Source organism: Musa acuminata, chromosome BXJ2-10 (genome assembly GCF_036884655.1).
Source record: "Musa acuminata AAA Group cultivar baxijiao chromosome BXJ2-10, Cavendish_Baxijiao_AAA, whole genome shotgun sequence".
NCBI lineage: Eukaryota > Viridiplantae > Streptophyta > Magnoliopsida > Zingiberales > Musaceae > Musa > Musa acuminata.
In genome coordinates, this window is record NC_088347.1 from 22,076,454 (window position 1) to 22,218,580 (window position 142,127).

General features: G+C 39.8%; 16 protein-coding genes across 23 annotated transcripts; 10 read left to right on the forward strand and 6 right to left on the reverse strand.

Moving 5' to 3' along the window:
• The first annotated feature begins 963 nt into the window (after window positions 1–963).
• Window positions 964–4,928, forward strand: LOC135582181 (transcription factor SRM1-like). 3 transcript variants are annotated; one of them, XM_065128160.1, is made up of 3 exons: window positions 964–1,113; window positions 1,626–2,289; window positions 4,062–4,928. In XM_065128160.1, exons 2-3 carry the CDS (start codon window positions 1,916–1,918, stop codon window positions 4,516–4,518), a joined length of 831 nt encoding a protein of 276 aa, XP_064984232.1. In that variant the 5' UTR covers window positions 964–1,113; window positions 1,626–1,915; the 3' UTR covers window positions 4,519–4,928. The 3 variants fall into 3 exon arrangements, with proteins under 3 accessions (XP_064984232.1, XP_064984230.1, XP_064984231.1); XM_065128158.1 differs by lacking the exon at window positions 964–1,113 and adding an exon at window positions 1,150–1,353; XM_065128159.1 differs by lacking the exon at window positions 964–1,113 and having other exon boundaries at window positions 1,391–2,289.
• A 1,640-nt stretch (window positions 4,929–6,568) lies between these two features.
• On the forward strand, window positions 6,569–7,645 carry LOC135624492 (GEM-like protein 7). Its single transcript, XM_065128162.1, has 4 exons — window positions 6,569–6,719; window positions 6,801–6,885; window positions 7,086–7,356; window positions 7,454–7,645. Exons 1-4 carry the CDS (start codon window positions 6,569–6,571, stop codon window positions 7,643–7,645), a joined length of 699 nt encoding a protein of 232 aa, XP_064984234.1.
• Window positions 7,646–8,264: 619 nt separating this feature from the next.
• On the reverse strand, window positions 8,265–10,066 carry LOC135624491 (putative pentatricopeptide repeat-containing protein At5g59200, chloroplastic). Its single transcript, XM_065128161.1, has one exon. The coding sequence runs from the start codon at window positions 9,930–9,932 to the stop codon at window positions 8,325–8,327; it is 1,608 nt and encodes a 535-aa protein (XP_064984233.1). The 5' UTR covers window positions 9,933–10,066; the 3' UTR covers window positions 8,265–8,324.
• Window positions 10,067–10,162: 96 nt separating this feature from the next.
• Window positions 10,163–10,993, reverse strand: LOC135625663 (uncharacterized). Its single transcript, XM_065130746.1, has one exon. The coding sequence runs from the start codon at window positions 10,991–10,993 to the stop codon at window positions 10,163–10,165; it is 831 nt and encodes a 276-aa protein (XP_064986818.1).
• Window positions 10,994–12,299: 1,306 nt separating this feature from the next.
• On the forward strand, window positions 12,300–13,652 carry LOC135625923 (protein ROOT PRIMORDIUM DEFECTIVE 1-like). Its single transcript, XM_065131073.1, has one exon. It carries the CDS (start codon window positions 12,366–12,368, stop codon window positions 13,569–13,571), a length of 1,206 nt encoding a protein of 401 aa, XP_064987145.1. The 5' UTR covers window positions 12,300–12,365; the 3' UTR covers window positions 13,572–13,652.
• Window positions 13,653–21,952: 8,300 nt separating this feature from the next.
• LOC104000592 (probable metal-nicotianamine transporter YSL12) lies at window positions 21,953–24,454 on the forward strand. The gene is made up of 6 exons (XM_018819974.2): window positions 21,953–22,175; window positions 22,388–22,551; window positions 22,648–22,745; window positions 22,824–22,958; window positions 23,067–23,256; window positions 23,339–24,454. The coding sequence occupies exons 1-6, from the start codon at window positions 21,968–21,970 to the stop codon at window positions 24,437–24,439; spliced, it is 1,896 nt and encodes a 631-aa protein (XP_018675519.2). The 5' UTR covers window positions 21,953–21,967; the 3' UTR covers window positions 24,440–24,454.
• A 108-nt stretch (window positions 24,455–24,562) lies between these two features.
• On the reverse strand, window positions 24,563–31,089 carry LOC135624493 (anamorsin homolog). 2 transcript variants are annotated; one of them, XM_065128164.1, is made up of 11 exons: window positions 30,944–31,089; window positions 30,763–30,873; window positions 30,545–30,642; window positions 30,424–30,465; window positions 30,238–30,315; window positions 28,079–28,157; window positions 27,885–27,977; window positions 27,708–27,790; window positions 27,553–27,621; window positions 26,350–27,470; window positions 26,103–26,242 (listed from the first exon to the last, which is right to left on the reverse strand). In XM_065128164.1, the coding sequence occupies exons 1-10, from the start codon at window positions 31,019–31,021 to the stop codon at window positions 27,386–27,388; spliced, it is 816 nt and encodes a 271-aa protein (XP_064984236.1). In that variant the 5' UTR covers window positions 31,022–31,089; the 3' UTR covers window positions 26,103–26,242; window positions 26,350–27,385. The 2 variants fall into 2 exon arrangements, with proteins under 2 accessions (XP_064984235.1, XP_064984236.1); XM_065128163.1 differs by lacking the exons at window positions 27,553–27,621; window positions 27,708–27,790; window positions 27,885–27,977; ... (4 more) ...; window positions 30,763–30,873; window positions 30,944–31,089 and adding exons at window positions 24,563–24,780; window positions 24,894–24,968; window positions 25,081–25,217; ... (1 more) ...; window positions 25,550–25,654; window positions 25,760–25,923 and having other exon boundaries at window positions 26,095–26,242; window positions 26,350–26,492.
• A 1,219-nt stretch (window positions 31,090–32,308) lies between these two features.
• Window positions 32,309–35,791, forward strand: LOC104000499 (uncharacterized). The gene is made up of 5 exons (XM_009422573.3): window positions 32,309–32,807; window positions 32,930–32,979; window positions 33,163–33,250; window positions 35,238–35,354; window positions 35,454–35,791. The coding sequence occupies exons 1-5, from the start codon at window positions 32,367–32,369 to the stop codon at window positions 35,505–35,507; spliced, it is 750 nt and encodes a 249-aa protein (XP_009420848.2). The 5' UTR covers window positions 32,309–32,366; the 3' UTR covers window positions 35,508–35,791.
• A 384-nt stretch (window positions 35,792–36,175) lies between these two features.
• LOC104000589 (mediator of RNA polymerase II transcription subunit 32-like) lies at window positions 36,176–36,592 on the reverse strand. Its single transcript, XM_009422669.2, has one exon. It carries the CDS (start codon window positions 36,590–36,592, stop codon window positions 36,176–36,178), a length of 417 nt encoding a protein of 138 aa, XP_009420944.2.
• A 1,002-nt stretch (window positions 36,593–37,594) lies between these two features.
• On the reverse strand, window positions 37,595–38,014 carry LOC135625664 (mediator of RNA polymerase II transcription subunit 32-like). The gene has a single exon (XM_065130747.1). It carries the CDS (start codon window positions 38,012–38,014, stop codon window positions 37,595–37,597), a length of 420 nt encoding a protein of 139 aa, XP_064986819.1.
• Window positions 38,008–40,478, forward strand: LOC104000588 (pentatricopeptide repeat-containing protein At1g50270). The gene is made up of 2 exons (XM_009422668.3): window positions 38,008–38,144; window positions 38,236–40,478. The coding sequence occupies exon 2, from the start codon at window positions 38,254–38,256 to the stop codon at window positions 40,081–40,083; it is 1,830 nt and encodes a 609-aa protein (XP_009420943.3). The 5' UTR covers window positions 38,008–38,144; window positions 38,236–38,253; the 3' UTR covers window positions 40,084–40,478.
• A 34-nt stretch (window positions 40,479–40,512) lies between these two features.
• LOC104000498 (two-component response regulator ORR5-like) lies at window positions 40,513–41,756 on the reverse strand. 2 transcript variants are annotated; one of them, XM_009422570.3, is made up of 5 exons: window positions 41,456–41,756; window positions 41,316–41,362; window positions 41,118–41,198; window positions 40,955–41,025; window positions 40,513–40,862 (listed from the first exon to the last, which is right to left on the reverse strand). In XM_009422570.3, exons 1-5 carry the CDS (start codon window positions 41,586–41,588, stop codon window positions 40,778–40,780), a joined length of 417 nt encoding a protein of 138 aa, XP_009420845.2. In that variant the 5' UTR covers window positions 41,589–41,756; the 3' UTR covers window positions 40,513–40,777. The 2 variants fall into 2 exon arrangements, with proteins under 2 accessions (XP_009420845.2, XP_009420847.2); XM_009422572.3 differs by having other exon boundaries at window positions 41,118–41,195; window positions 41,456–41,755.
• Window positions 41,757–44,336: 2,580 nt separating this feature from the next.
• Window positions 44,337–47,467, forward strand: LOC135625896 (pentatricopeptide repeat-containing protein At3g50420-like). The gene is made up of 3 exons (XM_065131023.1): window positions 44,337–46,820; window positions 46,902–47,071; window positions 47,164–47,467. Exon 1 carries the CDS (start codon window positions 44,361–44,363, stop codon window positions 46,521–46,523), a length of 2,163 nt encoding a protein of 720 aa, XP_064987095.1. The 5' UTR covers window positions 44,337–44,360; the 3' UTR covers window positions 46,524–46,820; window positions 46,902–47,071; window positions 47,164–47,467.
• Window positions 47,468–48,774: 1,307 nt separating this feature from the next.
• LOC135624495 (uncharacterized) lies at window positions 48,775–96,907 on the forward strand. 4 transcript variants are annotated; one of them, XM_065128171.1, is made up of 18 exons: window positions 48,775–49,019; window positions 52,656–52,774; window positions 60,388–60,433; window positions 60,934–61,006; window positions 61,082–61,139; window positions 62,573–62,668; window positions 64,982–65,099; window positions 67,778–68,044; window positions 71,171–71,272; window positions 71,436–71,583; window positions 71,683–71,793; window positions 71,908–72,021; window positions 76,873–77,501; window positions 77,838–78,031; window positions 85,651–85,873; window positions 88,900–89,019; window positions 90,149–90,922; window positions 93,163–96,907. In XM_065128171.1, exons 1-18 carry the CDS (start codon window positions 48,924–48,926, stop codon window positions 96,259–96,261), a joined length of 6,387 nt encoding a protein of 2,128 aa, XP_064984243.1. In that variant the 5' UTR covers window positions 48,775–48,923; the 3' UTR covers window positions 96,262–96,907. The 4 variants fall into 4 exon arrangements, with proteins under 4 accessions (XP_064984243.1, XP_064984242.1, XP_064984244.1 ...); XM_065128170.1 differs by having other exon boundaries at window positions 71,436–71,793; XM_065128172.1 differs by lacking the exon at window positions 71,171–71,272 and having other exon boundaries at window positions 71,436–71,793.
• Window positions 96,908–102,587: 5,680 nt separating this feature from the next.
• LOC104000582 (putative disease resistance RPP13-like protein 1) lies at window positions 102,588–107,192 on the forward strand. Its single transcript, XM_065130748.1, has 2 exons — window positions 102,588–106,185; window positions 106,285–107,192. The coding sequence occupies exon 1, from the start codon at window positions 102,588–102,590 to the stop codon at window positions 106,167–106,169; it is 3,582 nt and encodes a 1,193-aa protein (XP_064986820.1). The 3' UTR covers window positions 106,170–106,185; window positions 106,285–107,192.
• Window positions 107,193–127,948: 20,756 nt separating this feature from the next.
• Window positions 127,949–130,140, forward strand: LOC135625665 (putative disease resistance protein RGA3). Its single transcript, XM_065130749.1, has one exon. The coding sequence runs from the start codon at window positions 127,949–127,951 to the stop codon at window positions 130,046–130,048; it is 2,100 nt and encodes a 699-aa protein (XP_064986821.1). The 3' UTR covers window positions 130,049–130,140.
• Window positions 130,141–142,127: the final 11,987 nt, after the last annotated feature.

Here is a 142,127-nt window from a genome sequence, read left to right on the forward strand (position 1 = left end):
CTTGGTAAGGATAAAGAACTCCATGCTGTTCGTTTTCTATTTTGTACACTATTTACACATTAACATCATTGGATCTCTGATCGATTGATTGTGCACAGAATGTTTTTACTAGATTTTCCTCAGACATCTACCAGCGAGGTAATTGGACGCTGCAGTGGATCCCGCGCGGGGCCCGTTCGTCAATTTGCCGTTTTTATGTATCTATTCTAGATAACATATTTCCTCCTACAAATATACCCCTAAAATATGAAGATCCCACCCACACATATATGCTCGTCTTGTTACTATCATCCAAAAAGACTAAGCAAATATATGAAGGTACCTAAAACACTTAAAATTTTCACTTGGAATATTAATGCTAGTTGTAAATTAAACATCTCTGATCTTATAGCAAAATAATAATCAACTAAGGGTAAGCTCAAAGCCATATAAGCAAAATTTTGGATTTTGAAGACAGTCTACCTTGTACAGTCAGTCCAATCTAATTACTGCTGTGTGTAAAAAAAATAATTATAATAAAAAAAGAAAAGTAGACCTGTATGTCAATTAGTATTATTATTATTATTATTATTATTATTATTATTATTTGGTGTACTTCACACTTCAAAAAGTATGTGATGGCAACTACACTAAATATCTTTAAAGACATGAGTGGCAAACATGTGATTTTCCTGGGCCTTTTTGTCTCTGGTCTTCTTTTGGAAAAGAGGCTTTCCAGTCGAAAGGGGGGCTAAATTTTGGACTGAGCAATTCACTCTTTGGCCGCTTTGAGGAGGAAATGAAAGAGCTATTCATTACTTCGTAGGAACAGTCTCAAACAGCACAAAGGAATCATCCATCGGTCGGTGCGAATGATTGAAATCATTGATGTGTGTGGAGATGCGGTGTCTCTGTTGGTTGACTCGATAGGTTAAAATTCTGGGTCTTTTACTGCAAGTATAAAGGTAAAACCATTCAGGTTTGTGTTTTTTGGATTGATGTCCTCAGAATTGAAACGGTGAGACCTGTAGATCTGAATGATTGAGAATCATTGGTGTTTGGATTGGTGCTGATTCTGCCATCCATCATTGGGAGGAAAAAGAATTGCATTATTGTGTTGGTTGACTTGTGGAGGTAAAATTCTTGGATTATTTATGTGTCTTTATATTATCTTTGGATTGATAGCCTTCAATCGGGACTTGACCATAGGGAACAATTGAATTCTGTGTTGCCATCCCAATCATCCACACCTTTCTCTTTTGTTCCTTTTACCCTGCAATCACATCCATCTGCGTCTTGGTCTGCTCCCACTGGTCCCTTCCAATCTCCGGTTTCCCAAATCCCTAATTCCCTTCTCGTCATCTCTATCTTCAGGTATGGATATTTTCCTTCCATTTTAATCTTGTTTGATTGTGCCAACCTTTGCAGTTGAGTTTCTTTGCAATCGCAGGAAACCCTACTTTTGCTGTGGAGTGATTAGCCTGCTTTTCTTTGTTGTGTGGATTAGGGTTTTTTTTTTTTTTTTTTTGTTGGGTGCCTCTCTTGGCTGCTTGTGTGAAGTTGGTTATCTTTCCTTATCTGTCCCCCCCCACACACATCTTCCCCGGAATCTCACTCCACAACCTCGTTTTGCATGATTTTTTCAGCTATTGATCGATCGGCATCTGTTGATTCGCCATTCAAGAAACAGTTCGGATCTGATTTCCAACAGCTATTTAGGCGAAGATCATCGGTGGGATGGTCATCAATCTGAAGGAGGGAGTGAGAGAGAGAGAGAGAGTGCTAGTGTAGAAAACAGATCCTATCTTGTGTTCAGGAGTTGATGATTTTGGATTTTGGAGCTTTGACTGGTGTTGGAAACTTTGGAGCCCTCTGTCTCGGTTTCAGGTCCCTTCTGTTTTGCTAGTTATATGCTTGATACACTGGGCTGGTGAAGATGGTGATGGAAGAAGTGAGCTGCAGTTCATCCTGGACAAGGGAGCAGGAAAAAGCATTTGAAAATGCTTTGGCAACGCATCCTGAGGATTGCAGCGACTGGTGGGAGAAAATTGCCGCCAATGTGCCTGGGAAATCAATAGAGGATGTAAAGAACCACTATGAGCTTTTGCTAGAGGATATCAATGGAATTGAGTCTGGCCGAGTCCCTCTACCTTGCTATCCATCTTCCTCGGACGGTGATGACCATGCTAATGATGGCGTTAGTGGTAAGAAGGGAGGGCTTTCACATGGTGATCCCAGTCATAGTGGGAAAGCTTCGAAATCAGATCAAGAACGCAAAAAGGGAATCGCATGGACTGAGGATGAACACAGGTGAATTCATACTCACTTTATTTTATTCTCTTTGTTCAACATCTTAACCTCTAACGTGTTGAGATATGAAGGAAAATGATGGTGCTCGCCTTTATGAATTCTTGGCCCACATATGATTAATATAACTAAGATTTAGTTTCTCTCAAGAACTTTCTCGTCAAATGAAACTTTTGTGAATACTACTAGGCTTTGTAAGAACTACTTGATTTTGGAACCTGAATTTGAAAGTGCATCCTGTATCTTATGACCAAGCTGGCCGCTAAGACTATGAAATGTTGCTATGATGCAAATATCTTCTTTTTGTTGTTGTCTTACCAGCAAGATGAGTGGTTCCTTCCATGGAGAATGAAACATATGTTGGCTTTCTTCTGTATATTAGACATAATATCAGGTTTAGAACTTTTGTATTGGTCATGCTATCCTGACATTTTGATGAAATATCTAGACAATTTTGTGAACTTTGAAGGCATAACTACCATATTTTGTCTATAATCAGTGGAACCTTTCAGTTGCTTCATTGGATGGTACCATTTTTCTGCTTTATAATAGTGTTCGTGAACTAACATCGGTAGAACATTGTGGTGATTTTCATCAAGAGAACCTAACAGCATTGGCATGGATGCCTGAAGTTTGGTAATTATATATAGCACCTGAACGGGACCTTTTCTTGTGTTCTTTCTTCCATGGGTGTTCTAATTTTGAAGGTGTCCTAAGAAGTAATCACCTGTGACGTAAACTTGGTGCTATGGTCTATGTAATGCCAATAGCTTCTTTATTGACAGGAGATCATATGGTTATTATTCTTACTAGTAAAATATTCCATCATGTTTTGTAATGACTTGTCATGTTGATGATTTCTGTTTCTTACTTTCTTGGTATCGTCTTTCTGGATATGCAACCACATATTTCTTGCTGTCATCTGAAGCAAATACTACAAACTGATCTGGTTCACTCTCTTTTACTTGGTAACAATCTGTATCTGTTGCTGGGACCTTTTCAGTATCAGGCGGTCCATCTATGATAGCACACACCTCAGTCTTCTGGATGTAGGTTATCAGTCATTTTCACTAATGAAGTCCTGCTTGTCATCAGAGAAAAGGGAACGTATTGGTCAGCTTCCCTAGCTTTGCACTATGTTCTCTAGTTAAGGATTTATTTTGTCAAGAGAACTAGCAAATATGTTAGATTTTAGGATTTATTTTTTTGGTTTTCCCTAGTTATCTTAAAAGTAAAGCCACAACTGATATCAACTAGCTGTATTGGGAGTTTGGGTTTGTGACATGTTTTTCACCCTTTGACGGTGTTTCCTGCCTAAGTCTCATCTCAAACAGAGTTGTTTTACTTGTTTCTGTATTTATATCTCTTTCTCTGGATATCCTATTGAGCAGTAAACAAATTATTTTACTGTCTCCTGAAGGTAATTGAGTTACAAACATCAGAAATAAGAAAATAAGGAGGCCTCTGGTCACATGCTTTTGGGTTCCTCTTAGCATATTACTATTTACATAATTCATTGGTCCAGAGATAGTATAAAATGAAAACCAATCTTGTTATTGTTGACTGCTTGACGCTCAACATCACATCTTACATTGATATGCTGTCTGGCACTTGTGTGTGAATGTCTTGCGGTGGTGACTGCTTTGATTACATTTTCAACATCAGATGCTTTTGTGAATGTGTTGCTCTGTTTTTTCTACTAGCAGGTTGTTTGTTATCATCAAGATCTATGATAAGGAAATGAATAACTATATCTACTGTTGGATCTTCTGCAGATTGTTCCTTCTTGGACTTGATAAATATGGCAAAGGTGATTGGAGAAGCATTTCTCGGAATTTCGTAATATCGAGAACACCTACACAGGTCGCAAGCCATGCCCAAAAGTACTTCATTCGGTTGAACTCGATGAACAAAGAGCGGAGAAGGACCAGTATCCATGATATCACCAGTGTAGGCAACATAGACATATCGACTCAACCGCCAATCACTGGTCAAACGAGCAGTCCAGTTGCGGCTACGGGGAGTTCGATCAACCAATCTCCTCAGCCATATGGAACTGCCATCGGACAGCCGGTTGGTGGTCCTATGATGCCAGCAGTAGGCACTCCGATTAATCTTCCTGTTCCTGGAGCACCTCATATGGCTTATGGGGTTCGAGCAGTGGTTCCTGGTGCCCAAGTGAACATTCCACCAAGTACGTATCCGATGCCGCCAACATCGTGTAATCGATAGTAGCAGCAGTATGTCATTCTGGGCAAAAGAAAGGGAGTGCTGCTTGTTTCTCATGCAACTTCATTATCATCTCAAATAAGCTGATGGCTGGAAAAGCATCCTTTTCTTGATGTATCTGAGGGCTCGCCGCAGGTTAGATAGACAAGAGCAGCTCTTAGCACTGTTGTTAATCATATTACTTGTGTGATGACTCCTTCCAATCCTATTCAGAAACAATAAGTGCAGGATTCAAATGGTGTCACAGCAACCGAGTGGTATATGAGACATGTCATGTTGACATATGTAGTGATCTTGCATACACCTTTTTCATCTACTCCTTATAAAGGAAAGAAAAATAAGAACTTGTTTTCGAAATAGTGCTGTATTTTTATGCAGATTGCAATATAAATATCCGGTTGTTTGCGGTTTTAGCTTTCGAACCACGATGGATCTCATGAATGGGTGTCAGCTGCTTCAGTGATAGATTTTCAAAGCTGTAAAAAAAAATTCAAGTATTTTTCTAATTTGTAGTAGGAATCAAATTAGCTGAAAGATAAGAAATTTATATATGAAAATAAATATTTAGATATTAGGGTTTGCTTTATAAATACCTTATATATTTCAAGGATTTAGTAGAGAGGAGGTATAAAGGAAAAGCACTATAAGAGTCTTTTTTTGGAACTAAACTAGAGAGGTTAGGAGAAAAGCTTCTTAAGGGGTTTAATCTTGAGTGTGTGTTAACTAAAAAACACCTATAGTTTATTTTTTACATGATAAAAAAATTTGATATCTTTTAATGAATATAAGTAGAGAGTATTCAAATGAATTGGACAATTTTTTGATTCAAATGAATCTAATATGAACATGATAAATCCTAAAATTATTTTTGCGAGCAAAGATAAACTCTTATAAGACGTCATCGGTTCTCTTGCTCCTCGATCAATATTATATTAAATATAATCATTATATCAAACATTTTGTGTGGAACCATGTCTAAGAAGGTGACTTAGATGTAGCCCAACATTCAAGGAACGTGACACAGGCCCCATGGATGATTCCACTGCTCCATGGAAACGATGCTTCAGAGACATGGGTGGGTCTTCGAGTGTGGGCCCCCAACAAAATTGTTTCCGTAAGCAAGCAGGTACAGAATGGCAAAAGTAAGCTTTTTACAGGGAGGCCAAATCTGCAGAAGCTTCTTCCTTTTCTTTCTTGCCACAGATGTGATTAGTTCAGCACTTCCTTCAATCAAAAGATTGCTTCTCCAATCTGTCTGTTTGTTCTGATGCAGTAACACATATGTATCTCCAGCTAAGCAAACAAATCTTAATCTGGCTTCCGGCTCAAAAGCTTCCTCCAAAGCCAGCAAACAAGGACAGCATAATAAGCTGCTGATTCATTCTTGTGTCAGGCAAGCAGGGATGTCGGCATGGAGCTTAATAGGACAATTTCAAATAATTACATGAAAAAGAGGGTGGAGGGGTTTTTGTTCCATCTAAGCACATGGCATGTCTCTGCATGATGTGTTTGGCGATGGCACCATACTTTTATCTCCCTTTACTTCATCAAATAATTTGAGCTCTCTGTCTCTTTCTCTCTCTCTCTCTCTCTCTCTCTCTCTGTCTCACTTCATAATTATATAACAAGATTTCACCACAGGTAACTTGATTTTTTTCTCTGAGAATAACATGGCACAGTGTTTTCTCTTGAAACTTCATGGATGAATATCGATTCAAAACTGAACACCCTAATACCATGTTAGACGATTTGATTGTGTTCCCAGTAAAAACTTGTGGTTAGAAAAGGCCCCGATATTTTATTTAACTCCAACAATGATGATCTACTTTTTCTCTTTCTTTTCATGAGGATGCCTTTGTAGCTTCTGATCCCATGCTGATTCTGCTTTTCACCAGTTGTATGTAATATTAATGTAATTGCCTTTGTTGCTTTGGATGACAGTGTCCAAGGTTGCTTCACCTTATAAGAGAAGCCTCCCCACCAGCCTTATTTGGAACACAGAATCCCCACAACTTCTCCCAGCTAGTGGCAGCAGGAGGAGCCCCAGCTCAATATGAAGAACATAAACCATTATCAAGCTGGAGGTGTTCCTATTAGGTCGATCGGATATGCAGCTGAAGTGGCTGGAAAACCTGCTGTTTCTACAGATCTTAATAGACTCTGTCTTCAATCCACTTCGTCAGATTCCTCCCAGTATAAACAGAGTAATATCTTCTTGCTCATATGAAGTTGTTATTTTCATTTATCGTCTTGCAGAAACTCAATAGAATTATTCTGTGATGCAGAAGAAGTGGATTCACTAATGGCTTGGATGAGCAAATTCAGAAAGAAGGCAGACAGCTACATGAAAGGCATAAAATATCATGGGAAGTTTTCTGGCTTCCTCCGCCATTCCAAAGTTCAAGAACCTGTCCTTTTGGAACATATGAGAAAAAATCAATGTTAAATAGTAATCTCTGCAACGCCTGTTTTCGTGTGTTTTTGTGAAGAACACTGCCTGGAATTCCAAACCAAAGAACTTGTTTCCAAGTGACTCATCTCAGTTAACCTCTTTTGGAAATTTCAGTGAGTCTAGGGCCCAAAATCTCAGAGACAGTGAAGGGAAAATTGAGCTTGGGTGCAAAGATTCTTCAAGCTGGAGGTGTTGAAAGAGTCTTCAGGCAGAATTTCTCGGTTGCAAAAGGAGAGAAGCTGTTGAAGGCATTCCAGTGCTATCTGTCAACCACAGCAGGCCCTATAGCAGGACTGCTCTTCATTTCCACTGACAAGATAGCGTTCCGGAGTGATCGATCCCTCAGGATCACTTCTCCCAAAGGAAATTTGGCGAGAGTTCCTTACAAGGTACTTCTTTTCAGAATCCAATACCGAAAAGTAGAGAATCTACTATCAATAAGATATGTAGAATGTTTTCACATTTAACTTCCATTGACTGCCACAGGTTTTGATCCCAGTAGGAAGGGTGAAAAGGGCCAGCCTGAGAGAGAACTCAGACAAGCCTCATCAAAAGTACATACAGATTGTCACCGGGGATGATTTTGAGTTCTGGTTTATGGGTTTTCTCTGTTATCAGAGATCTCTGAAGTACTTAAGAAGAGCAATCTCAAGATCTCAAGTAGGAGTTCTGCAGTGAACGGAATTGGAGTGCCTTCTTGATTCGAATAGTTCTGTACATTTAGGTGGTGGAGTGTTATGACTTGTATTTGGTACTGAAACTGCTCTCAATTTTCCAAAAGAGTCAAGTTCAATGCCGTCCTGGAAATAGAATCCTGCATTTTTCTTCTATAACTCCATGATTCCTGTAGATAAAAGTCAAGTTTGTGGCAAACTCCTTTGTGCTAACCTCTAACTTTCCAAGCTTTAAGAATTTTCATGGTAAATTCTTGATGCAAAACTTCTCCCCATTTGTGACCCGTATCTTATACATGACAACTCTTTTTTCCTTCTTGAACTTCTCTTCTAGTGATCATCATTATAGTCTCCCACTTATTTCCTGAAATTTGCTTGAAGGAAATATCAGCTCTATATTGATTGATTAATTTTGATGAGTTCAATTCTGTTCACATGGTAGGTTAATTCTATAATCCTCTCTTCTACCCATTTCAGACCTTTAGGGATTGCCTAGTATGATATCGAATGGGTTTTGCTCCTTCAACAACCTGGGCTTGGACAAAACTCCTTTTGTTTGGGTTCTGATGTCCATAGCTTAGCTTGCAGTAAAACACCATTTTCTTTGACAGGAAGCAATATGATGAAACCGACAAATTGCTCGGCATATGAAATAACTTACAGATGTAAGAACAATCAACTACCTAAATGAATAGCTCTGGGTCCAGAAAAAAATCACCTGTGTCACTTTCATCGAATATGGAGATATTGCTATCCATCTTGAGTTGCTTGGCCATCCCTTCCAAGATAACATATATGTCACTTCGAAGGTGATGTGTCCTGTCTTCTACTAGAAATTCATGGACAAATCCATCCACCTCAATCCAGCTACATCCAGGTTGCTTGACCACCTTCCTGTTCCACATCTTCTTTCTCATCTCCAAGGCTTCTTCCCATCTGTTCAATGAGGCATACATGTTCCACAGCAGCACATAGACGCCATCATCCTCTGGTTCTTTTCTAATTATCTCCTTCCCTGCAACCTCAGCTAAATGAGCATCACTGTGAGCTAGGCATGCACTAAGCAGAGATCGCCAAATGATGGCATCTGGTTCTGTGTCCATCTTTTCGATGAGCGACTTTGCTTCGCTTAGCAATCCAGCTCGCCCTAACAAATCAATCATGCATCCGTAGTGCTCTAGCTGAGGAGATAAATTGAAGATTGACTTCATTCTGCCAAACCATTTTCTACCTTCATGTATCATCCCAGAATGGCTGCATGCTGACAAAACACCTACAAATGTGACTTGATTTGGGAGAACTCCAGAATCTAACATCTTGGAGAACACTTTCATGGCTCCATATCCATCTCCATGAGCTGCTAAACCAGAAATCATTGTGGTCCATGTGAAAACGTCCTTGCAGATCATCTCATCAAAAATTTGGTAGGCCATTCCAACATTCCCACTCTTCGAGTACATATCTACCACTGCATTATAGACAGTAACATCAGCATCAACATTTATCTTGTTGATATATGCATGTACCGTGCGTCCAAGGTCTAGTGCTCCAATATCGGCACAAGCCGAGAGAACTCCCACCAGCGTGATTGGAGTGGGAATGTGCCCCTCTGATTTCATCCGAAGGAACAGCTGTAGCGCCCGGACCGGATGCTTTGCTTGCACATGACCAGTGATCATCACTGTCCAGCAACTCGTGTCCTTCATCGGCATTTCATCAAATAACTGGCATGCTGATTCCAATCCAATGTGTTTCATATTCCCATGAAGCATGCTGCTCCACGTTACAGAATCTCTCACAATCATTTCACTGAAAACCTTGCGAGCCAACTCAATCCTTCCATTTCTACAGTACATATCTATCAACGCATTGCCAACGACCGTCTCACCGCCCAACCCCCATCGATAGACCATAGCATGAACCGTCCTACCGATTCTGACATCGCCCATCCGGCCTGAAGCGGAGAGGGCGCTAACAACGGCGAAGCCATCCGGCGGCCCACCAGAGCACAATATTCCAGAGAACAAGGAGACGGCTCCGAGGTGGTCATCGGATCGAACGCAGAGCGACATGAGGCTAGTGGTGGAGACGATGTCGGGGATGGGGATCTCGCGGAAGAGGCTACGGGCATCATTGGCATGGCCAAATCGGGCGTAGGCGTTGAGGATCTGGCAGGAGATAAATTGGCGGTGGGGGTGGAGGCCTTCGACGACGGATCGGCCATGGATTTGTTGGAGTTCCTTTAGGGTCGCGCATTTACTGAGGAGCAGGCGGCAGTTTCTTGTGGTCATAAGCCTTTCGAGTGACGGCAGGGGAGGGAAGGCGGGAGCGGAAACGGGCTGTTATCATTGGGTTCGGTCCGGTTCGAGCAATTTGGGCCCGGTTTGAGCAATTCAAGTGTAAACTCATCTTCCGGTTTAGAAGAATCTACGAGCAGTCTCCGTTCTCCACTAATACTGTTAATTAATTGGGTTTTAACGATTAACGAGTTATTAGGTAAGTTTGTGTAGGGAGATGGACATTAATATGACGTGTCGATTGCCATATCTAGCTGCCGCCGGCGGCTGCTGGGAAGCCGGATCTGCTCGTAGTTCTTCTTGATGAAATCCTCAATTCGCCGGTTCAACTCGTCGTGACTCGCGGATGGGGGAGCCTCCTCCGGTCGTCTCGCGGCCCGCTCCGCCGCCGCCCGAGACGGCTTCTCCATGATCGCCTTCCACGTGGCGTTCATCGAAACGTCCTCCATACCTGCTTTGCCCGCGGCGGCCGGCACGTCCTCCGCTTCCGCCACCGCAATGCTGCTCTTGGATTCCGGTTCCACGATCTCTTTCGCCAAAAACACCGACGAAGCCATGGATCTTTCGTCTGATTCTTTCGTGAGGCACGACGCGTCGGACGACGAGGACTCACCGAGTTCCGGCCCCGGGACCGCCGCCGCCGTCTTCGGAGATATCGAGATATCGTCGCGGCAGATCTCAGGCGAGGGAGTCCGGAGAAGGCTCGCATCAGGAATCGGCGCAAAACACTCGATTTTTCTAGGATTCTCGGGCTCCGTCTTCCTCTCCTGCGCCTTCCATTGCTCGCTGTGGTGGTGCTGCTGCTGTTCAGAGAGCTTCCAAATGACAAGTACAATGAAATGGATGGCTACGAGCAGGTATGGAGGCGCGATCCACGAGCGAAGGAAGGACAAGGATCCCGGGAGGGCAGAGGCTAGGGCCCCGATGGCAGCGGGGACGGCGACTCTGGCGGCGGCGCCGAAGGAGAGTATGCCAAGGAAGCAAAAAGCAATCTTGGTGGCCAGAATCATGGTTTCATATCCGCTGGTCTGAGAACGCCATCTCGGATTCGCCATCTCTGCAAACAATCTTTCGAAGACAAACGTAAAAGCTCGACCTAATGAAAGCTCCAAAGAGCTCACTCAAATAAGATGCTAAATCTAATAACAGTAGAGCGCCATTGGCATCGAAGATCCGAGAGGAGACGCCATTGTTACCGCTTCTGAAGCTTTTAGCTGCGTTTGAGAGAGACAATGTGGGGACGGCTCGAATTCGACGAGTAGACAGCGAGGGGTGTTTATGATGGAGGGGAAGAGAGAGGAAGATGAGCGACTTCAGTGACAGCGTAAAGACGAGCGAGATGGTTAGCGTGGGCGAGACTTGGTGAACCGCTGCCATTGGATGGACAACGGAGGGTTACTCGAACTGCTATAAATCCTGTGTGTTGTCGCAACCGCCAACCACGAGACAATTCACTGCGGCTCGGCCACGTTTGTCTTTATTCCATAGCGACGCGTTGACAAACTCAACGATGCTCGGAAGATTCCACACACTAAGAGGACCTCAAAACATACTGTTCCGTCTTCCATCTTTGTCACAAAGAGAAGAAGGTGTGAATCGATCAGAAAAAGCCAATAATAATAAAACTCATACCTAACACTCAAAATCTTAAACCATGTTGTTCTCAGCAGTTTGTTTCCATGGAGCTTTCTATGCAAGAAAATAATGGAATCACCATAGAACAGAGAGCACGCAGAGGAAAAACCACAGGGATGAGGGTTGGTGGAAGTGATGCTTTCCTAGAATTAATTATGTTAAGTTGAGCAAACAGTGATTTGTACAAAAGGCAATACGATTGATGGATTATAATCAACTAATGATAAATAAGTCACATCTAATTGAGTTAATTATAAATTATCTTTTATAATTAATTATTTTTAACATTTCGATCCTTATATTTTTAAAAATTATATTAAGATTTCTATATTCATAAAAATAAAATATTTAATATATTATTTTAGTTTTTTTATTTTTAATTTTATAAATATATATTATATATGATTATAATAAAATATAAATATTTTAATATAATTTTTAAAAATATAAGGATCGAGATACTAAAAATAATTAATTATAAAATTAATTTATAATTAGCCTCACCTAAGAACGTGATACAGATTTCATTGAACGGCTATGAATGCAACGAAGAACGTTTGTTAAAGCAGTAAAGAAATCATAAAGGAAGAAAACCTCGTATATTCCAGTGTGATCTTAATGGGTCGGATACTGGTTGAACAGATGGGTTCGGATCCATTACGAACGGGTCTTACTGGCACAAGAAGATGGACGATCCATTTGTCACGGCTCCGAGAGGGTTTAGGTCGGGTTCAGCTTATTCACCCCTCTCGCTCTCTCCGGTACCGCCGCCACTGCTCTGCGCTCGCCACCATGTCGGGAGGCGCTGCGGCCGCATGTCTCCCCACCCTTTTCCGCCGCTGCAAGACCACCTCTGCCCAGTACGTGGCCAGTCGATCCATGGACCCAACCTTTGAGAAGCTGATGGAGGGGTACAAGCACTTCCTCAAGGTGCTCGCCGTCCAGGACCTTATCCTCGCCTCCCCTTCCGCTTCCCTCCCTCTCCCCGTCCTCTCCGCCGCCGCCCCCCGCCTTCGCTTATCCCGCGGCGCCACCCACTTCGTCCGCACATTCCCCCGCATCTTCTCCCTCCTTTACGACCCCTCCGCCGCTCAGCCCCTCGTCCGCCTCACCCCCACCGCCGCCCGCATCGCCTCTGATGAGTCCGATGCCGCCTCCGCCTCCGCCCCCGATGCCGTTGACCGATTGCGGCGGCTCCTCTGCATGTCATCCTCCCGATCCCTCCCCCTCCGTGCCGTCTTCAGGGTTTGGAGAGAGCTCGGTCTCCCCGACGACTTCGAGGACTCGATCATCGCCCGTAACTCCACCATCTTCGTTCTTCGCACGAACCCTAGGGAAACCAACACCCATCTCCTCGAGTTCGTCGACCAATCCCAAACCCCCAAATTTACCCCGGTGGTGGATGCTTGGCGGTGCCAGGAGCGGAACCAAGCAGACGAGGCAGAGCTGAAGTTCGCGTTCAAGCAAGGGTTTCCTCCCGGGATGCGGCTGACCAAAAATTACCGCGCCAGATTGAAGGAGTGGCAGCGATTGCCGTGCGCGGGGCCGTACGACGTCGGTGGTGGCGGAAACGCAAGGTCGAAAGCTGGAATGCGGGCGCTGGAGAAGAGGGCGGTGGGGATCGCGCACGAGTTCTTGAGCTTGACGGTGGAGAAGATGGTGGAGGTAGAGAAGATTAGCCACTTCAGGAAGTGGTTCGGGGTTGATCTCAACATAAGGGACCTGTTCCTGGACCACCCTGGGATGTTCTACCTCTCGACGAAGGGGAAGCGGCACACGGTGTTCCTCAGGGAGGCTTATGACAAGGGGAGGTTGATCGATCCGAATCCAATTTACGAGGCGAGAAGGAGGCTTCTTGAGCTCGTGCTAATGCGCCGCCGAGGAATGGGTGCTGATTCAGCGGGAAGGAGAGCATCAAGATCCGAAGAGGACGTAGAAGTTGACATGGAAGAAGGGTGTTCTTCAGATTCAGATACTCGATATGATTTTGGAGAGTAGTGTAACACATTTGGGATAAGATTATTCTTTTATTTGTATCTATACGGTCAGCTGGAAGCAACCTATCAGATCTCCCGAATCTATGTGATTAAATCTGGATTTTCTGATGCATGTTCATATCATGCAATATCATGAAGAGCTTTAAGAGGTTTCCTTCCTCCCAAGTCGAAGCAAAGGAGAGGGAGAGGCCATGGCGATGGCACCTTGGTCTCCTGCGGGTATGGACAGAGGACGAAGCATTGCTGGCGGATATATGAAATCTTTGATTTGAGTGGGCTCTTCCACCGCATCAGAAAAGTTGCTTCAAGCCCAAATCCCTGTAATTACCTGTCCATATTTTTTTTATATATTATTCCAAAGGAGGCAAATGTCCGGTGGAGGAATAAAAAAGGAGAAGAAGGAAGACGAGAAGAAGTGATTTGGGCTTAGGGTTTTGGCTCAATTCCTATCAAATTCTTTTTAGGCAAGTGTTCTAACATCAATTTTGATTCCTGATTTCATCTTGATTATGAGTATTTTGAAGAGTCTTTCTTTGCAAATGATATCAATCTGGATGAGCTGTAAATTTGTGAATTTGAAAATTTTCGAGATTCTAACATTTCTGCATTGTTTTCGGTTATAACTTTTTTGTACGGAATTCTAATTTGACTAAAACTTGATTATTTGAAAACTAGACTTGTATAGATTTCTTTTAGTATGTTTCCTGAAAGATTTGGAGCTCAAATGCTTAACTAAACATCTGTTTCAATTGATGTTATGGATCTACAAAATAGAGACAATAATTTATGACCTTTAAGTACTAAATTATGTAACTTTTTATTGAAAGCTCTAATTAGTATAAAATTTATTTCATTTAAAACTAGACTTGTATATCTATCTTTCAATACCTTAGTTAAATGATTTGGACTATAAATTCTTATACAAACATATGTTTCAATTGAGGATTATGTAAAATAGAGATAATATTTTTTTATATTTCGATACTAAATCGCTCGTAACTTCTCGTGTAAATTCTAATTTATACAAAACTTATTTCATAATTGATTATCCAAATAATTCGTGCAATATGCCTTGTAGATTCTGTCAGAACAAAATTGTTATAATTTTTTATCTATTCTTGTTTTTATCTTTTGGTGAACTTAGGTATCGTGGCCAAGGAGTTATCACGGCTTGGTCCACGGGTCGATATCCGGAGTTCCTGACGCTCGGGAGTGTATCTCTTGGTTGGTTGGAAGGAATGCCAAAGGTGGAGTCGGATCAGGGGTCGGGACGATTGTGCCTCCGGGAGTGGTCGAGTTTTTGCAAATAAGCCCGGAACCAATATCACACACACTATCACACACACTTGATAGTCGAGATTGTGCCTCCGGGAGTGGTCGATTGTGCCTCCGGAACCAATATCACACACACTTGATTGTAGTACTTCTCCTTTTTGTTGATGACAAAGGGGGAGAAGTATGTTGATGACATGACATGTGATGCATAAGTTTATGCATAAGTTCATGTTGACGTGTTGCAAGTATTCATGATGAATATTGCAATGACTTGAATTCAGTTTGAATTCAAGGTTCTATCAATATGGCATATTGATAGGGGGAGTTTGTTTAAACTCTTGGAGTTAAGTTTAACTCCGTCATCAAGTGGTTGTCATCATCAAAAAGGGGGAGATTGTTGAATCTCGTATTTTGATGATGAAACTACTTGATATATGTTTATGATTTAATCTGCGTTTTGAGTGACGCAGGATGCTTCGATCAGGATGAGACAATTAAAGCAGGAACATCATGTTGTGCCGGAGGAACATGTCAGAAGATTGGACGTCGGGCCGGTGGATCGGTCGACGTATCGACAGAAGGCTTCTGGCCGTGGACTCGGGCATCGGGCCAAGAAGAGCGGGTATTGTGCCAAGGATATCGGAGTTGCGGAGTCGACTGGCCGATTGGGCAATAGGCTGCAGAAGAGGACGATGCGCCGAAGAATCGGACGAAGCGTCGAGGGACCAATGACATGTCGGACAACTTGGTTAATTGCTTAGGAAAATTGTCTCGATCGAAGTTTTGTTTTGTTGTGCAGGATTAACTACGATGAAAGTTAGACAAGCAGCAAGTGTTGCGCCGGAGTCAAGATCATGATCACGTTGGGAGTTCTAGAGTTCGACGGAAGTTCGGACGGTCGTCGGAGGTTCAGCGAGAACAGATCCGAGAAGTCCAGAAGCTTGCCAAGCGAAGCTCGTCGGAACTCGCCAAGTGGATCGTCGCAAAGTCCAGGAGTTTGCCGGAAGTCCGCAGAAGCATCACCGAGGGTTCATCGGATGATCGACGGAAGTTCGCCGGAAACTCGCCGGAAGAAGCGATTGACGTACCGAAGCAAAGCTGCAGAAATTGTCTTAGATTTAATCGTAGTTAGCACGGTGATTAAGTTAGAAATGGGAGGTGATCCCATTAGCTTAATCCTGGGGCAATTGGGCCCCTGAAGAACTCAAGTTGGGTCGAATGGTTCAACCCATTCGAACCCAAGTAGCTGTGGGAGGTGCAACCGCCCAGGCAGGGAGGTGCAACCGCCCAGGCTAAGTCTCCCAGCGAGACTGGGCGGTGCAACCGCTCCAGCCAGGAGGTGCAACCGCCCACGGCTCAGTCTCCAAGTGAGACTGGGCGGTGCAACCTCCTCTGTCAAGAGGTAGCACCGCCAGAGCTCAAGTTCCGAGCTCTGCCGAGAGGTGCAACCACCGAGCTCGGTCTTCGAGCTCTGGCAGAGAGGTGCAACCTCCTTGGACAGGTGATGCATCGCCTGAGCTCGGTCTTCGAGCTCTGGCAGGAAGGTGCAACCACCCCTGACAGAGAGGTGCATCCGCCTGAGCTCAGTCTTCGAGCTCTGCCAGGCGGTGCAACCTCTCCAGTCAAGAGGTGCAACCGCCTGATCCCGGAATTCCGGGATTTGATGGTTTTGAGCTCGAATTTTGAATTGGGTTGGGGCCTATAAATACCCCACCCATTCAGCACTGAAAAGATACAGACCTACACCGAAATCTTGATCTTTTCTGTGATTCTAAGAGCTCAAAAGTGTTGTAAAGCCTTTAAGTCTCCTCCTTCTGTTCTTCAAGTTTTCAGTTGTAAAGTGAGGAGAGAAAGGTCTGTAAAGGTTGTCTCCTGAGCCTGTCAAAAGGAGAGAAATTGTAAAAGGGCAGTTTGGCCTTCGCCTATTGAAGGAAGGCCCCTAGTTGACGTCGGCAACCTCGTCGGTGGAGGAAGCCAAAAGTGGAGTAGGTCAAGGCTGACCGAACCACTCTAAATCTCTGGTTTGCGTTTATTTTCGAGCACTTTATCATTACTGCAAACCTCCTTCATTACTACTGCTCTCTGCGCTTTCACGAACAAGTTCTAAGTGCTGTTCTTCCGAATCTGCATTCAGACGTAAATTCGTATTTTCATACATTACAGTTTACGTTTACGTTTGATTCTGCAGAACTGTCTTCCGTGCTTTTACGAACGAGCTTCTTTGCAGTTTACACTTACATTTTGATCCTATTGATAACTGCAAACTGTCCTCTACAATTTTACGAACGAGTTTTAACATTTAGACGTAAAATTGCATTCAGACGTAAATCGGCTTTCCTCGCTCAATCATCAGATCTCAGTTCACGTTTACGTCTTGATTTCAACTGCATACTGCCTTCTGCGAGTATACAAACGAGTTTCAAAGTTTAGACGTAAATCTGCGTCTAGACGTAAAACTGCGTTTAGACGTAAATCTGCGTTTAGACGTAAATCTGCGTTTAGACGTAAATCTGAGTTTAGACGTAAATCTGAGTTTAGACGTAAATCTGCGTTTAGACGTAAAACTGCGTTTAGACGTAAATCTGCGTTTAGACGTAAATCTGCGTTTAGACGTAAAACTGCGTTTAGACGTAAATCTGAGTTTAGACGTAAACTGCGCTTAGACGCAAAACTGCGCTTAGACGCAATCTGCGCTTAGACGCAAACTGCACTTAGATACAAACTGAGAATTTGCTTTTGCATCATAATAGTTTTTGAACGAACGCAGCTTTTGGTTTTTAATCGCTGTAAGATTTCCGCTGCACTAATTCACCCCCCCCCCCCCCTCTTAGTGCTCTCGATCCTAACACTAGCCAGGTGCCGGTCATGGGCTTTTATGTTATTGCCCGAGGGTCTATCGTACGCGGATTTGGCATGGCGACCGATCCCCCGAGTGATAAGATGTTACATTCATGTGGTCGTCGCCCGGTATGCACAGAACGGAGCCATGCGGCATCGTCCTGAGCTTTTCGGGATGGGACTTTCCGAGGGGGCAACTCCTTATACGGGCTCCGGCTCGACGCAGGAAAGCAACTCTCGAGCTGACTTGGCAAGGGCATGATGTGACGTGGGTCGTGACATGGGCGAGGTCCAAAATATGCCTTATCACTATCTTTATGAATTTGAATTCATCTAGAATTCTTCCCTCAATTAAGTCTTATGTGATTGCTTTAAACTCTTGTATCTTTTGTATGTTACCTCCTATTGTTTACACATGTATATTTTTGTTGTTCCGCATGTACTTTCTACACATGCTAAATTTCTTGCTCACAACCAAGGTTCGTCTTACCGTACCATACCGGCGTTTCGATCCGGGCTCGATACGGTACGATACCGGTGTACCGAGCGGTACATCAGGGCGTACCGAGCGGTACACCCTAATGGGAGCAATGCGTTTGTTGAATGCTATGCGGGGTCAAGTGAGGGAGTGCCCACAAAAACAGACACTCAATGCTTTGACGGCTTCCATCCACACCCCCCCCCCCGAATCGACAAGGGCAAAGCTGTTGCTCTTAGTTCGAGCAGCTCTGAAACCACAATGTCACGACCTTAACCGGAATTGCCTAAGGCATGAGGCACTCTTGCGGCCAAAGACGCGAACTTAGGCAATCGGACGATACGCTTTGGTACGGCATACCTTTGTGGGATAATATGAATTTTTGTTAGAAACGAGAAAGGAAGTTATGTATAGAGCCCGTAATACTCTTGTCGACCCCTATGACTTACATGAGTGGATGAAACTCTTAAACATGAAAGACTTATGTTAATGATCATTCAGAAATATTATATTATACTGGGCTAACGTCTGGATCCTGAAAACCCTGACGGATGTCTTCCCTTCTTCGTCTCCTACCTCATATGCTAACTCCCTCTTTAGCTCGAGCGTCAATGGGTTCATTATCAACCATGGCTCATCTTCATCCGCCTTCTCCTCCGCTTCGGCTCTCATTGTCCATGGTGGGCACTCGCATGGGGTCAGCCGGCTAGCATCCACCACCGCCATTGTTAGAGCTCTCTGTCATGTAAGTTTCTGTTGATGACCCTTGTTGCGGGTTTCCGAGTCCTGTGCAAAACCCTTGCAATAAAAATATGTTGATTTTGATGACGTGAGTGTGTTCTTGTTACTGTCCTGACACAATCGTAATCGTTGTTTCTTGGGAGGACTTTGTGTCGTTGGCGCAGATTCTTGCGATCTTGAATGAGGTGTCGGCCACGTCAAGGAAGTACAAGTACGTGTTGGCGACCATTGAATGCATCATCACCAAGAACATGCAGAGTGGCTACACGACCCTGCACTTAAATTATATGTTTTGAGGGAGGGATTCATTTTAATCATGCACTTAAATTATTTAATCACATCAATTTTGACGATATCATTTCATATTTATTTCTATCATGATATTTTATCATGCTTCCTCAAGATTAGGATGTTAATTTTGAAATAATGTAATTGAAATGTAAGATTGTGAGGGGGTATGCTAGTTGATCAAAAATATTAACGTGAGAAATACGTAGTTGATATCTAACAACTTGATCTCTGATGAAGTAAAGTCGATGATAATGTATTTTATGCGTGAGTGACACATCGGATTAGCGCATAGGTAGGTGGCACCAATATTATCACGGTATATTTTAGGAGTGCATTAGGAGATGATGTCAAATTCGTGTAGCAGATTGGTGACTCAATTGATTCTATAGCAGTGGTAGCCATGGCTTGATATTCGGCTTTAGTGATGGATTTTGTGATTGTATTATATTTTTTTGAATTCCAACTGATTATATTTACTTCAAGGAAGATAATGTAGGTTAACTTGTTCTATCATCATATAAGTTATGAAGCGAAGGCATAGAAATGAAGTGATGAGTGTTTACGTAGAAAAAGTCTATGATTGAGTCTCGTTGATATACCGCATGATACATTTTGTTGCAAACCAATACGTAGTGAAGGGCCAATACATGATAATTTGTTGATAGCAAATGAGATGCTTGAGTGTGTAAGAAATAAATAATATAAGGAACTAAGTACTTGTCGGTATTGTGTGAAATTCGTAGTAGGACTGACATCATATATAATTTGAGTGATTCAGTAGTGGAGAGTGGGGTGGTGACTTCTTGGTTTAACAACTAGACTAAATGTTTCTGCGACACTTGGTCATTGGTAAATCCCTTTGGCAACTAGATGTGCTTTGTATCTAGCAATGAATCCATCTGGGCTTCACTTAATTCGAAAGATTCATTTACACTTGATGATATTTTGTATGTGGTGAGATGGTACAAAGGTCCATATAGCATTGTAGAGTAGGGCGTCGATCGCCAGAGGCAGTGGATCAAATCGGCATCACCAAAGGCAGTAGATCATATCAGCATCGTTAGAGGACTGATCAAATCTATTGTGCAGGCCACAAAAGGGAGATCGTAGCGATCAGGGAGGAGTAACGATCGAGGAGGGCTTCGACTCTTACTTTGACTCTAGGAGTGGGTCACAAGGAGGGTCTAACAGTAGTGATCGAGAAAGAGTAGCGATCGAGGAGGGCTCTAAGCGACTAAGAAGGAAAGGTAGCATCGGGAAAAAGGAATGACTTTGACGACGATTATGGAACGACTCCGTCAACTACTATGTAACTAAACAAAGCATACGTCTATGATCGATCGATGGAAAAGGGATAAGGGGAGGGAGGAAAGAAATCTTTCTTGCTCAAAAGTAAGAGGACTCTCGTACCATATAGAGTATAAAAAATTATTATGAAAATAAATAATTTTATATATTGAGATGATTACCTATTTATATATATTAGATTTTTCTCGATTATATACTCAAATTATTATGAAAATAAATAATTTTAATCATTGAGATGATTACCTATTTATATATATTAGATTTTTCTCAATCATACACTCAAATTACTCAATCACATTAATCACTCAACAAGCTTCGGGCATGCTTGGCCACGGGTGAGGTGATCCCACGGTGGGCCTCGCCTCCCTCTCCCTCACCGCGCATCCTCGCGTTCAAGACGCCATGGTCAAGATCATACGTAACATCTCAACCACTCTCCAAGACTCGAACAACAGCTAATCGATCGAGCAAATCGAACTTTCGGCAGTGACGCTGTATCGGATATGGGACGAGGGGAATGGGAAGCAGCGGGGGAGGTGCGGTTCGGGGCGTTGGCTCTGTGGCTACAGCTGCTATGCTACGCGAGCAATGGCGTGACGAGTCCGGTGCTGATGGCGGTGAAGAGATGGAGAGGGTGACGGAGGACCTCATCGCGGGCTTGCCGGGGGAAGACCAGGAGATCATACTGCGCTACTGGCTCGAGGACTTCGCCGCCTCCGACTCCGACTGGCCCAACCTTTCTCGCTTCTTAAACGTCAACACAATGGTCAAAATATCTGTGACAATGTCAAAATTAAGTACTTATGGTGTTGTTGATGCGATATATACATTTTCGAAGTATAAAACCAAAAGGAATACAATTGCACTGTGAATACTGACGGATGACGCGATCAGAGAATGTCACCAGCTCAGTGGCTCACGAATCGAGGATGAGATCAGTGATCGGCACAATTGCTCTTTCTCTCTTGGAAACGACTCCAATTTCGTCGACGATGGACGATTGAGATGTGAGATGAGGAGGATGGAACGGTCGAGATGGGCGAGTTGGAGGAGAATTCGGATCCTGACCCAACTTGGAACAAACCTTTTGCGGTCCTCTCATTTCTCCAAGCCACGATCAGACGGCTGGAAAGTACCGATCGCTACAGTCCGCCCTTCCACACTCCCGCCTCTATTTTACCCGCTCACATCTGCGTCTGTAGCCATAATCCTCCAAATTTGCCCGAAGAATTAGCTGAAGGAGGAGGACAACCACGAGGATGGGAGCGATGGAGGTGGAGATGAGGATGGAGGACACGGGAGAGGGCGGCGGGAGGAGGAGGGCTACGACGAAGGCGGAGGAGGAGGAAGCGGTGGGATTGACAGAGGCGCCGTCGATCGAGAGCGAGTTCGACGGGGAGCGGGTGCCGCCTTGGCGGGAGCAGTTGACGGCGCGAGCCTTCGCGGTGAGCCTGGTGTTGGGGGCGATGTTCAGCGTGATCGTGATGAAGCTCAACCTCACCACCGGTGTCATCCCCTCCCTCAACGTCTCCGCCGGCCTGCTCGGCTTTTTCTTCGTCAGGACCTGGACGGTGGCGCTCGGCAGGGCGGGTCTCCTCCGCCTGCCCTTCACCCGCCAGGAGAACACCGTCATCCAGACCTGCGTCGTCGCCACCTCCGGCATCGCCTTCAGCGGTAATCCCCTCCTCCTCCTTATCGTTAGCTGCTTTCCAACCATAATTACGTAGAGAATGCTGTTTTGATTTCCTAAAAAGACAGCATTTTTTATTTGTTTAAGCTACTAATTTCTTCAATAATTATCAATTTTAAGATTATCCTAAATCTTAGATCACAGAACGAAATGGATGCCAAATTGAGTTGTTCTGCTGACAAATATCCATGAGCAGGGGGCTTTGGAAGTTACCTCTTTGCTATGAGTGAAACCATTGCCAAGCAATCAACAGAAGCTAATGATTCACAGAACATAAAGAATCCCAAACTGGGATGGATGATTGGATTCCTCTTTGTTGTTAGCTTCCTAGGGTTGTTCTCCCTTGTTCCCTTGAGAAAGGTATTGTATCTACTTCAATAGGAATCACGATGAATCAGTCTCTCATGTTGCAGTAGACTTCGACTATAGAATATGAACGAGAAAGGTTGGTTTCAGATAATGATCGTCGACTACAAGTTGATCTATCCAAGCGGCACTGCAACAGCACACCTTATCAACAGCTTCCATACTCCTCAGGGAGCCAAGCTAGCAAAGTAATCTGAACCAGTCTTACAATTGGTCTTCTCTTTCGTCGAGTGAGTTTTTGTTAGCAAACTTGGCATTTGTTGCAGGAAGCAGGTGAGAACATTGGGCAAGTTCTTCACGTTCAGCTTCCTCTGGGGTTTCTTCCAGTGGTTTTACACTGCTGGTGATGACTGTGGATTTGCTGCCTTCCCTACATTAGGCCTCCAGGCCTACCAAAACAAGTGTGCACCCATAACCTTATCCCTGTTGATACTGTTCTGAAGAGTGAAATGATACAAGATATGAATCTGATTCAAACTTCTTAATAAACTAGTTGGATATCGCTGCAGGTTCTACTTTGATTTTTCAGCTACATATGTTGGGGTTGGGATGATTTGTCCCTATCTCGTAAACATATCTGTGCTCTTGGGAGGCATCCTCTCATGGGGAATCATGTGGCCTCTGATAGGTGCTAAGAAAGGCGACTGGTACTCGGCAGATCTCCCTTCAACCAGTCTTCAAGGGTTGCAAGGATACCGGGTAAAAAGCATCATCTCATGTAAACTGGCCGGCTAAGTAGGATCATCACAGTGCAATCATTTCGTCGAGCACTTCGTTGCAGGTGTTCATAGCCATTGCCCTGATCCTGGGAGACGGCCTCTACAACTTCTTCAAGGTCTTGAGCAAGACTGTGGCTGCCTTCGTGACTCAAATCAGGAGCAAGTCGTCTGCGACTCCGCTGCCCTTCTCTGATGACACGTCCGCCGTCACCTTCGATGACCAGCGTCGCGTCCAACTCTTTCTCAAGGACCAAATCCCCAAACCAATTGCCTACGGAGGTTATCTTGTCGTTGCTGCCGTATCTACTGCTACGCTTCCCCACATCATTCCGCAGCTGCGGTGGTACTACGTGCTGGTGGCCTACGTGTTCGCGCCGGTGCTAGCGTTCTGCAACGCCTACGGCGCTGGCCTTACCGACTGGTCTCTTGCTTCGACCTACGGCAAGCTAGCCATCTTCACCATCGGCGCGTGGGCTGGGGCCTCCCGCGGCGGCGTTCTCGCGGGCCTCGCTGCTTGCGGTGTCATGATGAGCATCGTGGCCACCGCTTCGGACCTGATGCAGGACTTCAAGACCGGGTACTTGACTCTGGCCTCGCCGAGGTCCATGTTCGTCAGCCAGGTGATCGGCACTGCCATGGGATGCGTCATTGCTCCGTCCGTCTTCTGGTTGTTCTTGAAGGCGTTCGAAGACATCGGCGTCCCGGGAACAGAGTACCCATCGCCTAATGCTCTCGTCTACCGCAACATGGCGATACTCGGGGTGGAGGGCTTCTCATCGCTGCCGAAGCACTGCCTCGTCCTCTGCTATGTGTTCTTCCTCGCCGCCGTCCTCGTCAACGCATCGAGGGACGCCGTGGGGAAGAAGGCGGCGAGGTTCATACCGCTGCCGATGGCCATCGCGATACCGTTCTACTTGGGGTCTGCTTTTGCCATCGACATGTGTGTAGGCAGCTTGATGTTGTTCATCTGGGAGAGGACGGACAAGGCGAAGGCGGAAGCGTTCGGGCCGGCGGTGGCCTCGGGGTTGATCTGCGGCGACGGGATATGGACTCTTCCGCAGTCGGTGCTCGCGCTGGCCAAGGTGAAGCCGCCCATATGCATGAAGTTCTTGTCGAGGAGCATGAACGAGAAGGTGGATGCGTTCATCGGATCCGTGTCTTAGTCAAAAGGAAATAAACAATAAAAGGAGGAAAGGCAAGCGGCATGGTTACTAATCCTTCACTCCCAAGTGTGGAAATGAGAACGTAGCTGCCACACGATTTTGAGGACACACAATAAATTGGAATGAAAAGATGAAGACGATGGAGACCGTCGAAATTGTGGTTGCAGAAGCTTTAGAGTAATAATAATACAAGGGAACCAAATTCCTCATGATAATAAATACCCAGAAGATAAAGGAGGGAGGATTCCTCGATATAACGATGTCAAGTGAACGATCTGATGCTTGCTGGGTCTTCACACAAATCATATATCAGCAACAAGGAAATTTCCAGGTAAGGAAACCTGCAAATGTTTATTGTTTCTTGAAGTATGAAAAACTCGATTTCTCTATATGATCATGGACGACAAACAGCAAATAGGTGAAATCTGACAGCACAATGAATATAAATTGTCACCTTTTCGCCCAATTTGAAGGGGGGAAGGCCTCTGTAAGGGCATCCACCACACCTGAATGCATCCCCGAGTCCGCACTGCAAAATGAAAATGGTTAAGCAAGAATACATTATTGGATATCTTCACAAGCACGACAAATTATCAAGTCATAATGTCGACTTCACAATTAAGGATAAATCAGTCACATACACTGCCACAAGCGGACTGAGGATTATTCATCTGCTCCGTGGTTAATCCCACTTTCTGCAATTTCTCCTCTTCTTGAGCCCTTCCACAAGTGCAGTTCTTGCAAGCCTTCCTTGTGCTTCCAACCTCACAGTCTCCAACTGAGCCAAAGCAAGTGAACTGTAAGTTTACAGGGATCGCAGAGGAGACACGATAAGAAAGATTTGAAGTTCTGAATCATACAGGCAGGCAGCTGTGGTTTTTTCCGGTCTTCCTCGGTCAGGAGGCTGTCTTCATCGATCAGATCTGATTCATCATCAATCTTAATTTTGGGTACCATACTCGTTGCTTTCTTTAAGGGAAAAGATGAACCTGCTGTCCAAGAAGCCTTCTTACCCTTAATCTGTGCCAGAGTGTGATAATTTATTACAAGTCCAACATAAGTAGGGGTACGATTAGGAATAGCAGTTGCAACAATCAGAATATAACTCACTGTAATGGACTGAACATTTCCAGCTGATGAGAAAGGTTTCATTTCCAGTGATTGCACATCCAGAAAACCTTGCATAAGCAACTTCAACTCCATCGTGGAGCTTGGCTGCAAGAGTAGTGCTTTAACATTTCATCTCCTCAAGCCATTATAACAGATATTTGTCGGGAACACAATTGAAAACCTACTTTTCATATGACAAAAGAAGGCTACCTTTTCCAGCATACCAGAAGACAGAATAGATTGTAAAATGAGTTCGCCACCGGGTTTTAGCACTCGACCAATCTCTCGAAGCCAATGCTCTCCAACAAGCTCGGGTTTGTTCCAAGCAGTAACGACCACATCGAAAGATGCAGTCATAATTGGCAATTTCCCTTCTGTCAAGCATACCATCAAATTTAATTTCAGGGAAGAATATACAATTTCCATAGAACTTTACTCTGCTAGATCTATCACAAACACGGAATAATTAGCTACTTCAACCACAACTCCAATGCCCAAATCTTAAGCTATGTACGATCTATTCCAAATCAAGGAGAAAAGGTTACCAAGCGATTCGCACTGGGTAATAACGACGACATCGTCTTCCGGGACTGCTTCGGCTCCCGCATCCCGCACAGCAGACAGGATCGCGTCAAGGGGCAACGCAACATCATCCGTCAACAGAAGCGCGCTGCTCTTCCTCCCCATGATGTCCTGCAATAAACTCCCTCAAACAATCTCGGATCAAGTTGCTGATCTTTCCCGGAAAATGATAACCTAAGAATCAATCCAAACGACGAAGGTGGGATGAAACAACTCACCATTTACAAGTCAAGAAAACAAACCCTGTAATTGATCCCCGACACGATTAACGCGGCAGCCGCGGGCGGAGGAGGTATTTATAGGGACCCTAAAGCTCAGAGCTCACTTGAGGCCCGTTGAGCTAACCGTCGCACATCGGCTGTGGAGATTGGTTTGGTTCGCCGATCTAACGGTCCAGATTGACCGAGCGCACGAGAACGTGGTCGGCGAGGATGCGGGGTCGATATGGAGCCACGTGGGACACGAGACGCGTGTCCGGGGGAGGACTCGCCTGTGCGCCAGCGTGTCGCACCGCGGCGGGGAACGTGGAGGTTGGCAGCCAATGAGAGCCTGCCAAGGAGATCACGAGGCTGATGGATCCTTTGGAGCTTGCGATGCGCGTTGGAGGCAGAAAGCGACGGACAACCACCGGTGGGTGAGAATTGTGCAGGCGTTGGTGTGGCAATAACGTGGGGCTGTTCGCTATCGAACATTTCCAGCGTTGATAGAAGTTGGCGAGGACACCATGCACAGTCTTCAGTGTGCGAAGCAACACGTACTTAATCTCGGGAGACGTCCTCTTGGACTTTTTAGTAGCCTTTCATCATCTACGATCAAATCATCTAAAATATCATGACATTAAAAACATTAAACACTCCCTTTGTAACAGACGATTTCTAAAATTCCAATAATGAATTTAAGCTTAAAACTTACAATTAGAATATTTAGGCATCAATTTTCAAACTTGAACTACATTTTTCTGACAACCTCACCACGCAGGACCAAAGATAATAAAAAGGATGATATTTACTGTGAGAGAAGACAGCACAAGGCAGGTTGAATCAATTCAAAGATGCCGGAAATTGGAACGAAGACAAAAAAAAAAAAAAAAAAAAAAAAACTTGTTCAGTGCATAGCATACTTTTGATCATTCATCACATTTCACCTATAAAACTGGTCTTTATATTGGGGAGATTAAGCACAGCCATATAAATTGACAAACCGACTCTGTTAGTGTCTTCTTTACTAACAGCCATAAAGATTGAGAAGTCAACGTCAGTCGACGAAAGCAGACTTGAAGTGGTAGTCATCGATCGTAGAATAAATATGACCGATGTCTACGTAGTAATCGATAGCTTCCCTGCTCAGAGACATCAAATGTAAGATTAGTTCACAGATACGAGTAGAAGAGTGAAAGAGAGCAACTAGGGAGAGCAAGAGACTTGATCTTATTGATTGGTACTCCCAGTCGTTTGGCAACTTCATCAACATGCAATCCATGGTCGCTGTCACTGTTCAACAATCACATGCTTTATCGCTAATAATTCATGATTTGAATGAATCGAGCATTCTACCAAACATGCTACAAATGACTTACAGGTTTGCAGGTTCCTGGAAAACGCTCAACACTAATTTGTAGATGTCAGTCTCAGGTCCATTCGTGTTTGCACTTCCAGAAGACTAATAAAAGTACAGAGAAGCTATGCCAGTTAGTGAATTCAACCACTAGCTTATTCATGATTTGAAAGGAAAATTAAATATAAAAACTCCATACTTGACTGGCAACTGGAGTTTGGGGCACTCTCAACCCTTCAAAAGAAGTGGTTGTTGTCTTTACTGGAGTTGTCTGGTGCTGGAAAGCACCTCCCTGTTGCAAATGACAAACAGAAGGCCCGGTTACAAACGTGAAATTGCATAGAGATACAAAAACTCATGGACGAGACAGCTAAATATCCAAGATGCCAATACCTTCTGCCTGGTGTTCCAGAGATGTACATGTATGCACTGAATGAAGTGGAGTGCAATAGCATTATAGTCACTGACAGGCCTGGAGTGCAAATTAAGTTAGAGTTGCAGTTTGTAGACAGTGACAAACCTAAAATACGGCAAAACATGTAAACATAGATAATCAAATATTTCTTAACCAAGTGAATCTAAGACGTTTGGAAGGAACAGCATAGTGTACAAAGATCTCTCTAGTTAGGAGCACTACGAGGGTTAATTTATAGTCTTGGGACTAAGTACAGAGGTTGCTTCTGTTCACCTGAATCCTTAAAATCTGTTTTGTTTCAATAAGGTGTAAATTGACACCAAAGTGCAGTTTCCAGAGTCAGGTTTCATGAACCTTGACTTTTACACTCATATTTAGTTATCCAAAATTCATTGAAGTAAAATTCCACAAAATCAAATAAAATATCTACCCTCCCACTTTTCCATAAATAACTCAAGCTCCAGAGTCATAGTCCAGTTTGTTAAATTTATGACTTCCCAAACCCCATTTCCGAATTGCCATCTAGTTCTGGTGAACCAAACATAGGAACTCCTGTCATTTTCATCAGAAGTGTAATTAATTAGCTCACTTTGGTGAAACAAACAGGACCAGAAATGTCTCATTCAGAAAGGAGAAACCCTGTACATTTTATGAACATATCATATAGCAATGCCATTGATAATATGCTCGTAAGTCTCCATGACACTTGAGAATTATGGCATCCAACATTGCAACATCAAATTAAATTATCCAGTTGCCACTAATGAGTTTGGACAAAGGTAAGAAAACTTTAAACAAGCAAATAAGTGAGAAGTTATAAGAACTTGAATCAAGTAGAGTATGCATGCCAATCCACAACCACAAAGGTAGTAAAATCTGTCAAAAGCAAAAGAAAAGGAGGGCAACGGACAAAATGGGCCAGCCCAGTGTGAAACACAAGCCACATCGCAAGTTGCATTTGTATATCTTTCAAACTGAATTTGATAATGACCTCTGAGCCATAATTTAACCCACTTCTATAGAAGTAAAATATGTAAGATCATCACATGTCCTCTTTAGTAGATTAGACACATCACTCAGTGGAAAATTTTACCCGAACCATGACAACCACTGAACAATTGCAGTCCTTAAGGTCATTATAAGCATATTTTAGCGCAACTGAACTAAGGCACTGATGTTAAGGTAGATTAGGTAACCAGGATAAAGCACAATGCATGATGTTACTTACAGATATTAACTCCTTGACCAAATTACATATCCAAATAAAAGTTCTAAAATTGTAAAGCTTACAGCTGAGATTTTCTCAATTTCCTATGTTGATCCGCATTGTTAGGAACGAACCACATCATTAAGTTTCCCCATAGTAAATTCAAAAACCAAATAAAAAGACACAGACCTCTATAGTTGAGTGCACCAGTAGGATTGTAGGACTGATGATGCTTGGTTACCAAGGAAGTTATTTCCATTTTGCTTTAAGATGATTGATCACTAATCTAACCCTAGAAACATAGGTTGGCAACAAAGTAGAATATGTTCCCATCCCTGATAAGATTAGCATTATTATGGCCAATAATTCTATGTCCATGCTTTCTGCAATAAAAGCTGTTACTTTTCATTCAAGAACTAACAGGGCCAATAAAAGAATCATTGTTTTCAATTAGAACACTTAGCAATAGATTATGCATCCAGCAATGTAAGGTGAAGGCTTATGCAAACAATTAAAAGACATCTAAATCCAAGAACAACTTAGAAGCAAGAACTTGTAGCTCCTATCAGGACTAAAATATTCTGGGTTTTCTTATATAGATAAAAATTTCTAAAAAAAACAATAGATTGTCAAAAAAATTAACTAAGGTTCGTCATACAGCGTCACATACCGCCCAATACAGCGGTACATATCAGTCTAACAAAGGACTAGTACAAGTGAGACATACCAATTTGTTAGTGCTCCCCACCGTACCATATGTCGGTACATTGATATGGTTTGGTACATTACATACTATACTGATGACCGATCAATACACCAACACAACCGATAAGGCGAATGATGTTTTCAACTATGTTCAATCACAGGATTTTGCAACAAAACGAGCAAATATGAACTGGAACACAGAATCAGAAACATCAAATAGCTTACCTAACAGAGAATGCAACGGCTCTTTTTTTGTCTTGAAATCCTTTAAGGCTACCATTGACGGAGACATACATACCATTCCTTCACCCCCCCCCCCCAAAAGAATGATTAGTCAGAAAGTGAAGGAAAAATAAAGAGAAAAAAAATATTAACACGACAAAAATAAGCATATTATCTGTGATATCTTACTGAATAATAGCTGTCTCGTTTGCATCTGAAGTGTCATTAACCCTAAAAATCATGGTCAAAAGAGAAAATAACGGCATCAGGACAACATGCTGCGTCGACAAGTAAAGTAGAAGGTTTCTACCATCTGATGACATCGATTCGTCCAGTGCCATCGTCAAGGGTGAAGGTAACGTCCGTAGCCCTCTCCGCCTTGTTCATCACCAGCCCCAGGAGTCTAATCTGCACCCACCAAATAAAAACATCATTCCCAGTAAAAACCGAGCTAAATTTTAGGCTTCAGATTTCAGGAATAACACCTCAAAAAGATCCATAAACAAAATGAAGATTCAAGGGCTTTACATTGGTGGCATCAACTCCATCGAGAAGGAGACTGGACTTATCGCCTGCAGAGTCGAAGGCTTCCCTGATCTGCTTCACCGTCACGGGAAGAACTCCCGGAGCGCCACGATTCTGAGAAAACATCGAGGTCAAGGGATCCACGGAAGGAGATCGGTACAAATAAATCACAGTTCGTCGTTACCTTAGAGAAGCCGGAATCAGGGTTTTGGGAGGATTGAGAGAGCATGAATCCACCTCCATCGATTTGGCTCGAGAACATCTTTGGTGCTACTTCTCCCCTCTTCTTCCCTCTCGATCTAGAGCAAGAGAAGGACTCAACCTCCGCCCTAAATGTAGACGGCGCGTTACGAGGTTGTTGAGGCGTAGCGCGGGAAATTTATGGGTCGCGGGTGCGCCTGAATTTTTTTCCCGCCAATTCGGTGCACCTTTATGCGTATATATATATATATATATATATATATATATATATATATATATATATATATATATATATATATATATATATATATATATTCCCAGAATATTTTTTATTTATTCTTATAAATTTAACTTTAGCGTATTCATCTCTCTAAAATCTAAAATGTTGCATATAAACCATCTTGGTATTAAAAGTCTAATTTACATTGAGATCCTTTAGAATTTATTATGATAGTGAAAAAAATTATGATTTTAATACAAATAAGTTAATGTTAATCGTAGAGTTAAAGTAATTAATCTTGGTATTTTGGATGGAAGTAGATGATTCTATATATTGTATTAAAATCTATAATAATAATAAATACACAATTTCCAAAGTTTTGTAAGGATGGATGTGCGAAATTCCCTTTCTATTTTATGTTGTCCTATTGCTATTGTGTATAAATTAACAACTATTTTAATTCTCACAATGTTTTTTTGTACCATCCAATATATTGTTTTTTCATGAAAAGTTGCATATACATCCCTTTATAGTATGTGAATTTTATATTTATTTTTTAATTTAAGTTTAAACATATATACCATGGTAAAACATAAATGTTTGCATGTAATCCTTTATGGCTAGTCTTTATTGGTTGATCATATTTAGCTATTAGAATAAACTTTAGTTAGGTATAAAGTGAAAATTTATTGACTAACATGATAATTAGAGAACCAAAAATATTTGGGGTATTTTTTAAATTAAAATATTTGTATTAAGTAAAAACAATAATAATTATTATTATATTAAATGATATATAAGTCGTCTACACATGAATTTCAACTTGACACCCATTACTTATGGAATAATACATTAATGTCTCAACAAAACTTATAATTTTTACTATTCATACATAGCTTACTAAAAATATATTATTAGCGCTATCCAAATATTGACTCGATTTGAGGAAGACCTCTGGGTAATTAATAGTACAGCTACCAAAGTTCGTCGTTTACTACCCACCAGATAATAGAGAGCGTCAGTATGTGGGGACATCTTATATTCTCCAATAAACACACAGGTAGAATAGTGGGTGTCCTGAGAAGTTGCAGGCTGTGTTTTTAATGGGTTAGCACGGGGATCACTCGCGAAAAGTCTCGGTGTGGCGGGTGCGGATAAGTCGCCGGCTGAAGCCTGACGCAGCGCGATGGCGCTTGCCTTCAGCGGCGTCGCTCCTCCCCGCGTCGCCGCGTCGTTGAAGGACAGGTGGAGGCGGTGGAGGGCGTGGGCGTCGTCGTCGGAGCCGGAGGGGGAGGTGGAGATCAGGGTCTGCGTCAACCGGACCTGCGGGCGGCAGGGCTCCAGGGACATCTTGGCGGTTCTGTCCGCCATCGCGCCGCTGGGCATCTCCGTCGTCTCCTGTGGCTGCCTCGGCCGGTGCGGCGCCGGCCCCAACCTTGCCGTCCTTCCCCCAGGCGCCCTGCTCGGCCACTGTGGCACAGCCGCCAAGGCCGCCCAGCTCCTGGCGGACCTCTGCGGCCCGGAATTCGATCCGCAGAGGAACCTCGAGACACTCGCTCTAAGAAAGAAGGCGGAGGACGAGTTGGAGAAGGGGAATGAAGCCGAGGCCGAGTCTCTCCTCTCCCAGGTTCGAAACATCAGTGCACTTGCTCCAATAGGGAAAAAAGAGCCATTTTTGGAGTTCCAATTAGGTAACAACAGGAAGATAATTCTGAGGCTTGGAGCTTCTAACTGGCTTTTTGGTCGCAGGCGATTGATCTTAAACCTTCTGGTGGTCTGCATCTTATATACAGAAGCAGGTCTCTGTGTGTTTGGGATAGTTGCTGTTGTCTTAAATTGTTAAAATAAGTATATTTTTCTTTTTGATGGAGAAATTTTTCTCGTTCTCAGTGAGTTTCATTGGATGAGTACTTCAGCATGAAGATTGATTTTGCCTTATTCTCATATTTTGGTATTAATTTTTTGGTACATTTATCACTCAGGTCTTCTGCAAGATTAGCAATGGGAGACAATGTTGGTGCCCTTGAAGATGGAAGAGAATCATCTCGTTTAGCTCCTAAATATCCACAGGTAACTTATTTTGTGTTTTAATGAGGAAATAAAGAGGATGCATTAAAATTGAATGATCTAAGTTGAAATTGAGCTCATCTGGCTAAAAGACTGCAGTATGTTTGGTTGCTTTTACTCTTCCAAAGTTAGATCAATGGAGACTTAAGGAGTTCTCTTCGATCTTAGTAAATCACATCACATGTGTTTTGATAGTTCAGATGATGGCATTTACAACTTCCAACTGTGTTCCATTGGTTCACCCCCTTCTTTTTCACTGCTTATATTCCTTATTGCATGTCAGTTTTAGGGTTATATACAACAATCTCAGAAGAAACAGCAGATGGGAAGAGTTGGGAATTTTGTTAGTTTAAAGAACTCTTATGTAGTGCCTGAACATGTCTTTTTCTCTTGACTCCTTTTCCAACCAGACATATTCTTTTCCAAAATTCTGCATTCTGAGCATGAAAAAAAGAGAAGGATTTTTCTCTGTCACCCTTGAAATCCATCAACTATGGAGTCTAATTCAGCATCATTTCAGTAACTGAGAGTTTAAATTATGAACTTCTAGTGCCCATGCCACAGCCAAAATATCTTTGCTATCATTTTCTAGTTCAGCCTGCCGCTTGCACCAAATCCAGAAAGGTTGTTAGTTTTTTACGGTGTGAATTTGGTTGGGAATTTTGATGCTGATCAACTGATTCATGCTAGAGCTATTCAAAGAACCTTAATATGTACAAGCATCTTTGATCAAGTTTTAATTATGTAATTCTCAAGGGTTATCACATATCTTACTTCACTAGTAGTCATTGAGAAGCTCATTGATGGATCAACTTGTATCATGTATATGTATCGATGAGAAAGGTGGAGAAGACCACTTCTCCACCACCCTGTTTCCATTTACAAGGGTAAACAAAACGGTGCCTTGGAAAACTGAGCATTGTCATCCAAGTCTTCTACAACAAATGTCATGTAGAATACAACCCAGAAGGCTTCATTCAGAAATTGAAAAATCTCTTGTTTTTCGGGATCAGTTATCAGTAGTGTCAAATTTCTAGCCAATGAGAATTTAGGCAAAAGTGATGCTTGCTTAAAAACCTAAGGATCAGTTAGAGGTAGAAAGATTAGTAAGTCTCCAAAATCCACCTAAAGTTGGGAGAAGTTTAAAAAAGAAGAAATAACAAGTTATTTTTTGGGGATAAGTTTTCAAGATGGGAGTCCATGCAGCTGATGAGCGAAAAAAAAAAATTAAGCCCCAGAAGCATTTGGTGGACCAGTGGTGCTTTCCAGAGTTGATGTCTAGTAACTTATCTATAGTATTAGGCCCTGAGACCATAGCCCTTTGGGGCTAAAATGTTGGATTTTTGGAGCAAGTTATTTGCTTAAAAAACCAGGGAAGTCCAGTGGTTTTTAAGTTTCACCATAGTTTCACCATAGTATCATTCTAGTATTGATTTAAATTTGTTAATGATTTCTTTTTCTTTTTAAGAGGGAACGAAAATGAACATGGAATTAGAATAATCTTGTAGTTGAGTTCTTAATTATGTGTTTTTTTCTTTCTTGCCTTATCTGCCATAGGGAATATCCTATTAATTCTCTATAGGAAGCCAAACCTTGCTACCTGACTTGGCGGTGGTTCTTGGAACAAGGAGAGAATTTGATGACAATGTTTAACAAGTCAGTTCTGTAACTTGTGTAGTTTTACCAAATATTCAAGTCAACATGGTTGCATGTAGGAGAGAAGCAACCCCATGCTGAAAGGATTTCATTTTTGGTTCAGGAAAAAAGCATCATCGTCTGACGTAATGCTGTCTGTATGCCAGAGGTGTACAGTGATTATTATACATTATTGTGCCAAAGAAAATTTTCTTTACCTTTATCATTAACATTAAGAGCTTCAACAGAATAGTTGTTCTAAGAAATAGAACATGTTTCCTTTTGCACTCTATGTATTGACATAAATAATCAGCTTTGACGACAGAGATGATGCTTACTTGCCGTCGACTTGTAGGCTTATATTTGCCAAGGTGATGTATTCTTGGCAATGGAACAATGGGAGGCTGCTGAGAAAGCATATTCAACTGCTTTGCTGCTTGATCCATCTATCCGTCGCTCCAAATCATTCAAGGTCGCCCTCGTTTCTTTTTCTAAACTTTGGATGATGCATGAATTACCATTAGTTTGCCGAAATTTTGTTTTTTGTTCTTACATAATGTGCATTTTACAGGCCCGTGTTGCAAAGCTCCAAGAGAAACTAGTAGCTTTAAATACTTCATCTTAGTTCCAGGCTTGGAACATGCATGATCAACTCAACTAATGAAGGATCATGCTTGATATATTGGTAAAATAATTGTCTGAGCTTTCGGGATCCTCTTAGAAGCCGGATCGGCTTGCGTCTACTAACTAGTCTCATGATAAAGCTGTGCAAAGTCTTAATGTTCACTTATCACTTGTATTTAATCATCATGCTGCTTGCTACATGTGGTCCTGTACAGTGATAAACCATTGACATTGCTTACAAATTTGAATTTAATGGAGACTGGGACTTGTGTTATGCTTATTGAATTCTATTGTATGTTTTGCATGAACTAACATTTTGGGATTGACTATGAATTTAACTGACTGCAGCTTTTCTGGCATGTGGGCTTCAGCATTCTTTATTATCATTACCATGAGCAATTACTTATTATATTGATGTAGATTGCCATTGGATTCATAGGTTTGACTCTGTATACAGGTAGCTTTTGCAATGATATGAAACTGAGTTGAAGCTTTAGGGTTCATAACAAGTAGTAGTAGGGATCAAAATAGATTCATAAGAATAGCAGGATTATTTTTTCTTACTTTTCTTGGCCTTTTTGTTCCTGCATTAGATGTGCCTACTGCAATGCGGAAGGTAAAAAGAGACTCTGTACAGCATCGTGTCAGACACAGTGGGAGCAAGATAACTCAGTCTGCTTCGTCTCCTTGAGGTGTCACACCAGAGGGACTGGTGGGCGGGGAGGAGACGGCGCCGCCACCAGATCCACGTCGTAGGTCCGCGGCGAGGGAGTTGACGGCGTGCAGCGCCTGCTCCAATCGGAGCACGCTGACCGGCGGCAGCCCCGCCTCCGCCGGCCGTGCCGCCGCGGAGGCCGCGTCCGCCACGTACTCCGTCGTGATCCTCCTTCTCGCCATGTCTATCACCTCCTCTGCCTGATCGCACGACGCCCTGAAGAGCTCCCACCGATGCCTGAAGTTCTCCAGCGCCACGTCAATCGCCGCCGTCCGCCGTCCGCCTGATGCTTCTCTCTCCCGCGCCACGTCCGCCGCGGCGGCCACGAAGTCCTCGTACGCGTTGCTCATTTCGTCGATGGTGCTCTCCATGAAGAAACACTCTCAGCAACTTCTGTTGGCTGCAGGTGTCCTTTACAGGAGACTTCTTCAAGTGTCTGTCAGAAACGGACGAAGACCGCTTCAAATCCACCACGCTTGAAGTATGCAACTGATCCAAAGTTATCGGCTAAACTCATGCACTGGAAGGGCAACTCATAACACACGAAGAAGAAGAAACGCCCGACAGACTTGAACCGGGCGGCTTCAAGTAATGGAAACCAAGCCTAAATAGGAATCTTTTGGTGACCACTGCTTGCCTGCCGCTGGCCATGGATGGCTGGGGCTGTGACTGAGACCGCCAAGCTTTAGAATGGCTGGTGGAGAAGCGGGCTTGCATTTTCTTCCAAGGGAAGTTTGGCCAAGATGCCTTTGTGGACGGAACTTCATGTTAGGTGTGCCAAATGAGTGAAAGAGAAGGGAGTTTGGCCATGGCAAAAGAAGGCTTCAGCTTTTCTCTGCTTCGTTTACTGGGAAGATCTAAAGAAAGAAAGGCCATGGCTTTCTGCTTTCTGATAAATTGAGGTTCTTCTTCCCTTCCGGATTTTGGTGGAAGGCAAAAAGACACAATTTCTCATGCTATTCGTGGATCCACATTTGCTTGTGATTCAATGCTAAAGATTGCAACAGGAGAAAGAAAGGCTCTTTTGCTTTGGTTTGGTCATCAGATGGCTTCCATCTTGGCTTATGAGGGAGACAAGCTGTTCTTATGCAACATTACAAGCCATGAGATTAAGTTTATACAGGCAGCATCGTATTACATGTTAATTCCACTATATTTAGTGCATATTTATAGTTAGTTCTCACAATATTTTATATTAATGTCACCTACAGTTGCAAGTAATTAATCTGAATTTTATGGATGAATGCTAATAATATATTATATATTTGTAACTCAAATTAGCTATTGACATCCGTGATTACTAATGGTTAATCTAAGCTTCGTAGATACGTTATTTAATACATGATTCGGACTCGATGGGGAGCAACATAAACTCAATCTGCCTTCTCTGCTTGAGATGTTACACCAGAGGGGCTGGAGGGCGGGGAGGAGACGGCGGCGCCACCGGGGCCACGTCGGAGGTCCGCGGCGAGGGAGTTGACGGCGTGCAGCGCCTGCTCCAATCGGGGCACGCTGACCGGCGTTAGCCCCGCCTCCGCCGGCCTTTCCGCCGCGGAGGCGGCCGCGTCCACCACGGACTCCGTCGTGATCCTCCTCCTCGCCATGTCCATCACCTCCTCCGCCCGATCGCACGACGCCCTGAAGAGCTCCCACCGCTGCCTGAAGTTCTCCAGCGCCACGTCCGTCGCCGCCGTCCGCCGGCCGCCTGATGCTTCCCTCTCCCGCACCACGCTCGCCGCCGCGGCCGCGAAGTCCTCGTACGCGCTGCTCATGGCCTTGATGGTGCTCTCCATGAAGAAACTCTCAGCTACTTCCGTCGGTTGCAGGTCCCCTTTATAGGAGACTTCCTGCGTGCAGCTATGAGCTGACCCCAAGACTGCTTCAATGCTAACATGCTTGATCCTAATTTTGGGGGCAGTCAAAGTATTTTTCTGCGTATTTACATAATAAAAAATTTCATTAATAGATTTTCTGATTATAAAATAGATATTAATGAAATGGCTTTATGTTTAAGATCTAAATAGGGCATCAAATGAGGTTGACTGGAAGCTGCAGCAAACTCATGCTTTGGAACGCATCAAGCTCGCTTACGTCGTCCTTTCAAGCTCACCTCCTCTCCTTGCTCAGAGAATGCAGGACTGTCAACCATCTCAAGCAGATCCATTCCGTCCTCGTAACCTCTGGCCTCTCCCACGACGCCTCTTGCAATGCCAAGATCCTCCGACTCGCCGCCCTCTTCGTCCCCGGCGACATCGCCTACGCTTCTCTTGTCTTCCACCAGACCGAATCGCCTACGGTTTCGATGTGGAACGCCATGGTAAGGGGTCATTCCCTGCGCTGCCACCATGGCAGAGCCATTGCCCAGTACACGCAAATGCTCCGAGAAGGCGTGGTTCCTGACGAGTACACGTATCCCTTGGTCCTCAAAGTCCTTCCCAAGCTTAGCGACATCCGCCCGGATCAAGTGCATGCTCAGGTTCTCAAGTTTGGCTATTGCGCTGACTCTTTCGTTCGGAATTCCTTGGTTGCCGCTTATGCTAAGTGCGGCGGCTTGGCGTCCGCTCGTAACCTGCTTGATGGAATCTCTGATCGGGATCCCGTTCCTTGGACAGCAATGATTCAGGGATATGTGGATAATGACCAAGCATCTGATGCTCTGGCCGTTTTCGACAAGATGAGGACTTTGGGAGTTCACGTCGATGAGGTTGCCATTGTCAGTGTGCTCAAAGGTTGTGGCTTGCTGGGGAACGTTTGGCTTGGGAGGTGCGTCCATGGCTTCTACGTGGCTTGTGGGAGGGTGAAGTGGGATGTGTATGTTGGGAGTGCACTGGTGGATATGTATGCCAAGTGCGGCTGTTGCGACGATGCTAGAGAACAGTTCGATGAAATGCCTATTAGAAATGTTGTCACTTGGAGCACTATGATCACAGGATATGTTCAATGTGGTGGATACAAGAGTGCTCTATCCTTGTTCCGCGATATGCTCCTGGAAGGCCAAGCACCAAATGAAGTCACGATGGCCAGCATCTTGACATCCTGTGCACAGACGGGGGCTCTAGGTCAAGGCAGATGGATCCATGGGTATGTGAATAGGAGCAAGCTGGAATCGAGCACGGTTGTCGGGACGGCCCTCGTAGACATGTACGCCAAATGCGGATGCATAGATGAAGCAGTCATGGTGTTCAATGGCATACTGCAAAAGGACGTCTACCCTTGGACAGCTCTAATCAACGGGTTGGCGATTCATGGATATGCCTTTCAGTGTTTGGATCTCTTCTCTCGTATGGTCAAGGATGGTGTGCAACCCAACGAGGTCACCTTCATCGGTGTTCTCTCTGCATGTTCTCACAGTGGCCTGGTGGAGCAAGGAAGATATCACTTCAGTTCTATGTTCAAAGATCACAGGATCAGACCGAAGGTGGAGCATTACGGTTGCATGGTGGATCTCTTAGGGCGAGCAGGGATGTTGAAGGAAGCAATGCTCGTGATAGAAAGCATGCCTATGGGGCCGACCCCTGGAGTCTGGGGGGCTCTGCTGAACGCCTGCATCATCCATGAAGAATTCGATTTAGGTGAACGAGTCGGAAAGCATCTGATCGAAATGGATCCACGACACAGCGGCAGATACGCACTCTTGGCTAATCTGTACTCTCTTTCGAAGAAGTGGGATGATGATGCCAGTGTGAGGATGACCATGAAGGGAAGAAGGGTGGAAAAGACCAGAGGGTCTAGTTGGACAGAAGTCAACGGCATCTTGACTGAATTCTTCGCCATGGATGAGTCACATCCAGAGACAGAGGCTATATATGAAATGTTAGACGGACTGACCAAGGCGATGAAGCTCAACGGTATATGCCGTTAGTTGCGATGGATGTTGGCTGATGGAGACTCCAAACAAGGGGTCAACCTTCAGAGAAGACAGAGCGCACATCAACTTTATGACGACTTAAGCCCGAAGAAGGGGGCCCAAAATCCGACAGCTCAGTAACTAGAGGTACGGAGGATCCGCGGATCGCTCATCAAATCCGACAACCAAACACGTCGGTCGGCCCTTGAAATCGATCTGTTCTTCTCACCACGTGCCTTGACACCCACGTGGACAGCAGCTCAACATTGGATTCGCACTGAACAGCCACGTGCTTCTGAGATCCCCCATCCAGAGGGGATAAGTTCTACCGCAGCACTGTTTTGGATTTTGGGTAAATTAAATCGAGAGTTTTTTCGAGGGAGACTGTAATTTCTCTGAAAGCAATATATGCATGTGAATAAATGACAGTGGCTAATAATGCTTACTACAATTAAATTCAACTACATCTGAATGGGCCAAAATATGAGAAGTTGAGAGACACTGGATGAGGATCTCTCTCTATTTTCCCCCCCTCTTTTCTCCCTAATCTTCAACTATCTAGCTTCTGTTTTCACATTCCAATGTCCAAAAAACCAAGTCAAAAAAGAATTGCAGAACATGGTATACATTCGTCAAAACAACAAAAAAATTGATCAAGAGGAGTTTCGAGGGTCCATTTCTTCTCCTTCACCGCTTCCATTGTCGGCTGCTATCGCATCCGATTGCACAGCCGAGCCACATCGGATGGGCGGACGGGCTTGAGCAAGAAATCCTCCGCTCCTTCCTCCAAACACCTGGATCAAATCGTCGATGCCTACGTCATTAGAATCATTCTGTTCTTGTGTTCGAGATGCGAGAAAACATTTAGCAGCGGAATGAACGTTACCTATTGATTCTATTGGGAACGTTCTCCGAAGACATTATAACCACGGGGATTTCTCGCAGCTCGGATGATTCCTGCAATTAGATTTACTCTCCTTAAAACCATGCAAATATGATTTACGATGATCCAGAAATGGTTTATGTTTCGCGGGACGAGTCGTTCGAACCTTGACTATCTTGAGAAGTTCATACCCTGTCATCTCCGGCATCCAGTAGTCCGTAATAATCATGTTTACATTTGGTTCCTGCTATCAGGAGAAAAAAAAAATCCAATTTTCTCATCAAAAAACTATCTTTTTCCAACATCAATTAAAAGTGATCAGGAGAACAAGCACAAGCTGAGACTCGCGTCATCGTCAACTCACCAGTCCCAGAAGCTCCAGTGCTTTCTTTCCGCTATCTACAGTCGTGACTGCCACAGAAGAAGAAGCCGGCGAGTTTCATCAGAACAAGCACGAGCATGTGAACAAAAAGGAGGGAATTTGCCACAGAGAACAGCGTCTACCTCTGTACTTGGAGCTCCGAAGAAGCCTTGCGATCACCGCCCGGTCGACCGAGCTATCGTCCACAGCGAGGACATGGATCTGCCGGTCTGCAGCTCCTCCGCCACAGGCCTTCGGTCCCCTCGGCGACGACATGTCAACCAACGCCCGCACCCACGCGACTCGACGGAACAGGAAGGGAGAAAGAAGATAATGGAATCGAGGACAGAGGAGGCCCAGGTCACCCGCACCGCTAATGTACAAGTTCTCAACGACACGGTATATAAAAAGGAGAGAAAGAAGAAGAACAGGCGAAGCATCGACCAGGAGAGAATAAAGAGCAGGAAATCCCCACCAGGCCACCAAATCCCCGCCCCCAAGAATCCCAAGGCGCACTGCGCCCAAAGTCCACCTCCCGCCCCCAAATCCCACCCTCCACTCTCCACCACAAATCTACCTCCCCTCGCCCCGCGGGGCCCGACCTCCATCTCACGCGATCTCCACCCGATCTCCTCGCCCCCCCCTTCGCATCATAAAACACGGGACGGAGTAGAAAAAGTCCACGCATCCCTCACCGGCAAATAAAAAACGTGGAATAAATATCCCGAAGAAATATTATAACGTCACTGCCATATCTGTGGATATCGTATCGGTATCTGCCCAGAGGACGTATATCGTATCTTGATAAAAGTATAGGAAGGGGATGGGCGAGATCTCTGGACGAGTACCGAGGGAGATCTCTTCGGAACTCAGTCTATTATCTTAATCATAATTGTTCTTACGGAGGCTGGTGCGTCAGATAGCAGATAATATTTGGGTAGGATTAGGAGTGGGGAGGAGGGAGGAGATATTCTTCGGGAAGCGTATCGGTTGCAGCGATCGACAGAGATCTTTTGCCCCCACCAAAAGATGGGACGGTGAGCAAACGAGGAAAGATTCGTCTGGAAAAGGAGATCTCCACATTTACTTCCCTCCGCCAGGTAATTCCCGGTTCGGACCGATGGATGATCGTCGAACCGGACCGACAATCCGATTCGACCGGAGTTTTTCCTCGTCGACTGACTGGAATCGACCGGGTTCCTGGTCCGATTGAGCCGGCGGGTGAACCGAGGAATATTGAGACCGCGGCACGTGACGGACTGATCACGTGCCCCGCGGGCTGCTCTGGGAAGCTCTTCAGCCACGCGTTCCGGTGGCGGTTCTCGGTGAGGGAGAAGGCATGTGTGTTGCGCTGAATCGCCCCTGAAAACCTTCGCGAGGTGTCACGTAGCGAATCCACGTCACCCATATATTTTCATGGGTGATCCAACTTCGTATCAGTGTAGCACGAGTAACGTTACCAAATCTGAATGAGATAATTACTTTATCCTTATGAAAAATGCCATTTATTTAGACCCAATTGTCCAAATAAATATATGCTAATTAAAAAATATATACTAATAATTTTTAATTTTTAATATTTTATTAATTAATTATATTCAATTTTTTTAAGAAAAATAAATGACGAAATGCTGTTATATTAAATTTTGCTGACACCCTCAGCCATAATTAGATTCGGATTTTAGTTTTATTGCAGTGAGATGAGTGAGTGTTTTGTGTTCGGTCGTTTTGACTCTCAGTGCATTAATAACCTTTCTGTTATAATGTTACTATCATTATGCGTTAGGAGGAGCGTTGCAACATAAGGCAGACAATGCAGTGAATGATCACATTATATGTCACCTTCTGGGCTACCCAAATATTTATATCAAATCCTATGCAGAGATTGCACAGATGTCATACTCTCCTCATATGGCTAAACAATCCGAAAGAAACAGCAGAAGAATGAGAAGCTGTGGAAGGATGTGATTCTGATGCAAGCTTTGTATCTAAGTTCTATAAAGTCAAGTCCACCTTAAGGAAACCAATCAAATGACAAGAGAAAAATGCCCTGCCATCATTCAAATCTTCAAACCCCACAAAAAAAAAAAAAAATTATTACTTTTCATTAGTCTTTGACTTAAGGCACACAGACAGTATTGTAAAGGTATCAGAGATTGCAAATCTACAGACAGATTATATTGATGAAGCTTCTCCTTTGCATCTGGATTTGTTTTAGAGTCAACGCTGATGGAATGTCAACTAAAGTTGCTTGAGCACCACCGCATGAGCTGACTTCGATTTAATTAGTCAGATGGAATAATAGGTTGACAAACTCGATGATAGGGGGTTCCGATGCTCCCTTGCTTTGTCTTTGTGGAAGTCAACCTCTATGATGGAACATCAAGAATCTGGAGGTTGCAGCTGACCACCGTGCAAGATTGGTGGCTCCGAGCGACGGCAAAGATAAGGAAGGATGCCATTGGGATGGATGGAGGTGGTGGTCTATAGAATAAGTTAGACTGGTCTCATGTGAGCATCCATCCATTTACCTTAAGCACAAGGGATAAGCTTGAGCTAGCAGAGAATCAAGATGGTGATGACAAGTGTACCATCTTGATATATACATATATGCTGCACACACAATGAATGATACATGTCAAATATCAAATTCTTTGATTCCATTAACTTAAGCATCAAATAGTTATTTATTAATTGACACTAAGCTCCGATGCTAGACTCGATGTATCAATCACTTGGAACTTCCAAATCAATCGACAAGAAACTTAGTTATAATTCTGAACTATTGACATGTTGAATAATATGTATAAATAGTAATAACTATAACACTCAACTAAAGTGAAAAGAAATTTTGATGTTAAAGATTTAATATCATACTAGTCATTAATTTGATAGGTCAAAATATTTATATATAAATTAGTAATATTAGATTCATCTAATTTTACAAGGTAAAATAATATATGGGCTTCTTGGGCTGCCATATGGGCTTCTTAATGGCTCTCAATGCTCAGTCTAATTGAACAAAATGCTAAGCTCTGACTCCTTGCCATGGCTTCCACCTCTTTCCCGTTCTACCATAATTGCGAAGGCCCCTTGGCCTCCGTAGCAGCCTCCCTCCTCCAGGGTTGCGCCTCCTCGACCGGCGGTACCCTTCGCAAGGCTCGCCAACTCCACGCCCTCATCGTCGTCGCCACCCCCCGCGGGTCCTCTCCCTTCCTCTTCAACAACCTCCTCTCCCTCTACGTGAAATGCGGCGCCCTCAGCCACGCCCGCAAGCTCTTCGACGCAATGCCCAGCAGAAACCTCGTCTCCTACAACGCGATGATTGCCGCCTACTCTTGGTACCCCCCCGGCGCTCATTCTGCTTTCCAGATCTTCCGGGAGTCGCGCCTCGCCGGCCTCGGGCCTGGCGCTTCCACGCTTTCTAGCCTCATCCGCGCTGCTGCTGCTCTTCGGGAGCCTCTGCTGAGCCGCACCTTGCACTCCGTAGTCGTCAGACATGGTCTCCTGAACAATGTGTGTGTTCAAACTGCGCTTCTCGGGATGTACTCTGACAGCGGAAGTCCTGAAGCTGCCGAGAGCATCTTTTCTGAGATGGGCGAGGGAGATGTCGTCGCTTGGAATGCTATAATACTAAGCAACGTCAAGCATGGCAAGATCGAGCAGGGTTTGCGGCATTTTTTCCGCATGATCGAGACAGGCTTGGTGCCCGACAATTCCACGTTTTCTATAGTTTTCAATGCTTGTGGGAGCCTGGAGAACCCAAATAGAGGGCGTATCGTGCATGCAAAGATGATCAAATCAGAAATGGAACCCGATATCCCGTTGCAGAATGCACTGATCAGCATGTATTCTAGCTGTGGAGACATGACAACGGCATTACTAGTTTTTGAGAGGATCGAGAAGCCAGGCTTGGTCTCGTGGAACTCAGTTATTGCTGGTTACTCAGATGTCGGTGAAGGAGAGAAGGCCATGGAAGTATTCATCGAATTGCAAACTCTTTCCTTTTATGGAGGGCCATGCCCCGATGAGTATACGGTTGCCACTGTTGTTTCTGCTACTGCTACTTTACCCTCTATATGCTACGGGAAGCCTCTTCATGCCCACGCTATAAAATCAGGGTTGGAATTTAGTATATTTGTGGGAAATACGCTGATCAACATGTACTTTATCAATGATGATCCCTACTCTGCTCGGAAACTGTTCATTTGCATTCAGATTAAAGATGTCATAATTTGGACTGAAATGGTTGTTGGTCATTCGAGATTGGGTGAGGGTGAGTTGGCTATGAAATACTTTTACCATATGCTAGAGGAAGATCACAAAGTTGATAGCTTTTCTCTCAGCAGTGCATTGAATTCATCAGCTGATCTTGCAGTGCTGAAACAAGGGGAAATGATCCACTCTCAGGTGGTGAAAGCAGGATATGAAGCAAATCTGTGTGTCTGCGGGAGTCTAGTTGATATGTATGCTAAAAATGGTAATCTCGAAAGTGCTAGGTCAGTCTTTTACAGAATAAAGGATCCGGATTTAAAATGCTGGAATTCGTTGATTGGAGGATATGGTAATTATGGAAATGCTGAGCAGGCATTTGAGCTGTTCAATAAGATGGTTAAGAAAGGGTTACAGCCTGATCATGTGACCTATCTGTCTCTGCTTTCTACCTGTAGTCATTCTGGAATGGTCGAGAGAGGAAGATTCTACTGGTTCTGCATGACAGCAGATGGTATAATGCCAGCTTTTAAGCATTATACTTGCATGGTAAATTTGTTAAGCCGATCGGGACTATTGCAGGAAGCTGAAGGGTTCGTTATGAGATCACATTTTTCTAAGTCTCCTGAGCTATGGAGAATCTTATTGAGCTCATGTGTTATCTTCAGAAATTTGGAAATAGGTGTTCATGCTGCAGAGAAAGTTTTAATATCAGAACCAGATGATAGTCCTACATATATATTGCTTTCAAATCTTTATGCTTCTCTTGGCAGATGGGATGCTGTTGCTGGAATGAGAAAACAGTTCAGAGGACTAATGGTAGAAAAGGAACCTGGTTTAAGCTGGATTGAGATTAAAAATGCAGTACATGCTTTTTCTGCAGATGATAATACACATGTGCATATTAACGAGTGCCGAAATGAACTACTTAGACTACAGGGAAATTTAGTGGGATCAAAATCACCTGATTTGCAGCTTTTCGACAGTATGATATGCTAAGAAAGAGCTTTATTTGCTGGCATCCTTGCAGGTGTCGTATGCAGGCCAAGCTGGTTTGCTTTTGAGTGATAAGAAACAATATTTTTGTCAGCAAGTCTATAGTTCATCTCATGTGCCTGCTGCTCTTATATAATCAAATTGTTATGTGATTTTGTGAAAGAAAAATCAAATCTCGAACCACTTTCATTCAATCTCACCTTCAGATTGAGCTAATCATCACCCACTTATTATAATATGATTTTAGACCAGTCAGGCTCACCACATCTCTCGCCAAAGCATGTATCTGACTGTTACAAGGTAACTTGTTTTCTTTACTTCACCCCAGCACCTCCTTTTTTTAGAAAGATGCTGACAAAACCACATTACTTTGGCTTGCAGGGAATGGGTGACAATTTATTGGACTGATGGGGCATTCTGTATAACTCACTGAACCTGCAGCTTCATTTATCATATCACAATAAGCTGAATCCATCGTAAAACAGCTGATTTTCACTTCAACTACGTTGGATATCTTTTCTCTATGCAAAGGAGGTTCTCACTTTGTTTCAGTGAGTGTTCTTGGCTTCATTCAACTACTCTTTTATCTTTTTGTTTCTATTTTCTGTTGGGAATCTCAGTATGGTATTGATTTGAACTTCAGGAATGCAGATGATGATGATTCTCGAGGTGCATCTAGTCCTAGTCCTTTTCAAAAGCATCCTCCACAAGGAGATTAGGACAAAATATATCTGAGTGCACCACATGGTGTAAGAAAATAAGTGGAATCATTATATAAATAAGGATCAGCTTCAAGGAAAGTGCAACGTTGTTGCTTAAGTACTACTTTGTGAAACTCACATTCTATACTTGTTTGAAAAGATATACTAACAAGTTATAGATACTACTAAAAGATAATGTTGTCCAAAAATCACTATTTTGTCATTTTAAGCATTAAATAGAGAGCAATAGTTACTGCTAATCTTTGCTTACATATTGTTAGGTGATATAGACTTAGTGGTTTTAGTTTTCTTTTTCTTCCTCAGTTTTCAGTATAATTGATTACTCAATCTATTATTTACTTACTGCACTGTAAGCTGAACTGTAAAATTTTCGTTAGTGTATTATTAATTACTTATAGTATGGAATAGGGCTAATTTAAGATAACCTCTTGTGATTAACTATCTTTATCATCTCGAGCCTTAAGTTTTCAATAGTTACATTGACATTCCTATATTTACGAAAGGAAAATATTTGATCTTATTTCTCTAACAAATCCCTTATCTCTCTTGATTTTCAACTCTGTGAAATTATCTTTTTTAATTCTGTACAGGGATCTCAATGTTTTACTTTGTAAGTATATGGATCCCAATGTAATTTTTGAAAATGTAAGGATTAAGATGTTAAAGATAACTAATTACATGGGATAATATATAATTAGTCATATGGAATGCTAGTACTTGGGGTTTGTAATCATGATTTGTTCATCATGGTTTTGATTGATTTTCCTTTCCCTTTATATGAATTTTGTTGGTTTTATCTATGTACTACTGGTTTGACAGCTTTCAATTTTCTTCAATTTTAATGAGTTCTTTTTAGATTTAACTTTAATGCCCTTTGCAACAGATGACCTAAGGAACTATTATATCAATAAGATAAAAATAACATTTAAGATAAGAAAACATTGAGAAGATATAGTAGACTTCAATAGCAGTTATGATTACTACAGGAAAGACCCAACTCTTTATTCATTTCCTAAGTTTTTATTTTTTCTTTTGTGCAAAATTAGATGTTGGAAAAAAATAATATCATAATATTACATATGAACTGAATTATCTGAGAGCAATTCCTAAAATTATAATATTATCTATCTAATTTGTAGAGTAATACTTAGATCAAGCAGTTTATGATCTGCTAGAGAAGTCTAAATGATTAGAAGGGTGTTAGGCTAAATCTCACTACTCGTCTTTATTGGAATATCCAGATTGATTATTGCAAAATTGCATCAACGATAGATCGAGTTTATCATGTGAGTGTCATTTATGCGTAGTTATTATTATTATTTTAAAATCCCACTGTTCAAGTGAAAAAGCTTTTTCTTTTTTCTTGGTCCCACACGATGAAGCCAATTAGAGGGAAGGTAATCGAACGGGTACGTTACAGAGGGTAGGAAATGAACCGTTAAACCAGGCCGAGTTCAACCGGGTCAAACTCGGACAAGGAGGAGTTCTTATCTGTCCTTTATAAATAGACCCACCCCGTTTATCGAACTCGACTCTCCTTTTCCTTGACGTGACGGTTGCCTACTAGTTCGCCCAATAATAAGGATCTCGCTGGACCCTTTGCGTTCGCTCCCCGCGGCCGGGCGGCAGCGCGCCTCCTTCCTCCGAGACCCTTCCACTCGTCCCGCGTCGATCGCCAAAAATGAACGCCGGAAGCGCCGCCAAGCTCATCGTCGAGGCGCTTCTCCAGCGTTTCCTCCCTCTCGCCCGCCGCCGCATCGAGACGGCCCAGGCTCAGGTGCCCTCCTCTCTCTCCCCCGTCAACCCTTCTCCGTTCCCCCTGCTTCGAGTGTCGGTTTGCTTCTCTTTATCTCTAGCCGTGTGGCGAAGAGCCTTTGGCTCTACGTTGGGTTCATCCTTTTACCGGCTTTGTTACATATAGTCTGATGGCCATCATTGGTGTATTAGACCTTTTCGTTTGATAGATGTCAACTAGCTTAGCGGTAAAGACTTTCGCAATTTACTGTAATATCCTAGTTTCGAATCCCGTCTTCACAGTTTGCCCTTTGTAAAAAACAGAAATCTTTTCGTTTGTATATATAACTCACAAAAAATCTTCAGCACAAAGAATCTTTGTCTACTTCACGGGTTATCTTTTCCTGTTTTACATCAAGTTATGGCTTGGATCACGTATAATCATTGTGCGCTTCTTTTTTAGGATGCTCGTGATGGATGGAGGGGTTGATAATAAATGCAAGTATTTTTTTTAGTAATCTTAACTGACAAAACTTGGTATACTGATTATGTTTCTTTTTCAAAAATGAGAGTATCACACATTGGAAGGACGCCATTAGAAAGTTGTACTTTTAAACTGCCAAAGCACCCTACATGTATTTACAAAGGAACTTCGTAGTGCATCCTCTCCACTGTGTCATTTAAGAGCTTATGATGGGGGCATGGAATATTGGAGAAGCCAAAGATTTCAATTATGGAATGCAGACCATTCCGGTCAGAAAATGCGATTGTCTGCTTGTAATGCTGACTCAACATGACTTGGAGTGCCGTACACGGTGCACTCAGGTCTTCTACTCCAGCTCGGGAAGTGCAGAACAGAGACCATAAATGTAGTGGCCGAGATCATTAAAGCCAAGTTTATCATGTTCTACAGATAATATGATACACTGGCCGAGATAATTAAAGCTGTGGAGCCACTATACATAGACGTATGCGGCATAGATATGGAAAAGGGACCACAGATGAGATGTTTGATTGACTTTATGTAGTTAGCAAAGGAGGAGATCAGAAGGGTCATTACTGATGATTTAAAACCAAAAGCTTATATCAATATCATCACAGATGGGACAATCAAATGTCTTGAGATATTCACATAGCGAATCAGAAAACATTTCAAATGCATCTTAAATATAATTCAAAATATGTAGTTATGTACAGTTTTAAGATATTACAGCCTCACTAGTTATCATCTTAATTAGGCATATCAATATTGGAACAACATGGTCACTGGTGCTGATCTGTTGCTAGCTCTCTGCAATGTCATATGTAGACAAGCCATACAGTGATAGACAATCAATACTGTTATTTAGGTTTGACAGGTTATTTATTAAGATTTGATGGCAGTACTTATTCAGGTTTATTTAATTTATATTAATCATTTATGTAGATATAGGGATGACTGTTTCAGCAAGTTTCTAGCTTGTTCATTGATAACATTGTTATATCATGCTGTTATAACATGGACCCTGATAATATAATTAAGCCTTACAATTGGCCTTGTATTTATCTAATCATGTTGTTTATCTAATACAAGTTTTAATCGTTTGATTCAGCTTAGTGGCGGCTATACTTTAAAAAAATCGACACTGAATTTAAAGTGAGTAGAAATACAAGTCCTATCACAGACCATATCATCTGGTGGTTGCAAGCATAATTGATTGATGTTCGTAGCCCTTAAAGAAGTTAATCCATAAATTTATCACCATCAAAGAAATACAAGTCACTAAAAGAAACATGCATATGAGATTGCACTATGTTGTCATAAATAAGAAAATGGAGGAAGCTGAGATTGATCGATTTGATTTTCAGTTTTATAATGATGTCTTGTCTTTGATGATTGATTGGGTTTTTGTTGTTGAGGGCTTAGGATAACTAAGGTAGGAGATCCCTCACTTCCATCTCGTCTTAGTCTTGCATGCTTCCGATGTTGGACTAATTGAAAGTGTTACAGTACACCCATAGACCTGATGAATTAACTAGCCTATCAACTTCGTTTGACCCAAAGTACTGGTCAAAATACTTAAGCTGAAGTTGATGATAATACACTCATCGGACCCTTATATGCCAATCTTAGTTTTGCCCACTTTCGATGTGGGACTAATCAGAGGTGTTACATCGTATGTTGGTGAGGATGCCCAAGTGTTTTACTCATATCTGTCACACATCACAGTCCTATGTAATTTTATAGCTTCTAACTAGATCTCGTTACACTAGATGTAAGACATTGTATTTGGATGGAAATGTCATTAAGTCCTTAGTGGTCAAATGAAAAAAAGGCATCATATGTTCCATTGACTCAAGCATCATGATTGATAATGAAACTTTGATGTTTGGCATTCTTAACCTCTTCAGTGGTCTTGGTGGGTTTTCATGTGGGACCCACCTAGCTATAGTATCAAGGTTTTAAAATTGACTTAATTTAAGTCAAATAGTAAACAAAGAGTTATTTTAGAAGTCAGAAGAGTTTTCTAACTTGTCCTCATAACTTATGCCATCTCTTTTGCTTGTCTAGAATTATATTCGATCACTAGGATAGCCATTTAAATAGTAACCCACATACATTTATTTAGTTAAGTAAACAACCAGGAGAGCCATTTAAATAGTATGACTACTACGTCATTGTAACTTAGTACCAATGACTACTACGTCATCGTTGTTAACTTATTTTAGTCCCTTGATCAATCCCCCTTTGGAAAAAGGTTAGAAATGTGACATATAAAAGCTATACTTAAGCAAATTCAGACTAAGCATTTTTAGACTAAGGTTTTCATGTCATTCTCCTTGTTTCATAATTGAAATATGACTTTATATGAAATATAAATGTGTATTAGACTTGTTGCTATCAAGTGCATGCCCTTGGCAATACTCTAGTAATTCATTGACATAACAATAGCAAAGCCGTAAAGTCCTAACTATTTGGGATCGGCTAGATGGATATTTTTCCGTCATTAAGATCCGTAAAGAGCTATATCTTTAGTTAAGTTAAGAATATTTAAATATTTATTTATAATTTTTATTAAAATATTTTAAAGGTATCATCTGCCTCTCTAGTAATTATTTCATCTCTTCTAACTACGGATCTATCTCTGCCTTTCTTTATACTGCTAATAGTAATCATTTTAACTCTTCTGACTACGATCATTTTAACTCTTCTGACTACGCATATGTAGGTCTCTTGAACACATGTTCATGCTAGAAGGCCTCTTGAGCACATGCCCATGTCATCTTAAACCATTCTCCTTCACCCTGTCCTTTATCAAAGCGGTATCTAGTTGTTCATGAATGAAAACATTTTTAATCCATTTACATAGTTAAAAATTATGGGAAATATCATGATCCTCAATGCAACTTAAATCTGTTAGTACGTTTTGGTGTTGGAACCTAGACACATCTTTTATGATTGACATCAGGAACTCTGGTTGAAGCATTGATCTTTGTGCAAGATACAAAATATATCATGTTGGATATACATATACATATACATATACATACATATATATATATATATCTGTGTGTATTATTCATATATATATATATATATATATATATTTGTATGGTTTATATGTTGCAAGAACCATGTATGTGGAATGCTATATGATTATTTTAGTTTTTTATATATCTGACTATACATCGTAAGCAGGATGGGCAATATCTTCGACCATCTGATCCAGCTTATGAGCAAGTGTTGGATTCATTAGCTATGGTTGCACAGCATACACCTGGACCACTTTTAGAAGCTCTTCTTCGTTGGAGAGAGAGGTACTTAGAAAATTTTCTGTTGACTCTATTATGATTAGCTTAAATTTACTAAAGCTAGTTCATTCTGTATAAGCATAAATCACTTGTGTTAGTTGATTAGATAGCAATATCATTATGTTCTGGATGTGCCAGCACATGTCTAGTTCAAGTTTTGGTTTGTACAAGCCAGCAAAGGAACGTGTTGGATGGCATGGCTTGGTATTTTGTGATGCTATAATGGTATCATCACTGTGCCTTCTGTGCCAAAATATGACAATTATTGTTGTTCTAGCAAAACAAAGATTTGAGTTTGAGCATAGTAAAAGAAATGCTAAATCTGGTGCTCCAAATACAAGTACTGTAAGGGTATCTGGAATTTTATGATTGCTTAAGAGAGAACAACTAGTTGAACCAGTGTATATATATATGTATATATATATATTTTCATAGTTCATATTATATATATTTTAATATGAGTCCAAATTAAAGAAGTAATATAGAAAGCAGAAAGTCTCAACTTTCAAGGACCATAATCGGTGCTTTATATATATATATATAATATGATTCCAAATTAAAGAAGTAATATAGAAAGCTGAAAGCCTTAATTCAAGGACCATAATCTGTGGTTTATATATATATATATATATATATATATACAAATTAAAGAAGTAATATAGAAAACAGAAAGCCTCAACAAAAACAAGTAATATAGTGCTTCATAGTTCATATCAAGGTTCGCAATACCGTACCGTACCGGTATTTCGATCTGGGCTCGGTACCGGTACGGTACGGTATATCGAGCTGTAACGGACAAACTTCTAAACAAGATGTTGGACGTAATGCTTATGTCTGTCCGTTGTCTTTTGGCATGTTCATGCCTTGTACAACAGGTAGAGGGGCGGCCGAAGGCTAAATAGTCCCATGTTAGTTGGGTTGGTGGCCTCTTTAGGCTTGTAAATAAAGGTTGTGTCATGTGGACACGTGCGAGAGCTTTTCGGTCTGTAATGGACCATTTTACCCTTTGTTGTGCAACTATTCAGAGCTTGTAAAGTCTGTTTGTAATTTGCATTGTCTATGAAGTGTTTTTCGGACATGTTTGCTTGTGGATCCCGATTGAGGCGTTCTCTTTATCCCGTTCTCTCTTTTATTGGTCCTAAGGGACAATGGGAGGCTGACCTTTGCGGACGGACGCGCGAGGGTGCCGCACGACTTAGGCAAAACCAGCTAAGGTCGTGACATTATGGTATCAGAGCGGGACAAGCACTCATAGAAACACTTGACATGCAAACGTGGGGGACCTAGCGGGGCTGCGTTGAGGGCAGTCAGCACGCGCGACCGTTTAAGGGAAAACGGGCATGGAGATGTAGGGAAAAGAGTCGCTCAGAGGAGCGGGCATCTAACATTGGCATTCAGAGGAATGGCCAACCCTTCGCGCAAGAGGCACCACGAGAACAGACAAGCTTAGAAGAATGTGGAGCGCACAAAGGTTGGGATGGCTGAGTTTGAGCTACGGCTCAACGTTGACAACTTTACTTGATGGTGCTCAAGGCAAGCGAGGCGCTTGGCAAAGGATGAGACCATGCAAAGTGGAATGAGTTGCTCAGCGACCGAAAGAGTTGTGCAAAGCTCACAGAGGTGAGAGGAATTGCTAACTCGAAGAATTCGGTACTCATGCATGGGCTTGTATGCGGACGATGGAATGTTCGTGGCCATCCCAAGGCGGCCGAGACTCGGCGCCATGGAGCATTGAAACTTTCTCTTCGGCATGCAAAGGATACGTTCGGAAGAGGCTGAAGTGTGCAACGAGTTCAGCATGTTGCTAGGCCTTGAGGGGTGCAGCGGTGGCTGTATTGACGTGGAGGCGCAATCTAGCAAGTGCGTTTGCAAGAGGCAGAACAATGCACAGTTTGTTCAGCAGATCGGAGTAGTCCAAGGGGATGGTGGTCTCCGAAACGAAGAGAGATGTTGCTCCAACGAGACAGTTATCCAGGAGGGATAAGTCTCGGCTCTCCAGAGGGAGAATCATGTAAGACGGACTTCACATGTTGAGGAGGAGTACCTCACAAACAATAACTCCACGAAGCTCAATGGACTGAGCAAGCAGCGAGGAGTTGCCGCATGATCTCGCTCGAGAGAATGCATTGGTGGATGCATTGCGAGATCAAGTGGGGGAGCGACCTGAAGCAACTTAAATGAAGGCACACTTAGAGTCGATATGGAGATCGGACTCAAGGGAGGGCTGACCCGTGGAATGGTGGGCGCGAGGGCCACCATCGATTCAATGCAAAAACGAGGAGCGGAGCAACTTGGGTGTAACTTGGCGAAGTACCCAAGCCGCATGAAGGGAGCCAGCAGAGAAGTTGGAACATGGAGCAGAAGCACAGTGCTTTCCTTAGACAGAGGTCAAAGACATGAACTCTTGCAGAGGCAAGGGTAGGATCATGTTGTTCCATGGGTCCTTCATTCTGACGGAGCGGACTCATCTTGCATGGTGCCAAAGACGAAGGGAGCTTCTGGGCACATGCATCTTATCTCGGAGGAGCATTTGATGGAGGAACTAAGGCGACTCAATTTGCGGAGGCGAAGTTGGGTTCAGAAGGCCTTAGCACGGGGCAAGAGGATGCAGAGGCGGGTACTCTTGAAGAATATGCCATAGTGTTGCCATTCAAGTTGCCATGAAGGAAGCAGTGCGCAGCGGAGATTGTGCTGATAGGGGCAGAGGCCAGGATCCAGACAATGGTGCACAAACTACAGTGAAGTCGGTGGGCTTCGGGAGCTACTAGGCGACGGACTGTCCTAGAGCGGTGCTTCATCTAGGTGTGACCCAAGAGTGGGTGGATGAAGGTCGATTGCCAAAGGAGCGAACAAATTCGAAGGTGGAAGAGACCCTGCGATGTATTGGCAGAGGCCACACATGGAGGGTTCACAATTCGAGTTTATTCCACAGGGATCAGAATGCAATGGAGTTGTCACCAGGAGGCGACATGGTGCAGCGGATCGTGGTGGAATAGTTCGTGGCAATGCGACACACACGACATGGTCCCGTGAGGGATGAGATCATATGGAGGTATGATCGGGAGCTACAGGGAGCTCAGCTTTGGTGAACAACACGACGACAAGAAGGGCTATGGAGTCAAGGAGTGAAGGCCATGGTACCGCAGAGGCGGGTCTTCTGGGCGTGCACCGAATTTTGCATCGGATGGAAACCTTGGTCATCAGCATATGGGGGCTGGGTTCCACCAAGGGAAAAGTTCGAATGCAAGTACCAGTGAGTTCCATAGGAGGGACTTGATCATGCAGAGGTATGATCGAAGCAGCTGGAGAGTTGGACTGCTCCAGAGCTCATATTCGCTTAAAGGAGCCCGACAAGTCAGAGGACAAGGTCGAGTAAGCGAACGTTGCTACCAAGGAAGCTATGGAGAACAGAATCGGTGCAAACTCTACAACGTGATGGCAGAGGCCATGCATGGGAGTTGCAGTCTGTCTTTCCATCGACCAAACGGACTGCTTGGAGAACACAGTGGTGTTGAAGCAGGGGGTCGAAAGGGGCGAGGAAGCGACGACAAGTCCAGAGGGACTTAGCTACCCAAAATCAAGCAACAGTTAGAATAGAGGTGGACTCAGAGGAGTGCCACGGAGACATCTTTACTGATTGTGAAGAAAAGGGATACAGAGGCGAGGCGACGGATAGTAGGGCCATGGGCATGGCAGCGCCATGGTACCGCAGAGGCGGGACTTCCGTGCAAGTCATTGATCCCTTGCTCTCATGGAGGGAGAGCGCTTGGTCGTGAAAGGGGCCGAGGAGGTGGAGCATGCAGAGGCAATCTCGAAGTACCAAGACAAGGCTGAAGGGCAGAGGCCAAGAAACTTCGTAAGACTGGTGTCAACAAGTTTCTCATCAAGATAGCCGTAAGTGAAGGACTTCGGGTCATGCAAGAGTGCACAACCAAGGAATGAAGCAGGCAGTACGCGGTGCTGTACCTTTACTACTCAGAGTAGGCGGCAGGGTTGATGGAGAAGACGGTACAATCCCAGAGGCGACCTCATCTATCAGAGAATTACTCCAAGTTGGGGTGAAAACTTCCTGCATTCCAGAAGTTCAATGGCATTGAGAAGGTGAATCACAGTAGCTAACTCAACGCAAGGAGTGCAAACACTTCAAGTGCTTCAGAAGTGTGAGCAAAGAGCAGGCGAAGGCCAGTAACCAGCTTGATGCATGAAGTACAACCTCGAGGAGGCGGGCGAAGTCAAGTAACCTTTGCCTTCTCAATTCTTAAGAGAATGGGCGAAACCGAGTACCCCAGTTCTCTTATCTATCCAGCAGAGGAGCTCTGCATAAGTTCAAAGACCCTTCGAAGACAATGGAAGACAATAGTTGTCAAATCCTCACCAACGGTGATCAGTGCTACTGAGAGTAGTTTGTCCGCTTCATTTCCCAACTAAATGCCAATCGAAAGCGAAAGTGATGCGAACCTACTTGGATGTGACAACTAACTAAAAGAAGAGTCAATGAGCAGATTTTGTGGAGGAATGACCCAAAGCTTCAGAAGTTTGCGAGACGATGCTCGTTAAAGCTCCAACAAGTATCCACCCAGTTCAAGCAGCATGTAGAATTTTTAAGAGACTGGCGCAGTAAGGATGGTCTTTTCCTTCATCTGGCGGATCCACAGGAATCAACAAGGATCAACACAACTCAGCCAACCTCACACCAGAGTCAGAGTCATTGGTGGGTTGAAGCAGCATGGCGGATCAAAGGTTTGACTACTCAAAAACAGCAGCGGAGAGCAGCTGGGAGCCAGGAGGCGCATTGTAGCTGGAGCGGAAGATTGAAGACTCAGCAAAGGCGAAGAGTTGCAGTGTTCACAAAGGCTTCGACGAGGACGTCGAAGAGATAAGTGGGGGAGAATGTAATGGACAAACTTCTAAACAAGATGTTGGACGTAATGCTTATGTCTGTCCGTTGTCTTTTGGCATGTTCATGCCTTGTACAGCAGGTAGAGGGGCGGCCGAAGGCTAAATAGTCCCATGTTAGTTGGGTTGGTGGCCTCTTTAGGCTTGTAAATACAGGTTGTGTCATGTGGACACGTGCGAGAGCTTTTCGGTCTGTAATGGACCATTTTACCCTTTGTTGTGCAACTATTCAGAGCTTGTAAAGTCTGTTTGTAATTTGCATTGTCTATGAAGTGTTTTTCGGACATGTTTGCTTGTGGATCCCGATTGAGGCGTTCTCTTTATCCCGTTCTCTCTTTTGTTGGTCCTAAGGGACAATGGGAGGCTTCGGGGAGGCTGACCTTTGCGGACGGACGCGCGAGGGTGCCGCACGACTTAGGCAAAACCAGCTAAGGTCGTGACAGAGCGGTACACCTGGGTGTACTGAGTACTGTAGCACTGCTACACTGCTACAGTACCTCGGAACGGTAACAGTCGGTCCGCGTACCGAAAACCTGTCGGACCGATACATACCGCCCGTACCGGGCGGTACGGTTCGGTACGGCAGACCCTGGTTCATATTATATATATTTTAATATGAGTCCAAGTTAAAGAAGTAATATAGATAGCAGAAAACCTCAACTTAATTCAAGGACCATAATCTGTGCTTCATATGGTTGCCACCAACTTTCAATTGTTAATAGGCCCTTAATCTTTTTTGCTTGGAAGGTGTATCACATCTATATCAAATGTATCGGATATTTTATGACTCCAACATGCATTTGGGAAATAAGCACTGGGTAGTGGTATGTGATTCATATTGTGCATGCATGTAGATTGTCTTTTGAGATACTAACATGTCATAGGAAAACAACGAGTTTACAGTTTGACTTTTGGTTAAAGAATGGTTGGTTAATCGTTTTCCTTTTACCTTATCGTGTTTTTGAGGAGGTTTGTGTGTCAGATTCAATCTATCCTGTAAAGCATAGCAAGATTTGAAGTTTTGGGACCATAATTTGGAGTTTTAGATCTTAGGCTCTATGTGCTAGATATGAACAGTTTGCTTAGATTTGTTGGATATATTTGTTGAGATTGCTGTTGTTTGGTTTAGAGGAAGGATGACTTGAGAAGTATAGAAGGTTTATGCATGCTCGCAGGCTGGCTAAGCCTTACTGGCAGCAGCTTGCATTTGCTACTGCTTAGATGGTTAGCACTAGAAGGTGGCTGGCTGCCCATCTTTGCCAGCAGTGATTCAGTGGACTTAAGTGTTCTGCCATTTTTTTTTTCAGCATTAATACTTCACAATTTGGAGGTCCTAAGATGAAAATTAGTAGTGAGGATCTAGTGAAAAAAGGAACTAGCACAGGTAGTTATTGGACAGAAAGAAATTATTTCCGAATTTTTAATAATTTTTTTTGAAGTTCATGTTTCCAAAATGCTCTATTCAAGTTATTGGGCTCTCAATTTACCCCTTGATTTGCATAAGTTTCACATAATGACTCTCATGACTGCTTCTGTTGTCAACATCAGACATCAGGTGTCAGGCTTAATGTTGATCTGCTTTCAACATTTTGGGTTTATTCTTCAATAATTTAGATTCACTAGGTTAATCCGTCATGGAACCTACTATGTCAGCCAAACTATAATTTTGTCATAATAAGGGATTGCCATGGACGTATTTCATATATTTCATAGTATAACATTGTAAGGATTTGGCTCACAATTGAACTGACACGGAGAAGCTTCCTCACGTAGATAATTTAGTGTATAATATAAGTATATACTATATACCAAATGCTCAGAAGTAAACCTCATTGGATTGCGAGGAAGAGTAGCTTTAGCATGTAGAAGAAATCCTTAATTCAAGAAATGCCAATGTGTCAAACTTCTGGAATGAATCAAGGCATTTTCAACACTCACTTGCCATTGTCAAATGCCAGCATGTCACTTGAAGAATTTGCTGATTTGTGTGGGCCTTAGCATGTAAAGAGGATTGTTGTGGAAGAAATACCAATATATCACAGTTTATAACTTTATATAATAGTTAAAGATTGTGTGGTCATGCTTGCGATCTTCAATGTGTCAGCATTTCACCTGAAGAATTTGATGATGTTGGGCCTTTGACAAGTGTATAGTGATCATACAATTCCCCTGTAATAATATAATATATTGATTGTTGCTTCAGATGACTATCCTGACTAATCATGATGGCAGAAGTAGCTTAACTGCTCACTTGAAACAAATGGGCAGCTGTGTCATTGAGGAACTTGATGGTTTGTGGCTAACAGAGCTTATCCTGCTCAGCTGGTCCTCCTAGTTTATATCTCTATACCAACAGCATTATATCTACTTGTGCAAAAGTGGAAATTCTTCATACTTTTCCTTGAAGAAACATCACTTTTGCATAACCAGGGCTTGATTTTACTAGTACTAACAGTACTCTTATTGAAGTTTTTATTCAGCATTTTTCTATTTTGAGGCATATAAATAAAGTATTATCTGAGGTTCACATCTATTGGTGATTCTCTCACATGTTTCTTGTTTGTTTGCTTTGTTGATCGGAATCCTCATTCTCTCTTGTCAACGTTTTTAAGTCTGATTAAATGTGTACAGACAATTGAGTTTCTGTATTCTTGGCTGATATGTTATGTAAATATACCCAAGTTTCTTGCATCTATTTACTCATTATTTTCTTTTTATCTCAGTGAATCACCAAAGGGTGCAAATGATGCTTCCACATATCAGAAGAAGGTTTATTCTTTTTTTATTACCAATTTACCATACTATCATTTCTATTAACATTGTGGAAATCATGCTTTGATTTAGCAGTAATTATACTTTAAATTCTAATAGTTTGTGAATTTTTATGGAATTTATGATGGTTTTGCTTTTTATTCAAGTTATAACTTCTTCATGGTGTAGTGGGATGTCAAGAACCCTTTGTGTAGTACCTATCAGGAGAAATAACTGAGTACCCTTAACACAGTTATCCAGTTTTAGATTCCCATTTAACTTGTTAGGACATGAGGTATAGACAAGTGATGGCAATATTTCTTCACACCTGGGACTCTGATGTAACTCTTGTTTCAGAAGAGGGCTTAATCTCTTGATATTATAAGCTCTAACCAGACTTCAGGTATTCATTATAGTGTGGTACTTGAGTATTATAATGTGAATGAATCACTAGGTATGTGGATAAATTGACTATGGCTTTGTGTTATCATGATTAATATGATCATTTTACTCCACAGCTTGCAGTGGAGTGCATATTCTGCTCTGCTTGCATTCGCTTTGTGGAGTGTTGTCCCCAAGAAGGAATTACTGGTATTGACTAAATCAATATGCAGATATTTCCTACATTGTGCATTTTTGACTTGAATTATCTACTTTTGTTTACAGAAAACCTATGGTCTGGTCTGGAAAATTTTGTGTTCGATTGGTTAATTAATGCAGATAGGTGAGGCTCAGCAATCTATTTATTTGCTTAAATTTTGTTTAACCTAAATACTCATATCTTGGGTTTGCAAAGAATATTTTTAAAATGATGACAACACATTTGATTTTTGGATGCAAATTGAAACTAGAGCACTGGAACATCACTATTGGCCAATTTAATACCGAACTGTCTGTGAACCTACCTGTGTTTTGCTCTGTTAGAACCATTGTTGCTAGTTCAATTCAAGAAATTTATTTATAGTAAAGTAGCTTCAGCGTTTGATTTAATTGTTAATATAAAATATATTTAATATAGGAATTTAATGATAAGATTAAAAAATTAAGGCATATAATTGATAAACTAATCTTATTAGCATTGGCACCTATATGACACCTCGTAATCCTTAAGTGGTATTGATTTGGCATATGAAGTTAATGGAATAAAAGGCATATGGGTTCCACATTGTCTAAGTGCGTGTGGCATGTCATATTGTTGCCATGTTTGCATCGTATGTGTGGTTGCAATCCACATGATGTATGCATGGTGCCATTTCAGCACCATATAGGACCAATGCTGTACCATGTCAGTGCCAGGCTAGTACAATCGATATAAGAATCCAGTGACTATGAATATCACATCAGCACCACATTCTTGGATTGTTGTCATATGTCAATTGTCATCATGATGAGTGCCACATCAATCATGTCTCTGCTCAGATTTTAGCATGAAGTGGATAACAATGATGGTTGCAATCAAGAAGCAAGTAATTAGATATACACACTAAGCTGCAGGTGGGCAACTTAAATTGGGCCAACCTGTAGGTGGATTAACTATATTTTGCTCTATTTGTGTTGTATATCATTGGTTACCTTTGCATGATAAGCTACTAGTACATCTTATATATGATGCCACTTTATTATACTTTCGCTAGAGTACCAGACTTAGATATCCCTGACCTAGTTTATTGTTTTCTGAAGTAGTTAGGTTTCTTGAATTCCTTATTGGAAAGCCTATTAGTACCCACTCGATATAAAGTGCTACATACAATTTTAGATCTTTGCTATGGTAATTCGTTTCTTGCTATTGAGTTCAAAATATGAATTACCATTCATATGCCTTCCTTGCCAGAAACAATGTTGAGTAAGCTGGTTAGTACATTCTTGTGCTTTTTTGACCAAGAATTGATTTTGAGTCACAAACGCCATGCCTGCCTGTATGGTCACAATGAAAGGCTTTATTCTCAAGTGGAAGAGTTAAAAGCTTTGGATAATAAATTGTCTATAATATTTCACCAAGCTCGTTTCTTTCTCCTGTTTCTTTTTGAGGGCTATCCTGAAATGCTGATTCACAAATTTTATATTAATTTGCTAGTTTATCTTTACTTGGTAAAGTAATGATTAAGAATTCAGATATTTTTTACTGTGACGAACATTTGTTTGCTGGTGTACATATAGGGTTGTTAGCCAGGTTGACTATCCATCATTGGTTGATTTGCGTGGGCTTCTCTTAGATCTTGTTGCACAACTTTTAGGTGCTTTATCGCGGATTAGGTATGTATTCGGTTGCTTTATGCTAATGAACTTTTCTTTTTGAATCTTGGATCCAAATACTTACTATTGAAAGTTTGAAACCCACAATGTTCTATACATTAAGCTGAGCATGAAATTTTACTGGTTATGAAATAAGATTGTCCTTTTTACTTTATTTTTCAGAAAGTCCTCTATATTTAAATATGCAAAATTCTTACAATTATCTCATAGTACTTTTTTGCTTCTCCATTATGACAGATTACGACTCTTGTATCTAATACTTACAGTTTTATCTTCTGACAATGTGTTAGGAGCAAGGATTGAAATATTGTACCGTACCAAAGTTTTGACATTTGCTCGGTATGGTACAGTACTGTATACCGAGCGATTTGGTATATATATATATATATATATAATAATAATAATAATAATAATAATAATAATAATAAAATAATAATAATAAAAATTCGGTGACTTTACCGAAGCGACGTCGCCTCTCTCTTCTCCCTAGGCGGGGTGACGTTGCCTCGGCAATGTTGCCTATATATATATAAAAGTAAAAAAAATCTTATATATATTTATACATAAATATTTATGTATAAATATATATTTATACATATATATATATATTTATATATAAAAAAGATTTTTATATATATAAATATTTTTATAAAAGGCGATGTCGCCTTGCGTGGGAGAAGGGAAAGGCGACGTTGCCGAGGCGACGCGACGTCGCCTTTTATAATATAATATATATATGTATATATATATATATGTGTATATATACATATATATATATATGTATGTATATATATACATATATGTATGTATATATATACATATATGTATGTATATATACACATATATGTATATATATACATATATATATGTATATATATATACCACCCGATAACGGGCGATCCGTATACCGGTCTACTAACGAACCAGTACGTACCACCTGTACCGGATAGTATTATTCGAATTTGAAGACCTTGGTTAGGAGTTTCTAGTAATGGTAGGTTGATTCTCACTTCCAAGACTTGGCACGTTAGAAAACAAAAACATTAGTTGTATAGGTTTTACTTGGTCACATTCTCAAGTAAATGTATTTCAATAATGTGGTTACATAATTAAATAATTTTTGAAATTTTATATTTGAAAGGTTTACTTTTAAGGTTAACTATGAACATAACTTCTTTGTTAAGATGGCCAATCGCTAAGGGACATTATTGTGTTACTTGAAACTTTTATTATTAATAAAGGCACCGACAATATGTTGTTGGCTTGATGTAACTAATCATGTTTTTGAGCCAAGAGATGCTTATCAATCAGATTTCAATTTTGATGATTTAATCTTGATGTACAAACTCCTTGCTGGTGCATTTTAGATGATCTAACATCATCTCATCTGCTATTGGTGCTTCGGCCAACTTCTGGCTTATTTATTAATTTTCTTGTTCTATCCTATTACAGTTCTTCATCCTTCCTCATTTTCTAATTTAAATACAGTAATTTTTAAGATATCCTTTCCTATTTAAACTTTTTTTGTTCTTCCTGATATCCTTATTTTATATAGTATTTTTCATGATCTTTCTCCCAACTGCTGACAATCTGTCTCATAATTTGTGATTCATCTTGTAGCTTTCTCCTTACATTTCTTATCTTTATGTATGTAGTTACCATTTGATCACATTACGAACCTGCCTTTTCAATTGTTTGGTCTTCTTAAATAGCCCCTTCTTTTAGAAGACTGATGCAAGATGTTGAAAGTTCTTTTATGCTTTTAATGATCTTCAATTATATTTGTCATTTTCTTTCCCAATCTTACTAAATTGCATTTCTTGTTTATTCTTGTTGACATAGTTCCAAACGTTATTATAAAAAGTTAGCTTAGACTAATTTAGTCTCATAAATTAATTTACCTGTTGCAAACATTTTAAACAATGGAATTGCTTATCATATGCCTAGTTAATTCATCATAGGTTTGCAAAGTGCATTGGCTATGTTGGCCCTTGCTCCTACTGTAATGATTCAGAACCAAATGCTTCCTTTATTATCAGGATATTAATCAATCATTCATATCGGTGATCATGCATTCACAACAGGGTGTTCATTGTTTTCTGATCAATGTAATTATTTATCTAGGAAGCTTATGTTTTGTTTTTGTGTTAAATAGAATGATATGAGCATCTGACTGGAAATATCTACTAGGAATACTATTATCACATTTTGAGATTAATTTGTTATTTTGGATTAACACTTATGATTTTTAGCATTCCAAAAATACTTCATGTAAATGTTAAATATGCATACTCTATTGATCTATTTATACAGGTTCAGCTCCGTAACAGAACGATTTTTTATGGAGCTAAATACTCGGCGTATTGACACTAGCGTTGCCAGAAGTGAGACGCTCAGTATCATCAATGGGATGCGCTACCTAAAGCTGGGAGTATGTTTTACTTTTCATGTTCATGAAATTGTAGTTTTTACTTAAAGCATTTCTTCTATGTCTCCAAATTACTATTTGTAATCTTGATTCCTAGAAAAAGGACAAATGAACTATACTAGACCTCTCGAAAAGGTGCAATCTCTGTCCTAGTTTACACCCCCACCAGTAAATATTGGCCACTACAGAGATTAAAATCACTGTAGGAAAGAGTTAGAACACTTGCCTTAGAAAAATTTGATTCTCAAGTGTGAGGAACTGATCTAAAACCTGAAGCCAAAGTAGAACTTCTTCTTCTACTAAAATTCATCTTCCCTTCTCTTCTCAAGCCTACGTTGGTTGCAACAAGTTTCCTTATTTGGTAAGTTTTCCTTTAGTTTTCTCTTCTAATTGCTTAGGTTTGGCTAACACAAAAATGACAAGGTGACAAGCATGTATCAAGGAAGTTTATGTGTCATTCGTGGAATAAGCATAAGTGGCACCATCCTTAGGTTAGTTAGTGACATATGTCCTCCATTTTTTTTTAAGTTAATATGAATTTTTCACAAATCATATTCAATTGCTATGATTCATATTTAGGTCCCTAGCAACAAGCTTTCAATATAAAATCATTTAATGTAAAAAAATATTAAACAATTCTCATTTTTGTAAATAGGTCATTCTAAATAATTTAAAATAGGTCCTTACATTACAAACAAATCCTTTTGTACTCTAGTGTTTGTGGGATAATGTGAATCGTGGTTTGTTGTGCCGCTTAAAATGGTACGGTATGGGCGACATGTATCGGTTCGAGAGGTGATAGACACACGGACCACACTATACCGGGCGATTATATATTAGGGGCCCCGTATCGCTCAATACAAGGTATGTACCGGGTGGAACGATCGAAATCCAATTGTTATCGACCTCTACCAATCGGTAACGGTCGGATTTTGATTGATATCAATCAATGGTTGAGATTGACCTGGTTCAAACAATCATATTTAATTGTTTGAGCCAAGGTTCTCAATACCGTACCGTACCAGTATTTCGACCTGGGCTCGGTACCGGTATGGTACGGTGTACCGAGCACTGCAGCACTGTAGCGTACAGTGCTGCAGTGCACCAGTACACTGTAGCATGTACATTGCACTGCTACAGTGCGGACCTGTACCGGGCGGTCCGCATACCGCTAGCCTATAGGACCGGTACGTACTGCTTGTACCGGACAGTACGATTCGGTACGACAGACACTGGTTTGAGCCAATTCAAACGATTTTTAAACCCTTTCCTCCTTTTTTCAACCCCTTTTATTCTCTCAAACTCTTCAACTCTCTCAATCTCTAATTTACCGTTTAAACCAACTCTTAGCAAAGCTGTGATTTGTGGATTGGAAGTAATTTAGGAGGATTAACACTTAAGTTAGAGGAGGTCTATACGACATAGACACAAAGTGGAGCTTGTCGTATTTCCAGCCATCGTATTATGGAGGATCACATAGCCAACAACAGTACGATGATCGGTCTTATGATACAGAGCTTTAGGTTAGTGACGAAATTAGAAGTTCTGGTGTTCTCCAACCTCCGCACCAATATATACCACAATTATACTTGCCTCAGTAGTCGCCCTGGATACGTGTGGTTCACGATAATCAGACTACAACTATCATCACATTGATGTACAAATGACATACGGTGTATCGATATTTTATGTCGTGGGATCAATTTTAAGATTGAGTTTGATAAACATACCATATTGATATATAAATACATAGGATCAATGATCCCAATCTACCACCTGCGGAGTCCCATCATTCTTTTTAGTGGGAGAACCAGTCATATCCATCGAACGATCAATTTATTACTTGATTCATTTGAATCTTAAAGTTGAACTCATAATATAACAGTTTAAGTCATATCTTTATAGATAATTCAATATCAATGAAAGGACTATTTGGAACATACCACAACACTGCTCCTCAAAGCTCGAAAAAGATATGCGTTGATATTCTTTCCTAGTTTAGAATATTTTTGATGAAATAATACTAAACTTACATTTAGTTCCAAATTAAAAACCTAATATATATTTTCCTATTTTTTAGGTATTTTTTGAGGTGCTTTTGGCCTTTTTTTTGTGCCGTCGGCATGCATCGCCGTATCGACACTCAGCACACCGGTACAGGGCAGCATGTGCCATGCTGTCAGTTGGCCGGCACGCCGGTTCGGACCAGTAAGTCGATCCTTGGTCTTGATAATTTGTATTAGTTAAGAACCTAGGTGTATGATTTAATCATTTAAAGATCAATTTTGTAAATATGCAGGATAATTCTCATGCTAAGCAAAACTCAAGGTGATGTAACTTTAGATATTACTACTAATGGTGTATTTGCTTATTGGGCAGACGTAAATCAGTCAAGTATTAAATGGGTTAATAGAAGGTATATAAAATAATATTAAAGACTAAGTTCCAATACAAAGATTATAATGTATCCTCGGAACAGGAAGCTTTTAGTTGATACCTCGTAACTCCTGACGACTATTAAGAGATGAATTATTGAATATGATAAAGAAATTCTCAAAGTGATTTTCTTTTACTAAAAATTATCCTGCAAAAAATTCTGTTGGGCTTTAATATTTTGTGGGAATTCTTATTTGCTTTCTTTTATTTATTGATTCTATCACTTGTTGCTTTAACTTTGCCAGGTAAAGACAGAAGGTGGTTTGAATGCATCAGCATCTTTTGTGGCAAAAGCTAATCCTCTTAATCGTACTCCTCACAAGAGAAAGAGTGAACTATATCATGCATTGTGCAATATGCTTTCAAGCATATTAGCACCACTTGCAGAGAGTGGAAAAGGCCATTGGCCTCCATTGGGAGTGGAATCTGCACTAGCATTATGGTATGAAGCAGTAGCTCGAATTAGAGGGCAACTTATGCATTGGATGGAGAAACAGAACAAGCATATAACAGTAAGTAGCTCCTTAAAATATGTGCTGAATTTATTTTCTTCAATAGTGAGGTTCTTATGTGTAGTCAATTGACTAAAACTCAATGTTCCTAGTTTCCATTATGGGTCTTTCCTAATAATGATACATATATCAGATTGAGAATTTACAGACTTTTCAGACATTGCACACACTAGTTGGAATGTTTGCAGCATCTCTTGCTGATGCAAACCAGTGCACCCTTTACAAAGGCCTGTTCCTGCTTGCATCAAGCAACAAGAATTTCAGGGCTGTTGGCCATATTGGTGTAATAATCTTGTTCTATGTTGGTATAAATTATAATGGTACTAACCAGCACTGTATCAAATATGCTGTAGGCCCCTTTTAATTGGATTTTTGGAATCTTGTAACTCCATTTGGATTTCCTTTCTCTGGGAGAGAGATAGATAGATAGAGAGAGAGAGAGAGAGAGAGAGAGAGAGAGAGAGAGAGAGAGAAGCTGTGAAGGAATGAAGGATTTTAAGTCTTCCAGGTGATCAATTGAATTTCTAATTAGCTATTTTCTCAAATTCAATTTCAAATTATTTCCAACCATGGAACCTAATATATACCACGAGAGTAACTTCTGAACTGTAAACATACATATTGGCTTTTGCTGGCTTCTGGTGGTACCACTTTCATACTCTGACACAAATTGAGATGTACACATCAGTAAACAGAATCAATCACACTAATAATGAATCTATTATCTGAATACATATTTACAAACTCTATTTGTTATCAGTTTTGGCACCTCATCAGATTTGCAAGATTGCAGTATGTCGGGGAGGCAAGGACACAGTTCTAATTCACAGTAGTATACTGACAGATGGTATGCCGGTACACGGTGTACTAAGAAGAGGGAGAGGAGTACACAGGTTGGCATGGTAAATACTGACCAGCATGAGCAGCAACCATCGAGCGTCATGAGGGGGGAAGTGGACATAAGAGAGAGGTTGACATGCTAGAAAGATCGAGATGGCTGTGTGATAACTCTAAATAAAAAGAAAAAAGGGCTGAACCGAACATTCCCAAAGGGGCTGGTCTATCTGTTGGTTTTTCAGACCATGAGATCAATCCAGATGGTATTTAGAACTATGCTGGGTGATATATCAACTTGTACCACCGACATCACAAAAAAAAGAAGAAAATTAATATCGATTTGTACCAGGCTATATGATTTGATGCTGATCCTCGATCAGATTGAAATATATTAGTTGGTATTAGTCCGACTGGTATTTAAAATCTGATACGGATATCAAGGAAAAGAAACCTTATTATTTCTCATAAAGATTTTCTACATGTGTCAGTTTCCATTGCACTTGACAGAATATTGGAATAATGCAGCTTGCAAGAGATTTTTCAGTGCAATACTAGCTGATAGATGGTTACGTTGCTCTTGTAATAAAGATGTGCGATTATGAATAGAGTGGGCTAGTGGGTTCCCATTGAGCCTCAACTTTTTAGATAATTCATGCTTCATTTTAACCTGAATTAGCACGCAAGAATATGAAATTATCCATGTTGGGTTGGATAAGTATTGTGGTCCAGGTTGCATTTGTCAACTTATGAATCTTTTGTCAGTCATTATGTTGGATTAAGTATTAAGGGTGTACCTAGTGCCTGAGGCTTCTACCAATGTGGGGTCTGGAGAGGTTCAATGTATGCAACATTATCTTTAAAATATTTAAAGAGATTGTTTCCATGACTTGAACCCTGGTCTTTCAGGTTGAAAGGGAGCAATACCATGGTATCAATGTTGGATAAAGTATTGAGGAAGCAAAATCATATTGGTGTTTGGGAAAAGGTTAAGCTGCCTGCGGTGAACGTGTAATGAAACATGAAATGATCACCTGGAGGTTCTAAAGCTTTCAAGGAAGTTGTTTTCATGGTTTCAAACATCGTGATATATTGACTGTACTGATTGGTACTTGGTACTATTATGTTTAATATTTTTTTTTCATTTTTTCATTGATGTGTCATGTTGTGTCATACTATATTGGTTGGTACAGGTGCCAGTATTCAGTATTTCAAACTTATATTATTTTCTATGATGGCCAAGCTGATACATTCATGTGGAAGATGGGCAGACTGGAGAAAGACCAGCAGAAGTTATGAATGGATGAATAGAAATAGTTAGTCATATAAGAATCCTAAATATTAATTTTAAAGGAGGTTTTGAAGACATTGCTTGCTTCTGGATTTAGTCTAGGAATAAGCATCACAGGTTTTTTAGAGCCATGACCAATTTAAACAGGCTTGTTTATTACTGATATTACACACCAAAACTCTTGAACAGATGAATGTTGCCTATGTGTATACTTGGATTTGCTGACATTCTTATTTGTTTTTTAATGCTTGATAAAAGTAGTGGTTTTCATAGAAAAAGCATGTGAATTGATCCAGACATATGTCAACATCTAATTTAGCAATGAGAGAAAACAGAAATAATGGAGCATGTAGAAAAATAATTTTGGTAAGTATTTCATGAGCAGTAGTAGATAGGTTTACAAGAAGCCTCTGAAAAGAAAAATTCAATCTAAGATCATGTCTTTCATTGCAAATATGTACCTGACATGTTTCTTTCTTTCTTTTCTGTTTGGGGTTTGGGACAGGATTGTGTTGGTGGAATGCTTTTTGTAAGTAGCACTGATAAGAGTTAATCCACAGCTTTTTTATTTTGTTGTTTCTATTTTATTACAGAATTGTTCTTTGATTACTGGGGAATTGTTAAACAATAATTAGAAAAAATTTGAGTCTAACATTGTGGATGTTTAGATTGGTCAATTAGTAATATTGGGCCTTCTCTTCTAGGAGCTTTGTTATTTGTCATCATTGTTGAATATCTTAAGTCTGATATTTTGTTATAGAAGTTGCTTTTTTGAGCTACTCTGACATGCATAAGTCACAACCATGCCATAGAGGAAAAATTTTTGAAGATGGATGCATAAGAAGAGCCAGTGTTATTTTATAATTTTTTTTTGTAGAAGTGATTGTAGTGACATCCTCTTTCTTTTTCCCCCATACAGTTATCAGTGGTTAACTTCTGACTCAGATTTTTTTTCCATTATCTTAAGTCTTGTGCATCTGCAATAATTTCATTTTTTCTAGGTTGGCTTCCCATTGGTGACCCTTCTACTCTGTCTAGGCGATCCCCAAGCATTTAATACTAACTTTGGTCCTCATATGGAGCTTTTGTATAAGAATCTTAAAGTGAGTGTGTTTTCTTGTGTAATATAACAAATTGTTTTTTTGTTAATTAGTGCCAAGCTAATTATTCTATGTCATTTACGTGGCCATTTGAAGGCAGCTATTTGCCTTTTTTGATGTCCCTTTCCTGTCAAGCATTAACTTGTTTGATGCCATCTCTATGCAGGATAAGAACCATCGGTCGATGGCACTAGATTGCTTGCACCGGGTTGTGAAATTTTATTTAAATGTTTATGCAGATTTCCAGCCTAAAAACCAAGTATGGGATTACTTGTACAGTGTGACAGCACAGTTGTTGACTGTCTTAAAGAAAGGTTTGCTAACTCAAGATGTTCAGCATGATAAACTTGTTGAGTTCTGTGCGACTTTAGCTGAGAGTAACCTAGATTTCACTATGAATCATATGATACTAGAATTGTTGAAACCTGATAGTCTGAGTGAAGCAAAGGTTATTGGTCTTCGGGCTTTGCTTGCCATTGTTATGTCTCCTTCAAATCAACAATTTAGCTTGGAAGTTTTTCATGGTGATACTTCCTGCCCTCATAAAATATTTTCTTCAACACTTTTTCTTTTGAATTTTGATTCTGTACTTCTGTATATTGCTATATGTAACGCTAACTTATCTATTACTGTTTCAGTTCATGGTATTGGTCATTACGTTCCGAAAGTGAAATCTGCTATTGAGTCTATCATACGATCATGCAATAAAGCCTATAGCCAAGCCCTTCTTACTTCACCAAAGTCAACCATAGGTGTGCTACTCTTCTTTATCCAGTGCTACTTTTTGTAGATGTTTCTGTGCACTTAATTTTTATGGTGTAAGTACAAGGGTATGTAAAGTCATACGCATAAGAAAGTTTGTTTACAGCACAGCTAGTATGGGGCAAAGTATGATTTAATTTAACTTGCCCTATATTTTATTTCATGTTTAATGGTCACTCCTGGACTATATTTCCACTGCTTAGTAATTATTAAGTATTAACTATAATGCATTGTTATTGATTGAGGAGAATAGATGCAGATATGTAGCAATATTGTTATTTCATTCATCCCGCTTGAGGAATATATCTTATGTGCCTGACAAGAATTGATCAATGTTATACATATTACAGAATATGCCATTTATTAGATAATTCATGAAAAGGGTGAGTAGTTCTAAACAAGGTCTGTCATACCGAAGCGTACTGCCCATACCAGGCGGTACGTACCGGTCCGACGGGTTACCGGTACGCGGACCGCCCGGTACCGCTATATTGCTACAGTATTATATTGTAGCACTGCTACAGTATGAAAAAAGTATAAAATTGTTCGGTACACCAGGGTGTACCGCCCGGTACACCGGTACAGTACCGTACCGAGCCCGGGTCAAAACGTTGGTACGGTACGGTACGGCGAACCTTGGTTCTAAATATATTAATAGTAGGGTGCAACCATGGATGATTTTGGGTGGCAATTTCATGACATGTCAAAGGAAACTATGAGGAGAGATACAACTTTGTAAATGAATGGATTATTTTGGATGTTAATGATGTTGGTGTGACAAGACGTTCATCATGGCTACGATCAATGACAAATATATTTATATTGGACCTTGTGGTGCCACTTCTCTGTTTATTATGGCAATGGCACATTAAACATACCAACACATAAGGTTAATCTTGAAGTTTTATTTTGTGATAAGTGGAAAATTGGTCCTTGATGCAAGAGTAAGTTTGCATTGAATATTAAAAGATATGTTCAACAATGAAATTTATGCCTTTTTTTTTATTCTGTGATCTAAAAACGATTTTGACAAAATATATTTTCAAAGGCTAAAAAAAAATTTGACGATTACAGTCTTTTAGCCTTTGCAGAGCAATGTTAGGCTTTCCAAATTTTTCTGCTGAAATATGGCATATCTAGTTAGTCCTATTTTGATTTGATAATGTGGATAATTAAAACTTGATGATATCATAGATTTTTATGCTAGAGAAATAATGAAATAGCTCCTGAATTTAAAAATCCTCCTAGTTATATTTATATTCAGTTCATCTCCATCCCAATATAACATATATTCTTAGAAATGAAAATGGATTAACAAGCTATTTTTGTTAGATTTTTTAATCTATCTCTTTTTTGTATCTTGAAATTTGCTCATAATCTTCTTTCCATTTTACTTTTGATCTTGTTCTTCTAGTCATAATACTTGTTTTACTCAGACCGCAAATAAAAAAGTGAGAGTTTCAAGTGATTGCAGTCAAGGTTCGCCGTACCGTACCGTACCGGCGTTTCGACCCGGGCTCGGTACCGGTACGGTACGGTATACCGCTCGGTACACCCAAGTGTACCGAGCGGTACGCTCACGTGTACCGAGCACTGTACACTGCTACAGTGTCGGTACGGTACGGTACGGAGCGGTCCGCGTACCGCTAGCCTGTCAGACCGGTACGTACCGCCCGTACCGGGCGGTACAGTCCGGTACGGCAAACCTTGATTGCAGTAACATGAGTAATCTACAATGATATCGATACCAAACATGAACTGAAGAAAAAAATTTGTAGATCAGAACTACTGCAACTTCATGTATCTTGAGAATGAGATCTATTCAATAAAAAGTGAATTGATGCTATCCAAGTTCATGTAACTTATCTAGTTTTATTGAGTCTATATTAGATTTATTTTTCTTCAAGGATTTATGATATTATTTATTAATTAGATGTTAGATTTGTATAAGATGTTTTATTATTATTTGTTTGGCTTTATCATTTGTTTATTTAGAAATATAATAAGATAAGATAGAACTATTAGTTTAAGAAGTTTAGATGAGTTGAGCTGGGAGAAGTTATGATCAAATCCTTATTTTGGTGGTATATTTTTTGAAAATAAATCATCTTCATTTCTAACTCTAATAGAACAAAATTCATGTATAGATACATCATCACCAGCACTCCTGTGCTGACAAATGCATCTTGGTTGTAGTTGACTTACTCGTTTATAAATAAAGCCTTTTATGCCTTAAACATGCATGACAATGACATGTATTGTTGGATAAGAGATGTTTTTTTAGATCTTGAGTACCTACTATCTTCTTTCGTTTATGATCGATAATTTCTTCCAACTTGAAGTTATTTTCTTCTAATCTATAGTCTCCTCGCAGCTTCATCAGGGTTTATAATTTTGGTCAGGTGTTGATATTGTACAGTTCCAGTATGGATTGATGTAGCAACACATGGCACAAATAAGTTCTGCTTGGACTAAGAGAAAGCGGTAGAGAGGAGCAAGTTTCGCCTTATCGATCCGTACAGGTGTACCAACCGATCATTGGTATGGCATATACTAAAGCATACCAACATATCGTATCTTGGTACAACGAGGCATATCGACGGTATGGTAAAATTACCGAAAATAGCTTCAAATATTTATAAAAATAGAAAAAAAATAGATTAGGATTTTTAAGTTGAAAATAAATATAAATTTAGTATAATTTTATCAAAAAAATCTAAATTAGGAAAGAATAGTCACATCTTTTTTGGGCTTTGAGGAGTAGCTTTGTGGTATGTTCCAGATCGTTCTTCCATTAATATTGAATTATTTACAAAGAAATAATTTAAATTGTTAGATTAATTTTTAAACAACTTAAAGTTTAAGATTATAATGAATCAAATAATTAATCGATAAATATACTTAGTTCTACCACCAAAGAGAACTACAGGACTCTATGGGCGGTGGATTAGGGTTTTCGATTCTATAAATCTATATATCAATTTGATATATTTGTTGGACCCAATTCTGAAATTGATCTCACGATATAATATACTGATACACCATATACCATTGGTGCGTTAATGTGATGATGGTCGTAGTCTGATCGTCGTGAACCATGTGTCCGAGGCGACTCTTGAAGCAAGGACGATTATGGCATGTATTGGGTGAAGCATGGAGAATGTTTGAATTTCTACTTTCGCCACTGATCTACTGCTCCGTATCATAAGATCGATCATTATACTATTGCTCGGAGAAGTATGACCAACTATTACCGTACTGTTATTGGCCGTAAAATTCTCCATAATACGATGGCTATGAATACATTGAGTTTCGCTCTATGTTTACGTCGTATAAGCTCTGTTACATCTACTCAAAATTATCTACTGTCTTCCCTTTCCCCCTCGATGTATAAACTTGACTAGTACCTTATTTGTTGGGAAATCTAGGGTGATATCACATGCACAACAGAAGAACATAAAATAAAATCCCAGAATTTCTTGTAGAAAATAAAAGAGGGGGAAGGAAAGGGTTTAAAAACCCTTTTCTATGGTTCAAATGATCAAATTGATCGTTTAAAATAGGCCAATCTCAACTCTTGATTGGTAATGGTCGAAATCCGACCATTATAGGTTAGTAATCGTCGAATTTCGATCATTTTTTATTAGTATAGACCCTGTATCACCCGATATGAGGTCATGTAATGGGTACCACCTAGTATAGGGTGGTCTATATATTGATCCCTTGACGTCTGGTACATCCCACTTGTATCGGGCAGTACAGCTCGATATGGCGAACCCTTGAGAGGAGTAGGAAGAAGAGGAGGAGGAGGAAAATGTGAAGGAGGAATGATATAGGAAGAGGAGGTGGAGGAGATGGAGGAAGAGGAGGAAAAATAGAGGAGGTGTACCAGAGGTAAAGGAAGTAGCCCTTATAAGGAGGAAGAAGCCATGGGGTGGAGGAAGTGGCGGAGGGGGAGGAGAGAGATATGTGAAAGAGAGAAAGGAAGAGGCGGTGGGGGGGAGGAAGAGGCAAAGTGAAGAGAGAGATAAGCGAAAGAGAGAAAGGAAGGCAGGAGACAAAAAAGAAAAGACAACTATCAAAAGTTAAAAACAGATAGGGGTATCGGGTGGTATTCCCGGTATGATAATCAAACCAGGCGGTAAGTCTGGTTTTGAATGAACTGGTAAATACTGGTTGCTACATATTAGTCTGACAAGTTTTATATTTTTTGGTCTTCATTGTTGCAATTATATATATATTGTTATCTTTTAGCTATTTGTTGCTTCAATGTGCTATCCTAGATTCATGATGGATGCTATTATCAAAATTAGAGTTATTTCAAAGTTAGTGTTTTCATACTAATTAGCAATTTTATGAGTTAAATTTCTTCTGCAGTGGTTGATTACTTGCAGTAAATCTGTTATATCAGTGTGAAGATGCTGACTCATAGTTCAGATTTGTTAACACTTATCTAATTTTCTATTTTATATCATTAAGTCTGAAAATCAGGTTGACAGTCAGAATCTTAGGAAATTTAAAGTTAGTCTCACATCGGAAGTGGACAATGACTATGATTGACTTATATGGGCCTGATAAGTGTACTATGACAACTCCCGTTTAAGCATTTTGGTCCGTGGTTGAAAGACCGAAATGAAGTTATTGGCCAGTTAACTCATAAGACTCGGGTCGTGATATTTGGTAGTTTTGGGCAAAATTGACTGGACCTTTTAGTGCTTTAGTTTGTTTCAATTGTTCTCAGTTTTCTTGGTTAGAAGTGTTAGCATATTGATTATATATTACTCTTTCTCTTTCTTATTTGCAAATGCTATGAAATTGTTCTAAAGAATAAACTCTTTTAGATAATGCAACGAAGGAAAAATCTCAAGCGTCTCTCTTCAGGTCAGTGCTGAAGTGCATACCATATTTGATTGAAGAAGTTGGCCGCAGTGATAAGATAACTGAAATTATTCCACAGCATGGCATAAGTTTTGATCCTGGTGTTCGTGAAGAAGCAGTGCAAGTAATGAACCGCATTGTACGACATCTTCCTCATCGTCGTCATGCTGTGGTGAGAGGGATGGCTACCTTTATACTGAAACTTCCTGATGAGTTTCCTCTTTTAATCCAAACTTCACTGGTCCGCCTAGTGGAACTTATACGTTTGTGGAGGGCTTGTTTGTCTGATAAACTGTTGGTAAATGATGCTCATAGCATTAAGAGACCATGTCTTGATGGTGAAAAGGTGAACAGGTCTCCATTTCTTCAGTCAGCAGATCCTTCTGAGTTCCAAACAACAGAAGTAGATGCACTTGGTCTTTTTTTCCTCAGTTCAGTGGATGTCCAGATAAGACATACAGCATTAGAGTTACTGCGGTCTGTTCGTGTTTTAAGAAATGATATCAGAAACCTCTCAGCAAATGGCCGAGCTGATAATAAATTATTTGAGGTGGAACCAATATTTGTCATTGACGTATTGGAAGAAAATGGAGTGAGTATTTTCAGTTTAGTTTTTGTCTTTTTCCTCTTATTTTTTATTTTTTAATGCTTTAATATATGTTTTCTCTTTTACATAATGCTGATATGTTATAAATCATAAAAAGGCCATGTAAGGAGATGAATTTCGATGCTTGGTAACTTGTACTGATCAAGAGAAGAATTAATATTTTGGAAAAGGTTTATTACTTATGTTGGACCAGATGTCATATTGTCATGTTTAGGTAAGTGTCTGAAGGGTAGAATTCCTTAACTGGAACAAAATAGTGTTTGTTGTTGGCTTTCAATCTTTTGGTGGTTTATCTGATTCAGGTTTTGATTTGATTCCCAGGATGATTTTGTTTTGAGTAGCTACTGGGATTCTGGTCGTCCTTTTGATTTGAGGAGGGAATTCGATCCAGTGCCTCCAGACATAACACTTCAGTCCATTCTTGAAAACCCTGATAAAAACAGATGGGCCCGCTGTCTTAGTGAACTTGTTAAGTTTGCTGCTGAACTTTGCCCAACTTCTGTTCAGGAAGCAAGGCAAGAATACTTTTCTTTATTTAGTTAGAATGTTATGTACTTCTTCTTTTGTCTTTGAGATATAATAATGTCATCTTGGTTTGCCTTGTTAAGAGTGCTCATTGATCTGGAGATTGTATTAACTTAGCTGCACATATTGCTTCAGCTAATATGACTTAAATATCAAGACATTTTGACTTTAATCTTGTACTAAGACAACCTGTTCTGTTTGTGCCAAGTCCACTTTCCTTCTACATAATAGTTCAGACTTACTGCAGGGTTGTGCTTGCAGTAGGTAATTGTTTCAGCTGTGTAGTTTGTGGTCATTTGCAATTAAAAGCTAGTAGGCATTATGTGAACTTAAATTATTTAACTTCATCAACTAGTGGAAATTTATTCTACGTTAAGTCTAGGTGTGCTAAATTTTGATTAGTCAAGAGAACTATGCTTATTCCAAGGAGATGTGGAATTCATGTTTTCTATTTTTCTTCTATTCTTGTTCTCTTGCTTCTTTTGTAACTTCTTAAACATACAAATATGGTGGTATAGAATATAGATCACCTTTGACATTTTCTTTTTGATCTTTCTTCTCTATGTTTCAGAGCAAGGTATACTGTTTCGAATAATACTGTCCATACCGGGCGATACGTATCAGTCCGTTAGTTGACCGGTACACGGACCGCCCGTTACCAGATGACATATATATATATATATATATATATATATATATATATATATATATATTTTAAAGCGACGTCACGTCGCCTTAACGACGTCGCCCCGATGCGATACGACGTCGCCTTTTATAAAAATAATTTATATAAAAAAAATCTTATATATATATATATATTATACTGAGCGGTATACCATCGGTATACGGTCATACCGTACCGAGCGAATGTCGAAATGCTGGTACGGTACAATATTTCAAACCTTGTTTCATAGTTCAGAGTCCAAACACCTCTTATTTTCCTTTTATTCTCTAATTTGATAGGTTATGGTTCCTCCTGTTAGGCATTCTATATGTTAGGAAGGGAAAAGTGAACTGCTGATAACTGCTAAGATTAATCCTAAATAAATGTTTTATGTAAAAGACTGCTTAAGAGAAGAAAATTCATGCATACCCTTCAAGTCTTAGAAGCACATATGTCTACAATCAACTAGTGTAAAAAAAACTATCTAAACTGTATAATACTGAACTATTTTAGAAACTATTTTACTCAAGTCTTTTCCCTACCTTTTCTATTCTCTGCTTTTAGAGCCTGAGTTGGGTTTCCCAACTTGGATGAGCCAGCTTTCCTTTTCTTATTTGATGTGGGATTGTTGATCTATTCTTTTCCTTGGATAGCACTCGTTGAACCCAAAAGCTATCTTCTAGACTTTTCTAATCAGTACATCTATTGTCCTGGCCAATCCGAGTTTGATTGAAGTCTTCCCAGCATGTTAGAACAATATCTGGTCTAATTGGCCAGTCCAGCCAAAGTGAGGGCTGTCTGTAGCTTTCAGCCATTATCAGGTTTGTTTGTTACAAGGTCTGCCATACTACTGCCCGTACCGGGCAGTACGTATCGGTCCGACAGGTTACTGGTATGCGGACCGCCCGATACCGCTATAGTGCTACAGTATGAAAAAAGTATAAAATTGTTTGGTACACCAGGGTGTACCACTCTGTCACGGACTTAGTTGGTTTTGCCTAAGTTGTACGACACCCTCGCGTGTCTGTCCGCAAAGGTCAGCCTCCCCGAAGCCTCCCATTGTCCCTTAGGACCAACAAAAGAGAGAACATGTTAGAGAGAACGCCTCAATCGGGATCCACAAGCAAACATCTCCGAAAAACACTTCATAGACAATGCAAATTACAAACAGACTTTACAAGCTCTGAACAGTTGCACAACAAAGGATAAAATGGTCCATTACAGACCGAGAATCTCTCGCACGTGTCCACATGACACAACTTTTATTTACATGCCTAAAGAGGCCACCAACCCAATTAAAATGGGACTATTAAGCCTTGGGCTGCCCCTCTACATGCTGTACAAGGTATGAACATACCAAAAGACACGGACATACATAAGCATTACATCAAACATCCTGTTTCGAAGTTTGTCCGTGACATTCTCCCCCACTTATTCGTTTGACGTCCTCGTCGAAGCCTTTGTAAACACTGCAACTCCTCGCCTTTGCTGAGTCTTCAATCTTCCGCTCCAGCTGTAATGTGCCTCCTGGCTCCTAACTGCTCTCCGCTGCTGATTTTGAGTCGTCGAACCTTTGATCCGTCATGCTGCTTCAACTCACCAATGACTCTGACTCTGGTGTGGGGTTGGCTGAGTTGTGCTGATCCTTGTTGATTCCTGCGAATCCCCCAGATGAAGGAAAAGACCATCCTTACTGCGCCAGTCTCTCAAATTCCACATGCTGCTTGAACTGGGTGGATGCTTGTTGGAGCTTTAACGAGCATCGTCTCGTAAACTTCTGAAGTTTCGGGTCCTTCCTCCACAAAATTTGCTCATTGACTCTTCTTTCACTTAGTTGTCACATCCAAGTAGGTTCACATCACTTCCGCTTTCGATTGGCATTTCGTTGGGAAATGAAGCGGACAATCTACTCTCAGTAGCACTGATCACCGTTGGTGAGGATTTGACAACTATTGTCTTTCGTTATCTTCGTAGGGTCTTTGAACTTGTGCAGAGCTCCTCTGCTGGATAGATAAGAGAATTGGGGTACTCGGTTTCGCCCATTCTCTTAAGAGTTGAGAAGGCCAAGGTTACTTGACTTCGCCCGCCTCCTTGAGGTTGTACTTCATGCATCGAGCTTGTTACTGGCCTTCGCCTGCTCTTTTCTCACACTTCTGAAGCACTTGAAGTATTTGCACTCCTTGTGTTAAGTTAGCTACTGTGATTCACCTTCTCAATGCCATCGAACTTCTGGAATGCGGGAAGTTTTCACCCTAACTTAGTGTAATTCTTTGATAGATGAGGTCGCCTCTGGGATTGTACCGTCTTCTCCATCAACCCTGCCGCCTACTCCACTGAGTAGCAAAGGTACAGCACCGCGTACTGCCTGCTTCGTTCCTTGGTCGTGCACTCTTGCATGACCCGAAGTCATTCACTTTCGACTGTCTTGATGAGAAGCTCATTGACACCGGTCATATGAAGTTCCCCGGCCTTTGCCCTTCAGCCTTGTCCCGGTATTTGGAGTTTGCCTCTACATGCTCCACCTCCTCCGCCCCTTTCACGACCAAGCGCTCTCCCTCCGTGAGAGCAAGGGATCAATGACTTTCACGGAAGTCCCGCCTCTGCGGTACCATGGCGCTGTCATGCCCATGACCCTACTATCCGTCGCCTCGCATCTGCATCCCTTTTCTTCACGATCAGTAGATATGTCTCCGTGGCACTCCTTTGAGTCCACCTCTATTCTGACTGATGCTTGATTTTGGGTAGTTAAGTCCCTCTGGACTCGTCGTCGCTTCCTCGTCCCTTTCGACCCCCTGCTTCAACACCTCTGTGTTCTCCAAGCAGCTCCCTCTGGTCGATGGAAAGACAGACTGCAACTCTCATGCAGGACCTCTGCCATCGCATTATAGGAATTGCACCGATTCTGTTCTCTTTAGCTTCCTTGGTAGCAACGTTCGCTTACTCGACCTTGTCCTCTGATTTGTCGAGCTCCCTTAAGCGAATATGAGCTCTGGAGCAGTCCAACTCTCCAGCTGCTTCGATCATACCTCTGCATGATCAAGTCCCTCCCTTGGGACTCACTGGTACTTGCATTCGAACTTTTCCCTTGGTGGAGCACAGCCCCCATATGCTGACGACCAAGGCTTTCATCCGATGCAAAATTCGATGCACGCCCGGAAGACCCGCCTCTGCGGTACCATGGCCTTCACTCCTTGAATCCATAGTCCTTCTTGCCGTCGTGTTGTTCACCGAAGTGGAGCTTCCAATAGCTCCCGATCATACCTCCGTATGATCTAGTCCCTCACGGGACTAGATCGTGTGTATCGCATTGCCACGAACTGTTCCACCACGATCCGCTGCACCATGTCGCCTCCTGGTGACATCTCCATTGCATTCTGATCATTGTGGAATAAACTCGAATTGTGAACCCTCAATGTGTGGCCTCTGCCAATACATTGCAGGGTCTCTTCCATATTCGATTTTGTTCGCTCCTTTGGCAATCGACCTTCATCCCCCCACTCTTAGGTCACACCTAGATGAAGCACCGCTCTAGGACAGTCCGTCGCCTAGTAGCTCCCGAAGTCTACCGACTTCACTGTAATTTGTGCACCATTGTCTGGATCCTGGGCCTCTGCCCTTACCAGCACAATCTCCGCTGCGCACCGCTTCCTGCCTAGCAACTTGAATGACAACACTGTGGCATATTCTTCAATAGTACCCGCCTCTGCGTCCTCTTGCCCCGTGCTAAGGCCTTCTGAACCCAACTTCGCCTCCGCAAATTGAGTCGCCTTAGTTCCTCCATCAAATGGTTTCCCAAGATAAGGTGCATGTGCCCAGAAGCTCCCTTCGTCTTTGGCGCTATGCAAGATGAGTCCACTCCGTCAGAATGAAGGACCCATGGAACAACATGATCCTACTCTTGCCTCTGTAAGAGTTCATGTCCTTGACCTCCGTCTAAGGAAAGCACTGTGCCTCTGCTCCATGTTCCAACTCCTATGCTGGCTCCCTTCATGCGGCTTGGGTACTTCGCCAAGTTACACCCAAGTTGCTCCGCTCCTCGCTTTTGCATTGAGTCGATGGTGGCCCTCGCGCCCACCATTCCATGGGTCAGCTCTCCCTTAAGTCCGATCTCCATATCGACTCCAAGTGTGCCTTCGTTTTGAGTTGCTTTGGGTCGCTCCCCCACTTGATCTCGCAATGCATCCACCAATGCATTCTCTCGAGCGAGATCATGCGACAACTCATCGCCACTTGTTCAATCCATTGAGCTTTGTGGAGTTGTTGTTTGTTGAGGTACTCCTCCTCAACATGTGAGCCGGGACTTATCCCTCTTGGATAACTATCCCGTTGGAGCAATATCTCTCTTCGTTTCGGAGACCACCATCCCCTTGGACTACTCCGATCTGCTGAACAAACTGTGCATTGTTCTGCCTCCTGCAAACTTACTTGCTAGATTGTGACTTCATGTAAATATAGCCTCCCGCTGCACCCCTCAAGGCCTAGCAACATGCTAAACTCGTTGCACACTTCAACCTCCTACGGACGTATCCTTCACATGCCGAAGAGAAAGTTTCAATGCTCCATGGCGCCGAGTTTCGGTCGCCTTGGGATGGCCACAAACAGTTCATCGTCCGCATACAAGCCCATGCATGAGTACCGAATTCTTCGAGTTAGGAATTCCCCTCACCTCTGTGAGCTTTGCACAACTCTTTCGGTCGCTAAGCAACTTATTCCACCTTGCCTGGTCTCATCCTTTGCCAAGCGCCTCGCTTGCCTTGAGCACCATCAAGTATGGTTGTCAACGTTGAGCCGTAGCTCAAACTCAGCCATCCCAACCTTTGTGCGCTCCGCATTCTTCCAAGCTTGTCTGTTCTCGTGGTGCCTCTTACGTGAAGGGTTGGCCAATCCTCTGATTGCCAATCTCAGATGCCCGCTCCTTTGAGCGACTCTTTTCCATACATCTCCATGTTCGTTTTCCCCCAAACGGTCGCGCGTGTGCTGACTGCCCTCAACGCAGCCCTGCTAGGTCCCCCACGTTTGCATGCTAAGTGTTTCTATGAGTGCTTGTCCCGCTCTGATACCATCTGTCACGGACTTAGCTGGTTTTGCCTAAGTTGTGCGGCACCCTTGCGTGTCCGTCCGTAAAGGTCAGCCTCCCCGAAGCCTCCCATTGTCCCTTAGGACCAACAAAAGAGAGAACGGGTTAGAGAGAACGCCTCAATCGGGATCCACAATCAAACATCTCCGAAAAACACTTCATAGACAATGCAAATTACAAATAGACTTTACAAGCTCTGAGCAGTTGCACAACAAAGGGTAAAATGGTCCATTACAGACCGAGAATCCTTCGCACGTGTCCACATGACACAACTTTTATTTACATGCCTAAAGAGGCTACCAACCCAATTAAAATGGGACTATTAAGCCTTCGGCTGCCCCTCTACATGCTGTATAAGGTATGAACATACCAAAAGACACGGACATACATAAGCATTACATCAAACATCCTGTTTCGAAGTTTGTCCGTGACAGCTCGGTACGCCCTGATGTACCACCCGGTACACCGGTACCATACCATACCGAGCTCAGGTCGAAACGCCGGTACGGTACGGTACGGCGAACCTTGGTTTGTTACCCTCTGTTGCCTGACCAAGGTAAGGATGCCTCTGACCCTATGAGTCTGGTTGGGGTTTTTAGGTTTGAGCTATACTGGGATGTCACTCGTTCATTGTATGACTGATGGTTACCAGATTAGTCGGTCATGAGTTCGGAAACCTTGAGTCATACATAGTTACCAAACTCAGGAGTAGGTATGAGTCATTGGTGCACTGGTTGGACTAGTGGGTCACGGGGTTGGACTGTGGGTTTGATATGAAATATTTAAACATAAATAATGCTTATATATTATATATAAAGATAAAAAAATATTTTACAGTAAAGATACCAAAAATTAAGAATAAAAATATCCTTGCAAAATCTTTCTTTATCATATAAAGAATTCATGAAATTTGATGATCAAAAGTAGAAATCTGAGCTCGAATATGTTAGCTAACAGAAGAATATATCAATAACAAATGAGGTGAGGTTCTGGCAGAAGAAAATTGAATGATTGTGAAAGAAAGCAACTACAAAAAGAACCATGACAGAAACAGAAAAAAAAGAAAGAATGACAGAGAGGATGAAATAAATGACGAAATCAAGAGGAGGACAACAAAAGAGAAGAGGAGAACATTAATGACAAAGGGCTGAGAGGATTTAGAAGAGGGGATGATAAAGGGGGTGGGTTAGAAAGAGGGATCGAGTGATGCACACTTTAAGAAAGCATAAGAGAATCTATATTTAAGGCATTATGGTCAATATAGATAAAACAGTCTGATTAGTGACTCCGATTGCCCAAGTGACCTGTTCCTGATTTTTATGGGCGGACTGGCTGGTCCAGTCTGGGCTAATAACTATGGTTTAGAATATTATGGAAGACTTGCAAATTTATAATATTGATATCTATTGTCATTATATCAGTTAATATTTCAAATCTATATTCATAGAGTTTGACCACTATATGAGTCTTTTATTATTTGTGTGATAATTAACTAACATGCTAATGTAAGTGATGCAAGAGAAAAATAAAATATGTGGTTTAAATGGAAAATCTTATTTTTTTTACTTTAAAACTTCTTGCTGACGAGTTGTCTGACATGTAGAAAATATTTTTCGTTCAAAATCATTAATTCCTCCAAGTGAAGGAAATTGTCTTTGTAATTTGGATTGCTATGCCGGTGTTAACTTCATTGTTAGCATCACTCAGTAGCCAACATTAGACAGCCCTGGTTATTACTAGTCTATCATTTGAAGCTCTCAGTATACAGTAATTAAATAGTACTAATTATCACAAGCTATGGAGTATTTATTAGTTATGCTAGTAATTTTCAGGTAATTTGATATTCATTTATAGCTAATAATTCTCAGGCTGGAGGTAATACGTAGGCTTGCACTTGTTACACCTGTTGAATTAGGTGGGAAGGCTTATCAGTCACAAGATGCAGAAAACAAACTTGACCAATGGTTAATGTATGCTATGTTTGCATGCTCCTGTCCAACTGATAACAGAGAAGACCGGGCCTTTACAGCAGCTAAGGAGCTTTTTCATCTCATATTCCCAGCACTTAGACATGGATCTGAAATATACACTGTAAGTACAAGGTTACTTCCACTGTCAGATATTATCTTTGACAACAAATTTACAACCTTGCTGAAGATGCACAGTGATATGTGCTTACAAGTCATTGCTAGTCTAAACAAAAGCATGCTGCACCAACAATTTTTTCTGATGCTATAACCAGAGGTTTAAGTTACAGCAGATTAAAATGGGATCAAAACGTTTGGGTATTATTACAAGTATCAAGCTGATTTTTTCTGTGATATGTTTGTCTTCACATGAAGATTTTTATGAGCTGAGTTTGATATACCATAAGGAGAGATACTGTGGAGCCTATGCATATATATATTTTTTTCCGAAGCGTATGCATGTTTGATCCTTGCAAAAGCCTCATGCATCCTATTGCACACTTGTTTGGCTGTGAATGGTGTTTTACTGGCCAATCACATATTCAAGGCCAGGTGGGTGAACCATTTGAGAGGCTTCATAGTGTCCATCCAAAACTAGAATTGTATGAGAGGATTGGAATTATATAAAGCTATAAACTATGTGATTATACTCTTTTTGATGATTATCAACTTAAAGTGTATTTAGGTTATTTTCCAATACATTCAGGGATTAATAAGGTTTCCCTTGATGTGTGAGAAGAAATCTCTGAAAGAACAAAGCAAGGTAAATCATTGGTACATGTGATATGTATATTGTATTATAATAGTGTACTTTAACTTTCTACTTTTATCTATTGAATTCCAAAAGAATCATCTAATGCTAATTTGTGCAACTACAAGGAGCCATTGCAGGATAAACAATGTGATTACTTAAATAAGAATTAGAAAGTGTGGCTAAATGAGTGAGCTTCTTGCCAATACGAGGCTTCTCAGATACTAGGCTTTGAAAGATATCCTGACTTATTTATAGGGGTTCTTTCAGAATCTTTGGCATGTAGATCTCAATGGTTTGGCATGTAGATCTCAATGGAGCAACATTATTATGAAACCATGACTTGCCCTATTAAATTTTTGTAATTAAATTCCTCAACAAGGGATGCCTTCAAGTGTACAAGAAAGGAAAGTAAATAGTGTAGAAAGTGGTTGAAGCCTCGAAGGTCCTAGGTATCGAAAGAAAGCTCATGTATTTTGTTGAAAGTACCGGAAGCTCATGTACTGAAAGCTCATGCCTATAAGGGATGCCTTCAGAATCACCTTTGCAGACAAAAATCACATATATTTTGTCAAAAGTATTCCAAACTTTGCTATTGAGAATTTATAGGTTGTATACTTTTTAATCCTTTTGTTGGGAAAAAAAATTAGAAACAAAGACAAACTTATCAAATTTGATCAAATTCATTACAATACTTGGAAAAAGGCCTTTTGTCTTTATATTTTTTGCAGTACTTGTTTCTCTTTTGCGAAAGGTTACTATTTGTAATTTGGCCTTCAGCATAATTTACCATGGGATGTGACAATTGACAACCTATAATGCCTAGAATGATCTTCCCCCATTGCATTTATGTCTACCCAACACAACACTTTGTTATCTGACTGATCCATTTGGAACCTGTTAAAACTAGCCAAAATTTGGTTTGAGTAGGCTGATCCAAGCCTTTGTTGGCCAATTTTAGTCAATATTCGATTTGCAAAGAAAAAAAAGTGGCAGCTGAAGAATGGGTGAAGGCATGAAGAGGAAAGGAAGAGAAAAACAATATTTCTACATCTACTATTGTCCATTGTTTATCGTCAGTGCTGCCCTTCTCTCATGTCATTATCCTGCTTGTTGCCGTCTCTGTGAGATTGGAGTGCAACGTGAGTAAAAACATAATTTCTTGATCTTTTGACAAATTGTTAAATATACTGAATATTAGTTTCTATTTAATTGTGAAATATGAAAATACTTTGAAGTAAAATGTTCTGAAAGATATATATATTTGAGAAAAAAGATATCACTATAGTTAAAATACTTTTTAATATGTAAAATGATTAAACATGAAAATCAAACTAATAGTAGGTCATATAAATGATATGCTAGATATAAATTTTAATTATACATAGATCCTTTGTACATCTTGCAATTGTAGGAGCCTTGCCTATTGGACAAACATTTTTCATTTCATCCCTGACCCATGTATTGATTTTCAAACTTTTTATGTCATATTTAACCCTAAATTGGAGGAGCAAATATGTCAAAGGTTCAATATATTATGTACATAATGACCCAATGTACAACAATATAGTTGTCAGCCAACAATAGGTTATCTAGTAATTAATGCTCAATATGGTAACTCGAGTTGTAGGTATTGTTGGATGAACAAATGCTCATCCATTGACTAGTTAAAATATTTGAGATCCATAACCAGTTTGATCTAATAGAGGTCAAAGTTGGTGTAACTCATATGGTAATACATAAACTAAAATTGTTAAAGCTAACACATGAATAGCGATCACCTACATTTCTTGGCTTCATCTTGTATGCCCCCTTCTCCATCTCATTCCTACTCATTTAGTCCAACCAGCCATTTTCCTTGTTGATCACCCCCCACATCCACTCATTTCTCATAAGCTGACATATTGATGTTGCCTTATCTTCTGTAGGGCCCTTTTTCCTTACTGATAGTCTGGCTCTTTGATTGAATCTAGTTCCCCTCACTCTCCAACTTCCAACTGATTCCACCGCTTGTTGGCATGCTTCGATTCCTATTTCCATTTTGGCATTTGGTTTTTGGATTGCCTCTATTTACTTTTAGTCACCCCAGCTTTCTTATCTACTACTTCCATACATCTATCTAGTGGTAGACTCATTAATTGACGTTTACTTGGTCCTCAAGTTATTGGGATTGGTGTCCATGCCCATGTAACCGATGCTGATAAGTGGATGCTCATGTAATCTATTATATTTGGGCATCTGATATCCTTTGTAAGTATTTGCTTTCTGAAAAAAAAAGGCAAAAAGGTTGGTAGCAATTTAAGATGAAGAGGCATCAGTACTATCTCTTCTTGCATTTTCCAATTTGGCTTATGCCACCTGGTGATCATTAATAGTGCTTTACTATATTTTTGGTCTAGCATGCAGCTATCACTGCTCTTGGCCACTCAAACCTGGAAGTATGTGAAACAATGTTTGGTGAGCTTGCATCATTTGTTGAGGAAGTTTCGTCAGAAGCAGAGGGAAAGTCAAAATGGAAGGTACATGATTTACTGCCTGAATTAATTATTGTAATGGCCTAATGGGTATATAAGCCACTTTGGTCAAGTGTCTTTGTATATATTTTAAGGGAAGTCCATGAGTATACTTGCATTCAAATTATTCTTGATAAATTGAAGTGTACTGTTGTGCTGGCTGTTGCACAGAGATATGTTAGATATCGTGTTAATTGCTAAGTTTTGCATAACTTCTCGTGCTTTAGTACTTAATTTGCCTAAATTTTCAATCGACACAATGACATGATTTCTTTACTTTGTTGAACAAATTACAAGGAAGCATTCATATTTATGATTACCTATTGCCCTAGTTCTCTTTTGGTATAGGAATGTTGGAGTTTGGGAAATCTGCTTGGTTGACCTATGACATGGTGAAAAACCTATTTACACTAGTTATTGGGTCAGCTTTAATTTGCATTCTGATTATAGGCATGGATCTGGTCTTGTTTCAGAGTAGCACTGATGAAAGAACCACATACAAATTCACCTAGCTGTTCTTATCTTTTCTGAATCAGGGCGAGTTTATCATCTTTGGCAATAGTGTTGAATGGATTAAACATATTAGTCAGACCAAATTGTATTGGAGCAGTTGATTGAATGAAGTTCTTTATTGTTTTGCCTTGTATATTCCATTGTTCTATTGTTAGTCTCACATTGCCCACCTTTTTCTTTTCAGAGATACCTCTTCTAATTCATCTGGTGTCTATACTACTCTGCCAGTTTATCAAGATATATAAAGAAATTATAGTCATTATGTGGTACATTTCTATAAAAACTCTCACCAATTATGTTTGGCTAATAAAAAAAAAAAAAGACATGGCCTATTTAAATTATTATTTGTTTTCTCTCCCACCTCTGCATAAACAACTTTTTAGTTTATCTGAACATTTGATTTTTGTCCAGGCAGACCAATGAAGTGTTGCTGTTTATCATATTAGCCAATAAAAGAGCTATCAAGTTTTTAAATGATAAGTGCTATTTAAATGTCCTTAAGTTTGAATTAAAAGAAAGCTTCTTTTCTACTAAATGAGTATTTAAACTAACACTAAAAACATATGTGCTTAGGTGTTAGAAATTATGTATTCACTACATCTCATCAAGTATGTGCATGCAGAACCAGAAGTCCCGCCGTGAGGATCTTCGCATACACATTGCAAACATATATCGTACAATCGCTGAGAAAGTTTGGCCAGGGATGCTTAGTCGGAAAGCTATTTTGCGACTACATTTTCTGAAATTTATTGAAGAAACATACCGCCACATATGCGCATCACAATCTGATAGTTTTCAGGAATTGCAGCCTCTCCGTTATGCGTTAGCTTCTGTGATACGATATTTAGCTCCAGAATTTGTGGAGTCAAAGTCTGATAAGTTTGATGTCAGAATTCGTAAGAAGCTTTTTGATCTTCTTCTTAGTTGGTGTGATGATACAGGCAGCACATGGTCACTTGAAAACATTAGTGAGTACCGCAGAGAAATTGAGCGCTACAAGTTGGGACAGCACAACCGATCAAGGGAGTCAATAGATAAATTCAATTTCGATAAGGAGGTTTTTGAGCAAGTGGAGGCAGTGCAGTGGGCCTCCATGAATGCCATTGCCTCTCTTTTATATGGGCCTTCTTTTGATGACAATGCCAGAAAGATGACTGGTCGGGTTATATCTTGGATCAACAATTTATTTATGGAACCAGCTTATAGGGCACCATTTGGGTTTTCACCTGCAGATCCACGAACTCCATCATACACAAAATACACGGGAGATGGAGGACGTGTTAGTGCAGGACGAGATAAACAGAAAAGTGGACATCTCCGCCTTCTTCTAGCAAAAACTGCATTAAAAAATCTTCTCCAGACAAATTTGGAGCTATTTCCTGCTTGTATTGACCAAGTAGGTTTCATCTCCTCTCCATATCTTCCTTAGCATCTTGCATCTTATATGTTAAGTTAAATGTCTTTGCACAAAAAACAAGGTGAATAAACCTCCTATGAATGACAGTCAATAAGCATTAGTATAATCAAACTCAACTATAGCAATTCATTTTCAAGTTTTGCATTAAGATTGGAAAAGCTCCTTCAAGCAATGAGAAAAACTTAAATGCTAACCATTAGTAGAAAATCCTTGGTTGAGCCTTAAATATCTGATCAAAACATAAATCATGCCTTAAAAGTTGCGACACTTGTATTATACAGCTTCCTAGAGATGCATCATGTTGTACATTTTGTTATATTACAGTTTTTGCATAATTGTTATATTTCATTTCACTGATTTCAAATGCATAAATTATATGCCATTACCTGCTTTGCAACATCAGATTTGTTGTTAATGAATGACAATATTCGTTAATGCAGAAAAGTGATTAGGCCAAAAATGCAATGTCAAAAAGGTTCATTTTAACATAAAGAACATATATTTTTTAAGAAGCTAGGAGAAATTTTCAGTTTACCCATTATTTGTTTGCCACAAAATGTATAAGACTTCATTTCTATTTGCGTGAAATAAAAATAACCTTTTTAAGAATCTATGTATGAATTGCTTCTCATGAGGTCTGAATACAGAGGAAATTATCATGTTGTGTTGTTCAGAGAGTCTAATTGCTACATAGACTCAGTACAATGTCTTAAAGATGCCCATTGAATTTATTTGTTTTTAGTTTAAAGTAATAGTATAGTAGTTTTTCAAGTTTGTCAGTCCCTGATTATTAATTCTGTTGACCATGGGCTATAGGAACCTGACCATTCACTGCTTAAGCTTCCTTCCATGGGGTTCTTCACTTCTACACTTATTCATTTATGATCACTTTGATTCCCTCTTCCATCAATATCAATGCATCCCCTAACCTTCCTGTTGGGGATGGTTTTCAACATTCATAATTATTATTACTGCACAATGGTTACCTTTTCAGCATTCATAACTATTATTACTGCTCGATGCTTACGTTACCAACACTATTCTGAGTCTACCAGATCTTTTTCTATTGACCCCAACATTATCCACCGTGCCAATTTTTCTTGAGTAGTTTTTAGATATCAAATGGACCTCCTCAAGGGGAAATCTTAACATGGTCAATTTAGCCTCTTTAGCAATCAGCTGATATAGTTCTAGCAGCTCTAGCTAATTGTTCAATCGATAATGATAGTCAATCGTGTTTGAACCAGTGGCTCAACAAGGACTAGGACCAAAACATTTTACTGAAAGAATACTGAAACAAGAATGTAGAAATAAGAAGATGAGCTGTCTAGAATGTAGAGGAGGTAAGATGGACAGTTGGTCAGATCTAGTATGGGTCATACATGAATAATACATGGAATCTCTTGGAATTATTGGTTTCCTGAGGAAGAGGATTAAGTTGGCCTTTGCAAATGGTCACGCTATCTTCCTTTAGCCTCTTGAGTGAAATGTGGCAAAAGGAAGTAAAATTTATGAACTGAATCACCTTGTAGGAAGTTAGGAACTATGAAATTATCCCAAGGATGCCTTCGTGGGCTGATCATAGCCTGTTAAAAAGGAATGCATGAGCTGTACGGTTTCCAGTTGGGCATTAATCAAAGGAGGGTAAAAAATGGCTATCACCTATTCTTAAGAGCCATTTTTGTTCATCTATCATCTGCATATTCTAATTTCTGCTCGATTACTTTTAACATAGTCGATTTACTTCATAATTTATAGATAATATGTGTTCAGTTCAGGGTCAAAATGGCATGGTCAAATTCTTATAATCTAGACACAGTTACCTAATTCATTAATCAAACAAGCAACTGACTACATGCCTTTCTTACCATGTTGGCAAGATTTGTTAGTTTGTTTGCTCCATTTCCCCAGGTGTCTTCCAGATTACTGGGATATAGTGAATAACTGGATCGTAATATGCTACCCTCGCTCTAAATAATGTGCATGGCATTATATATGAACCAAGACACATTCTTACGTTATAATTTTATAAAAAATTTGTAGCTTTTGCTTCCTATCCATAATTGAACACAACCAAGATCCTTATTCAGGAATACCAGGAGTACTGACTACCATGCTGGTGATTTTAGAAACCTGTATTTCATATTATCTTTTGTTATGTTCCTTCTTCAGTGTTGAGCCCATTTGTCATGTTATGAAATTATTTTACCATGGCACAGTGCTACTCTCCAGATTCTTCAATAGCAGATGGTTACTTTAGTGTACTAGCTGAAGTCTATATGTGCGAAGAAATTCCAAAGTGTCAGATCCAGAGACTGGTAAGTTTGATCCTCTATAAGGTAGTTGATCAGTCAAAACAAGTTCGTGACGATGCCCTTCAAATGTTGGAAACCCTTTCTGTCCGTGAATGGGCTGAAGATGAATTTGAGGGTACAGGGCGTTATCAGGCATCAGTGGTTGGAAACCTACCAGACTCCTATCAACAATTTCAATATAAGCTTTCCTCAAAACTTGCTAAAGACCATCCTGAGCTGAGTGAACTCCTGTGCGAGGAAATTATGCAACGACAGCTTGATGCGGTGGACATTATTGCACAGCATCAGGTCTTAACATGCATGGCTCCTTGGATTGAGAATCTGAACTTCTTGAAACTTAAGGAATCTGGCTGGGGTGAAAGATTATTGAAAAGCCTTTACTATGTGACGTGGAAACATGGTGATCAATTTCCTGATGAAATAGAGAAGCTGTGGAGCACTGTTGCTAGCAATAACCGGAATATCATTCCAGTCCTTGGTTTTTTGATCACCAAAGGGATTGAAGACTGTGATTCTAATACATCAGCAGAGATAACTGGAGCATTTGCTACATATTTCTCAGTAGCCAAACGTGTTAGTCTATATCTTGCACGCATTTGCCCACAACAGACCATTGATCACTTGGTTTGTGAGTTGTCACAGCGAATGCTGGAGGAGATTGAGGATCCAGTTAGGCCTAGCAAGGATGATCCTTTGGCAAGTTTTATTTTGGAGTTTTCTCAAGGCCCCACAACTTCTCAGGTCACAACTATTGCGGACAGCCAACCTCACATGTCGCCTTTGCTTGTTCGTGGTTCCCTTGATGGGCCACATAGAAACACCGGCGGTAACCTGAACTGGCGGACTTCAGCAATAACAGGCCGGAGTATCTCAGGCCCTCTGAGTCCATTGCACCCTGAAGGTAACATTATTGCTCCTTCCACTGGTCGGTCAGGGCAACTCCTTCCAGCACTTATGAACATACCAGGGATGAGCTTGTCAGGGCCATTGATGAGTGTTCGGAATTCAACAGGTAATTTAAGGAGCCACCATATGTCACGTGACAGTGTAGATTGCCTAATTGATACACCTAACTCTGGTGAGGATATTTTGCATCTTGGGGGTATTGAACTTCAAGGAATTAGTGCCAGTGAGCTCCAATCAGCTTTGCAGGGACATCAACAACACTTACTATCCCGTGCAGACATAGCGTTGATTTTACTTGCCGAAATTGCTTATGAGAATGATGAGGATTTTCGTGAACACTTGCCACTGCTCTTTCATGTTACTTGTGTCTCCATGGATAGCTCAGAAGACATTGTGCTCCTGCATTCTCAGAATCTGCTTGTCAATTTACTCTATTCACTTGCTGGTCGGCATCTAGAACTGTATAAGGTTGAGAGTGGTGATAGAGAGAATAAGCAGAAGCTGTTTAGCTTAATAAAGTACATTCAGGCCAAGCGTGGCACTTTGATGTGGGAGAATGAGGATCCAACTCTTGTGAGAACTGAACTACCAAGCACCGCACTGCTTTCGGCACTTGTACTGAGCATGGTGGATGCCATTTTTTTCCAAGGGGATCTTCGGGAGACATGGGGTGCGGAAGCACTCAAGTGGGCAACAGAATGCACGTCTAGACACCTCGCTTGCCGTTCTTATCAGATATATAGGGCTCTGCGGCCTAGTGTAAAGAGTGAGAATTGCGTGTTACTTCTCCGTTGCCTCCACAGGTGCCTGGGAAATCCTGTTCCAGCAGTTCTTGGCTTTGCAATGGAGATTCTCTTGACAATGCAAGTGATGGTAGAGATCATGGAACCTGAGAAGGTAATCCTCTACCCCCAGCTTTTCTGGGGTTGTGTTGCTATGATGCACACAGACTTTGTGCACATATATTGCCAGGTGCTCGAGCTCTTTTCCCGAATAATTGATCGTCTGTCCTTCCATGATCAGACAACTGAAAATGTGTTGCTGTCCAGCATGCCCCGCGACGAGTTTGACACTTACAATTGTGATGCAGCAGAGCTTCACAGGGAAGAATTACGGTCTTGTGGGAAATCTTTGCCTAAAGAGGGTGGAAAGGTGCCAGCATTTGAAGGTGTGCAGCCTCTTGTGCTGAAGGGACTTATGTCCACTGTCAGTCATGGTTCTGCAATCGAGGTGCTATCTCGAATGACTGTTCCTTACTGCGACTCTATATATGGGAGCCCGGAGACACGGCTTTTAATGCACACCACAGGCTTACTGCCCTGGCTTGCCTTACAGCTAATGAAGGATCCGATTGCCACAGACTCGGTTACACCTCTTCGACTTCAGTACCAGAAAGCATGCTCTGTTGCTTCTGACCTTTCATTTTGGTGTCGTGCAAAAGCATTAGATGATCTTGCTGAAGTGTTTCTAGCTTATTCTCACGGTGAGATCACATCCAGTGAGGACCTCTTTGCCTGTGTATCTCCACCAATTTGTTCTGCATGGTTCCCCAAACACTCATCTTTAGCATTTGGTCATTTGCTAAGGCTGCTTGAGAAGGGTCCTCTGGCTTACCAGAGGGTGGTACTATTGACGCTTAAAGCACTGCTGCAGAAGACTCCAATGGATGTGGCACAGAGCCCACATGTGTATGCTGTTGTCTCACAGCTTGTCGAGAGCACATTATGTTGGGAGGCGCTTGGTGTTCTGGAAGCACTTCTGCAAAGTTGTAGCAGTGTTGCTGGTGGCCACATGGACGATCTGGGATCAAACGAAAACGAGTATGATGCAAGTGACAGAGTCTTACACGGTATGTTGGCACCACAGAGCTCATTCAAGGCACGAAATGCAACCCTACAGTATTTGGGTGGATCTGCATTTGGAACTGGATTACCAGCTCAAGGTGCTGGGTCAACGACTGATGGTGGTTTGTCGGCAGGAGAGGTGGCACTTCAGAATACTCGTTTGCTTCTTAGTCGTGTGCTGGACAGTTGTGCGCTCGGAAAGAAGAGGGACTTCAAGCGTCTTGTTCCCTTTGTTGCCAGTATCGGGACATGAAGCACATCCGATGCTAGCAATATTACGCAACAATGTTGAATGATCCTTGTACGGTCTCTTTTTGTCCCGAGGCATATGGCAACTGCCCCCAAAATGGGTTTAGGAGCAAGGCTCCTGCTCCATTGAAGTTATCTACACCGATGAAGGCACCAACGAATGCTGCTATTCGACTCGGATGAACTGGAATCCTGGCACTGGATCCAGAGATATCGAGGATGTTGGTGGTAGTCGTTTTAATTTTTCATGAAGCCTTTTTGCAGTTATTACTACCAGAATCTCCTCTAATTTAATATCTCATTATATTTTTGTCCTATGAAGCATCTTGGTCTCACATTTTGATGAAAAAGTATGTGGGCACATTTCATCGGCTTATTTAATAGACTAAGTGATTCGGAAGTCTCGATCGACATCCTAGTTCAGCGTATTCTCTCCTCCTCGGAGAATCTGAAATGTTTTATCTTTTTGTATAAATGAAAAGTCTCCCATGTATTTATGGAGGCTAATGGTATGGCTAATTGGACGGCCTCAGGGCACCAAAACTACCAATTTTTGGTTTGCTGTGATGTGAACAGCCATGTTTATTTCCATTATAATTAGTAAAATATAATTTCTTTTGTCTGAAAAAAAAGTGCTATGATGACCAAAATCCAAGTATGCATCTCACATCATCAATCTAGTAATCGAACTGTCTCTTGGGTTGTTTGGCTCACTGTTTCCTAAGCATCATCACTTACTATTGGAAGTCAGTCTCATGCAGTCTAAAAATCCGTAGTCAACATCAGCTGTAGCATCCTGCAGATGTTGCTCTTGACAACGGCGTTCCGTCGAAATGTCGATGCTTGCTGATGTTTTAATAGGATGATATATTTTTTATTGTCTTTTATTGTATTAAATTTTCTGATGAATGAATTAGTCTGATGTCCGTCTGTGAGGTCACTTTCATACGTACGGACGTGATTAATAATTGAAGGTGCATATTATGTAGATTAGGTGGTTCAAGATAATAAATACATGTTGACAAGAATCATTCTACTTAAATCACCGAACAGGTGAAGAATCATTCTAAGAATAGTCAACAAGAGGATGAGACTGTGTGCATTAGACGTCTGCCATTAAATTTTAGAACCATGTTTCTTGCACGCAATAGCATTGCTAGTCGTTGTCAATTAAGTAGATAATGCTACTTGATTTTAGTACCATGTAGAACGTAGCTAATAGCTACCACCAACCATGTTGGATTATATATATAGAAGCTCTCACATTCACGGATGGCGGCTTCGACTGATAAGACGCCGAACAAACTATTTGTCGCATCATAGAACATCTTGTGGTTTGTGTTCCACAATTTAACTCCAAATTTTACGATGGTTTTTTTCTTTTTCATTTAATCCCTACACGGTTTGAAAAATGAAATTTGTTGGTATATTTCAACAAATAAGTGTTCTAAATTTGTTAGTACATTCGAAAACAGTGGCTCTTAATGCTTTTAGTATCCTAATAGGTGTTCACATGTATACCAATATAATTCAGGGCAAGTTTTATGTTCTGTAGGTATACGAATATACTATTGTTTGATAGATTGGTGGAGTCCATTGAAGCAATGCACCGACTGTTTGCGTTGGGATTTACAATATCTATTGTACCCGATGAGAGTATTAATTAGTAAACTTACGAATAAGATGGCTATGTGATATAAACAAATATGATTGGCCAATTGGAGACTCAAACAGGCAGAGCTCGCCGCATCAACGTGAATGACAGTAGAAAATATTTCCTCTAACTACAGACAGCGAGGACAGGTCGACTACTATAAACAAAGGATTCTCCGAGTGCCATCAAGATATATGAATGATTCTTCGAGTTCTCACTTGGACCTGTCTTATCTATGATCTCATCTGAGGTATTCTTTTAAGTTGAACGTCGCTGGGATCTTGTCGAATAAGGTTTGCAATAGGCATAAAAAAATTGGATCAAGAACCGAACTACTCACCTAAGTTGGAGAATCAATCTAAATCAATCAGAAGCTATTCTCGAGAATTTCTACTCATCTAAATGGAGGTTTTATCTTAGGATTCATGCAGATTCAAATTTCAAGCACAATAAGATTTAGAAAAGTGGATCAGGCAAGATCGAAAAGACAATAATAAAGGTTCTAGAATGATAATTAAGAAAGTCCTTTCTATCAATGTAATCTTATAAGGAATCCTATTTAATTGAATTTTCTTTTTATTGACTCTCATCAGAATTCAATCATATCTATAATATATTTTATTTGATTAAATAAGATCATATAATTAGTAAGATATAAAAAATTAAAACTAAAATAAATAAAATAAATTTATCTAATTGGATTCTAAAAAATATTTAAAAATATTTTATACATGACCATAAATCTTAAAACAAGCTAATAAATCCAATAAGCACAATAATACTATATTAAATCTAACTACTAATGCGAGTCATAGCGATTATAAGTCATCAATGTTATACTTTCTTTTATATACCAAAACACTATTAACCTTTCATGATGTAATTTATTTTATCAAGACAATTATATTATTACATTAAACTATAATATGCATAAACATAAATATAAATACAACAGTAATAATAAATAACTTTAATTAAGTAAAAAAATATCAATAATAACATTCATTTAAATATATATCACCATATTTTTTATGACATACTCAAAAGTTTCATTCTAAAAATATATTATTTAAATATTTTAGATTATAAAATTTTAATAAATAGATCAACAATCATTGACATGGTATTCAGGTTCTATACTTGTTGTTTCTAGATTTTTTTCTCTTATTGCTAAATATTTTATTTCGATGTACTATTAATCTTATGTCACCTCAAATTATTGACTCAAAATACAATAATCCAAGTTGGTCATTGCCAACTTCGCATGTGCTTGAAGCATATTTGACAACGAGACAAATCCTATAATAATGTATGTCCCGTTGCAAGAAATGGACAAATGTCTTGAGAATATGATGTACAAAATTGAACTCAGTAAGAAAACCAACCAAGCTAAAGTTGATTTGGCATCCCTCTTTATTCAATAAATATAAGATGGAAACTCATTCTCCGAGCTTCTATTTATCAAACTTAGATACATTCAGTAGAAGTACCGACCCCATAAACATGTGGCCATGTTCAAGTCTGAGTGACCCTATATGAAACTTATGATGTACTTGTGTTTCGGTTATTCCCTTTACTACTCCGTTCTCCCTCAGCATCCGTCTTGTCATTCGGGTAGCTATCAAAAGAATTTGAGCTCCACTTTAAAAGCAATTGATGCTTGAAGAAGACTAATGTAGGTAAATTGATAGTTTGGTATGGAGATGATAGGTTCTTAGTGTCGGAAACATACGGAGGCATCACATGCATAGTAAAACAACAGAAAATAAAAATTAATTTTTTAAAATAGTAATATAGGAACATCGTGTGATGATTGAGGAACATCGTATGATGATCAGTAGTGAAAAACTCAACAAACAAAAAACCGCATAAGATTCGTGAGATGTTCTCACCCATAAAACATAGATCCAAGTATGTGAATGAAGGAGGTCAGATGTCCTTCGCTCTAGCGATGATCCATATGACAAATGATTCAACGATGCACCTCCCTTTGCAGCTTAAATCCTCGTAACTTTCATGCTCCACCTTGTAACAACAAACAAAGAAGGGTCGACCTCTTCTTTGTTGTCCTCGCACATCACCAAAGAACTGTCGACTGAGGAGGAGGAGAGAAGAGAACAGGAGGATGCAGCCAAAAGGGGTATAACCTATGATCATTTGGCCTCTCTCTAATTATAGAGGTCCTTGTCAACTTAATCATAATAGATCATATTTTAATGGGTATTAGATCTCTATTCAATCACCCTAAGCCTCTTGGATTAATAGATTTTTATCCAATAATTACTATTTGCTTTTATTGGGTCTCACCCAAAAGATCTAATAAAATAAGAATTTATTAGATATCCAATAAAACAAAGGATCATAAGATATCTCATATTTAATACTCTAGTTGTGACATGCACTATATGTGTGTGACCCTTTAGGCCAAATATCGAGTTGGCCATGAGTTACACTTGTCAGAACTCCTCCTGATTTAGTGAATTATCATCTCATGATAATTCACTCAACTCATTGATGTTGGAAAATCTAGGGCGACATCACATGCGCAGCGGAAGAATAGAAAATAAAATCTCAGAATTTTTTGACAGGAAATAAGATTTCTTCGTCATGCAAAGATTAGTGCGCTAAAACTCATAAAGCCGAAAACTGTATGTGTAAGAAATATGTGTGACATAGCGAGATCGTATATCCCTTAAAACTTGTAGATCTGTGGGAGAGGATGAAGGAGATCAACCGTCCACATGACAAAGGCTGCAAAAACACTCTTCAAATTGCTATCCAAATCTTTTCCTTGTGTGTACCATGCAATCAAGAAGGGGTTGCCCTTTCTTGCTATTCACACTTGGTATGGCCTTCGCAACCAAAGTATTACTTAGACGCAATGCACTGTAACCATGCTAAGTGTTAGATACCAGATGCAATTATCCTGATCGAAGAATTTCTATGTTTGTAATGTATCCAAGCAGAAAAAATCATTGATTACCCCATGTACGCGTTGCACATTGAAAAGAGCGATGATTAATTAGTTTGTAATATTTTGATGATACGGTGCTATGATAAACTTACATAAGATTACCCTTCATTAATTTGTATACGAAGTTATGTGTACTTGAGTATTAAGTATTGTAAATTTTGTATAATTAATATAACTAATAAGAGAATCATACAGTATTTTCTGAAAGTACTTTAACTGCAAATATAGATATTCCATAATATTACATATTGCATAATTTGTTTGCATTTTATAGACTAATAAAATTTATTATTTTGGCTGTCATCCATAAGGTAAAGCAAACTATTATATTATTGTGATCGTCCATTGCAAGCCAACATTATGTTATGTCACTGTGGTTTGTCAGTTGACTTTGACAAGATAAAATATTATTTATTACTATGATTGTGCTGCACACTCAGATAAAATTATGACATGATGTTATACTAGTTAGATCTATTGTGATGACATGTTCTAATAACATGATGTTAGATCTATTATAATAGTTAATTAAGTATAGTAACATGGAATGATTATCTCCTATGTCCTTGCCCGATAGTTAGATGGTGAGGAAGAGGGGAGGTGGGAGGAGAAGAAGAGAATGATTAATTAAGTATAGTAATATATCATTATAGAAGAGGGGAGGAGAAGGTGGTGAAGAGAACTATTTCTCGAGTAACATGTCACTATAATTGTTTCCATTGTCATCGCCCCTCTACTAAAGTAGTTGAATGACGAGGAACAAGGGAGGTGGGAGGAGGGGAAGAGAACTATTAATTAAGTATAGTAACATGCCAATATGGTTGTCCGCTTTGTTGTTGTCTTAGCCCCTCCACCATCGTACTTGGAAATTGAGGAAGAGGAGTAAGAAGAGCTGAAGGTGGAGGAGGGAAGAGATAGGGTTGACGAATTCACTGACCCAAATCGATTTGTTGAATCGGTTAACTAATTCGAATCAGCTTAGTGAACAAATTCAATAATAATAATAATAATAATTTGAATAGGAAGATAAAATTGATATTAGAAAAAAAAACATCCCTCCGTAATTTTCCAATAAAAAACCATCATCCGATAAATATCAATCAGTAATGACTTCTCTTGATAAATTATTATTTTTAAATCACTCTGGTCAATTTCAGTGAGTTGTCATGACGAAGAAAGGACAATGCCATCTAGATGTATGCTATTTGATTTTAGCAGTGTGTAGCTTGTAGCTAATAGCTACCAGGCAATCATGTGGAATTAATTAATTATATATATATATATATATATATATATATATATATACGGTAAACAAATTAACTAATTATCATATTGTAAAATTATTACGTAATTTGAAAAAAAATATGGTACGCTTGCATAATTTTAAATGGTTTTTTATATTTTATACTAGCGTAATTTGAAAATGACATATTTGTCATTTCACTTTTCAATTAGGCATTGTATTATTATTATTTTTTTGGAACGATTAGGAGGTGAAAATTTTTTTTATTATCAATCAATGATTGTGATCATTAAGTCAACCATAAGGTGGTAGCTTATCTACGTCATCTTATTATTTTTTATATATATATAAAAGAAAATTCTTTCACATCGCGTTCGTCAATACTCATCGGTGAATTATTGGATCGGATGAGTCAACAACGCCTCAGCCAGCTAGTTGCTATTTATTATGAACGAACGGATGCATGCTAATGGTGTCGTATACTCTTATATATGTATGTGTGTGTGTGTGTTCAAGGAACTACCACTTCCCCCGTGCGAAACATCCGAGTCTGGTTTCCGAGAGTTCGGAGAGATTTCCCTTGTCTTAGAGATGGCAATGGTCCTGGATTCATTTGTTTCAAGATACATTGAACAAGTGACGGGCTTTGTTGAGGGAGAGATATGCAAAGTGCTGGGCGTGAAGAAGGAGATCAAGACGCTGCAGGAGAAGCTGGAGATGATCAAATGTTACCTCGAAAGCGCAGAGCGGAAAAGCCGTGGGGATCCCGGCATCGAGGCCTGGGTGAGGAAGCTGAAAGACATCATGTACGATGCCGACGACATCATCGATCTGTGCATGATGGAAGGTGGCAAACTGTTGGAGGCTCGGGGATCGGCATCGGCTTCGAGGGTAAGCTTCGCTTTCAGCTTTGTTTCTTCTTGCTTTCGGTGTACCAAACACCGCCATGAGATTGCGGGTGAAATCGAAGCCATTAATGGTAGACTGAAACAAATAGCTGAGGATACCTCCATCCTTAGTAATCTACAGTCTTCTGGTAGTCACCAACCCCAACCCGAAAAACCAACTGTACTTGAGACGACTTCCTTGGAAGTCGAGGAGGACATCGTAGGGGGTCAAATCGATGTAGATGCCGATACTCTAATCAATGCCATGCTAGAGGACACCAAACAAAAATGTCGTATTTTTGGGATTGTTGGAATGGGCGGAATCGGGAAGTCCACTCTGGCACGTAAAATATTCAATGATGAAAGGATGAGAGTCAATTTTCCCATTCAGAAATGGTTGTATATCTCTAAGAATTATTCGGAGACGAAGTTACTCGGAGAGTTAATTCGGTGCGCATCTAACAAATCTGAAGGAGGTGAAGCCAAACAAGAATCTTTCGAGGGACAAAGCAAATCAGAATTGGAAACCAAACTTGCTTCTCTCCTCACCAAAAATTTATTTCTCGTGTTGGATGATGTCTGGAGTACAAATTTATGGAACGATTTCCTCAGGAAACCACTAAGTAAAGCAGTAGGTTGCACGATCTTAGTCACCACGAGGAAAGAAACTGTGTTAAAAGGTATGAAACCCAGCTATACCCACCCGGTGGAGAAAATGGATGTTAATAGTGGCTGGATGTTGCTTCGAAATTTGGTATTTGGAGCTGAGGAGGAGGATGACGAGCGTAGGTTGCAAGAAGTAGGCAAGAAAATTGTTAGAAAATGTGATGGTCTTCCCCTTGCCATCAAAGCTATCGCAGGTGTTCTTGTTTGTAATGATAGGAGCATAGGGAAGTGGGAAGAAGTCCTCGAAAGTGATGCATGGAATATGAACCAGATCGACGATGAAGTACCAGGGGCTTTGAATTTGAGCTATGTGGATTTACCTTCTCATCTGAAACAATGTTTTCTGTACTGTTCTTTGCACCCCCAGAAAAGTGATATGTATTACAAGGAAATCATTCGGTTTTGGGTAGCTGAAGGCCTTATCACACAACAAAGAAATAGGCTGTTGGAAGATATAGCCGAGGAATATTACCATGAATTAATTTGGAGGAATCTTCTACAAGTGGACGCAGGTACCTTAGGCCAGAAAAACTTCTCTATGCATGACCATTTACGATCTCTCGGTGCATGTTTGATGAAGGAAGAAGGAAAATTAATTAGACATGGTCAAAAATTAGATGTTAGAGCCAATGCAAAGATCCGTCGGTTGTCAGTGTCTAAAATGGGGAGTAAATTGGTACTGCCAGATCAAATTATGCAAGAGAAGTGTCTGAGAACCTTAATTGTTATTGATTCCCCTCGAACCAAGATAATCGAGGATAATGTACTCAGAATGTTACCACATCTTCGAGTGCTGGATCTGTCTTATACATCGATCAAGAGACTTCCAGATTGTATCGGAGATCTGTTGCAGTTGAGGTATATAGATTTGGATGAGACAAATATTTCTGAGATACCAGAATCTATAGGACGCCTTGCAAACCTCCAAACTCTGAACCTCTATAATTGCGCATATTTGCACAGACTTCCTAACGCGATCACCAGACTGCACAGTCTACGATGTCTAGATATTGAAAATGTTCCTGTGACTCATGTACCCAAGGGAATCGGAAAACTGATGGATCTTAATCATCTCGAAGGATTTGTGATCGGCCACAATGATCCAACGAACGAGTTGCATGAGGAGGGATGTGACCTAGAGGAGCTACAAGCTCTTTCCAAGCTCAGATGTCTGAGAATATATGGGCTAGAGAGGGCAGTAACAGGGGTCTCGGTACTTGCGGATAAAACTCTTCTCAAGGAGCTGACTTTAAGTTGGATGCCTCCAGAAGAAGATGGTGATGATGAGGAAGAAGATGGTGACGGTGGAGATGACAGCATTTCTAAGAATGATGGAGGTGAGGACGAGAACAACAATGACGATGGCGATGATGATGATGATGATGATGATGATGATGATGATGACGACGACGACGACGACGACGAGGGTGATGAGGATGATGACAATGATGACGATGATGATGATGATGATGAGGAGGAGGAGGAGGAGGAGGAGGAAGGAAATGAGGAGGATAACAAAGATGAGGATGAGGGCCAAGGAGTGACATGGACTGAGGAGCAGTTCCAGGCAGTTGAGAAGGTATGCGATGAACTCTCTCCCCCATCCAGCCTGCAAGATCTTATCTTTCAACAATTCCCCGGTCGGCAACTCCCATGCTGGTTGATGTCAACCTCACTAGACAAATCCTTCCCTAATCTGGCATATTTGAATTTTTGGTACCTCAAATCATGCACGGAACTGCCTCCTCTAGGCATGTTGCCCCTGCTAAAACATCTTGAAATCACCGGCGGTGAAGCCATCAAAACCATTGGGCCTGAGTTTCTGGGCCGCAAGTTCCCTGGAGCTTCCGCATTTCCAAAACTTGAACATTTGGAGTTTGACGAAATGCCCAACTGGGAAGAATGGTCAGTATGGGGGATGGAAGAAAATGATCAGGGACCGCACCTCAAGCTCTTTCCTAATCTGAAGATATGCAAGATCATAGAGTGTCCGAAACTGAGAGCTCTTCCGGAAGGCCTATCCCATGCTACCAAGTTGAAGGAATTGTATCTTGATAGTACTCAAGACTTGAGAGAAATCACAAACCTCCGGTTGAATTACAAGCTCGAGGTCAAAGAAAACACGATGTTGAATAGAATATCCAACCTTTCCATGAAGTATCTGAAGGTGGAAGATTGTCCGAATCTGGAGTACGTGGAGAATCTCGACAGGTTGCAACAGCTGGTCCTGATATGTCCACGACAAATGAAGCAAATTCCGCAGTGGCTGTCAACCCTAATTCAGCAGCGCCAAAGTATTCCTTCTGCTCAGTGGAGCTTCAGAAAACTGGAACTGCAATGCAACACCGTGCTGCTGAAGAGCTGTCTCGAGGGCAACGAGAATTGGCATATCATTCAACAGATTCCAGATGTCATAATTCAAACCTATTCCAGGAAAAGTTATATTCGATACAGCAAGCATCCACGCATGTACGATGCAAAAGTATGATGAATTCGTCGTTCCGGTAAGTTCATTTTCCATTGTCTTTTCTATCTATCCCATGACTGTATATACATATATGTGTATTTGTTTTCATGTACGTTGACTTTCTCCGTTGGTACAGGATCAATAAAAGGCCTCTGCCTGGTTATTCTACTTATAGATATTTTGAGAATAAAGAAGCTATTTGGAGCAGGGATTCGATGATGTCGTCCTACTATCAAGACTGTATGCTTGTTTGTTTCCTTCTACGTAACTTACTTGTGTATTTGCACCTACGCAATAATTTATCTTTCCCAAAGAATTTAGAACAAATGATGCGGTCATGTAAATAGTATGAAGGCGTTGTCCATAGGCAGTAGCTCAGCATGAAGATGTTGTCACTGATCCATATACGGAGATGGCACAGGGAGATGATTGACAAGAATCTACGGACAGATTTTCGTGCCTCATCGCAAGTACATTATTCTTCCCTTTTCTCTTGTTGGTTGCTTTTAGCTACTTATATTTTTAGGTTTTATTACTACATAAAGTTCTCGATGTTTCTCTTCTTCAAATGCTTCCTTTGGCAGGTCATAAAGGGCTGAATCCAAAGCTAGGTTCTCGTTCAACGTGAAGGCTGCATCCTCTTCGAGGTAAAAAAATAATCCAAAAGACATCTAATTGGTCATTGTGGCTACAACTTCACAGCATTCTTCGCTTTCTGTTCTTCCATCTTTGTGGAGCCTCCCGGTCATATATGGGGAATTATTTGCATGCATGAAGACTTTAGCAGTACGGTGCGAGAGAGCCCGTGTGTATACAGAAGATGGAGCTACATTGGATGTTGCATGACCTCTAGTTTGATGTGTGTTCAGATTGTTCCTTGTTATCTTTTATCAGAATAATATTTTTTATTAGAAGCTTTTGCATCGTCGCCTCTTACGACTGTTTGTTGACAGGATCGAGAGAATGAGAACCCCTTGTACGAGTTTGTGTCCATTGTGTAACAACACTCTATTTATCGGGTTGGTATTATTATTTTTCTTTTAATAGCGGCTGACACGCAGGTTTTGGTCTCACTTCCTTCTCCTCAGTTGTGTAAAGGTGATCTAAAAGGTCATTATGGTATATTAGAAGGAAAAAAAGAAAACCGAAACCAGAAATACAGAAATCACAGAAAAAAATGAATATTTTCTTTAAAAAATCTTATTTTAATCAAAATAACTGTTGATTGCGGGGGCATAGTGCTTTTGGATGTTCGATAACCTACGCTCAATAAACTTAGGCTCATGCTATATGCTTCAGCAGTACAGTTTTGTAATCCTCTCCCAGATTCTGTGGATTCATCGGCAGGATGTCAACTTTTGCTATTTTTTTCCAATATTTCGTCATGGGATTTCTCCTTGAGAGGCTGGTTATACGTAGTTGTTTCACGGATTCTTTGAATCGACTCCTTGGTAGATTTTTCCAACTCAGCCAGCATGTTCAGGGAGCTATGTTTCTTAGACGTTGTCATGCGAAGGCCTATGCAAGAATAGTCAACAAAAGGATGCAGTGATAGTTGCTAGTGAGCGTCAATAGATGTTACTCGACTCGTAGTGGTACGTTTCTCATAGTCAAACCTATCATTATAACACATGTTGAAAACTTTCGTTCGATGAAAAAAATCATGTCGGAAATGTTCGAGGTGTGCTTGACTTAGAATAAGTGCAATAAGCAATTAAAGTAATATCAATGACAATAAAAAGCAAAAAAAATATAAATCGAGTTTTATAGTAGTTCGGACGTCATGACCTATGTCCACTATTGATTTCTCCTCCATTGAGGCCATCAACATCCACTAACGGTCTTCCTTCAATGGGCGAAGACCAACTACCCCTTTACAACTATTTTCTCCTTTTTATAGGTTTAGGAGACAACCTTTACAACCCACTCATCCCTCTCTTAAACTGAAATCAACACTTAGAGTTAGAGGAGGGCGGTTCTCACAATATTACAATAGTGTTTTCCTCAATTTTTGTTCTCAGTTGGTGTGTTTACTAAGAGGGATGAGTGTGATATTTATAGGCCCAAAATGACTTTAAAAAGTGAAGCTAAAATTAAAATCCCTAAGATTTTGAGGTACTAGCGATTCCACAGCCCAGTCTAGTAGTACTTCCACATAACACACTAACATTGGGCGATGCCACCACTAAGTTTGGGTTGTACCACCGTCAGACCTTGCTATAGGACATTGAATAGGCCAAATAGTATACCCAATTGAGTCCTAATTTAGGCCCAATTGGCCCCTAATTGAGTTGACATTATTTCATCTCGATACCAACTCAATTAGACCTAAACTAACTTGATCTTGATAAATTATTACAAAACACGAGTCATATATTGTCCGGTATGTCATTGGTTCTTCCAGCGCTTCGTCTGATCCTTTGGCTCATCGTCCTCTCCTTTGATGTATTGTCCAATCGGCATATTGACTCTCACAATTCCCGATCTCCTTGGTGCAATGTCCAATACTTCAACCCAATGCCGGAACTCATGGCACGAAGTCCTTCTATTGGCACGTCGACCGATCCTTTAGTCCAATGTCCAATCTCTTGACATGTTCAACTCCAGCCCAACGTTTGATTCCATCTACTTCAACCAATTTGCTTTTCCTTAATTGAAGCTAGTCCTGCGTCACTCAGAATGCAGATTAGATCACAAACTCATCAATTGATTTCATTATCAAAATCCGAGATTGAACAATCTCCTCCTTTTTTATAATGATAATCATTTGATGATAGAGTTTAAACTAAACTCCCCCTATCAATGTGCTATATTGATAGACACTTTGAATTCAAAAAATCATGACTATTTCATCATTACATACATCATGAATATTGAAAGAACCAATTGTTAGAAATCATCGAAGCCAACTTGTGTTTCTAAATCATTGTAATAGAAACACAATAAAACTAATGCGGAAACGAAATAGCGTACCTCCAGCCATTGTCGCCAAGAATTTTTGCAGAGGTTTCTTCTTGAACTTTGGTTCTTCTCGGCTCAGAACTCTCGCTTTAGATGGTGTAGGAAAGCCTTTCGCTTCAAAGAGATTGTTGAGCCAAGGGACCAAAATCCTCATGTATATATAGATGTTCTCCCATCAAGAACATTTATCATCACCAATTCATAACGTTCAAGAATTAATTCAAATTTGTAACGTTTGGACCATAATGAAGAACTTAATGATATTAAATATTTAATTTAATAATAACGGTTTCATGCATAATGAATAAAAAACTGAAATCATTTAAACCATAATAAATGAAGAAATTCATGATAATGAATTATGAATCTTAATGAGAACGGTTACGTTATTATTAAATAAGATATTTAATAATAACCGTTACATTCTCCCACTTGGTCCATACGTTTATCTTAATAATTTGAATTAATCTTTCTTGAACAACTTTATTAAGAAATAAATACATAAATCATAGCGATAAGTCCTCTAAGAGCGAGTATTATCATCCATGTATCACGATGTATTTAGTTTCTTAATCTTAATGTGGTAATATTACTTTATGAATAAACCTTATGTTTATTCTTGGTCCAACAATAATATATTTTCTCAAAATAATATGCACATGAATGAGAAAATATCACAATATATAAGAGTTTCAATATCATTACAAAGTGGAACCAAGTCCCATTTTCTCTACATGATCCTTGAATTTCAGAGGTGGCATGCCTTTAGTCAAAGGATCAACAATCATCAATTCAGTGCTAATGTGCTCAATGACCACTTTCTTTTCTTTTACACGTTCTCTTATGGCTAAATACTTAATGTCGATGTGTTTACTTCGACTTCCACTTTTATTGTTTTTAGCCATAAAGACAGCAGCTGAATTGTCACAGAAAATTCTTAATGGCCTAGAAATAGAATCCATGATTCTAAGCCCAGAAATAAAACTCTTAAGCCATACACCATGTGAAGTAGCCTCAAAGCATGAGACAAACTCAGGTTCCATGGTAGAAGTAGTAGTCAAGGTCTGCTTAGCGCTTCTCCAAGAAATAGCTCCACCGGCCATCATAAAAATATATCCTGATGTTGATTTACGAGAATCAACACAACCGGCGAAGTCTGAATCTGAGTAACCAATCACATCCAGATTATCTGTATGTCTATACATAAGCATGTAATCTTTGGTTCCTTGTAGATACCTCATCACTTTCTTTGTAGCTCTCCAGTGGTCCATACCTGGATTACTCTGATATCGACCTAGCATCCCCACAATAAATGCAATATCAGGTCTAGTACAGACCTGAGCATACATAAGGCTTCCTACGACAGAAGCATATGGGATGTTTTTCATTGATTCCCTTTCAAAGTTGTTCTTTGGGCATTGGTTCAAATTGAACCTATCACCTTTTACAATGGGAGCAACACTTGGTGAACAATCCTTTATCCGAAATCTTTCTAAAAGTTTATCAATATAGGTTTTTTGTGATAGACCTAAAATGCCTCGAGGTCTATCTCTATAGATCTTAATGCCAATGACATAAGATGCTTCACCCATATCCTTCATGTCAAAATTTTTAGAAAGAAATTGTTTCACTTCATGCAGCAAATCCTTATCATTGGTTGCAAGCAAAATATCATCTACGTATAAAACAAGGAAACATATTTTACTCCCACTAACCTTCTGGTATATGCATTGATCCATGAGATTTTCAACAAATCCGAATGAAGAAATCACTTCATGAAATTTAAAATACCATTGGCGGGAGGCTTGTTTTAAGCAGTATATAGACTTCCTAAGCTTGCAAACCAAGTGCTCACCAACACTAGAGGAGAAACCTTCAGGTTGTTTCATATAAACCTCTTCCTCTATATCTCCATTAGGAAATGTTGTTTTCACATCCATTTGTTGCAACTCAAGGTCAAAATGAGCAACTAATGCTAAAATAATACATAGAGAATCTTTCTTAGATACAGGAGAAAATGTCTCCGTATAATCGATTCCCTCTTTTTGAGTAAATCCCTTTGCAACAAGTCTTGCCTTGTATCTCTCAATGTTGCCTAACGAATCTTTTTTAGTTTTAAAGACCCATTTGCAACCAATAGCCTTTGCTTCATTAGGCAACTCTACGAGATCCTAGACTCCATTGCTCATCATGGAATTCATCTCTTCTTTCATGGCATCATGCCACAAATTTGACTTTTTGCAACTCATGGCTTGTGAAAATGTTTCAGGATCATTTTTGGCTCCAATATTATAGTCAGATTCTTGTAGATATACAACATAATCACCAGGAATTGCTGATCTTTTATTTCTAGTAGATCTTCTTAATGTTGTACCAATGGTTCCTTGTGGAACTTGTGGTTCAACTAGTTGTTCAGGAGCTTGTTGTAATTCCTGAACTGCTTGATCTATTAGAATACTATCAACAACTTGTGGAATTTCAATGATTGGTTGTTCAGCACTAGTTTGTACTTGAGGAGTGCTATGAACTATAACCAATCTATCATTTGATGTGGAAGATTGAGATTCTATATGATCATGTGCCGAAACTATGTTCCTGAAATGATCGCTCCCACTAATCACATCATCCTCAAGAAATTTAGCGTTTCTTGATTCCACAATCCTAGTTGTGTGAGATGGACAATAGAACCTGTAACCTTTGGACTTTTCGGCATATCCAATGAAATACCCACTAACTAAATTCTTGATTCCACAATCCTAGTTGTGTGAGATGGACAATAGAACCTGTAACCTTTGGACTTTTCGGCATATCCAATGAAATACCCACTAACAATCCTCGGGTCCAGTTTCTTCTCTTGTGGATTATATATCCTGACTTCAGACGGACATCCCCAAATGCGCATATGTCGCAAACTCGGTTTCCAACCTTTCCATAGTTCAAATGGTGTCTTTTGGACAGCCTTGGTTGGAACTCGGTTTAATATATACATAGTCGTTTTTAATGCTTCAGTCCACAAGAACTTAGGAAGATTGGAGTTGCTAAGCATACTCCGCACCATATCTAATAATGTTCGGTTTCTTCTTTCTGCAACACCATTCTGGTCTGGAGAACCAGGCATAGTGTATTGGGCAATAATCCCATGTTCTTGAAGAAACTTAGCAAAAGGACCAGGTGCTTGTCCATTTTCAGTATATCTACCATAATATTCTCCACCCCTATCTGATCTCACAATTTTAATTTGCTTACCACATTGATTCTCAACTTCAGCCTTAAAGACTTTGAAGGCATCCAATGCATCATTTTTATTATGAAGCAAATATATATACATATATCGTGAGTAATCATCTATAAAGGAGATGAAGTATTTCTGACCATGTATGTTCATGTCTGGACAACATATATCAGTATGAATTATTTCTAATAAGTCTGAACTCCTATTAGCACCCCTTTTGGATTTATTGGTCTGTTTTCCTTTAATACAGTCCACACAAGTTTTAAAATTAGTAAAATCAAGAGTACTAAGTACCCCATCTTTAACTAATCTTTTAATTCTCTCTATGGAGATATATCCTAATCTCCGATGCCATAATATAGAGGAGTCCTCATTAATATTACACCTCTTAATGCCAGCGTGAACATGCATTGAACCTTGAGTATTATCATTTTGTAATAAAATACGGTAAAGACCGTCAAACAAAATACCATTCCCAACACAATCAGATTTATATAATAAACGAAATGATGTGTCTTTAAAATTAAAGGAATATCCAAATGGTACGAGTCTGGAAACAGAAATTAAGTTTCGTGAGAAACTTGGTACATAAAAGGTTCTTTCCAATTTTAAAACAAAACCACTACTTAAAGTTAAAATGCATGTTCCAATTGCTTCCACATGTGAGCCCATCTTATTTCCTGATAAGATGCTTTGCTCACTTCCCACTGGCTTCCTTAGGTTTTGCATACCCTGTAAAGAGTTTGCAATATGGATTGTTGATCTAGAGTCAATCCACCAGGTGTTAATATTAACATTGACCATATTAGATTCATAACATACATATGAGGTTGGTTTACCTTTCTTTTCAAGCCATTATTGGAATTTCGTACATTCCTTCTTCATGTGTCCCTTTCTTTTACAAAAGAAACACCTTGCTTCTTTCTTGATATCAGCTTGGGGTGGTATTTTACCTTTTCCCTGTTGATAAGCTTTTTGATTGGCTTGATGTTTGTCAGTTTTGTTCTTCCCTCGAGTGGTTACCATCAATGCACTCTTACCCAATTCCATTACTAGCCTCTCTTCTTCTTGAACACACATGGTCATTAATTCATTAATTGACCATTTGTCCTTATGTGTATTATATGAAATTTTAAAAGGGCTATATTGAGGTGGAAGGGTGTTCAAAATATAGTGCACCAGGAAGGATTCTGACATATTAACCTCAAGTTTCTTAAGTTGAGCCGTAATATCTTGCATTTACATTATGTGCTCACGCACACCCTTTATGTTGGTGAGTCTAAGGGATGAAAATTTCATTATAAGGGTGCTTGCTAGTGCCTTATCCGAAGTGATGAATTGTTCATCGATAGCCTTTAGCAAGTCTCGGACATTTTCATGCTGGTCAACAGAACCACGTTTGCCAGCAGTTATCTTTGTTTTGATAAACATCACGCTGAGCCGATTGGATCGCTCCCATCGCTCATATAACGCGATCTCAATTAGAGTGCTGGTATCAGTGACTATAGGTGGTTCGTCTTTTCTAATAGCATAATCAATATCCATCCACCCTAAATGGAGGAGAACCCTCTCCTTCCATATCTTATAGTTATCACCACTAAGTTCGGGAATATCACATCGAATATCAGAGAAATTAACAGTTTGAGAAACTGCATAAAATCAAACATGCTTATGTCAAAATTTGAAGCTTAATAGACTAAATTACATGTTTTATCAATGTGAAACATGCCAAAAATATGAATCTCATGACATAAAAATTGCATGTGGGCTAAATTCTTAATTAAAATAGATTCATATGGTCTTTATGATAAAACTATCAAATTATATTCCAATTCATAATCCTTGTGGGTAAATTATGAAAATAATCTGATATTTTATCCTGATTAATTATATTAAATATAATAAAAAGATCCTATGGGATAACAATTATTATACGAAATATAATCAATCACAATATGATGTCTAATTACTTATGTGATCCTTATTTTAACTTTATATATAATTTTAATTAATTAAGGATGCTGTGGCTAATTCTTAATTAATTAAGATTATATGGATCACTAGACATTTTAAACATAAAAAAATTGCTCATAAACATAATTTAATATAACTAAATATGCATACATAATATGAGCATTTTACCGACTAAAAATGTTGAAAATGATATTTCCTCATGATTTTCAACAAAATATATCAACAAGTTTCTAAGAAGAAACCAAAATCAAATCATTTTCATGGTATAAAAATGAAAACTTTTTCATATCAAGGCAGAGGTCATTCAGCTCTGATACCAAATGTTAGAAATCATTGAAGCCAACTTGTGTTTCTAAATCATTGTAATAGAAACACAATAAAACTAATGCGGAAACGAAATAGCATACCTCCAACCATTATCGCCAAGAATTTCTACAGAGGTTTCTTCTTGAACTTTGGTTCTTCTCGGCTCAGAACTCTCGCTTTAGATGGTGTAGGAAAGCCTTTCGCTTCAAAGAGATTGTTGAGCCAAGGGACCAAAATCCTCATGTATATATAGATGTTCTCCCATCAAGAACATTTATCATCACCAATTCATAACGTTCAAGAATTAATTCAAATTTGTAACGTTTGGACCATAATGAAGAACTTAATGATATTAAATATTTAATTTAATAATAACGGTTTTATGCATAATGAATAAAAAACTGAAATCATTTAAACCATAATAAATGAAGAAATTCATGATAATGAATTATGAATCTTAATGAGAACGGTTACGTTATTATTAAATAAGATATTTAATAATAACCGTTACACCAATTAGTCACATCATTGCATCCACTTAAAATCATAAGTATTTCATGCATAATCAAAGTACACCATGCATGATCATCATCATGCCTTCTCTCCCTTTGTCATCGACAAAAAGAACATACAAGCTAACAAGTTGGTAAGTGTTACTTTTCTTTGAAGTATGAAGGCTAGCAAGTTTTGCTTCTCTTTATATGAGTAAGCTAGTACTTTTCTCTTGAGATGTGCAAGATAGCAAGTTTCTACTTCTTTGAAATGTGCAACCATGTAATTTGGCTTTCTTTTGCAATATGCAAGCTAGCAAATTTTTGCTTCATTTTTCAAGCTAGCAAGTTTTCTTTCCTTGAAATGTGCAAGCTAGCAATTTTTGCTTCCTTTTGTGATGTACAAGATAGTAAAACTCTTTCCCCCTTTGTTATTGTTAAAGAGAAGAAGAGGGGAATGATACAATGGTGCAAAATTTTCTTATTACATCAATGCTCTAAGCATCACATAAGGCATACAAACATAAATATAAGGGAATTGTACATAATGAAAATTATGTTAATAATGATATAATATCAAAGATCATGTAAATACTAAAAAACATGATTCATTTTGATCTCTTTTATTTTAATAATGAAAAAAAATCTTAGGATATCGAATAATAAGGAAAATCTTAAGTCATAAATTCCGAAAAAGATATTCTCTTTAGTAAATTGTAAATAGGAACATAAGAATAAAATATCTTGATTCATAAAGATCTCAAGTTATAATTATCAAGGATCAAGATCATGATTTAGATAATAACTCATTCAAATTCATATCGTTAAAATCACTTTCATAGTTCAAGAAATTCAAAAAATAATAATATACATAGATTGAAAAACTTGATAAGTTTTAGAAATAAAGACATTTTCAAAAGAGATGCATTCCCCTTTTTATGTGTTTCAATTTATATGATTTATTTTATACAACTATGCCTTTATCTTTTATGTCAAATAAAACATGCATTAACATTTAAAAACCAAAAAACAAGCTTCATCATGAAAATTATCTAGATAAACATTTAAGCATTCATAGAATTATTTTTATTTGGTATATAAGTATTATATTCAAATTTATATCACTTATTACACAAATACTTAACGAGTTATGTCTACTAACATACCATCTTCAAACAAAAGATTCGATTTGTTAATAATCATTTTAATTCCAATGATCTTTCTTTTATTATTATTTATTGTAGTAATACATATTCTTTCTTTAGTGAATCTAACTCATTACATTTAGTGTAAGGAGTTATCATGCAATTGTCATACTCATTTTTAATTTTTCAAAATCACTAGAAAGAGAAGCATGATTTTTTTTATATTTTTTATTGGTTACTAACTAATTTAAAATTAACTCATGAAATGCATCAAGTAATTTCATAGTAAGGTAAAGGAGTTTTGGTTAAGTCACTTATGTCATTGTCGAAAGCCACCAAGGTGTAGTTCGCAACCTTATCTACGGATGCACCTAATTCATCTCATATCGCCTTAAGTGCTTTCTTTTTCTTTTTCTTTTATAACTTTTCTTCACTTGTGGATATTCGCTTTTTAACTGCCATAACCGATTGCATTTATAGCAAGTTATTTTATCCTTTTTAAGTTTGTTTTTATTCTTTAATTCTTGTTTTATGAACTTTTTAAATTTTATTATTAGGAGTTCAAGGTCATCATCATCATCACTTGAGTTTTCTCTTAAGTGGTCTTCTATTGTTCGAAGTATCAAATCCTTTCTGTTCTTTGGAAGGTTAGTCTCATGTTTATCATGTTCGATACGAGTCATTTCTTATGTCATTAAAGACCCGATAAGTTCTTCAAGAAAGAAATTATTTAAGTTCTTTGTCTCTTGTATTGTTGTCACTTTTGGATCCCAACTTTTTTGAATGGATCTTAGTATTTTATTAACAAGTTCAAAATTAGAAAAATATTTATCAAGACTTTTTTAACTATTAACGACATCCGTAAAATAGGTGTACATGTTAATAATAGTTTTGCTTGGCTTCATACAAAAAAATTTAAAATCATGTATCAAAAGATTAATTTTAGAATCTTTAACTCTACTTGTACCTTCATGTATAATTTCAAGAGTGTACCAAATCTCATATACAATTTCACAAATAGAAACCCGATTAAATTTGTTTTTATCTAAGACACAAAATAAAGTATTCATTGCTTCAGCTTTCAAAGAAAATGTCTTCTCCAAATCATTCCATTCGTTCATTGGTTTGAAAAACTTTTCAAAATCGTCTTCAACAATGTTCTATAAATCGAAATTCATAGAAAGTAAGAAAACTCTCATTCAAGTTTTTTAATATGTGTAATTCGCCCCATTGAACATATGAGGATGAATGATAGAGTGACCCTCTTGAAAGCCAAAAAAAGTCATCTCTCTTGGGTGTTAAACCAAACAGAGAGAAACTAACTCTGATACCAATTGTTATGACTGAAATTGACACTAAGAGAGAGGGTGAATTAGTGCTTTGATAAAAATCTCAATGATTCGAAAACTTTCATTTGATGAAAATCGTGTCGAAAATGTTGAAGGTGTGCTTGAATGCAATAAGCAATTAAAGCAATATCAATGACAATGAAAATTAAAATAGAAATGCAAATCGAGTTTTATAGTGGTTCGGTCGTCGTGACCTACATCCACTCCCGATTCCTCCTCCATTGAGGCCATCGGCATCAACTAACGATCTTCCTTTAATAGGCGAAGATCAACTACCCTTATACAACTCTTTTTTCCTTTTCATAGGTTTAAGAGATAATCTTTACAACCCATTCACCCCTCTTAAATTAAAATCAATACTTAGAACTAGAGGAGGGGAATTCTCACAAGATTATAATAGAATTTTCTTTAATTTTTGTTCTCAGTTGATGTGTTTATTGAGCAAGGATTAGTCGGGTATTTATAAGCCCTAAATGACTTCAAAAAGTGGAGCCAAAATTTAAATCCCCGAGATTTCGGGGTACTACCTGACATAGTCTAGGAGATTGTGTCTGGGCGGTACCATCGCTAAATCTAGGTAGTACCATCTCCAGACACTGCTACAGGACATTGAATGAGCCAAACAGTAGGTCCAATCTAAGCAGTACCACCTCTAGACCGATATACTAAAGAGGTCTAATTATAAAGGGTAATATGTAATTAGACTCATCATAATATCATATTTTTAGGTTTATAATTGATTTGGTTGAGATTAGGAGTCTATTTTGATAAGTGTTTTTAAGTAGATTTTATAGTGTTTTTACTATAGTGATCAAAATTTTATAACAAGTTAATTTTTTTTATTTCTATTTGAGTTATGTTGTTCGTAACTATCATAAATACCTATTTAAATCATAGTATAATATATCAAATGATTTCTAATGTGTTTTGATTTTATTTGACTTATTTTTAATATTTTAAAATAGGATTTATAGTATTTTTATTGTGATGACCAATATATTTTAATAGACTAAAAATATTATAATAGGCTAAAAAATACTAAATAAGAAGAAATTTTTTGAGGAGTAGTTCCCGTAACTATGGGGAAAAACAAAAAATAAATACTGATTATAAAAATATAATTATATAAATATTTTCTTTAAAAAATCATCCTGTTTAAAACTGTTGATTGCGGGGGCGTAGTGCTTATGGATGCTGGAATATAGTTTTGGTATCGTTTCAACAATATAGTTTTGGTATCGTTTCTCACATTTTGTGGATTCATTGGCAGGATGTTAACTTTACTTTGCTATTTCCAATATTTTTGTCTTGTGATTCCTCCGTCCTCCGAGCTACTGGTTATACAAAGTTGTTTCACAGATTCTTTGAATCGACTCCCTGAAAGATTTTTCAAACTCAGCCAACGAGTTTTGGAAGCTCTGTTTCCGAGACTACGTCATGCGATGAGATAGATGCCTGTGAGGGTCAATTTGATAGATGCTATTCAACTTGTAGTAGTACGTTTCTCGTAGCTAAAGCTATCAGCAACCATGTTGAATTATTTGCATATAGAAGCTCCCACACCCACATCATCTCATGTGGGCCTAAAGACGAAGACATGTTTCATGGTTTGTGTCTAAATCCCTATCTTACATCATTTCGTATTCAATAGTTTGATTCCAACTTTTTCGATGTTTCATGGTTTGTGTCTAAATCCCTATCTTAGATGGTTTAATTTTATCAGCTTTTCATGCTATAGTTGAAGACACTGCTCTGTTTTGTTTTTTCAGAAGCATAAAACAATATTTTGAGAAAAAAATAGATCGGTGTTGGTACAAAATATTTTTTATTGTGATTGTGAATGTTAACTCATTAAAAAGGTGGTAGTTTAGTTTTTTTTTTCTTTTTGTTGTGCTATCTGTTTTTTTAAATAATTAGGGATAATTTTTTTGAAAAAATCTCTTTTTAGCTTTTTGTGACAGTGTCTTTCCTCTAACATTTTATTTTTCTCTAATATCATAAAAGGTCTTTCGTAATAGCTAACCTCATCTTGATTCTTTCTTTGCAGTAGTGGTGCTTTTGGTCATTGTCTCCACCTTCTTCAAGTGGGCATTATGAATGGCCTCATAGCTATCCTATATCAAAAATTGTAAACATAAAAATTATAATGATATTATTATGCAAAAGATTTTATATCAAAAATTAAAATCAAATAATAATAGATCATATATAATATGCATGTTTTTCGATAAAAAAGTTTCTATAAGTATATCGTCGTTGAAACCAAAAGTTACATTGATGTTGATCTATTAAAAAAGTTAGACTCGTCTTTTCTTTTCCTATCTTTTACAAGATAGCTATGAAGTAAGGAATAAGAGGAGATGAAAAAATATCTGTAATCTTTTAATAATTTAACGTGACTAGATGAGATGAGAGAAGATATGTAATCTCTCGATAACATTACGTCACATATCCACATTGAGTCCCTAAGAGTAAAGGGTCTATGATAAGTAATTAAGAATATCACATCAAAGGTATCTCCTAAGAAATTTTACCATAATTAGACTTCTTTTTATTAACTTATTACCATAATCAAAATCTAATTATATTTATAATATATTTTATCTAATTAAATATGATAACATATTCTAAAAGATTTGAGATCGTGGACGGTAGCAAGGTCAAAATAGTAGACGTCAAAAGTAATGAAGGAAAAGGAGACAACTACGATAGAATAAAAGCAATAGGGTTGAAATAGCGAGATGAAAGTGGTAGGATCGAAGTGATGAGATAGAAGCAACGAGACCTCATCGAAATTCAATTGAGATCGAGTGTGTGTAAAGAAAAAGAGAAAAAAAATAGAGGTGAAGATCAATATGTTTTTATCTGAAACAGAGAAAACTAGTGGACCACATTCTAGAATAGATGCCGCACGACATTTATAATTGTGCCACTTAGCTCTAAATCACTCATCTAATCCAAAACCAAATTGGATTCCATGACACATTTTTTAACTATTTTGATCACAATTTAATATAAAAGTTTTTAAAGATAAAAAGTTGCCCTCTAAGTATTACAGAATAACTCATTGATATCTAATAAATTGATAAAGATTATGGGGTCTTTGAGAGTGAGGGAGACTTTAATACCTTATTAGTGAATGTGAAAGTCTTTAATATTTAAATTATCTCTCAGGTAATCGTCATATGCTAACAGATCACACAATCACTTATTAGATATTACAAAATGAATTATTAGGTTTGTTAGGATGTCATGTCGAATAGTAGTTAAGTAAAGAATCAGTCGATGTCATTCATGGAGTAGATTATGATGGTTTGTGGGATGTCATGTCGAAGACGAGTCAATGTCGTTTAAATGCTCATTAGATATTACAGAATTGATTATTAGGTTCGGTGGGATGTCATGTCGAACAGAAGTAAAGTCATTTAGATGCTCAGTAGATAGATATCACAGAATGGATTGTCAGGTTGTGGGATGTTATGTCGAACAGTAATCTAACGAATGACGAGTCAATGTCATTTAGATGTGTGCTATTTTAACTTTACATCTACGTTTCCTTTGGCTAACAGTTACGTGCAACAATGCAGGATTTCTCATGGCGGCTTGGGCTTAACTAGAGAGACACCAATTGTGTGGATGATCTCATGTGAATCCTACGAAAGTAATGTGTTACACATGTTTGTTGTTTGTTTTCAATAATTTGATTCTAACTTTTTCTTAAGGATTTTTTAATATATTTCACTCTGATGACATATTTTTGTCATTACAATTTTCAATAAGACATATCATTTTGTCCCTCTTAATTTTCAATTATTTCTATCAATTTTCAATAAGAATTTATGTCTCGCTAAGAAATCAAGTTATTATATTTAGTGAACTCCAAGATTGTTGGGGAAGAAGAAAAATCTAATAATTAATAATTAAATAATATATCAAAAAATTGATAGAATATATACCTGGTTCGATATATATATATATATATATATATATATATATATATATATTACAAAATAATTTTCTTTTATAAGTTTATATAGCATTTATAAACTCAAATGATTTACGCTTTAACTTTCTTTTATTGTTACTCAATCCTTGAGTTATACCCAAAATATTATGAGTCTTTTTTATTTTAATTTTAATTCTTCTAAACACATATACTATTCAGCTCATTTAAGTTTTACTTATCTTTAATTTTATTATAGTAAATTTTAAATTAGTCAAACTAAGAAGAAATAAAATTAAAAATAAATTATATATAAAAAAAACTCAACTATATTCATGCCTAACATGCAATGTTCTTGAGGTTATAGTTTTGTTTGAATTCCTTAAATACTTTCACACTGAATTTTAATTAATTCTTTCATTAATATGTTAGCAAGTGACTTGTCAATAAATTTAAATTGATCTATAAAAATATTTCAGTGTGATAGTTATAAACTATAATAATGTCTAAATATTATTAGTAATTATCATAAAATTAAGTTTTTTTTTTAATTTTACGTAAGTAATGTGTTCCAAACATGTGGATGATCTCATGTGAATCCTACGAAAGTAATGTATTACACATGTTTGTTGTTTGTTTTCAATAATTTGATTCTAACTTTTTCTTAAGGATTTTTTAATATATTTTACTCTGATGACATATTTTTGTCATTACAATTTTCAATAAGACATATATTTATGTCCCTCCAAATTTTCAATTATTTCTATCAATTTTCAATAATAATTTATGTCTCACTAAGAAATCAAGTTTCTATTTATTGAATTCCAAGATTGTTGGGGAAGAATAAAAATCTAATAATTAATAATTAAATAATAAATCAAAAAATTAATATAATATTATATGCACATGATTTGATGTATAATAAATCTAAGAAAATAATTTATTTTTTGAGTTAACCCAAATTCAAACTGAAATTCTTTGTACATCCTTTCGTCTAAATTTCGATATTATTTTCTCTTAACCTTTCTTGAGATTACAAAGAAAATATTTTTTTTCTATATTTCTTCAACATTAAAATCATGAGATAATAAGATTTTGATAGAATAAATAAATCTTAATTTATCAATGATTCTTTTATAATAGAATTCCTAAGAATTAATTAAATAAGATTCGAAAAATACTTGACAATCATAACAAAATTTCTTTCTCGACAATGACTAGGAGCATTAAACATCATACGTAAGTGTAGGTTATTCTTTTGATGAAAATTCGATCGGTGTAGGCATTAAATATCATACGTAAGTGTGCTCAAGGAACCACCACTTGGGGCATCGAGTCTTCTTCCCAGAGTGCCAAGGCCTTTTCCCTGATCGTCCTCGAGAGATGGCAATGGTTCTGGATACTTTCGTTTCGAGATACGTCAACGATGTGGCAGCTTTCGTGGAGGGAGAGATATGCAAAGTGCTGGGCGTGAAGAAGAAGATCAAGGCGCTGCAGGAGACGCTGGAGACGATCAATTGTTTCCTCCAGCATGCCGAGCAAAAGAGCCTCAGCGGGGATCCCGGCATGGAGCTCTGGGTGAGGAAGCTGAAGGAAGTCATGTACGACGCCGATGACGTCGGCGTCATCGATCTGTGCGTGATAGAAGGGGGAAAGCCCTTGGAGGTTCGGGCGTCGGCATCAGCCTTAGGGGTGGTAAGCCTTCCTTTCTGTTAGAGCTAGCCCCAGGAAATTTAACACCAGATTTACGTGGTTTGGTCAATTGACTTTGACCTACATCCACAGACGAAAGAGGAGCAAATCACTACTATAAAAGAGACTATTATAAATGCCTTAGGAAGATGTTCCTAGGCCATAAAACACCCGAAAATATTAAACAAGAAAAACCTTAACTATAAGCCCAAACTATTGAACTGAGTATGGACTTAAACCCAAAGCAAACACTTAGGTTTTTCTTGTAGTGTTACTTGTGGTGCCTTTGACTTCAAAGCTCAGGCCCTTATTTATAGTTCCAATAGGAGATAACAAGCCTGGTTTTCCCAATGTGGGACTATGAGACTTGCCAAACTAACAAATCTCCACCTTGGTATGTCCCAACAAAACTTGCTCCACTTTCTTCATAAAAGCCCCAACGGGCAATCACCAACAATTAACACCAACCAAGTCCAAGCATTGCTTGAATTTGTAAACCGGAAGAGGCTTCGTAAGCATATCAGTAGGATTGTCCTTTGTATGAATTTTCTGAACAAGGACCTTTCCCTTAGTAATGATATCCCAAATAAAATGAAACTTCACATCAATGTGTTTCATCCTCTCATGATACATCTGGTCTTTGGTCAAATGAATAGCACTTTGACTATCACAGTAAATTGTAGTAACACCTTGATGCAGACATAGTTCGCTAGACAAACCTCTTAACCATAAAACTTCTTTAATCGCCTCTGTCACTGCCATATATTCTGCCTCTGTAGTAGATAAAGCCACGACAGGTTGTAAGGAAGCTTTCCAACTAACTGCACAACTACCAACGCAAAAAACATAACCTGACAAAGATCTTCGTTTATTAAGATCCGCAACATAATCAGAGTCGACGAAACCAACCCAACCAAAGTGTCACGATTTTTCCCAAACTCCAAACAAGCATCTGAAGTCCCTTGCAGGTATCTGAGAATCCACTTCACAGCCTGCCAATGTATTTTACCCCGGCGAGACATATATCTACTAACCACACTGACTGCTTGTGAAATATCTGGACGAGTACAAACCATTGCATACATAATACTGCCGATGGCACTAGAATATGAAACTTTCACCATATATTCTTCCTCTTCAACTGATTGTGGTGATTGAGCAGTAGATAGCCGAAAATGGCTAGCAAGAGGAGTACTAACTGGTTTAGCATTTTTCATGCCAAACCTCTCCAAGACTTTCTTGAGGTAATTTTTCTGAGTTAGAAATAATTTTCCAACTCCTCGATCTCTTTTGATCTCCATGCCAAGAATTTTCTTAGCTGCTCCCAAATCTTTCATTTCAAATTCACTACTCAACTGCATTTTCAAAGTGTGAGTTTCTGACAAATTCTTAGCTGCAATAAGCATATCATCAACATAAAGCAACAAATACACAAAAGAGCCATCAGTTAACTTCCGAAAGTAGACACAACTATCATACATGCTCCTCATGTAACCATGACCCAACATAAAAGAATCAAACCTCTTATACCACTGTCTTGGAGACTGCTTCAATCCATACATGGATTTCTTTAATAAGCAAACATGGTCTTCTTTTCCATCAACTTCAAATCCATGAGGTTGCTCCATATAAATTTGTTCTTTAAGTTCACCATATAAGAAAGCTGTCTTAACATCAAGTTGCTCTAATTCCAAATCATACATGGCAACTAAAGCAAGCAAAACACGAATAGAGCTATGTTTAACAACAGGTGAAAATACGTCATTAAAATCAACACTATGTACCTGACTATAGCCTTTTGCAACCAATCGTGCTTTGTACCTTGCATCTTCAACCTCTGGAATACCTTCCTTCCTTTTAAAGACCCATTTGCATCCAACAATTTTCTTACCCGAAGGGAGCTTCACAAGATCCCAAGTTCTATTCCGATGGAGAGATTCAATTTCTTCATTCATCGCGATCAACCACTTAGCGGAATTATCACAAGAAACTGCATCTGAGTAGGAAGTAGGCTCACCAACTTCACTTGTTTCTTCTACAACAGACAAAGTATATGCAACCAAATTTGCATATCTTTGTAGTGGTCGAATATCTCTCCGTGATCTATCCTTGGCTATGGAGTATTGCTCTTCTTCTGGATCATCTGCGTCAGTAGACTTGGGACCATCTACTATCATTCTTTGAGTAGAAGAGTTCGATTGAAAAGAATCAGAACTACCAATCTCAAGCTCCACCTGCTTCTGCGCACTATCATTTGTACAACTAGTAGATTCCTCTTTAGAAGATAACATAGATAATTCATCAAAAGTAACATCTCTACTGATTACAAATTTTGGGGATTTGGGATCAGAACACCATAATCTGTATCGTTTCACCCCAGAAGCGTACCCAAGGAAAATGTACTTTTTCGCTCAAGGCTCTAATTTTCCTTCATTTATATGCATGTATGCTGGACACCCAAAAAATTTTAAATCAGAGTAATCAGTAGGAGTACCTGACCAAACTTCCTCCGGAGTTTTAAAGTTAAGTGCTACAAATGTAGCGCGGTTGACAACGTAACAGGCCATATTAATTGCCGCTGCCCAAAAGTCCTTTGTCAACCCTGCATTTGAGATCATACACCTTGCTATCTCTAAAAGTGTTTTATTCATACGTTCGGCCACACCATTTTGCTTAGGCGTCATCCAAATAGTGCGATGCCGAATGATTCCTTCATTTTTGCAAAATTCATTAAAGTCACCTTCACAAAACTTCATGCCATTATCTGTTCGAAGCCGCTTAATATGTTTACCTGTTTCTCAATCAAAGCCTTCCATTGTTTAAATGTTAGAAAAACATCATTTTTATGCTTCAAAAAATAAACCCAAACTTTCCTGGAATAATCATAAATGAAAGTCAACATATACCTGGCACCACCCTTAAACTGAACATGAGCTGGACCCCAAAGGTCTGAATGAATATAGTCAAGAGTACCTTTCGCTTTGTGAACTGCTAGAGAATTGAAGCTGACTCTTTTTTGCTTTCAAAAAACGCAGTGTTCATAAAAATCTAGTGGCCCAGTACTTTGTCCGCAAAGTAGACCCCTTTTGCTCAATATGCTCAAATCTTTTTCACTCATATGACTCAAACGCATATGCCATAATTTGGTGATGTCAAAATCAGACAATGATGATGATGAGACTGCAACTGATCCTATGATAGTAGTTCCCTACAAAATATACAAGCTACCAGACCTACAAGCTTTCATAACAACAAGGGCATTTCTAGAAACTTTCATAACTCCACCTTCAGTTGTATATTTACACCCAAGGGCCTCTAGGGTGCCTAAAAAGATGAGATTCTTTTTTAAATCAGGAACATGCCTAACATTAATGAGCGTCCTCACAATATCATCATGCATTTTAATTCGGATTGTTCCTCTACCAACAACATCACATACTGCATTATTGCCCATCAAAACAATTCCACCATTACAAGATTCATATGTGGAAAACAAATCCCTATTAGGACACATGTGATAAGAACAACCAGAATCTAAAATCCATTCATTTTTAGACATCGTCTTATCATCAATAGCAGAGAAAATATTTCCAACATTCTCATCAATTGCTACACTAGCAAATTTCTATGTCTGGATTTAGATCTAAATTTAGATATACTATTGTCAAATTCCCTTTTATCTATTCTCCCCCTAACAACCAGACCTTCAGCCCGATTCTCTCTACTTTCCCCAGTGATATCTCTATCTATCTGCTCCTTAGATTTTAGTACAGATTTAATTTCCTGATACGAAATTGTTTCTTTTCCATAAATCATAGTATCACGGAAATGCTTAAAAGATTGGGGAAGAGAACACAAAAGTAATAGGGCCTTATCCTCATCATCAATTTTTGCATTTGTATTCTCCAAATCCATAACCAAAGAATCAAACTTATCAAGATGTGAGAGTATAGATGTACATTCAGTCATCCGAAGCATATACAAACTCTACTTCAAGTAGAGACGATTCTCTATTGTCCTCTTCATATACAAGGCTTTAAGCTTGTCCCACATGCTCTTAGTCGTAGTCTCCATAGCTACCTCCCGTAAAACCTCATCAGAGAGATTTAGAATAATGCTGGATCGGGCCTTCTTATCCATACCCGCAAGATCTTCCATTGACGTACCATCTAGAATTTTCTCAGCCACCTGTAGTGCCAAATCAATTCCGTCTTGAACCAGAATGGCCTCCATCTTAAGTTGCCACATGCCGAAGTTGACATTTCTGTCGAATTTCTCGACAACGATCTTTGATATTGTCATTGTTGCCAAAAAGATCCCGAAACCAGGCTCTGATACCAGTTTCTTAGAGCTAGCCCTAGGAAATTTACCAAATGATAATTTTGGCAACCCGACAAAGACAATAAAGTAGAAGAATAAAAAAAGCGACAAGAACACCATATTTATATGGTTCGATCAATTGACTTTGACCTACATCCACGGACAAAAGAGGAGCAAATCACTACTATAAAAGAGACTATTACAAATACCTTAGAAAGATGTTCCTAGGCCATAAAACACCCGAAAATACTAAACAAAAAAAATATGGACTTAAACCCAAAGCAAATACTTAGGTTTTTCTTGTAGTGTTACTTGTAGTGCCTTTGACTTCAAAGCCCAAACCCTTATTTATATTTCCAATAGGAGATAACAAGTCTGGTTTTCCCGATGTGGGACTATGAGACTTGCCAAACTAACACTTTTAGCTTCGTCTCTTCCTGCTTTCGGTGTACCAAATACCGCCATGAGATCGCAGGCCAAATCGAAGCAATCAATGATAGGCTGAAACGAATAGCGGCAGATAGCTCCATCCTTCGAAATCTACAGCCCCCAAGCCAACAACCCCACCCTAAAAAACTACCTCCACCACGTGAGACGTCTCCCTTGGAAGTTGAGGACATTGTGGGGGAACAAATCGAAGAAGCTGCCGACGATCTAATCAATCTCATGTTGGAGAACACCGAACAAAAGTGTCGTGTTTTTGGGATTGTTGGAATGGGTGGAATCGGGAAAACTACTCTAGCAAGTAAAATATATAATGATGAAAGGATCAAAGCAAACATTCCTATCCGAAAGTGGTTGTACATCTCGAATGATTATTCGGAGATCAAGTTACTCAGAGAGTTAGTTCGGTGTGCAGGAGATGAAACCAAAGCAGAATCTTTTGAAGGAGAAAGCAGAGCAGAATTGGAACTCAAACTTGCTTCGCTCCTTACTGAAAATTTATTTCTCGTGTTGGACGACGTGTGGAGTCCAAATGTATGGACTGATTTCCTGAGGAAACCACTAAGTAAAGGAGAAGGTAGCCGCACGATCTTAGTTACCACTCGAATCGAAACAGTGTTAAGTGGTGTGAAAGCCAGCTATATGCACCATGCTGAGAAAATGGAAGATAACAGCGGGTGGATGTTGCTTGGGAAGACGGTATTCGAAGCTGGGGAGGAGGATGACATGCGTAGGTTGGAGGAAGTAGGTAGGAAAATTGTTAGAAAATGTGATGGACTTCCTCTTGCTATCAAAGCTATTGCAGGGGTTCTAATTTCCAAGGACAGGAGCACAGCGGAGTGGGAACAGGTCCTCGAGAATGACGCATGGAGTAGGAACCGGCAGATCGACGAAGAAGTTCCAAGAGCTTTGCACTTGAGCTATGAGGATCTACCATCTCATCTGAAACAATGCTTTCTTTATTGCTCGTTCTTCGTGTGGGAGTTTTTTCATTACAATGATATTATTCGGTTTTGGGTAGCAGAAGGCCTTATTGTAGAAGCAGGAGGTAGGCTGATGGAAGATGTAGCCGAGGAGTACTATTGGGAACTAGTTTCGAGGAATCTTCTACAAGTGGATCCATCATCGTATATAAACAGGAGCATGTTTTGTATCCATGATCATTTACGAGCGCTCGCTACATACTTGATGAAAGAAGAAGGATTTTCGATTACAGTTGGTCAGAGATTAGATATAAAAGCTAACATGAAGATTCGTCGGTTGTTGATATCTAACATGGGAATAAAACTAGTACTGTCGGATCACATCATACAAGAGAAATGTTTGAGAACTTTGTTGGTCAGAGACTCCCACCCAACCATTACAATTGAGGATAGCGTACTCGAAGGATTATCAAATTTACGAGTATTGGATCTTTGCGAGACATCAATCGAAAGAATTCCAAATTGCATCGGAGATCTATTGCACCTAAGATACCTAGATCTTGATAGAACAAAGATTCATGAGATACCAAAATCAATAGGGCGCCTTGTAAACCTTCAAACTTTGAATATCTCAGGATGTAAACACTTGTACAAGCTTCCCATGACCATCACGAGGCTATACAATCTAAGGAGTCTTCGTGTTGAAGACACTCCTCTGACTCATGTACCGAAGGGAATCGGAAAATTGATAAATATTAACAACCTCAAAGGATTTGTGGTCGGTCATGATAATCCAACGAACGGGGTGGATGAGGCCGGGTGTGGATTAGAGGAGCTACAACCTCTTTCCAAGCTAAGATATCTAAGCATATACAGGCTAGAGAGGGCAGTAACGGCAGCTTCGGCACTAGCGGAGAAACGTTCTCTTAAGGAACTAATTTTAAGTTGGATGCCACCAGAAGATGGGGAAGATGGAGATGCCACTGACAGAGGTGAGGATAGAAGAGCAACAACATGGAGAAAGGAGGAGCAAATCCAGACGGGAGCCGGGAAGATATGTAATGAACTCTCTCCTCCTTCGAGCCTACGAACTCTTGTCATCGAAAAATTCCCGGGTTGACAATTCCCAAACTGGATGATGTCCTCCTCCCTGGGCGAATCACTCCCTAACTTGGTCCAATTGGATCTTTTGGTGTTCCCATCATGCGCAGAGCTCCCTCCTCTGAGCATGCTGCCCCTGCTGAAATATCTTAAGATCATAGTGATATAAGATTTCCTCAAGCAGTTGAGGAAATCTCTAAGCAGTTGAGAAAAATCCTCCATGCTGAATGTGTATAACCTCCCTACTGAGTGTGCATAAATAGCTATCAGAGCCAATTACATCTTATACATTTCATAGTTCCTTCTACAATTTCTATCTTTCTATCTTCTTCGCATTTCATAGTTCCTTCTACAATTTCTATCTTTCTATCTTCTTCGCTTAATTCTTATCATGGTATCAGAGCTCTTTGCCTAGAGCAAGCCCTCTTCTCGTTGTTTGACTCCTCATACAGCCGCAGCCACTCGACCATCCCTCTCGCGACGGCGTCTCCGCCCTCAGCCGTAGCCATTCGCTGCAGCCTACTGTAGCACTTGTGGCTGCTAATATCATATCACACCTGCTGCAGCAGCAGAGATTGAGATGACGGTGGTGCCGCCGCCGCTGCTGTAGTCATTGTCGCTACGCCCACTGCATCGACACTTCTTCCGTGGGCAACACTCCTTGCCAACCGAAGTCTTCCGCTGAAAACTCTGCCGCTCTTCCGGCCACCAATCTCCAACCTTGCAGATTCCTCCAACATCGCTGCAAAAATCGCTGCAAACTGCAGAGATTTCTCCCACCTCGCTGCAACAATCTCTCCTGCATTCATCATCTCCCACCACAGCCATCACTGTTTTTTTTTTTTTTTTCGCTGCATATTTCTCACCCATCACTATAGCCTCTTCTGCGGTTCATCGCTGCAGTCTCATTGCTGCTGTTCATCGCTGCATCCTCCTCTGCAGCACATCGATCTGCTTTTCTCCTTCTCCTTCTCCCTCCCTCCTATATCTTTACATCTTCTGTAAAGATTACTTAAACCACCACAAAATATTTGGGATGTCTTCATTTTCCTCTTCAGATATTTCTATCCCTGTTTCTGCAGGGACTCTAAACACTTCTCAAAGTCTTATCACCATCGATGCTACAGCACTCATTCCCTTCAAATTATCCAAAGGCAGCAACTACGTATCTTGGCAAGCACAACTTTCTAATCTTCTATTTAGCTATTATCTCCTAGGTTACATTGATGGCTCTCTCCAGTGTCCACCTGAAATGGTCAACATCCCAGGCGAACCCAGTCCAGTGCCAAATCCAGCCTACAAATTATGGTTGCGTCAAGATCACCTCATCCTCCAAGCTATTCAAGCTTCCGTTGCTGGATCCGTTGCCCCACTGATATCCTCATGTACAACTGCTGCAGAAGCATGGTGCAAGTTACAAACAACTTTGGCAAATCGCTCGCGTACTCGCATGCTTGGACTTCTCTCCAATCTGATGGGAACGAAACAAGAGGGAAGTACTATTGCTGATTATCTATAAAATATCAAAGTTATCATCGATGACTTGGCTTTGATAGGTCATTCTCTCAGTGATGAAGAAGTCCTAATCCATACCCTCAATGGCTTAGGAGGCGAGTACAAAGAACCAGCAGCAGCTCTTCGGGCACGTGACTCACCAATATCATTCGAAGAACTTTATGATAAGTTGATCGACTATGAGACGTACTTGAAGCATGATGATATGTTGCCCGGACCACCTATTACAGCTCAGGTCAATAAAAAATCCAAGAGGAAGAGCAACCAGTACAATAAGCATATCAACAATGGTCTGGCTAAGCTGCCTCCTAGCCCTATGGGACCCAGACCAAACCCCCCTCATCCATATCAAGGTGGTAACTTTTATAATCCTCAGCCATCGCATCCTAACTTCACAAGCCACCAACGAGTTGTTTGCCAACTATGTGATAAAGTCGGACACTCCGCGAAAGTCTGTCGATCTCGCCCCAGACTCCCTACTCCATCATAGTGGCCTTAGGCGAATTTCATGGCTACTCCAACTCCTATCCAACCTAATTGGGTTGTGGACTCGGGCGCCTCTCATCACATCACATCTGATCTTCAAAACTTATCCATCCACAACAACTATGACGGAAATGAAGATATCATCATCGGTGACGGTAAACGAATTCCTATTACTCATTCTGGTTCCTCAACGCTTAGTTCACTTACCACAACTTTTACACTCGATGATGTTCTGTGTGCACCTAACATTAAAAGAAACCTCATTTCCGTTTCTCAATTCTGTAAACAAAATAATACCTCAATTGAATTCTTTCCTAACTTTTTTCTTGTCAAGGATTTGAGCACGGGGGCATCCTTGGTCCAGGGCCAGAACAAAGACAACATTTATGAGTGGCCATCCACTTCGCAAATTACCCTTCCTACTGCTCACTCTTCAGTCACGGCTCCGGTTGATGTGTGGCATCGTCGTCTTGGTTATCCCCCCCTTTTATCCAGCAAAAATTACTTTCTCGTTATTCTCTTCCTACCTTGAAAATTAATAGCACTAGCAATCATTGTGATGCTTGTCTTTGCAATAAAAGTCATAAACTACCTTTTGGGACAACCTCCATTTCTTGCTCTAAACCATTTGAAATCATTTATACTGACGTATGGGGCCCTGCCCCAATTCCTTCTTTTGATAAGTTTCGCTTTTATGTCATTTTTGTAGACTATTTTACTAAGTACACATGGTTATATCCTCTCCACCATAAGTCTGATGTTTCCACAGTTTTTACCAACTTTCGAAAGTTGGTCGAGAATTTTTTTCAGTCTTCCATTAAAACGGTTTACTCTGATGGCGGAGGCGAATATCAAGCCCTCACGTCTTATCTCTCTGCTTGTCGTATACAACACCTTAAGTCACCCCCACATACTCCCTAATTGGTTGGCTCTGCCGAACACAAACATCGCCATATCGTTGAAACTGGTCTCTCCCTTCTACATCAAGCATCCATGCCACCATCTTTTTGGTCAGTAGCCTTTCAAACTGCAGTTTATCTCATTAATCGTATGCTCACTCCAGTCTTACAATACCAGTCCCCATTTGAAAAATTATTCCACAAGCTTCCAAACCTTTATAAACTCAAAGTTTTTGGCTGTTTATGTTATCCATGGCTCCGTCCCTATGCGTCACATAAGCTAACACCACGATCTAAGCCTTGCACTTTTATAGGCTACTCTCTTGAACATAATGCTTTTCGATGCTATGAACCCCAAACTAAAAAAAGTCTTTATATCACGTCATGTTATTTTTGAGGAGTCTGTCTTTCCTTTTCAAAATAATCCTACCATGTCAGCTACTCCGATAAACATGCATCACTGGAATATCCCTTCGATCTCATCACACGAACCTCCAATGACACCATACAGTCCTTACCCTCAAGATCCGCATACTACTATTACTCCAGTTCAACAGCTTCTCACTCCCTCTATTAGTCCACTCCCTTCCTCACAAGTTTCCCCTATTAATGAAGCAATACCTTTGGCAACATTGCCACCGGCTTTACCTTCTCCTAGACCTAGTGATGTTGTCATGCCGACGGTTGGCCCGGTCCATGACAGTGACTCGCCCTCGGCTATACCCCCAACACAATCTACCACTTCTATTCCCCCTCGACATCCAATGACAACACGCTCCAAAAGTGGTATTGTCAAACCACGTCAAGTCCTTGACTTACATGCTAAAACAAGTTCCTCCACTGAGGCCAGTGAACCCACTACAATCACTCAAGCTCAAAAATCTTTTCACTGGCGTAAAGCCATGTGTGACGAATATGATGCTCTCCTCCATAACTCTACATGGACCTTAGTACCCTTTCATCACACACAAAATATCATCGGGTGTAAATGGGTCTTTCGAATTAAGCGGAACCCAGACGGATCCATTGCCAGATATAAAGCACGTCTAGTCACCAAAGGGTTTCATCAACGACCTGTTGTCAACTTCACAAAGACATTTAGTCCCGTTGTTAAACCTACAACAATCCGTCTTATCTTGAGTTTAGCCATCTCAAAGGGCTGTCACATACGACAATTGGATGTTAACAATGCCTTTTTACAGGGGACACTTACTGAAGATGTCTTTATGCAGCAACCTCCTGGTTTCGTTCATCCTCAATATCCGAGGCATGTCTGTAAACTTCAAAAGGCTATTTATGGACTTCGTCAAGCTCCAAGAGCTTGGTATAACGAGCTTGGATCGTTTTTTACCTCAATTGGCTTCATCAATTCCAAGTCTGATACCTCGTTATTCATTTGCCAGCACAATGAAAGCATAATATATCTTTTAGTATATGTGGATGATATTATTGTCACAGGAAATGATCCTTTGAAGACTCAGGCATTTCTAAAGCACTTGGCCGATCGATTCTCCCTCAAAGATCTAGGAACTTTAAGCTACTTTTTGGGAGTGGAAGCAACATTTACACCTTCCTATCACAAAGAAAGTATATTCAAGATTTACTATCAAAGACAAACATGCAGGATGCGAAAGAGGTTACAACTCCTCTCTCTACCAGTGAGTCACTTAAATTATGTGATAGAAGTCCTACTACAGATTCGACTCAATATCGACAAGTCCTTGGCTCCTTATAGTACTTGGCTCTCACCCGTCCAGATATTTCATTTGCCGTCAATAAATTATCGTAATTCATGCATCGACCATCTACTACGCATTGGTCTGCAGTCAAACGAATTTTACGGTATTTTAAAGGGACTCTTAATCATGGTATTTTTCTTCGCAAAAATACTTCACTCCATCTCCATGTTTTTGCTGATGCTGATTGAGCAGGGAACTTTGATGATAGAACTTCTACGTCCGGATACATTGTTTTCCTTGGAGCTACTCCAATCAGTTGGAGTTCAAAAAAACAAAAGACGGTTGCACGATCTACAACTGAAGCTGAATATCATGCCATCGCCACCGCCGCCGCTGAACTCAATTGGGCCACAAATCTGCTCAAGGAACTCAACGTCAACTCCACAGTTATTCCTACAATATATTGTGATAATATTGGAGCTACCTACTTATGTGCTAATCCAGTGTTCCATTCCCGCATGAAACACATGGCCATTGACTTCCACTTCGTGCGAGATCAAGTTGTCAGATATCAACTCCGTGTTTCTCATGTACATACAGCTGATCAACTAGCAGACTCACTCACAAAGCCTCTCGCCCGTAAACTTTTTTCATCTCATCGTCCAAGATCGGCATCATTGATGGAAGCTCAATCTTACGGGGGCATGATAAGTAGATAAGATTTCCTCAAGGCAGTTGAGGAAATCTCTAAGCAGTTGAGAAAAATCCTCCATGCTGAATGTGTATAACCTCCCTACTAAGTGTGTATAAATAGCTATCAAGAGCTCACTATCAAAATGAATGAGCCAATTACATCTTATACATTTCATAGTTCCTTCTACAATTTCTATCTTTCTATCTTCTTCGCTTAATTCTTATCACATAGGAGCCAAAGCGGTCATGTCCATTGGGCCAGAGTTTCTCGGCCACAGTTTCCCAGGAACTTGTGCATTTCCCAAACTTGAGTATTTGGAGATCAATGGCATGCCCAACTGGGAAGAATGGTCACTATACGGGGTGGAGGAAGGTGGTCACAGAATACACCTGAAGCTGTTTCCCAATCTAACGAAATGTTGTCTCCTAGACTGTCCCAAACTGAGAGCTCTTCCGGAAGGCCTATCCCACGCTACCAACTTGAAGGAATTGTACATTTGGAGAGCTCATAACTTGAGAGAAGTCACAAAGCTCCGCTTGAGTTACCTGCTCGTCAGAGACAATAAGATGTTGAGCAGAATATCCAACGTTGCCATGAAGTATCTGGAGGTGGAGGATTGCCCCAATCTAGAGTACGTGGATAATCTCGACAAGCTGCAGCACCTGGTCTTGATATGTCCGGAACATATGGATCAGCTTCCCCCTTGGTTTACCCGCTGAATTGATCAACAGCGCCCTAATTCTGCACAATGGAGCTTCCGCAAACTTGAAGTGTACTGCAACATAGTGCTGCTAAGGAGCTGTCTCGAGGGCAACGAGCATTGGAACATCATCCAACGGATTCCAGATGTCCGAATTCGTAACTATTTAAAGGAAGTATACATGCGATACATTAAGGAACCATACATGTATGACACAAATGTATCTACAGAATAAGTCTTCCTTGTAAGTCATTTTCTTTGTTTTCTATCCAATAACTTAGCTATATATATATATATATATATATATATATATATATATCTGTTAGTCCTTATGTTGACTTTTACCTTTTTCTTTTCAGGGTCAATGAAAGGTCTTTGCGCCCGCTTATGCTTCCTTTATATAATATTTTACGAATAAAGGTATTTGATGCAGGGATTTAATGGTTTCATCTTCTTATTATTTATTTATGATAAGTTTTTATTATCAATATGAGTCACGGTATTTGCTGAGCTGTGGGTTGCTTGTATCAGATTATCTTTAAATTTTTCTGAGTGTGCGGTTGAAACATGATGGATCGGTTATTGATTAAATTATATAATTAATCTATTAAGATCACTGTATGTTTAGATTATTTTCTATGTTATTTGGATTGAAATATTGAGAATTCTTACCGAGTTGTTAAATCTATTGTACATCCTATGGGTTGATTTATCATGAATTAGATTATGTGATAATTATGAAATCTAGTTTATTTTGATTCTGCCCTTGCATTCAAAATCTACATAATTATAACGTTGTACTATCCGCTGGATTGGAAGAGCGTTCCACACACCACCTCGTTCATCGTCTACCATGCCGATAATGAATTCAGAAGCCACTTTCGTTGGTCATTGTGGTGTTGGGTTGCAGCAACCCAAAACTTCGTTCTCATACCCACAGATGATCATCTTCTTTCTCAGTACATGGCATGGAATGCATTCCATGACCTCGTTTGATGCATTCATATTTTTCCTTCTCATGTAAACGTATTCGGGATCAATATACATATTTGTTCATTGGAAACCTGAAATTAATATAATTTAGCTGGTCTTAGTTACTCTTTGGAACACTTGTAAGCCTTTAACTCTATTCCATTAGAAGCCTAAAATTAATATGAATCCGCAGCGAAGGTTGGAGGCTATCAGATGTTACGTTCAAGATGTGGAGCGGTAGGATTTACCATCTCATCTGAAACAAGTTTTTCTTTATTTTTCTTTCTCTACTAAGGTCTTTCTGTATTACAAGGATATTGCTCCGTTTTGGGTGGCTGAAGGTCTTATTGTAGAATGAGGAGGTAAGTAGGTTGATGGAAGATATAGCCGATAGTGCTACGGGCTAGTATTAGTTTGGAGGAACCTTCCAAACCTTCCGCAGGTAGATTCGATATTTTTCTTTGCATGACCATCTACGATCTCTCTGGAGGCAAACTCGACTGAGTTTAAGTTGGATGCCACCGGAAGATGGGGGAGGAGGAGATAGAGGGAAAGGTGACAAGCCCAAGAAAGGTTTAGGGAACAGTTCATTGACTGGAACAAGTTCGTGGACTTGGAACCAATTCACAGACCCGAACTGATTTAAAGTTTTATTAGGACAAAATTGGTATTAAAAAAAAAAAGAAATGTCCATACTACCTAATAAAAAATGATTCTAAGAGTGTCCTAACCCTTTTTTCTATCTTTTTTTTATTATCCAATAAAAATAAAGTATCCTTCAATAAATGATCATGTTGTATGTAGATTTATATGGACAACCCTTATTTCTGACAACCCTAAAAGATGACTTATAATATAACATCTTCTATATTGATAATCCAAAAACTAATATCTTTTGGATTGTTACAAAAATACCTGGAATATCATCTTTCGAGCATTTAACCAAACATGTTAAATCGATCCAACAAATGTCAAAAATTATTTGATTATTTATTTATTTATAATTATTTTGTGTCTCCAACAATGATAGATGCTTTGATGATTAAGAAGAGAATAACAACAACAACAATAATAATATAATTAGATTTTAAAAAAATTATTATAATTAAATAGTAAATTGAGGACATTTATATCCATTTGCATAGGATATGTTAAGAATATCAAAAGTTTTTAAAATGAAATTGTTCGATAGCAAAAATGAATTGAAAATAAATCTTCTACTTTTATTTTATTTTTATTCTATATTTTATTATCACGTGAATATTATATTTTAATTAAATTATACCACCTATTTTAAATACTTGATAGTGGGGAAATCTATTTTAAATAATTAAATTATTACTTGTCATACAAGACTCACACAATACTTCAAGAGTACAGTTTTAAATCGTATGAATTTATTGGCACGATATCAATTTTCTTATAATTATACTTTTCGAAATATTTTTAGAACGCTTATACTTTAAAAGAAAATTCTAAAACAACGTTTCTAGTCTTATGAAAAAAATCATTTTATCTCTTTTTTCGTTGAACCCCCCAATGCCTCCATCGTCCCATCCCCACCGTTAGCCACCCCCTCCATCGCATACAAGCAAGGTTGTCCCTTTCGTTATCGCCCTCGTGCGAGGATTGATTACCCCTTTCATCGTGCACGAGATCGATTCCTATCAGTTCTAAACGAATATAGACCATTAGGTTATGACGAGAGCGACGACAAAGGCGATAGTCGATGGGTTAGACTAGACAGAGGGGACAGCTGACGAAAGGATAAAATTATCATTTAGAAAAATTCTGTTTTGAATTTTTTTAAAATAGAAGCGCTATAAGAAATTAAAAAAAATAAAAAAGCGCTATGAGAAATTATCATTTAGAAGCTCTGTTTCGAATTCGTTCCATTCCAATATTTCGCCATGCGATTCCTCCGTCCTCTGCGCCGAGTCGCTGGTTATACACAGTTGTTTCACAGATTCTTTGAATCGACTCCTTGCAGATTTTTCCAACTCAGCAAACACAGCTGTTCAGCGTGTCCTAAGATCTCTGTTTCCGAGACTTCGCCGTGCGACTCCTCCGTCCACTCCGCTGAGCTACTGGGTCTCATCTTCATCTCAAACTCGAACAGTTGCACACACTTCCCAGATACCGCGACTTCTACTTCCCAGATTTCGCCATGTGACTCTGCCGTCTTCTCCGCGGAGCTACTCGTCTTATTTGTCTCAGATCACGGAAGAATAAGAAAGTAGATGATAAGGTAATCTGATTTCTGACAGCTACTGCATGGATCACCTTAGGAAACAATTCCATGTTGTTTCCTCGGTCGATTAACTTGTGTCGTTAGGGGCCGGGCCGCTCGTACGATTTCATGACTCGACCAATGACCGGAGATTTCTGGTATCTAATGCAACAAAACATGCACAGAGGAAAGAAACATCGATACTGCTGCATGCGAGCGCGCTCTCATCTTTAAATTAAAGCTACCGCTTAGAAATCAGACAGACGAGCGTTCCTTTTTTTGTGTTTCGCTTGCCAACGATAACCGGTGAAGGTAAGACTCCATCCTTGACATTTGTCGTAATTTTGTTTGCAGGCGTGGTTTGTTTTAGCCTTTTTTTCTACTGATGATGCTGCTCTTGGATACAAATATATTTGTGCTCAAGGAACACTTGTCCGTGCAAACAACACATCAAACTTTCCTTCTGAATGGTGTGGCATTTCCTTGGTTGGTGTCAAAGAGATCATGGCGATGATCCTGAATTTCTTTGTTTCAAGATACCTTAAAGTCGTAACAGAGTTTCTGGAGGGAGAGATATGCAAGGTGCTAGGTGTGAAGAAGGAGATCAAATCGCTGACGGAAAACTTGGTCAAAATCAGATGTCTGATCCAAGATGCAGAGCGGAAGAGGCGTGGGAGCGCCGTCATTGACGACGGGGTGAGGATGCTGAAAGATCTCATGTACGTTGCCGATGATATCATCGATCTCTGCACGATCGAAGGTGGGAAACTGCTGGAAGCTCCGCCGGCATCAGCGTCAGCGGTAAGCTCCCCTCTCGGCTTTGTTTCCTCTAGCTTTAAGTGCACTAAATACCGTCATGAGATCGCTACCAAAATCGAAGTACTTAATGCTAGACTGAAAGAAATGGTCGAGTTCAATGCCTTGGTGCCTGAGATAGTGTCGGCATCCCAAGAACCCCAACCTCACAAAACAACTACACGGGAGACATCTCCCTTAGAAGTTGAGGAGGACATTGTAGTGGAACAAATTGAAGTAGCTGCCCAGAATCTGGTTGATACCATGCTCCAGAAAAATAAGCAAAAGTGTCGTGTTTTTGGGATTGTAGGGATGGGTGGCATCGGAAAGACCACTTTAGCACGTCAAATATACAACGACCAAAGGATCAAGGACAATTTTCCTATCAGTAAATGGTTGTATGTGTCTAGGGATTATTCCGAGATCGATTTACTGAAAGAGCTAGTAAGGTGTGCAGCCGAAGGTGCAGAATCTTTTAAGGGAGAAAGCAGGTCAGAATTGGAACCTAAACTCGCCTCTCTCCTGACCAAAAACTTGTTTCTCGTGTTGGACGACGTTTGGAGTGCTACTGTTTGGAATAATTTCCTTGGTCTCACTATGTTAGAGCTAGCCCCAGGAATAAAAGAAGCAACAAGAACACCAGATATACATGGTTCGGTCAATTGACTTTGACCTATATCCACGGACGAAAGAGGAGAAAATTACTACTGCAAAAGAGGGACAATTACAAATGTCTTAGGAAGATGTTCCTAAGCTATAAAACACCCGAAAATACTAAACAAGGAAAACCAAGCAAACACTTTGGTTTTTCTTGTGGTGTCACTTGTGATGTCTGTGGTACATTTGACTTCAAAGCCCAGGCCCTTATTTATAGTTCCAAGACGAGACAACAAGTCTGATATTTCCGATGTGGGACTATAGGACTTGCCAAACTAACAAATCTCCACCTTGGCATGTCCCAATAAAACTTACTCCACCTTCTTCATAAAAGCCCCAATGGGCAATCACCAACAATGAACACCAACCAAGTCCAAGCACGGCTTGAACTTGTAAATCGGAAGAGGCTTCGTAAACATATCAACTGGATTGTCCTTCGTATGAATTTTCTGAACAAGGACTTTCCCCTCAGCAATGGTATCCCATTTGCATCCAACAATTTTCTTACCCGAAGGCGGCTTCACAAGATCCCAAGTTCTATTCCGATGGAGAGATTCAATTTCTTCATTCATCGCGATCAACCACTTAGCGGAATTATCACAAGAAATTGCATCTGAGTAGGAAGTAGGCTCACCAACTTCACTTGTTTCTTCTGCAACAGACAAAGCATATGCAACCAAATTTGCATATCTTTGTGGTGGTTGAATATCTCTCCATGGTCTATCCTTGGCTATGGAGTATTGCTCTTCTTCTGGATCATCTGCGTCAGTAGACTCGGGACCATCTACTATCATTCTTTGAGTAGAAGAGTTCGACTGAAAAGAATCTGAACTACCAATCTCAAGCTCTACCTGCTTCTGCGCACTATCATTTGTACAACTAGTAGATTCCTCTTTAGAAGATAGCATAAATAATTCATCAAAAGTAACATCTCTACTGATTATAAATTTTGGGGATTTGGGATCTGGACACCATAATCTATATCCTTTCACCCCAGAAGCATACCCAAGGAAAATGTACTTTTTAGCCCGAGGCTCTAATTTTCCTTCATTTACATGCATGTATGCTGGACACCCAAAAATTTTTAAATCAGAATAATTAGCAGGAGTACCTGACCAAACTTCCTCCGGAGTTTTAAAGTTAAGTGTTGTAGAAGGAGCGCGGTTGACAACGTAACAGGCCATATTAATCGGCTCTGCCCAAAAGTCCTTTGTCAACCCTGCATTTGAGATCATACACCTCACTCTCTCCAAGAGTGTTCTGTTCATACGTTCGACCACACCATTTTGCTGAGGCGTCATCCTAACAGTGCGATGCCGAACGATTCCTTCATTTTTATAGAATTCTTCAAAATCACCTTCACAAAATTTCATGCCATTATCTGTTCGAAGCCGCTTAATCTGTTTACATGTTTGCTTCTCAATCAAAGCCTTCCATTGTTTAAAGGTTAGAAAAACATCATTTTTATGCT

Excerpts from the sequence above, each read along its gene's own strand:
- LOC135582181 (XM_065128160.1), top strand. The coding sequence starts at position 1,916 with ATGGTGATGGAAGAAGTGAGCTGCAGTTCATCCTGGACAAGGGAGCAG. Across the intron at positions 2,290-4,061 it reads TGGACTGAGGATGAACACAG|ATTGTTCCTTCTTGGACTTG; the intron begins GTGAATTCATAC and ends GATCTTCTGCAG.
- LOC135624492 (XM_065128162.1), top strand. The coding sequence starts at position 6,569 with ATGAAGAACATAAACCATTATCAAGCTGGAGGTGTTCCTATTAGGTCG. Across the intron at positions 6,886-7,085 it reads GGCATAAAATATCATGGGAA|TCTAGGGCCCAAAATCTCAG; the intron begins GTTTTCTGGCTT and ends AATTTCAGTGAG. Across the intron at positions 7,357-7,453 it reads TGGCGAGAGTTCCTTACAAG|GTTTTGATCCCAGTAGGAAG; the intron begins GTACTTCTTTTC and ends TGACTGCCACAG.
- LOC135624491 (XM_065128161.1), bottom strand. The coding sequence starts at position 9,932 with ATGACCACAAGAAACTGCCGCCTGCTCCTCAGTAAATGCGCGACCCTA.
- LOC135625663 (XM_065130746.1), bottom strand. The coding sequence starts at position 10,993 with ATGGCGAATCCGAGATGGCGTTCTCAGACCAGCGGATATGAAACCATG.
- LOC135625923 (XM_065131073.1), top strand. The coding sequence starts at position 12,366 with ATGTCGGGAGGCGCTGCGGCCGCATGTCTCCCCACCCTTTTCCGCCGC.
- LOC104000592 (XM_018819974.2), top strand. The coding sequence starts at position 21,968 with ATGTTCAGCGTGATCGTGATGAAGCTCAACCTCACCACCGGTGTCATC. Across the intron at positions 22,552-22,647 it reads CCCTTGTTCCCTTGAGAAAG|ATAATGATCGTCGACTACAA; the intron begins GTATTGTATCTA and ends GGTTGGTTTCAG. Across the intron at positions 22,746-22,823 it reads CAGGGAGCCAAGCTAGCAAA|GAAGCAGGTGAGAACATTGG; the intron begins GTAATCTGAACC and ends CATTTGTTGCAG.
- LOC135624493 (XM_065128163.1), bottom strand. Across the intron at positions 25,218-25,299 it reads AAAACCACAGCTGCCTGCCT|TTGGAGACTGTGAGGTTGGA; the intron begins GTATGATTCAGA and ends GCTTTGGCTCAG. Across the intron at positions 24,781-24,893 it reads CCTTCAAATTGGGCGAAAAG|GTTTCCTTACCTGGAAATTT; the intron begins GTGACAATTTAT and ends AAACATTTGCAG.
- LOC104000499 (XM_009422573.3), top strand. The coding sequence starts at position 32,367 with ATGGCGCTTGCCTTCAGCGGCGTCGCTCCTCCCCGCGTCGCCGCGTCG. Across the intron at positions 32,980-33,162 it reads CATCTTATATACAGAAGCAG|GTCTTCTGCAAGATTAGCAA; the intron begins GTCTCTGTGTGT and ends TTTATCACTCAG. Across the intron at positions 35,355-35,453 it reads GTCGCTCCAAATCATTCAAG|GCCCGTGTTGCAAAGCTCCA; the intron begins GTCGCCCTCGTT and ends TGCATTTTACAG.
- LOC104000589 (XM_009422669.2), bottom strand. The coding sequence starts at position 36,592 with ATGGAGAGCACCATCGACGAAATGAGCAACGCGTACGAGGACTTCGTG.
- LOC135625664 (XM_065130747.1), bottom strand. The coding sequence starts at position 38,014 with ATGGAGAGCACCATCAAGGCCATGAGCAGCGCGTACGAGGACTTCGCG.
- LOC104000588 (XM_009422668.3), top strand. The coding sequence starts at position 38,254 with ATGAGGTTGACTGGAAGCTGCAGCAAACTCATGCTTTGGAACGCATCA.
- LOC104000498 (XM_009422570.3), bottom strand. The coding sequence starts at position 41,588 with ATGTCGTCGCCGAGGGGACCGAAGGCCTGTGGCGGAGGAGCTGCAGAC. Across the intron at positions 41,363-41,455 it reads TCGGAGCTCCAAGTACAGAG|TCACGACTGTAGATAGCGGA; the intron begins GTAGACGCTGTT and ends CTTCTGTGGCAG. Across the intron at positions 41,199-41,315 it reads CACTGGAGCTTCTGGGACTG|CAGGAACCAAATGTAAACAT; the intron begins GTGAGTTGACGA and ends TTCTCCTGATAG.
- LOC135625896 (XM_065131023.1), top strand. The coding sequence starts at position 44,361 with ATGGCTTCCACCTCTTTCCCGTTCTACCATAATTGCGAAGGCCCCTTG.
- LOC135624495 (XM_065128170.1), top strand. The coding sequence starts at position 48,924 with ATGAACGCCGGAAGCGCCGCCAAGCTCATCGTCGAGGCGCTTCTCCAG. Across the intron at positions 71,273-71,435 it reads TTTTGTATAAGAATCTTAAA|GATAAGAACCATCGGTCGAT; the intron begins GTGAGTGTGTTT and ends ATCTCTATGCAG. Across the intron at positions 71,794-71,907 it reads TAGCTTGGAAGTTTTTCATG|TTCATGGTATTGGTCATTAC; the intron begins GTGATACTTCCT and ends TTACTGTTTCAG.
- LOC104000582 (XM_065130748.1), top strand. The coding sequence starts at position 102,588 with ATGCATGCTAATGGTGTCGTATACTCTTATATATGTATGTGTGTGTGT.
- LOC135625665 (XM_065130749.1), top strand. The coding sequence starts at position 127,949 with ATGTGGGACTATGAGACTTGCCAAACTAACACTTTTAGCTTCGTCTCT.